General features: G+C 38.5%; 1 protein-coding gene across 4 annotated transcripts; it reads left to right on the top strand.

The window, feature by feature from the left end:
* The first annotated feature begins 7,050 nt into the window (after positions 1 to 7,050).
* LOC131074367 (uncharacterized) lies at positions 7,051 to 112,888 on the top strand. Of its 4 annotated transcripts, none has more exons than XM_059218208.1 (5): positions 7,257 to 7,393; positions 7,572 to 7,698; positions 49,571 to 49,725; positions 111,492 to 111,691; positions 111,837 to 112,888. In XM_059218208.1, the coding sequence occupies exons 3-5, from the start codon at positions 49,692 to 49,694 to the stop codon at positions 112,659 to 112,661; spliced, it is 1,059 nt and encodes a 352-aa protein (XP_059074191.1). In that variant the 5' UTR covers positions 7,257 to 7,393; positions 7,572 to 7,698; positions 49,571 to 49,691; the 3' UTR covers positions 112,662 to 112,888. The 4 variants fall into 4 exon arrangements, with proteins under 4 accessions (XP_057866945.1, XP_059074191.1, XP_057866948.1 ...); XM_058010965.2 differs by having other exon boundaries at positions 7,262 to 7,445; XM_059218209.1 differs by having other exon boundaries at positions 7,263 to 7,445; positions 111,476 to 111,691.
* The last annotated feature ends 31,291 nt before the right edge of the window (positions 112,889 to 144,179 follow it).

Consider the following 144,179-nt stretch of genomic DNA (forward strand, 5'->3'; position numbering starts at 1 on the left):
AGGTGATTTCGAGATGTTTTGACCCCCGAAATCAAGCCCCCAAGTTCAAAATAGGACCTAATTAGGGTTTTAGATTAAATGATGTATTGGAAGAATAAAATGAAAGGGGCACACTTTAATGAAAAGGGCCCAACTTTATGATATGGGAGATGATAAAATAGAACCTTAGACCTAATTAATTTAGTTAATTAAGTGCTAAAGGGGAAAGGCAATGCAAAATGCAAAATGACCAAGGTGGGTGCTAAACCAGGTGTGAAATTGTACCACCCTAGCAAGTGCGTACAATTTACGACGCTACAGTGGGAAAGTACCTAAAGGAGCTACAACTAGTATAGTACAAGGAGCTATGTCTAATTCCAAACATGTACCATTCCCTAAGGAAGGATCACTATGTGTGTCACTATTAGCAAGAGTAAATGATCTAGAAAATAATAAGGACAACTCAATGTCATTTTCTATAGTTTCAACCATGTTATCCTAATCTTAATCCAAATTTATTATCATATGTGGTGCAATACAATAAGAATTAGGATAATCCCTTGGGATCAATAATTTTAGCTTTTAGCTAGGTTGGACAAGGTAAGGATTATCTTTAGGAGTGGGTGAAGGTAAAGGAGGTTAAGGAGGTAGGGTGAAATCAACATCAAATTGCTTAGGGGAACAGTCATTCATACCAAGCTCACAAGCCATAACATGATGTCTTCTATGGTGTTCTCCTGCGATTTTGTTAGTTACAGTTAGAAGCTTCTGTAGAAGGAGTTTGGGTATCACTCAACATCAGTTCATGTTCTTCCTTTGCTCTAGAAACAAGAGGGATAGAAAGAACTTCTAATAGTTGAGAGACAAGAATAGGTCCAAATGGTATTGAGTGTTTGGTGGTCTATTACAACAATTCTGATTATCTGTCAATCATTTACAACAACTTAAGTGTTCACTTTCTTTATATCTTAGCCATAGTTTTGCATTATTTCAACATATCTCCATACTTCATTCATTTCCCATAACAACGAAGGAATCAAAACCCTATAAGTGTCACTTCACTCTCTTTTACAAGAGTTAGTCAAATACGATCACTCCTCTAGGTTATTTTGTATTTTAACGTTGGTATGAAAGTGGATCTTGGTTTTATTTCCTACTTGGTTCCATTTTCTTACTACATACTAGCATCAAATAACTAGAAAAGTATTTGTCTTTTGACATTTTCAAATTCTGAAATTTGCACTTAGAAGTTTTGCATCTGGATTTGCTTTACTTTATCATATCCTTTTAAAATATTGTTAAGCATTTCCCAAAGCTCCTTAGCACCACTGTAGTGCATCACCTTCACAAGTTTTGAATCTGCTAAACTAATCAAGATTGCATTTATTTATTTGCCATTATTTTTATACTACCTAATCTCTTCCAAATTTGTTGGAGGAGTAGCAAGAGCAATATAACCATCACTGACTGAGTTCCATACTCCAAATTGTAAAGAGGACAAATATGCTTCCATTCTTACTTTCTAGAAGGTGTAGTTTGTTCCATCAAAATTAGGTGCCATGCAAGATCCATCTTGTGCCATCCCACACCTTCCTCAAGTGGTTAAGATACTTTGGAGGAACTTGGCTTTGATACCAATAGTCGAACACACCCAGATACTAAGAGGGGGGGTGAATTAGTATCCTCAAAACTTAACCTTTTAGCACAATTCAAATTCAAGAACCTTAAACAAATTAGCAGTATTGAAAGATAAGGCAATAAATACCATTGCACATGAGAGTTCACCAAATTTACATAGAAAACCCTAACAAGGGAAAAACCACTGTGAGAAATCTCACAATATATATGAACAATATCTGAGGCTCATAGCCCAAGGAAGCACACTGCTCTTGAAATGGCTTGTTGCAAAGATTCACTATCTTGGAGAAAGATTTAAAGACCTACTAAAGATATTATCTATCTCAAAACATGGTTGATAATTTGAATTACAATGAATAAGCCTTTAGTGTAGAGCCTCCAATAATCTCCTTACAATGTAGCTACTCTTTACTCATTGTCTCAAGCAACCATTAAGTAATTCATCTCCACACTTCCACCACACACATTTACGACTTCAAATTTGCATCTTTTACATCAAAACACTTGCAATTAATTTATTCATCTATGCATATCCTCTGCAACCAAAGAAAACATCAAATTAGGTCGGCCTGAGCAAGAGTCAAGAAATGAACCCAATAAGTCTGCTTCAAAACCTAATTGCAATGAAAGTGGTCCAAACTATGAGATAGAGTGGACATAAAACAACTTAGAACATTGTTTCATGCATCCCCGAACATCAACCATGCTAGCGCACATCCTCTCAAGTCAGCAATAGAGTAACACATAGACAAAACATGTAGCTCTTTACCAGTCGGCCCAAAAACACGACTTTCAAATGAATTTACACAATGCGTCTCACATCAAGGTGTAGCAAATCTCAAAGACAACTCATCATGTCAACCTTTGATGTTTGCGTAAACCCCAAATGCATAGCACAAGCAAGATACTAGCCCTTGTTGGCCAGTCAACCACAAATTACTTAGAAAACCAACTCTAAACAAAATACGACACCAAAAAGATTAACCTCTATTATGCAGACCACATAGAGACATTCCTTGTACATTCAACAACATTCCCATAAAATTCTTTCACACTTTCATGTCAAAATAAGTTAGCGCAACCATATAGATATGTAATGCTTTATACCTTGGAAGGCCAAAAGACATAATCATGAGATAGAACATAGTCAAACATACTTGTGACACACTCCATCACTTGAAATATGAATTGAGACATTGCATAGACAATACAAGCATGTCCACTACACCATAACAGTAGAAACATTAATGCAGAGAAATGCGAAGCATTTTTTAGACTAGACCAAACAAGCAATCAAATTGTCAACATATCGTATTTACAAAAAAACATCTGATTCAAAACCAAAGACTTGAAAAGATAGGAGTGCAACATCCACAACACACACAAGCTAACTTCCAAACTACTATAGCATATCAGTAATCATGGAAGAATGTGAATTACTCTGCCACATAGTCCTCAAAACACTTTATTGCATTCTCACACATCACCAACATGCAAGGAATAAAACATCCTTGTAACATCATTTGCTCACTCAGAAGCAAAAATAGAGATAGAACAACACTTTGTAGCATGCACAAGACCATCAATTTCACATTCACTTCATCACCATGTTTCTAATCCTCTTCTTAATTTTTTTAATACTTATCTTAATGCTTCCAATCCTTATCTTAATATAATAACATCTTTTTGTGATGACAAACAAGGCATGATATCTAATCATGAACTTCAACACCATCACTGTTCTTCATCATAACACACCATCATTATGATAAGCATCATCATACAAGTGCAAGCATAAATGTCACTAAAACACATTGAGTATAGACATCAACACTGAGTTGAGGGTTGACATCCAACCGCAAACTCTATCATAGCCTTGGCAACATCTCAACTCACACAACTGCTCATGAGACATCAATGACAACACAATACGAAGGGTTGAGATCAATGACAACACCACATTTCTCTACCACATGAGACCTCAAATACAAAAGTCTTCAACAAACTCCAATATTTATCCCTCCATACTTGTGTATATTACATGAATTGATATCGCATTTAATAATTTATAATATATTGCATTAAATAATGCACAAGGGCTCGCTAACAATTGCCTTCTTCACAAAAATCATATTATTTTTTTACTAAAATATGTTCACTTAAGTGCTAATTGTTTCATGGCTTACTTATAAATGAGCTTGGATTATTTTTCACAAGTGATAGAAGTAACATGTGACAAATAGGATTTCAATGTAGATTGTTAGCTCTTGTACAAACCATTTTCTTGATGTTGACATAATAAAACTAATGAAGCATGCATTGAGAGAATGTTGAGGTAGATTTCGTGTTTGTGTCCATTTAGTCAAACATTTGGGTTAAAAGGGAAGGTAAGGTCCTTCTACCTCACTAAAGAAATGACCCACCTCATCTATTTTGTTGTAGTTTGATTTTTTTATGTGTTATACATTATTAATATGATTATTAATTCATATTAATATTTTTTTGTGATGGAGAAGGTTTGTTGCACCCAACAATGGTTAGCATTTTTAACAGTTTACTGTCAATTGTGTATAAATTCGTAACGAGTTATTGAAAGTTTCATTATTTTTGAATTGCGAACATTTGATTAATTTTGCATTATCTAGAAATCCATTGAAATGACTACTAAATTATTGAGGTAAATAGTTGTTCCATTATCCTTTAGCTATTTTTTTGTGATGGAGAAGGTTTGTTGCACCCAACAAGGGTTAGCATTTTAAACAATTTACTGTCAATTGTGTATAAATCCGTAACGAGTTATTGAAAGTTTCACTATTTTTGAATTGTGAATGTTTGATTAATTTTGCATTATCTAGAAATCCATTGAAATGACTACTAAATTATTGAGGTTAATAGTTGTTCCATTATCCTTTAGCTAAAAACATGACTAAATCTTAAGTTTGTAAAATTTTCTTTTCTAATTAGTATATTTCTGTTACAATTTATACAAGTACATGTCTCCAACAATATGAATATTGTGAAAGTTTATGTTCTATATTACTGAGTTTACGAACACATGTGTATACATGTTCTAGTTTATATTTTACAACACATTTATTATTTATGTAAATCTAAATCTTTTGTTTAACTATCACCATGACATATGCAACTTAAGTTTTGAATTGAAATATTGAGATTAATTAATTAGTAAATTATAGTGGCCCAATTTTTCCTAAAGAGTAATAAAAAATATTTGTAAATGATTATATTGAAATCATAATAATGGAGACTACATTATTAAGTTTAATGCTTCTTTCAACCTAAAATCTTGTTTCATTATACTCTAGCTGAAAACAACATTCTCGCTTTTGATTTCAGAATTGTATTCTATTTTTGTTTATATCTTATTATTTTTCCCATATATTATTTGGGAGAGGCATATGATGGGAGGGAAGTGATCTAGAGTGGCCACTAGAGCAATGATGAAGATAATGTGACATTCTCTCATAATGGTTTGTGTGACCTATGCTAGTGAGGGCAATTGTGAAGCCCAACTAAATATTCATTTAATTACACCCTTTTGATTCCATATAGGATTTTATTCCAAAATCCATTGACCTTCAAAATTTCTCCACCTCTATGAGAACTTTATTTCTTTTCATTTGCAATTGAAGCATTTGAAAAAAAGTTACTTTATGATATCAAGTTTCCACAATCTATAGTGAATTAATGTAGTCGTTTCTCAATTAGATTGTGAATTTTTTTTGCATCAACATTTTGGATCACACTTCGTGATCCATCATAGGATGATAAAAAGAGCTTAAGGAGATAAAGAGTTACTTTGTAATTGTGTCTAGAAATTATGTCTTGATTATTATTATTGAAAATAATCAAGATTGTTTTTTGAGTAGGTTAGACCAAAAGGATGTGGAATAGAGATAATCAACGAAAAATATGACGAGGTGATGTGACTCTTATTGAAGTTACCTTTTAAGTATAAGCTACATTTTCTCATTTCATATTTATTGAATTTTCAACATATGGGATTGCATCTTATGTTTTCATATTTATTTTTATAAGCATTGTTTGTTATAGGAATTGTTTCATATTTAATAGAAAATAAACAAATAACAAACAAATATTATAAGGGTAACCTATAACTTAAAACACATATAAAACCTAAAAATGCAAGTTCTATTGAAATCACAAACAAACAAGACAATAACTTCTATGTCATAAATCATGCACTCTATTATGTTCTAAGGTTTTATCAAGACATGTTAAGTATTGGTAAATATATAGTTTATAGCTGTCCACTATATAATAAACACTATCAACAAAATTATAATCCCCCCCCAAACATATTATCCTTACAAAAATAAGCATTTAAGTTTTAGTTTCCATCAAGCAAATATTAATTTTTTATATTTTATTTAATACATATAGCATTTACAAGCATTAATAAGTATGGAATTAAGGAAATATAAGCACATTGAGATGAATGTTAACTAGAGCATGAATTTAAGGTTGATAATGTTGCAATAGATGATAGATTGGAAAAATTATAATAGTTTGTAGAAAACATTTATATGGGATTGTAAAAAAAAGTTCGTAGAAAACGAGATGTATTTATATTCATGTCATCCATAGTCATGCCATTTGTGATCTATGCATTTTCACTTGATTTGATGATATTTAGTTATGTCACATCATTTCATTAGCCATCATCATCAAGTTAGGATTGGATATATTGACAAGTTTAGATGAATATATTTGTTGATGTTAGTTTTACTTTTAATTTTTTTTTTAAAGGTTTATTTAACGAGTCTTATAAATTTGCTATAATGGACACACTTTCATGGTGGAAATAACTACTTATTAAACAAATATTATGATGAAAAGACTACATATTTATTTTATAAATAAGAAATGCTAATATATTTGTGACAATTAATATACAACTATTATATGTATTTTATATTAACATATGTCATGCCATATTTTATAAAGAAATAAATTCTACAATTTATTAATCATTCTTTTAGAATTTAAGATTCATATTTTTATTAAAATATATGTAATCATTGTTTAATTTTAATTTTAATTCTAGATCCTTGTTATTATGCTGGGGTTGGGGTATGTCTCTTTCCAATTTATGTCTTTTTGTATAATGCTTATAATAAATAATAAATAATGATTACATCCATTTTAATAATAAAAATATAAACCTTAAACATTCTAAATATATATATATATTGAAAGGTAATGAGCTAAAGCCAATAAGATATACATATCCTACCCTTGTGAGATTTGAACTTGTGACCTTTCTTTTAAGAGCACAAATTCTCTACCACTAAACAAACTCACACTGTTCTAATTATTATATAATATTATGATAATGGGTATGGTCCAGTAATTAATGACTTTATCATTTTTCCTATTCCAACCATGGGACCCGCACCACTATTGGGCCAGCTCCCCTAGAACTCATAATTCACGAGTTCACAACGTACAGTGATCAATGCATTGCAATTTTATGGTTTTGAGAGTTGAATTTTGTTCGCAGCTAAATTCATCAACGAAATTAACATGAGTCCTTCAAAAGCGTTTTCAAAGGCAGTGCTAGTACTGAATTCTGGAAGTTCCTCTCTCAAGTAAAGGGAGAAAAACAAACCTTCGTTGCTCTGTTCTTATTTTCTTCAATTCTATATTTTTCAACTGTTTTCAGTCGTACAGAGAAAAAACACAAATACAGACCATATTGATCTTCTTGGGTTTCATAAGCTGCACCATCACAGTTGCATTACTATCCACCCAATTGGGTTTCTCTGTAATTTATTGTAGACTGAGTTATGAAAGTCTAAACTTAGATAAGTAGGTTATCTTAATAAGTTCTATGCTGTTTTTTATTTGTTTGTTATGCAATTAGATTTTTAGGTTATTTGAATATGGCTGATACTGATTTTTGGTTTTAGGTATGCCCTATTTAATATGGTAGATTCTGCAGTATGTATTGCCAAGGGTAATGTTGCAGCAATTGGCTCACCTAAGTGTTGTATCACCCACAAGAATTTGCAAGTTGCCCAGGATGTGAATTTGCAGGTACTTAGCGAGAAATTCTATATTCCTTTCATCATGTGATTCTTGTGCAAAATTTGAACTAATTTGGTGGGGAATTTGGTTAAAGGGGAAATCTAATGGACTGTGTCAGTTAGGAATTTTATTTTCTTGGTAAAATCTAGAGTAAGGTACTACATTAATATTTTGCTGGATAATTTTGGTTTACATTCTTAGTATTTCTAAACATGGGGCATTCTTGAGTATACTGTAGTACATAGCCGAGGCACTTGTCCTCAAGAGTTCTGGTTCAATGTATTGTGGTAGGGGGATTTGTTACTTCCCACATTACCCTTATACCACAGGTCCTTGAATGCCAAGTTGCTGTTTCTTAACAATGTTTTCCAATGGTAAATTTTCCAATAAGCAAAATTCTATAAGAATATGAGCGAAGATGTTCAATAAAAAGCATACGAATTCCGTTGGGGTTGTTCTCCAAGACACCTCAGGTTAAAATTTATGCTTGTTCATGCCCCATTAATACTTGGCTGGCTACTTGCTGGTGACAATGCTATTGTTGTCGATGCTGTGCTTCTGTGAGGAGTTAAATTGCCTTCCACATCAATTTTGTGGACTTTTTAATAGTCACCAAGTCCTAGGATACTTAGATTTGTGATTTTGGGTAAATTTGGGAAGTTGAAAGAGTTAACTATTTTATACTCTAAATTATCCATCCTTAAAAATTTTCGTGTTTGGGACCCTTACCTATTATTGACAATTAAACCCATCAATCTCTTTAGAAAACTCCCTTTGCCATCACAGTTGAAGGCTTACAGCGAAGGCATGTGAATCCTATCAAATAGTATAAATAAGTGTTTCAAAAAAAAAAGAATGATTTTCATTATCTTCAAGAGAGTATAAAAACCAGTATTGTGGAATATTTTTCCAATACACAACTATCTATCCATTTAATGCTAATAGTTGATCAAGAAAAACATGATTAGGATCCTTATTTTTAACCCCTAGGTACTTTTAATATGAAACTAGGCTATGACAAATGTCCTTCGTTTCCGCCTTTTCTTTTCAGTTGAAAACATGATTTTCAGATATACTGACAAACTAGAGGTGCCTTGTTGTTCACAAGGCTAGTATTAGGCACCACCTTGCGCAATATCAACCTTGATTTTCTTAGGAATAACAATTCATCCTTGCATTTATTTTATTGTTGGGTTTGCCTCAACTGGAAACAATAGTTGATCTTCAGATATGGTGACAACACATACGTGTTATGTTGTTCTTGAGGCTGGTATCATTCTTTTAAGCTTAGTTGTTTACAAGACTAGTATTAGGCACCACCTTGCGCAATATCAACCTTGATTTTCTTAGGAATAACAATTCATCCTTGCATTTATTTTATTGTTGGATTTGTCTCAACTGGAAACAATAGTTGATCTTCAGATATGGTGACAACATATACGTGTTATGTTGTTCTTGAGGTTGGTATCATTCTTTTAAGCTTAACCAAAGGAATTGTTCTTAAGTTGTTGTAATCTCAATCTTATGCATTAAATAAATAGTAAATGCGCAACAAGTTTAAGCTTATTTATTATGGTTGACAATAAAAAATATAGTGATAAAGGAAGTTCTCCAGGTTTACAAAGGGGAATAGAGGATCAATATGCCCATTAAAGACCATATCGACCACAAAATGCATCATAGTGGATTGTTACTTGCATCTTTGGAGAGTATGCGTAAACGGTAAATCAAATAGTAAATGAGCAACAGGTTTAAGCGAATTTATTATGGCTGAAAATGAAAAATTTAATGATAAATGTTTTCCAGGTTTATCAGGGAGAAAAGAAAATCAATATGCATAAATAAGACCATATTGACCATAGAATGCATCATAGTGGATAGGTACTTACATGTTTGGAAGTATGGATCAAGAACATTCCAATGATCATTACTATATCACACATATATATGGAGTCAAAATTGAATTATTGGTTTACATGAACAGATTTGTGTAGTCTATATATATAATAATATACGGTTACAAAGAAACCAAGCCACATTAAGAGTTGCTTAAAAGAATGGAATAAATCACCTTTGAAAAACATCTTCATCGAAAAAGAAAGGTTTGAAAATGAAATGATCTTAAATAAAAAAATAATGATCCAAGGTATGCATTAGGAAGATTTCACAAAAAAACAAAAAACAAAACTTCTAGCACAATATGAATAACTACTAATCATTGAAGAAATATATAGGAAAGCTAAGTCTAGGGAAAAATGTTTAGAAGTAGGAGATTTAAATACTAAATATTTTCACATTGCAGCAAAGGTGTGCAAAGCCTAAAACAATAATAGACTCCGCAAAAGTTTTAAAAACCCTAATTTTGCCCTGCATTATATTTAAGTTTTTTATGTGACAATAGACAAAGGTTGGAGTGTATGTAGACCAAATCCTTTGTTCTTTTTGCACCCAAATGATTGCGCTTGAATGAGTGGATGAAGGAGTCTATAGTTAAAAACTTAGAAGTTAAAACATAATTATATATTATAAAATAAAAATATTTTAATATGATAGCATCGAATGGAAAACGATAAAAATAAAAAATAAAAAATAAAAAGATACATACTTGGGAGAGAATTTTAATTGCAAGAGGCTGCTAGAAAATGGAGCCTTGACCATGTACATACCACCACCCATCATCATCCATCCCATATCTAGCATGAAGAGCTATAGTATCATGATATTTTGAAGATATGAATTGGCCAAACTCCCTCAAGACAATATTTCTAGTTTCATCATCTGAATATATCTTTTTAAATGCAGCCCTATAGCCACTATCAACCTCCGCATCTCTATATGGTGGCACCCTCCTTGGCAATGCAAGCATCTCCGCGCTATAAAACTTTGGCATCAAAGCAAATTTTAAGAGATGTAAGGGATTGGCCATCTTGTTCCAACGGTCAGCAACAATTTATTGCACAATTTTGAAAAATGTTTCCATTGGGTCATGTTCTTTGGCCTCTATTATCGCTCTTATTTTCTCCACCATGCAGTCCATGCCATCATAAGTTTCACCCAAACATGTGTGATTAGTATCAACATACCTAATCATGCTCATGATGGGCTCGGTGAAACTCAAACATATTCCACACAATCCCACCAATCATCATGAAGGATCAAAGTGTTTGATTGGTTCCATACACTCCACAAGGTGGTGATGACCATAGCACTCAAGGCCTCTTGCACCTTCACAAGTCGTCTTAAGACGAGTGTGTGAGATGCAAAGTGTTTTGGCAATTTAACATGGCATAAAAAATACACGTCATATATCAACTATAAAAAATAAAAACTAAAAAATAAAAATAAAAAAATTTAAATTATCTTCAACAACTCCAACTTGGAGGAGGTTCTGAATATGGCTCGTGACATGTGATGATTAGTCACAAACATTTGAATCTCCTCGCCCTCTGTGTAAATTTGTTTGATCCAATCAATTTGTGTGCCAATCTTTTGCACGATTAAATTGAGTGAGTGGACTACACATGGTGTCCAAAAAATGTGACTATATGTAGACTCCACTATAGACCTAGCTGCCCTACAATTTTTAGCATTGCCCGTTATGACCTGGACAACATTTTGAGGTCCCACCATGTCAATGCTTCCTATGAGGATATTTGCAATGAAACTTGCATCTTTCACTTGCTACTCACAATCTACTTCTTTCAAAAATGGCACCTCTTTAGGGGACAATGCTATATCATTGATCAATGGCTTATTTTTGCAATCTTTCCATCCATTAGAAATGATGGATGCATGTAATGTCCCCTTTTGCGGTTGCCCTAAATCTTGCCCAAGCACTTGTCATAGTCTACTGACTTTACCTTGATTAATTATGAAATCAGATATTCTGTTTGGATTGATTGACTTGCTTGTCTCTTTCGATGTGTGATCTAGAATAATTACCTGATCTGCTTCATATCTTATGACTGATTTGCTCTTTATGAGCACTGATGCTAACTGAACTGTTTCCTGTCTATGATTATCAGTCTGTTGATTACTGATTGCACATCTGTATGTCTGATCTGATCTCTTGCTTTTCATTCCATTGATCATTTCATATAGACATCTTCATTGATGATTTAATTGCTCTATGACTGAGAATTTAACCCCACTTGCTGGTTGATGATTCTGTTGATCTGCTTATTCTATAACTCAATATAATTTATTATAAATGATCCAATTCCCCATTGCTAATTGATGTCTGTAATTTAATGACAGTGCTGATATGGTCTGATCGTTGGTCATATCACTGGAGGCTTTTGATTCCTTTCCTTTATATCACTCAATGTGGGGGAGAGGTCACACCTCTTCATCATGTACACCCTTTGGCAAGAGACACACCCTTTCACCCTTACCACCCTTTGAAAGAGTGCGACTCTTTATTATTTCTGCCCTTTGAAAGGGACACAACCTTTCACAATCAGATCTGCACTTCTGATTTTCAATTTATACCCCTCAAATGACGTTCTCTTCTCCCTTTTATATCTCATGTTTGAGGGAGTCACAACTTTTCATTTCATGTCTTTTGACCATTCATTAACTTAATTAAAATTTAATTAGATTTAATTATACTTGTATATTTTAATTTTAAATTTTATTATTATTATTTACCATTAACTTGTATTTCAAAGTGGGGACATTACATTACACTTGTTTCCGGCCGTATATCTTTGATGACTCTCAATTGTGTCTCTACGGAAGCTTTCTCCTTCACCAATAAGGTGGTTTTCATCTTTTCATACTTGGGACAAACATAATCAGGAGGTGTATTGCAAAGGGTATGCACCATCTTTCGAAAATAAGGTGATCTAACAATGTTGAAAGGGAGCCCATTTCAGTAAATGCAATGAGCAACACTTTGATTTGCAACCTCTCTGCTTTCATTTTTGAAGGCCCTACCCAATGGGTCTCTTTTTTGTGTAACCACAACATCCTTAGGTATAGAAGATGGTGGTTGTTTACCCCGTGGGGTGTGTTATTAATATTGCATATCAACAGTCAGATGATAACCATAGGATAGAATAGTAACCAGAAACTCAGAGCAATGCTTTCATTAATGCCAAAATGTCTAGTACAATAATCATTCTCTGCATCAGTGTCCAACAACAAGTACAAGAGCATATATAAAGACATAGTCGAGGGTTGCGGTTACCAGCCGTGGGGAACCGTCGTGCAACGGACAACTACCCTCGACGACACTAACATACTTAACCAATGTAGCTTAACAAGTAGTACAAAGCCCATTTTACGACCAATATCATCCCTCCCCTAAGAAAAGTCATCTCCGGACGACAAGGACAAAAATCCGGGACTAACACAACAAAATGGGGATGAAGTACACTGTATACAATAAGAAAATCACTGAGAAGAAGGGGCTGAGGGGGCATCCTTGAAGGAGGTAGTTGCACCGCCGATGAAGAAGATGTAGGAACTACTGATGCCAGTCGAGCCCGGAACTCATACACCTGCTGCGTCCTCGCTTGAAAACCCTTTTCTGCTACCATCTGATGCTCAAGTGCGGATTTCACCATTATTGCTTCCGCAAGGAGTTCTTTTTTTCCTTGACATCACAGTCCTCCTGTGCCTAAACCAAACTTGTCTGCAAAACACGCTTTTCAATCTCAGCCTCCACCAACTTTTCAATCTCAGCCTCCACCAACTGCTACTCAAATGATACTGTCTCCCTAGCCAATTTGTCCTCGATAGCCACCTGCGCTGCCATCTCGGCATCCAACTCCTGGGTACGCTGAGCTAAGTCTCATGCTACTACTGCCTCCAACCTGGTGGTCAGCTCCTCCCGAGCCCTCTGTGCATCCACCGAGGCAACCGCACGTCCAGCCGAGACATACTCCGAGTTCCTCAAAGCGTACCATTCATGCCTGGAAGTGGCCACAACCCTCTGGCACAAAGGCTAGGAGACGCCTCAAATCCTCCATCACACTCCCCAAAGGCTGATAACTCAACTGAATAACTCCCTGGTGCCGTACGACTTCGCGTGCTTGCAATGCCTTCCCTCAAACTCTGTTTGTTCGCAACCTCTAAATCCGTCTCCCTCTACGGCTTATGGCTTCCCCGCCAACGCTTAGCTTCAGGCTTCTTTCTCACAGTACGGAACAACCCCAACACTTACCGTGACTTCTCTGATGCCCTTCGCCCAACTCAAAAATTGTAATGTAGCTCAAAAATAAACTGGGGGTTTGGGGGCAGTGCCCCCAGCGGGGTCGAGGGGCAGCGCCCCCGCCGCCAACACCAATTTACAACCTTTAGAACCACACGGAAGTCCACGGTGCACATCATTTTTGTGATATTTTAAGATGCCAAAAACCTTCTTCTCCACTCTAATTTTTTCAGCGTCCTGGCTCCAGACTCCATCGAATGATTTTTCAATCTGGTCGTCGTTTTTTCTAAATTAAATTCATGCTTGTTTGAATGTCGACGCATTTTTCATTTCTCGTGCCATCACCACTGTTTATCCCTGCCGTGCCGTGGTATTTTTCCTTTCACCCTTTTTTTTAAATTGTCACCGTCGTCGCCGTGCTCCTTCAGGCCTACGGTGGTATTCCACCGTCGGTGACCTTCGTCGACGGTGGTGTACTGTACAGTGTCCCTCAGCACGGGGTCCCACCGCACGGTGGTGCATCATACGTTGTCCACCCGTGGTGGTTCCACCGTACGGTGTCCCACCGCACGGTGGTCTCACCGTATGGTGGTCCCACCACCACTTTCAAAACAAATAAAAAATATATATATATATTTTTCAATTTAATTTCCTAATCTAATTGTCCAGAGAGTCTTCGGCTCAGGTCCCGTGCCTCTAGGATCGCCCTTCATCCTTCTCGGTTTGCCTCGCCCGAGAGTCTCCCACTTTGGTCCCGTGCCTCTCGAGTCGCCTGCTCGACCTCTCGAGTCCCCCTCTGGACTCTCGGGTGTCCTTCCGACCTCTCGGGTCCCTTGCGCGCTTCTCGTGGTAGGGTTTCAATTTGGACCCGTTGATGGTAAGTCTATTTTCAATGGCCATCCGAATACCTGGAACCATAAATTCTACAGGGACCACGGTCTCCTTCCCGTACATAAGAAGAAGAAGAAGAATAAAGATTTTGAAGGCTGTGGCCTTCCACAGAGGGTTCCAATCGTTGTTGACACAAATGATCTTGGGATTATCTACGTCACCGAGGTTTGTCTCCTTCAATTTTACCTCTTGATACTTGATGGGTTCTTCCTCAAGGAACTGGTGTGCGGTGGTGTTACTCACACGAGCGTCTCCCTTCCAATATTCTCTGTATTCCGACAGGTACACCTCCTCTGTTACTTGCTCTAGTTCCTCTACTTCGAGCCTATAGCTCTGGAACATTTCGTAATCCTCCATTTGCCAGTGGAAGAGCCCGTTCAATGACCCCATCTCATCCTCGAAGCACTCTCCTAGTTTGAGAATCCCTTCGTCGTTGGGCTCCATGCAGCCCCGTCCTTCGTCCCTTAGGTCGCCTTCTCCTTCACCCTCCGATTCTGAAGATGATGCCAGTTCCTCACTAACCAATTGCGTCCCAAGGTCTATGATAAACTTCCTTCCTCCATTCTCCATAGACAGAGTGTTCTTCTTCCAGTTGTGGGTGGCCTTGGCTGCCACCAACCACCCTCTCCCTAAGATCGCATCATACCCTTTTTTCTTTAGTGGGATTACCACGAAGTCCAGGATGAAGGGTTGCGCCTCGATGGTAACTTGCTGGCCCATCAGTGTCCCAATGGGTTTGATTCCATGCTGATCTGCTCCTAGCAGATTGAATGTAGATGGCCACAGTGTCGGCTTCCCCAGCTTCGGCCAGGTTTCTTCTGGAAGAACATTCACTCCCAATCCACCATCGACGATGGTATCGGTAGAATGGTGCCAAGGATACCCATCTCCACAATGGCCAGGTTCCTTCTAGTGTTAACTGCCAACAGCATGGGGTCTATTGCAGACCCCCCAGGAACATCTGTGCGGTGGTTGCTATTGGTGCGTGGTTGGGAGAGATTATTTAGCAACGCCGTTCGTAATTGAGGCATCGTTTGGAGGAGGTCGTGTACCTTCACAGGCACCTCCAGTTTTAAAATTTGATTTAGTATAGCCTCCTTCGCCTCCGGTCGGCTGGAAGTACCCGCTGTACCCTTCGCCTTCGCCCTCTCTCGTATCTCTTTCTCAATTTCTTCCCATGCTTCCCGTACCCTTCGCTTCTCCGTTTCCAGGTCTGGGCATGTTGCTTGTCTGGCTTGGGCACGGGTTATGGCCAACACTTCCTCTTCTTTGGTTTCCTCGATATTGAGCAAGTTGACGCCAGACTTTGGGCAGGTGGCGTCTTCATGGTCTCTCGGTCCGCACCATTTGCACAAATATTGTGTGGCCTCTCCCTTCGGGCAGTCTCGGGCAAAGTGCCCCCATTGGCTGCATGCTCTGCATTGTATCATCGGTTGGTCTTTGGAGTCGTATTGGATCCGGATCCTTGTATCGTTATTGTTGTTATTGTTGTTTTGTCCTCCCCACCGGTTATCTCGGTAGCCTCACGATGTTGCATTGTTGTTCGCCTGGGAGCTGTTGGTACCGCCCGATGTAGTTGGTTGTTCCTGTGTAAGCAATACTTGTTGGTTTCGTGTTTTCATGTTGTAGGGGCATTCCCTGGTGGGATGCCCCATCAACTGGCATATATCACAATAGGCCTTCTTTGGGCAGGAGCCTTTCGTGTGGCTGCCCGTCTTACATTCCGTGCACCAAAGCTCCCCTTTGTCGGTCTTGCTCGGACCTCCCTTCATAACCTTCAGCTCTTTCATCATCCTCAGCATGTCCTTCTGCAGGGCTTGCACCTTTTTGCCGGACTCGCCATCCCTGCTGCTTCCCTCGGAAGAGTCATCATCCTCAGACGAGCTATCCTTCTTCTTTTTCTTCTTGGATGCCTTGGTCTCGCTCTCCAAATCCATCGCTCTATTATATGCATCTTCATACGATGAAGGAGAGACTATCTTCATTTTCTTCTTCAAATTGGGTTTTAGGCCTTCTACGAACCATCTCTTCTTGAGTCCGTCGGCTAGCTGACTCTCCATTTTCCCAATTAGCTCCTTCAGGTGCCTTCCGTAGGCACAAACTGATTCCTTTTGTCCTTGTTTCGTACTGTATATCTCTGCCACTATTTCATTATCATCTTGGAGCAGGCGAAACTCCTTCTCGAAGGCTCTCCGTAGTGTGTCCCATGTGGCCATTGTAGTTTTATCAATATCCGAGTACCAGTCGATGGCAACTCTCTGTAATATTGCTAGAAATTGCGTCGTCCATTCGTCCTGGTTCGTGACACCATTGGCCGTCCATATGGTTTCACAGGTTCTGCAGTGCCTTACGGGATCCTCCTTCCCGTCGCCGGTGAACTTCGACAGCTTCTGCCTATTGGCCATTGATGGGGGTTGTGTCCCCAAAGGTGGCTGTTTCTGTCGTGCACCCGCGCCACTCCCCCATGCGCCGGTGGTGTTTCCTGTTTGAGCGAGTGGGGGTACGGTGCTTTGAACCCGCGTGCTTGGTGTGATGGGTCCCAAGAGGGGGTCTTGTCTATCATGTGCCTGTGCCTCCTCCGCACCTACGGTCGTACAGTAGCCCTCTCCTCTGTTCTCACCCTCGTCCTCTGTTTGCTTCCTTCGGTGGTCCTCCGTGTGCGGTGTAAGGGATAAATTCCTAAACTGATCCCGGGTCTCTTTGACCAGATTTCTTCGTAGCCTCGTTTCTTCCAAAAATTCTTCGTAGCTTCTCACCCTATGGTGTTCTGGCGACACGTAGAAATCTCCTTCAGCTTCTGCTCTTGCACTCTCCGTGACACCTCCTTGGTTCCCTTCGGGCAACCCTTCGGCAGGTCGTCCTTCGGCAAGTTGCCTCAGCCTCCATCTACGTTCTACTTGTTCCAGAATCAGGGCTCTCTGTGCGGCCTCCCACTCCTCACTTTGTGCCTTCTTATTTCTATCCTTATTTGATAAGTTGGGCATTAATTCCCGTACATAATGTAGGAGTGTTCTTTATTCTGCCCCTGAGGCTCAAGGTTCAAGTTTCCCGTTGTCGCTTGCCATTACGCTCCTCTTCCTAGCGACGGTTGTTTTCTTCATACTCCCGGAGGACCTATTGGTGTCGCTCCTCACGCTGGGTTTCCTCCCTTCGGTGCTGGTGGGCAAGGGTTGCTTTGGCTAGGAGATGCGGGAGTTGGTGCAACAACCTATTTGCCGCCGGATTGATGCTGAGAGTGTCCCAGACTACACCCTCGGGTACCTCTTCCTGTGTAGCCTCCCCTCGTATGAAAGTCTCTATAGCCGTCTGGAACCGGATCACGAAGTCGCCTGTCAATGTGTTCTCCCCTTCGTAAAGTTCTCTCAGTCGGCTATCATCCCCCTCCATGCTATTGCCAATGGGCTGGTCCATTATCCTCCGTAGGCCATTCACTCTCCGTGGCTACCAGATTCAGACGGCAACGGCGCCAGATGTTTACCCCGTGGGGTGTGTTATTAATATTGCATATCAACATTCAGATGATAACCATAGGATAGAATAGTAACCAGAAACTCAGAGCAATGCTTTTATTAATGCCAAAATGTCTAGTACAATAATCATTCTCTGCATCAGTGTCCAACAACAAGTACAAGAGCATATATAAAGACACAGTCGAGGGTTGCGGTTACCACCCGTGGGGAACCGTCGTGCAACAGACAACTACCCTCGACGACACTAACATACTTAACCAACGTAGCTTAACAAGTAGTACAAAGCCCATTTTACGACCAACAGTGGCATTGCCATGAAAGGATGCGAGCTAGCCGGCCTTGTGAAGCCTCTTTGAGGTTGCCTTGGCAAGAGGATGGTCAGTCTTTGGTTTGTTGCTTCTCCTATCGACTTCCTCTTGTTTTCTAATATATTCTAGGTTTAGAGCTTTTGGCAACCCTTTGTTATTTGGCCTCTTTCAAGCTTTTATTCCACGTCCAGGGATGGCACAAAAGTGAGCTTTCACTCAAAAGTATGAGCTGGTATACTTTGTGCCACAATGGTTACACGACCAAAGAAAACTCCCACCACCAGACATTTGCTTGATCATTGTTGTATAATGCCAAAGTGGCGAATCGTCATCAATTTTAAAAGGGTTCGCTTCAGTTTGAGCCCGATAATTGAACTAGATGCAAAGCTTCCACTTGCAGCCATTATGTATGAATAATGAACCTAAAATGGAAAACTGAAAATGTTATTGAAAAAATGGAAAAAGTTCAGCATTATAACCCCTTATTATGCATACAAAGTGTAAAAAAATATTCAAAACTTCTTAATTTTTTTATTTTAAAATTGATATTTATTTTTTAAAAAACTTGAAAAAATTCTTGAAAACTTAAAAAAAAAGAGGATACACTCACCTTTGATGGCTAAATCTGCCTTCTCCAACGATTCCTAAGCGTATGATGTGTGTCTCACACCTTTGTAGCCCTCACCTTCAAAGAAAAATGCAACCACCTTCAAAACAAGCTCGGAGAAAAAAAAATGTGAAAAATGCAAGTATAATGATCAAGAATGAGAGTAATGAGTAGGAGGCAACTATAGGGTGAAATTAGGGCTTTTTAGGTTTTAAAATGTTTAGAAAATTTGTTTTTAAAGTTGTGGGCCCCATTTTTGGGCACCCACATGTGTGGGTATGCCTGGTAACGACTCGAGTGCTCGGGACGCATCTGGGACAAGCCCAGGTGCAAACCCGGACTGCATCGAGACCCATGCCACACTTGGCTTCAATTTTCAGCATCAAGACAAGAATCCGGTAACTTAGGTAAGAATGGATCTTCAACTACATCTTTAATCCCAAATACTCTATCATTGTTAATGGTAGCTCAATTGACTTATTTGAATCTCTGAAGGGACATGATAGAGAGACCCTATCTCTCCTTCCTTTTTGTCCTCTTGGCTAAGATGTTGGGAAGATCAATTAAAGTGGTGACACTTTCTGATAGATGGTAGAGTATAATTGGCATAAGATTCTAATCCCCTAACACACCAAGAGTTTGTTGATGATACCATATTGTATGGAAATGATAGCTTTAAAAAACCAGATCAATGAAAGAAGCATTAGATAGCAGAGTTCTCAAACTCGTCGCGAGTCAGGCGAGTTATGGTAAAACTCGCCGAGTCCAAGCTCCAGGACTCGTACCGTGGCATGTCAAACATGGCAGATAGAGAGGCTGAGGCTGTGGCTATGGCAAATGAGGATAGAGCACGATCCGGCACAGGCACAACTGATGTTGATCATTGTGGCACCTCACAAGTGGAGACTATGGCTACTCAGTCATCCAAGACCTACCTTAGACGCCTTTGTAGGAGGCAGACAGACTACTTTGATTCTTAGGCTGAGGATGAGCTAGAGCTTCTATTTGATGATGTTATAGTGTCTTTAAGCTTTATTCAATAATGGGTGCATGAAACAAGTTTTAAATCGTTAAAAATCTCTAAATTTCAAGGTTTTATTTTATTTTGCTGAGTCATTGCCCAGTCGTTGCCGACTCCGAGTCTAGGAACTTTGTTAGATAGATATATAGTCGCATCTGGTTAGATCATAAACTATGAAAAGTCAAACTTTTTTGTTTTAACACTAAATCAGCGACTTCAAGGCAGATCTCTTTTCCGTTGGGGTTTAACATTGGAGAAATTTGCAAATATTTTGGAACGCTTTTATTTAAAAGAGGGGTAGAACAATTCACTTGGAAGATACAATTGAATCCTATAGGCTAAAAATAGAATCATGGAAAGTGAAATGATCCCACCTTTGCAGTAAGAATCATAATGATTGAGGTGGCTATTTTTTCCATTCTAATTTATATGGTGTTAAAGGCATACACCTTACAGGAAAAAGCAAAGGGATGGAAAGCATAATGAAAAAATCTTATGGCAAGGATTTAATAACATAAATAGAATACTGTTGATTGAATGAGAATTTACATGCAAAGCCAAATTCGCTAGGGAGTAGAGATTCACAGTATTAATAATCAAAACATGTCATTTGAGGCAAAATAAATATGGAATATAAAAATTTGTCTTCAAAATGAATCTAACGTTTATGGAACAAAAATATTTAGAAGACTCTTTACAGAGCTTTACAATAGTTCACTAGTGCAGATTGTTGATGATTGACTACCTCACTTGGGACATTGATAATTGTAGACAAACTCTTTTTGGGAGGACTTTTGGAATGGATATCCTCTATCAGTAGAAAAGCAAGAGCTTATAGGTAGTAGGGAAATTGTTACTAGGGTTTGGAATTATGTGATAACATGTAAAAATACATTACTTCCAAAGGAATGAGTTAAAATAGGAACTTAAGACAACAATTTTTTTTATCAATTAAAAGAGTCTTGAATCAAATGTGCTGGCACCTATGTTCCTCGGAGTTTCAGGAACGGGGACGGTAGGGGACGTTGGGATGTGTTCTGGTATGGGGTACTTTTGGGTCATTTTCAAGGGGATGGCAGGGGACGACTGTAAAAAAATAGGGGGATTTTTAAAAATATAGAGAAATTTCAAATAGCCATATCATAACAATGGTAAAGCATTCATCATAGACATTAATACTCTGCATTAGACTTGAATTGAGATTTCACAAGAGAATCCACTAACATTTTACCAAAATTCAAATGTTTTCATTCATCATTGTCAATAAACATATGTTATAAACATCCAATTCCATAATAGACATAAATGTTAAACATCCATGACTATGAAATGACATAAACTGTAAATAGAAAACATAAAAGTCCATAATAATGTCAAGATAAACTAAGAAAATATATGGCTGTCCATAATCAGCACGTGATAGGTCTAAGACAGAGTCTAAATCAAGATCAGAGCTTGAGTATTTGCCTGAGTCACTATCAATATGAGGGGCTGTCTCCTCAACCAATGGAAACCCAACCAATCTCGAGGGTGTCTCCTCCTCCTCAACTTGCATAGCATCTTCAGGATTGACATCCCAACCTAAGGCTGGAGTTTGACGATACTCAGGAGTTTGGTGATTTTGTAGCCGCAGTGCACTGTGAACAACCACTAACTTCTCTGATTGTCTAGAGGTAAGGTGGTTCCTCTTGACTGATTGGATGAAGCTATATGTGGACCGATTCCTCTCTACAACAGAGGAGCTGGCAACTTGTGAAAGAAGACGAATGACAAGTACTCTCAGGTCTGGTGCATCCCTACCATGCCATGTCCACCTGTTGTTCTTTGTTCCTTCTTGGGTTGTTGTCCTTGTTGACAAAAATGACATGCGGTTTCAGTTTTTGTTTGGACTCACATTCAGTGGTTATTGGTTACAGTTATTTTCAGTTGTTGTCTTGGATTCACAATGACTTGTGACATATACTTGATTGGCTCATACTTGCCAAACTCTGTTTTTGATATTGGCATACTTGATGGTTGTTCATGATATACCTAGTCATAGTTCATTTATGTTGACAAGGAATTGATGATTATCTTTGTTGCATATACCTTGTATACACATGAGAGTGATACACAGTGCTTAGTGTTTGACATTCACTATGATAAACAGGTTGATGATATTGCTCATTTGATATATTGGACATTGGTTATCTACAGGATACATGATCACAGTTGGTGATATTTGATACAGTATAACAGTGAACAGGTATACAGAATGGATGGTCCGATTTACATTACATATCCATTATATTTCATCTGTCATATTCTTGGTATCTTGTCATAAGGTTCATTAAATACTCTTGTTTCTCTTAAGGTATTGACATCTTATACATCTTGTGATTAATAAGAAATTGACATCTTATTGATAAGCTATCAAAGAATTATTCATACAAGATTGATAAGCTATCAATAATCTAAGTTACACAAGAATAGTTATTTAACCAATGACTTCTTGCAAAGGATATGGCAATTTGATCTTGACATAAAAGGTGAAGTTAGATTTGTATAAACTTGTAATCATGGTATTCACAAGACATTTCATGATATGGTAATAATAAAGTCTTTTTGACTCTGAGCAAAAATCACAACACTCATGATAAGTATCAAAAGATACTTTTTGCAATTGAAGGCATCTTTAGGACATCGAAGATGTTATTGTCGAAAGCTTTGGTTCGAAGGCATTATTTGTATCTTTACTCGAAGGCATTTCTTTGTTGATTGGCCACGGTTTTATTTCCCATCAAAAGCATTTTTGAAATTAGGGTTTGAAAGGCATTGGAGGGCTCTTGACTGTTTGTGAAACCCTAGGGCAAGGGAAGTTGCAGCTACTATGACTTGGAGTTGGTTGAGGTAACAGTAAAGAAGGCAGCAGTAAGGAAAAAAGCAGCACAGAGGTTATTCTAACTGCTCTTCATGAATCGGGTACTTTCGTTTCAGTTTGTTTATGGAATGGAAAGTCGTTTTAGCTCAGTTGATTTGTTAATACGGGAAAAGTGTTTACTTTTCTATGGCAGCTGTAAATGAAAGTGGTGATGTGTTGTTCTTTGGTCCATTTTTTTCATCATACATTCTTAGATGGGGTATATGGCAGTTTCTGGTTGTTTCTTTATTAGTTGATATTTCAGTTATGAAACAGTTTAGAAATTCGTCCTTTTGTATAATCATTATTATAAAAGGTTGCTAGTGGGTTCGGGTTTTACAGTGAAAAGAAATACATTTTTGAGAGGTCACTTTTCTCAGAAAAGGGTTTTTATTTTTAATGCTGGATATTTTGAACAAAGATGTTCTGCAGTTGTGCATTTTGCATTTGAAGACGGAAGTTGAATACATCTTGTTGGCAAATCCTGATACTGCTGTAAGCACTTGTAACTTTAGTTAAGAATTCTCTGTCAAAGAGATGTTTTTTTGTTCCACAGACAGTCGAAAAATTATTTTGATATGTACAAAACCCAGTGCACAACTAAACATTAATCTATTTCATATTTGGTAGGCTTCAGATAATAAAACCCGGACCCACTAAACATTAATCGATACCTGCACAACATTAGAGGTTCCAACCTCTTCTATGGCTTCTCTCAAAATCTCAAATTGGAAGGCTACATCCTTCCTTTTCCTTGAACAATCTATAGGTCTAGGAAAATAAGAGCTTGCAGTGCTAGTGACAATAAGATTGATGAGTGGCCGATGTTTGATATCAGTCCAGCCATCCATGATTACAGAGCATCCATCCATCATCCATGTTTGTCTCATATCCTCCATCAAAATAGTCATGTTGATGTGCGTTTTGTGACGGCATCAACACAGAACAAAGTTTTCCAACGGTCACTTTATCCTCTCTTGATCAAAATCAGATGTATGCTAAGATTGCAGGAAAATCATACATTGACTCCAAAGTTCCAACTGCATACTAGCGACTTTACTGTGGATATAGACTCGTTTGGCTTTGATGTCTGCTAATAATCCAAGGGGACTTACGTTTGGATCATTCTTTCACTTCTTTGCTGTGGCTGAAACTTCATCATCAGATATAGCAATTCTGTGATGCTTTTGCTTCGAATGGACTAAACTGTAATGAACTGAAATTAAAGAGGAAAGGGTTTAGGAAGACTAAGCTAAATCTAGGAACTCAATAGATAGCAATGTTTAGGATAGGGTCAACCATACTTCACTTTGCCACTAGGAGACAACTACGTGAAGTAGGTGCAATCTTCAAGGGTTGTGTTGAAGGATTTTAAATTATTAATGAATACCATCAGAGAACAAAATACTCATTCAATAATTCAGATTAAGCGCACGCATAAAATAGCTCAGTCCAACCTTGCATTGTTGGTAACAATCAGCTATCAACAAAAGGTATGAGCAAGTGATCTTCTCCTTAACACATTGCAATCAACCTCATTCATCTAAATACTTGAAATAAATCTAAACTAAGTGAGGAAGGTGAAACCATGCAAGCTACGAAAAAATAACTTAAGTGCACACCATCATAGAACAATGTATCACAGTTATTATCTCAATAACTCATCGCAACAATTTCATACAATCAACCTCCCTTTACAAATGAAGGGGTCACCCCCTTATATAGGCCTCCAGCTTTGATTACATGCAAACCCTAATAGGGTTTGACCCAAAAGATTCCACACACATGATTTAACAAGGTGGGAATAAACATTAATGACGCATTATGCCCATTATCAATTAATTTCCTGCCAAAAATGGTGTCTATTGTGCATTAAATGCACCACTTTTTTCAAATTTGCCCAATGTGATAAATGCTCCATCATGCATAAATCGCCCATTGTGTAATAAATGCACCATCACCTCCAAAATCGGTTACATGCAAAAGATGCTCCATTATCTCACCATGCATTGACCTAGTCGCCATTTGGTCAGATGCTCGCCAGTAATAAATGCGCCATCATGCCGCCATGCATTCAATAGATTCTCGACATGGAAGTGGGCCCCGTCGTCATGGGAGCTTCTATAATTTTCCGGGTTGTGCTTTAATAATATGGAACATTCTCTTTGCATGTCGCCAACTCATCCTTTACAAGAATCTTTTCACTCCGGGCTCACAAAAGACATTTTGGAAGATTTTCCTACCTTGGAAGAATTTTAACAATCTTTTCCACATCTAAAGGATTCCTGTACGTTCAAAATTCAAAGAGAGAGAAAATCTTTGTAGAAAGATTTTGTCCATAAGGAAAATTTTTGTGCACACTTCGTCCTGAAGGAAGATTTTCCTGACCACCGACCATTCTCCATGTTCAAGGAATTTTGTCAACTTGAGTCTTGGAGAGAGAAAGTCTTCTTACTTAGCCAATTTTCCTCGTGCCTCAAAATTCTGTCAATTTGGGCGCATTTCTTCCTCAAGGAAGAAATTTTTGGTTAGGGACGAAATATCTTCCTTGTCATGAAATCCACGCCCTATCCTAATCCTTGGGCATAATTTTGATGAAGTGAAGGAATTTTGAAAATTTGGAAAATTCCTTTGTGCATTGATTTTCACACCCTACTTTTGTCCTTGGATACTTTTCAACTGAAGAGGAATTTTGTCGAAGTTGAATTTTCCTTCCTGACCATGTTTTTGGAATTTAGGAGAGAGAAAATTCTCACTTAGTCACTTTTTCTCGTCTTGGAATTTCTTCATCTTGGGCAATAATTTTTTCCTGAGGAAGGAACTTTTTGAAATCTTGAATTTCTTGAATGATTTCCCCTTGCTTTGATTTCCATTTTCAATTTTATCCTTTGGAAGAAATTTTGTCTTGATGGAGGATTTTGAATTGTGCAAGAATTTGTCTTTGGGGGAGGGAAATCCCCCTCTTCCTCACTTTGGTGCTCCTTTCTTGGACTGGGCGCTAATTTCACCTCTTGAAGGAATTTCACACTTGGAAGGAAATTCCTTACCTCTATTTGGCTCTCTACCCTCAATTTGGGCGCTAAATCCACCTTGTGCAAGAATTTTGGTGTTGAGGAAAAATTCCTCTTGACACCCACTTTGGCGCTCATGCATTGACTTGGGCGGATTTTTCATGCTGTGCAAGAATCTTGCCTAGAGGATAGAATTCCTGCATGACCCTTATTTGGCGCTCTTGCTCAAGATTGGGTGGGATTTTGATGCTGAGGAGGAATATTGCCTTGGAGGAAAATTCCTCCATGACCTTGTTCTAGTGCTCCTACGCTAATCTTGAGCGCCAAAACCACCTTGAGGAGGATTTTAAATTTTGCATTGAAATCCTCCTACACCTAAGTTTGGTGCTCCCTTCCTTGACCTGGGCGCTAATCACATGCTGTGGAGGATTTTCCATTGTGAAGGAAAATTCCTCCTTCACCCTTATTTGGTGCCCTATCTCCAACTTGGGCGTGGATTTCATGCCTTGCAGGAATTTTGCTTCGGAGAAGAAATTCCTTACTTGCCTTCATTTGGTTCTCACATTCTTGACTTGGGTGCTAGAATCACTTGTTGCAGGAATTTGGGTTTGGGAGGAAAAGTACTCCACACCCCCAATTTGGCGCCCTCCTTTGGTTTAGAGCGCCATTTACACCTTGTGGAGGAATTTTGTGATTTCCAAGGAATTCCTCCTTGACCCTCATGTAGCACCCCTTTTAAATTTGGATGTGCATATTTGCCATAGCAAGGAATTCATTGCCTTTGGAAATTTTCATGCTATTATCTCCATTTTTGCTCATTTTCTAGATTTGGATGCCACTTCAAGATGAAGTGAATTTCTCTTGCCTTAGAAGATTTTCCGTGCTTTTCCTTTTTAGGAAAGGACTTTATACTTAGCCGTTTCTTTGATCAACTGCTTGCTTTTCCAACTTTCCGGATTTAGACTTGGATTTTCAGAAATGATCTGCCTTCAGTGTCCTGCCAACTGCCTGAGATGGACCTGCCAACTGCCGACTTACTAAAAATGGTAATTACTTCAAATAATCAAATTAGGGCAAACCGGGACAGGGTGACACTTGCTAAAAATAGAAACTTACTAAAAAAGAAATTGCTAAAAATAGTAAGTTTGATTTTTGGCCAAATAAAGACAATCTGGGACGCAGTGAAATTTACTAAAAATAGTAAGTGCTTAGAATTTGCCCAAATTTCACTGGTAGTTTCCTTGAAGGGTCTTGATTTCATTGCAACACTCAGTTTTTCCAAAACCTTAAGGAAAAGACATCGAATCTAAGTTTGAAGGGCAAAACCCTAAAATAAACCGAACGAGTTCCAGACTTAGCCAAATTTGCTCAAATGACTTGCAAACTTGATCAGTATTCATTAGAAACACTTGTAGACTGAGGAGACTAAAGGGATTGATGTGAAAAGACCCCAAAACCAAAACCAAAAGACCAAGAGGACCTAAAAAGTAGGGGGTCCCCATTTGCAATGGGGTGATGTGTGAAAGTGTCACAACAAGTAACCTTGGAGTACTCTTTATCAAGAAGGGTGGTGCATAGCTTAGTTTCTCCAAGTGGAACAAATGAGGGACCGACAACTATTGCATCTTTGAACATTTGTTTAAAATATGAAGAACATGAGACATGGAATGGTATAGCATGAGCATTAAGAAACTTAGCAATAGAGGCTTCAACCTTATCTCGTGCTTGTATTTCAAACAAATCAGCGACATTAGTTTCTCTCTTAGTCTTCTTTGTCTTTAATCTAGTAGAAGTGGCACCCTCTTCCCCCATGAGAAGCATCATCCATTGACATAGTAGGTTGCAAATTTTCTGTTGAAGTCCCTTTACTTAATGCTTCCTCCTCCATATGCAATCTAATTGCCTCAATTCTCTCAGCTTGAGTTATTTTTTTTGCAGCCTTTCACTCCATGACCACTTATGCCCAAAAGATGGCAATAGACTGTAGTATAGCTGCCATTAATATGTTTGTGGCACAAATGACACTCCCATTTTCTACTACCCCCTGAATTTTTTTCTTGTCTTTGTTAATTCTTGTAGCAAATTGTAGTAGAGGTTTTTTGGGGTCAAATGGACCTTTTGCATAGTGTTTGAGGATTTGGGAAGGACTTTCAAATGGGTTTGAGGAACTTGCTGCCCCTGCTACATTCACACTTCTTGAAGACCCCCCAATGGCTGCCCCACTTCTAGTTCTTGGTCTAGTCTGAGTTCTTTCTTCAGTTTCAACTTCATCACTCTCAGTATCACTACTCTCACTACTATTCTCATAGCTGCTCATGATTTTGTTTGTATAATAATGTCAAAGAAAGCTGCAAGTTGAAAAATAAACAAAATATATGCACAATGCCCTCCCTTTTTGTTCAAAAACTTGAAAAAAAATTGAACTAATCTAAAACAAATTGCTAAATCAAATGCAAAATGAAAAGCATACCTCTAGTGGAGTTGATTTTATGCCCTAACCTCCTCTTTCACCTGCTCCACTCCTTGACCAGCTGCTCCTTCTCCTCTTGCCTCTATTCTCCAACTTTGCAAATGCCAAATGAAATGTTTTTTTCCTTCTTTTTGCTTTTTTTATTGTTGCATTAGGGTTTTTTATTTATTTTTATTGTTGTTTTATGTTGTTGGTGGGGCCAGCTAGGTCAAAAACAAAATAAAAAAATTACCTTTTTTTTGGTTTTTTGCTTTGGCATACGGTTCATGGGACTCCTAGGACTCTCAGGGATACCTAGACATCCTCGATGGCCTAGAACCATTTAGACCGCCAACATGAAACATCTCCATTGTCAGACACACATAGGAAATGGGTTGGGTATTGTTGACATGTTTTTTATGACAGCGTTGAACACAGAATAAAGTTACCAACGGTCACCTTAGCCTCTCTTGATCAAAATTAGTCCATATGCTAAGATTGCACAAAAGTTCAAATGGCTAATTCCAAGGTTCCTCCAGTGCGTGGACGTGACTTAGTTGATTGATGGGTTTGCTGTTAACCCAAGGGGCCTTACGTATGTTCAATTGAAGAGGATAACAAACTCATGCAAGTTCAAGGATTTCTATATGAATGATTTGCAATGAAAGCCCTAATTTTGGATTTTTTGGATTTTCGAAATATGCTGAAAGTAAATGAGAGCAGGGTAGAGAGAACTATGCTAAAGCTAATCTAATACTAAGAACAAGAGACGAGATCACTTGTGCAAAATCAAACCACGCTTTGCTTTGCCAGCAGAGCACAACTACGCGAAGGCGGTGCAATCTTCAAAGGGTGTGTAGAGGTTTTTCAGATCATCAATGTGGACCATCTAATCGAACAATCTTCATTGATAATCGAAGTTAAGCGTACACACATAACAAAAGGCTCAGGATAACTTTGCACAGTATGCAACAATCAGCTGCACACCAAAAGTATGAGCTCGGACTCTGCAACAGGTAATCCTATCAAATCCAGTTCTCCTAACAACATGTAAGCAAATCTAATCTATGAAGAGAGCAAGACCATGCAAATTGCTAAAATAGAACGAGAATACACCATCAAAATCGAACAATGTATTAAGTTGACTACTTCAACAATCCTGATGCAACAATCTCATATAATAATCTCTCCTTACAAATGAGGGGGGTCACCCCTTTATATAGGCCTTAGGCCATGCAAACCCTAATTAGGGTTTCACCCTAGAAGATTCCCCACTCAAGATGCAACAAGGTGGGAATCAGCAATAAATACCCCATAAAGGCCACATACAATTATTCCATGAGCCCAAAATGGCACCCACTAGTGCATTAAATGTACCCCATTACATCGAACATGCCCAAAACACCCCCATGCAAGAAATAAATGCCCATCATTCTTCATGCGATGGCGACATGCACGAAGAATCTGTCATAGAATCATAAATAAGGCACCTGCATGCAAGAAGATTCTTCATTCATTCAACATGCATTGACCGGACCACCACTTAGTCAAAAAAATACCCCAGCAGTAAATACGCCACCACTATTCAACTAAAAGATTCTCGTCCAAGAATGCCAGCGAGATCTCTATCCATTCTTGCTCATAGTTGAACGGGTGCTAAACGAACTGGAGCCCAACCCGTAGGAGCCCAACGAAGATAGCCTCAAACTGTATTCTCATATTCTATGACTAGTTAGGACAGCCAAACAATAATAAAAGAAAATGGACGGTTCGGTAGCAGCTAAAAAACTATTGGATGGTCCCCAGCTACGACCATTATCCCGTTCATTTATGGCGTATGCAATGAATTTGTCGACGACTGCTTTTGAAGGTATTTTCACGCCCTTTTCAACATCCCCCATTTTTTAGGGATTCCTCCTAAAATTTAGGAGCCAGGTTCATTGGATAGAGAAATTCCTCACGATTCTGAATCTATAAAATTTTCCACATTTTGATAATTTTCAGTCTAAAAATAGAAAATTCAAAAATTTTACCGAGGGGATTTTTACTTTTCATTCCTCCTTGACCCCTAGACTTTCATGCCTTAGACAAATTTTCAATTTTCAGGCTTAAGCATGGAATTCACTATGTCTTGGAATTTGACCATTTTTCCATGTCTTAATCATCGAGGAGCACATCTCTGTGCATGGGCGTGGATTCCACTTGGGAAGGAAAATTCATGCTTTTTTTTTTCACATTTTCCATGACTACCTAGCCTGGTGCCTTCATCATGCCTTGGGCACAATTGTGACTTAGGCAGGAAATTCCACATTTTGGAGTTCTTCCTTGACTCCCTGAGTTTGGCGCCATGACCTCTTCTTGGGCGCTAATTCTTCATGAAGGAGGAATTCACACTTTTTTCCTTCCTTCCAAGCATTCTTCAATTTGGCGCCTTCCTTCACTTCCAGGCGGTATTTTGTCTTGGTCAAGGATTCACTAACTTCTCTACGCATTCCAAGAACTCTTCAATCTAGCGCCCTTCATAGTGTCCAAACGCCATATCACCTAGGAGGAGGAGTTCACAATTTCTTCTTCTTTCCATGACCATTCCATTCTGGCGCCCTTCCAACTCCTAGGGCAGAATTCTTGCTTGTGGAGGAATTTCATCATTTGTCTTGCTTTCCATGCCTTGTGTGTTTTAGCGCCCTCTTGAGGAGTAAAGCGGAATTTTGCATTGGAGAGGGAATTTCTTTGAATGTTGAATCCTCCATGACTTGCTAACTTTGGCACCCTCCTGAGTGTTGGGGTGGATTTCCACCATGGAGGAGGAATTCAACATTTTATCCTTCCTCCATGACACTTCCATTTTGGCACTCTCCTGAGTGTTTGGGCGGAATTTTGCCTTAGAGGAGGAATTTATGAGTTTTTGTGAATCCCAAGGCATATCAACTTTAGCGCCCAATTCCATTTCATGGCGCAATTTCACCCCGGGCATGGATTCTTGGAATTTTCAATCTCTCCTTGCATGCTTCATTTTGGCGCCTGTCCTTGGCTTGGGGCGGATTTTTACTGTGAAGGAGGAATCCAACATTTCATGCTTCTTCCGGACTTGGATGGATTTTGAGCCTCTTCCAGACCGGGCCACCAAATAAGAATTCAGGGTGATTTCCCAGACTTAGACAAAGTTCTCAAGCTTTCCACTTCAGGAATGGGCTTCCAGCACTTAACCATTTTCTGACTCTCCCTGTCTTTTTTCTGACTTTCTGGAATTAGAAGTAGTCGCAAATGCTTGATCTTTGTCACCTTGCCCGAATGGTCCTGTCAGAACAAACTTTCCAAAAATAGAAACCTTTAAAATGTCAGCGCTAGACAGGACACGGGAATGACTTACTATAAATAGAAACTTACTAAAAATAGAAATTACTGAAAATAGTAAGTTTGATTTTTGGCAAAATGACGACATTACGGGACTCAGTAAAATCCCTAAAAATAGGAACTTTCTAAAAATAGAAAGTTGCTCTGTTTTGGCTCAAATTTTACTAGGAGGTTCCTTTAAGGGTCCTGATTCCAGTTGTATGTTTAGTTTCTTCAAAACCCTAATAGAAACCCCTAAAATCTAGGACTAAAGGCAAAAACCCTAAAAAAGACAAAATAGGCCCTAGACTTCACCAAATTTGCTCAAACGAAAAGCAGACTTAATCAAAATGACCCCCAAACACTCGCAAAACCGAGAGACTAACGAGACCGCCACCAAAACCCTCAAAAAACCAAGACCAAACGACCAAAAGGGCCTAAAAGGTAGGGGGTCCCTATTTGGGATGGGGTGATGTGTGATTAGGTCACAACATATATGACAAAAAACTGTCTCGAGTCCCCGGTACGGGTACGGGTCCAAAATAGTAGGGGACGCGTCCTCGTGGGACTTAGGTTGGCACCAAATCAGGAAACTAATCAATATGACTTAGATATAGAATTCAAACTTAGATTGTTATAGATTTCTACTAGCTGGAAAACTTATGTTGGAGCAAATTCTATCTACTAAAAGTGGGAGTACTCACATGGACAACAATTGACAATAAGATTTTGAGAGAAGATATTCTAAAAGACATTGACACAACTGACTTCTCATGGTGTGTTTTATGTAACAAAGTAGAAGAAACAACAAATCATCTCTTACTAATTTGCCACTTTGCCAAGTAACGTTGAGGTTGGATTTGTGGATGATTAAATTTGTTTGGTGTCTTGTCAAATGACATAAGCAAAATATTCAAAAGTTGGCCAAGGATCAAGAATAATTGTGTTTCAAGAGAATATGGATAATCAATCATTCAATTGTGACTTGATTTGGAAGGAGAGGAATCGAAGAATCTTCGTAGAGCAAGTGCTCTCAATCAAAGAAGTCATAAAGAAGATTGAAGTTGCTATAGTGAAGTGATCCTGGTATGAATAGATGGCCAATCACATAATCCCATATCTCAATGAAATGCGATGGACAAATTGTGAGGAAATAGAAATTAATAATTTTCCCTCCCGATTAAGGGGTATGTATATAGTTTGAGCCACAAGGATAAGATTGATAGGATGAAAATCAAATGGCACCCTTTTCAAGTGGTAGACTGAAATAGAATTTTGATGGAGCTTCTCAAAGCAACCCAAGAGCCTCATGTTAAGATGCATTAGTTGAGACAACATGGTAACTTAATTGCTATAGTTTCCAAAAGCTACCACTTGGTTCCAACAACGAAACTGAAATGGCAACACTATTGCTAGGTGTAGCAGTTTGTGAAAGTAAAAACATAACTGACATTCCATTATCATTGTGAATGCAATACAAAAGCGAAAATTCCCAACTAGAAATGAAGGAATATTTTGTAATTGATATGGCCAAGTTTAGATAAGCTTGATATTCCATATGACATTGCTATGGGGAGGCTAATAGAATAGTTGACATGTTGGCCGGTTTGGGTGTCGACCATTGCAAAGAGATGATCATCATTGACAACAATAGCACATGGGAGGGGATTTGCATGCAAGAATAATTATAATTAATATTTTGAGTGCATAAAGTAACACATCACATGGATGATGTTTGAATATGATCCAGTAGTGCATTACAAGTATTGGCCCTTGGTTTTATGACAATGAATTTTTTCTCCATTTAGCATTTGGCAAGATCTATCCATGAATATTTTTTGCCAGTCAAAACGTGTATGCAATGGGATGTTTGATTTAGTTGAAGTAGGCCTGCTAGGCCCCAAAATTGCTGCTCAGACTCTTAGAGGAATTGATTTGCTTCATGGCTAGAGAAATCTTGTCTTAAAGGGGTTTTGATCAACTTATCAACAAAATATGAATGATTTAAGGCTAATTGCTAAAAGTGGCTGTTCTATACTTCATTTTGGGCTCAACGAAACTCAAGAGGATGTTCCTAAAGGTATTCTCAACAAGATCGATGACAACTGATGATAGAAAAACTAAAAGTGCTGTAGTAGTATCTATTGTACGCTTGGCTCCAAAGATTGTCACTAGACCAAAGACAAACCTATTGCCCATAAAACTCTATTAAGTTGATATGAACATCATTGCACAAGTACAAGATGAAGGTATGCAAAACATGATTCCTTAGGATGAGAATTGTTAAGGCTCACTATAGATGCTTCCTTGGTCGAATCATTGAATCATGAGATGCATACACACTACTAATCCTACTCCTAAACTACTTGCGAAAGATGTTTCTCGTTTTGAGTGTATGGTGGATCAAAAATTTCTAGGATCAGTGCCTTATTCATTGGGTTATAGAATCCCAATTAACCAAGAGAAACAACACTCTTAAATCACAATAAAATATTAGCTATGCACATACATACACTCGGAATATGATATCGGACAACTGAACATACACAGTCCCTCTCCAAACTCTAAAAATCCATATGCAATAAAGAACTGACTATTACAAATATAACAATTACTTAAAATGCTATCACAATAAATATTAGCTATGCATATACATACACTAGGAATATGATATTGGACAACTAAACATACATAGTCCCTCTCCAAACTCCAAAAATCCTTATGCAATAAAGAAACTGGAGATCACAAATTTGATGTGCAAGACTGGCCAAAATCCCACAAAATCCGCTAAATGGGTGGTCTAGAGTTGGCATGAAGATCATTGGCATGTGAACTCAACCATCACATTCATGGGGAAGTGGACTTCATTCTCTATTGTTGAAATTGCATATAGATATGTGCCTTGAACAAAGACTTTTAGGTGGGAAAATCCTCTTGGAGTAGTTGTAGGAATAAAATTATGTCACCAATAGCATCTTGGGAAGAATATAGCAAGTGATGAGAAATTTGGAGGAAATCTAGAAGTTTGATGGGGATGGGAATTTGGGATGGGATATGCAGGATTTCATTGTGGGGCTGGTGGTGAGAATTGGACACGTGGATGAAAGTTTAAAAGTCCATTGAAACTCCACAAAATAGATGAAATGAATGAGTTGAGGATGTACAAAAACATGTGGGGAAAGGATGTAGAAGGTAAGGACATTTTAAGCTCGAAAGGAACTTCCCAAATGGATAAAAGGAATGACAAAGCCATTAGGCAACTTCACGAGAAAAAGAGTTGGAATCAATAATTGGAAGTGGTGGCAAAATTGGATTAAGTCTGTATGTCAACTGAAGCTTGTTGGTAATTTTGAAACCTCATCTACAATTTGTTGTTCGTGAACCTAGAAAATCTTTGCTACTTCATTTGTTAGCATTTCAAGGAGTTTTAGAACTTTTGAAAATGTGCAAGAAGTGGAAAGAAAGAGAACTTGTTGGGGTTTCAGTGAAGTTAGCAAACCTTTGAAATCATCAACAGAGTATGGAAATCCATTGACATTGCTATTGGAATTGGTGCGGGAAAATATGTGGAATTGACAAAGGGAAATGGAAGAAGTATGGAAGTGCAATGGGATTCCACAAAAAGGGGAGTGGAAAAAATACGGGAAAAGATCGAGGAATTAGATGCTTGGATGAAGAAGTAGAGGGGAAACAAAAGAAGCCTATTAGAAATTTGCATGTTCACAAAATGCTTAAATGGAAAAGGAGTGGAAAACAATTAGAGGTCAGGAAGTTCGGAGGTGAAGATGGATGAAGGAAGAAGTCTGTTAGAACTCTACAAGTCCATAGAGTAGAGGGAATGGAAGATTGTGGGGATGTAGAGATGGATGTGGGGTCGGTAGGGAAAGGGAATATGTCCAGATGAGCTCCAAAACTTTGCAAAAGGAGAAAGAAAAAAAAGGTAAAGGAGTGATAGAAAAGGAGAAGGTAGGAATGTGGGAGAGGACGAGAGTTAGACATAAGTTCGGGTGTGTAAAAAACCGATAAATGGAGGAAAATGAAGGAAAGAGGAACCTGATAGACCTTGTGGAAATTCTACACAAGACTGGATCTGCGGGCAGGTTACTAAACGATTGGAAGAAGTTTGACAATCCATCCAACTCTAGAACTCCACAAAAATTGCAAAAAAATGACCAAAACATTCCCAAACTTAGAAATTTCTTGGATTTTTGCTACTTCCAATATTTAATGGGAACATGGGGGATGATGAGGAACAACATTTAAGCAACTTTGACTAGGGGAGATCCATTGGGAGTTTTTTTAGATCGCTTACATGTGATGTGTGAAATGAGGCCTAACACACAAAGGGGCTAGAACTCAAGCAATTTTTTGCATATCAGATTGAGTCTCCGCAAGGTCTTTTGCATTGTTTCCTTGTAGGTTGTCACCATTATTCGATCTTGGAGATTGAATTTTGGAAGAGTTAGAGAAGCATGTACATGAAAGTGAAGTGGATGCCGGTTTTTGTCCATTGTTTATGGATATCCTATGAGATAAAGGTCTTGCCAAATCCATAGTAGTTAATAATCTAAAACCAACAGAAAAACTAGGCAATTGAAGCAGTAAAGAAATACGATGGGTAGGTAAACAAAGAAGACTTGTATGTTGTGTTCACCACAAATTGCTAAATTTAAGGCAATGAGGAAAGCTGGAAAACTTGTGTAAAGGATTGATAAAAGGATCCGTGGACAAATTATGGAAATTCATGGCAGAGAACAAGACCTTTTTGATAAAGGAACAAGGAATGTGATTGGAGCATGTTTTCAAGGGGTTGTGCTACATCATGCACAATCACTCTTGTGGAGTACACAGTTCCACTAAAAGTAGCAAAGATCCTTGAGTTGTCTCCTCTCAAGACATTTTGATATTTAGATATTTGTGATGTTTTAAATGTGTTTAAACTTTAGACACTAATTGACATGCCAAAGAAAGCTAATAGGCTTGTTGATGGGCTTGTGGGCCTTGGAGACTCTGCATCTACTGCATTGCTAAGGGTGTGTTGCTGTAAATTTTCTAATATTTTACTTATATAAATGAGACGAGAGCATAGACATTGTCTTAAGAGGATGAATGCATGCTTCAAGGAGAGACAATGTGCAAGCAGCATAACGACTACACATGAGAGGCTCTACTCAGAGATAAATCATCATCCTCAGAATCATGCAAATCACAAATAAAAATGATTGCCATCCATCATTTCAAATGATGAGAGTATTTTGAAAACTTGAAACTATCGCTTTTTTCATCGTAATATACACCTATTTTTTTTGAAAATTACTTCAACTGAAAATGAGATACGATGCAATAACCTTTCCATTTTCTAGTTACCCAGATCCAAAAATGGGCAAGCTGAGAGCATACAGTGTTCATGATTTAACAATTAACTTGAATGATGTGTTAAGAAGAAATGCACTAGGCAGTAAGCTGTCCATTCTCACTTATTCAGCGGAGTGCTTATGCAATACTGAAAGAAAGCACACAACCACTTGTTCAATGGGGTGTGATTATAAACATCCACTTATTCAGTGGGAAAGCTTAATACAAATGTAACCACTTGTCCAGTGGTGTTAGCAACAACAAAACCATCCACTTATTCAGTGGGTAAATACAAAATAATCACTTATTTGGTGGGGTGAGTACATAAATTAAAGAGCTTATGCTAAACATGCTGACAATATTATCATCAAGTGTTTACAGTAAGATATCAAAGTTCAAAATGTAACTGCTGCAACACTTCATGAAACATGGACAATCAATGAAATCACCAACCCAACAAGAAGAATACCTTAGATAGGTGATAATATGGAAGATTGCAGGTCTGGTATCAATATATAACATGCTGCAACAAGTCTGGACAGCAAGATAAACACCTAGAAAACACCTCCACTTGTTCCCAACACACCACCAATTGATCATAAGCAGAAAAAACACCTCAAAGATTACTATTAGCAAGGAAATAGGGGGACACAGATCGAAGTTTTGAGCCCCAAATAATTTCTCTGGGTTGTATTTATATCCCAGACTCAGTAGTATGAGAGGGATAAGGAGTTAGTTTGGACAGTACATACACTAGTTAACAAAATGAAATAAACAAAAAACTAACTACCATAGATCATGACACATATCAGATATACATCCATATATATATTGATAGATAAGTGCTGCCATAGGGGGCAGCTCCATTCCATTAAACAGCAAAAAAGAGGTTACATAAGTTTAGTGGGGATAAAAACTAGGGATCTTGCCTTTGCATAATGTACATCATGCCATCTGCGAACTCATAGATCCTATCAATTTGTGGAGGACAGAACACTTCTCCTAACTGTCGAAGGTGCTCAAATACTTCCTTTCCAGGCCTTCTCTGTATAGGATCAAAGCTTGTTTAGTGATTCATTTTTTGTTAACTGCATTTGTATATAAAATACTAGCTATTGATCCAACCATCGGTCGCTTATTGATGGATGAGACAGCCGTCTTTACTGCCTCTGCATTGATATCTGCAACTAGGTTGTGTGCTAAGACAAAGCCCCACGTTTTTGTTCCCATGATTTGAACAACGTTGGTGTTGTGACGTTTTCACACATCGCCCCATTGCAAATGGGGACCCTTGCTTTTTTTGTTTTTTAGGGTTTGTTTTTTGGTCTTTTAGGGTTTTGTTAGTTAGCCTTTGCATTTTGAGTGCTGTCGGGAAGATCAATAGGATAGCAGGTCCTGTTGGAGTGAAGTCCTGATCCTGAAAATTTGGCTAAGTCTGAAAGTCCTAATCCTGAAATTTGGCTAAGTCTGGAATGTCCTGATCCTGAAATTTGACTAAGTCTGGAAACTGAAAAACCTCAAAAAACTAGATTTTGCAATATAACTCCTGGAGGTCTGAAACCACTCTCAAACATCCTGAAAGTATATATGGAATATAACTTAAAGTATAAGTGACATTTCCTAAATGTTATATTCCATTAAAATTGTCCTGATAGAGAGTTCGAAAAGTCAAATTTCGCTCCTGACCTTCGCTGAGGATCCAGAGCGAAAAGCGCTCATGTCCCTCACCAAGGGTCCAAGGCGATTCGCTCATGTCCCTCACCAAGGGTCCAGAGCGAAAAAGCTTAGTGGAGTCATTCCTGACCTTGTTTGGACAAATTGAGACATCAAAGGCATGATGGAGGACAAAATGAACGTGATAGAGCATCCAGACTTGATTAAGGACGATGAAATGATGGAGTATTTGTCTAGAAAGGTAAAATCGCTCCTGTCCCTCACTGAAGGACCGGAGCTTGAAATCCAAAAATGCCTTGTCCTTGAAAAATTTGAACGATTTCGCGATTTGAGATGAACGAGGGAGGTACATTTTACTCATTGAATATAATTTGGTTGCACCTCGAAGGAGAAAATTGGCCCTAGAAGCAAAATCGCTCCTGTCCCTCTGCCAGGGACCAGGGCGAATTTCAATGATAGCTCCCGTCCCTCTCTCAGGGACCAGAGCGATTTTCTTATAAGACAAGTTTTGGCGAAGTGAAATGAGTTTTTTAAGTTTGAGGCAAGTAAAAGGAGGCGTAACGAATCTATTGAATATAAATTTGAAGATTGTAAAACGCCAAGTGAAGCCCATATTGTCCTAGGCGCTCCTGTCCCTCTCCAAGGGACCAGAGCGATTTCTTCCTTAGACAAATTTCTTGCCAAGTTGAAACGAATTCCATGTCAAAGGTGAACGAAGGGGAGCATAGCGGATCCGTTGAAGATAGTTTTAAACGTTGGCAAAGCACGAATGAGCTTACAAGTGAAAGTTCGCTCCTGTCCTTCAGTCAAGGACCAGGGCGATATTCATAAAATCAATCATTTTCTTCCAAAGATCACATCAAAGCAAAGTTACACAAGGTTGAAAATGTCATTTGAAAGGTGATGAACAAGGAGTTAAGGTTAAAAGATGACAAATTTGAGCTAGAATGTCAAGTTCGCTCCTGTCCCTCACCAAGGGACCAGGGCGATATTCACTCAAATATCAAATTTGCTTTGTAAAGGACAAGTAAGTATGCGTGGAATGAAAGAATAAAGTTGTTACTTGCCTTGTGATATAAATTAGTGATTAAGGAGGCAAAGATCAAGGAGTAAATGCAAGATCGCTCCTGTCCCTCAGTTAGGGACCAGAGCGAAAATGGTCTAGGAGGCTTTCATTTCAAAACATTGAATCAATCAAGCTCAAGGTTCCTATTTAAAATGCCAGTTTCAACGTGGAGGAAGTGATTTTGAACGTAAAAGGCGAGAAATTCAAGAGCAAAGTGCTAGATCGCTCCTGTCCCTCTCCCAGGGACCAGAGCGATGTGGTTTGTACCCCTTACATCTCCCATGTTTTTGCGCTAACATCATTTTCAAATTATTTCAAATGCTAAATTTCGATAAAATGGGCATTTAATAAGTGCGCACAAGACATTTAATTAATTAATTTTGTCTTTTAAATCGAAACTATTAAATACAAAGGCATTAAATTAATTAATTATTATTTTAAATAAATGAATTGGGGCGCTTGGGTTTTATTTTCCATATTTTAAAAAGTCGGCCTTGATTTTTATTTAAAATTTGTTCTTATTTTTGAATTTCCAAAAGTCGGCCTAGAGGTAATTAAGGAGGTAAGCGCTTATATAAAGGGGGTGTGATATGGCATTTTAAAACATCATTCAATCATCCTTTGCATGCGATTTGGAGAAGACAATTACAAGGTGCGAATTTCATCAAGGAGAGGTGCGAAATTTCCATTCAAAGGGGAGTGCGAACTTGGTTTTTGTTCAAGTGGAGCGAATTTGCCATCAAGACGTTGAAGACCCCACAAGTTGGCGAAGTTAACAAGAAAGGCGCCTTTGCTAGAGGAGGATCACGTTGAATACTTCAATCTTCGTTTTTGCCTAGGCGAATTTCATAGTTTTAGCATCTTTTGTTAAGTTAGCTCTCAAGTGAGGTATGGCGAAGTCCTCTTTATTCTTATTTTTGAATTTCAAAAGTCGTCCTAGCCTTAATCTTGAATTTTGAATTTTGAAATTTTGAATTTCCAGTAGCTCAATCGTATTTAGGAAATGATAACTCGAAGACTTATCATGAAGTTTCCTAAATTCAATCTTTAATCTAATCTATGTTTATACATTGCAAAATCTATTACTTATTATGAAATGTTGTGTAGGTATCAAGATGGCGACTCCAAGCTCGAAAGATCTACAAGTCGGAAGACTCTCCTCAAGGAAAATCAAGCCAGATCAAGGACGATCAAGCAAGGACAAGGGCGACCTCCTCCAGCCTAGCATCGACAAGGACGACCTTCTTCGATCCAGCATCATCAGGATAAGGGCGACCTCTTCCAATCCAGTATTCCAAGGCGAGGTACATCAATCATCCTGCACATCAAGGACACAAGAAGTCAGAACAAGGGTTCGTTGAAGAAGCAAATAATTTCAGAAGAGTTAATTAAAGATAGCTTCTCAACAACATCAAGTTGAATATCTACCAAGTTACAAGTGTCAGATGAGGTGGCATCCTAGTCATCACTTCTCCAGTCAGTGTGGTCCACCTCAGCATGTCCAGATTCAATGTACCTAACTCATGGAAGGTGGCACAAACTCCGATGTACCTACCCCGGCTATTCATTGGTCGAATTTTCTAGAGAGGACATGTGTCCAAGCAATACAATTTTATCATTGGTCAAGCATTAAATGTTATGTAATGGTTGTAACAAACCCTAATTAGGGTTTTCATTGTAAAATCTTGGCCATTGATCTCGAATTGATCTAAGCCATCGAATTGTATTGAGGGCACTATATAAGCCCTGGCATTTCATTTTGTAAAACATTTTTTTTAGCAATTAGCAATTAGCAATAGTTAGAAAGAGTTAGAATAGTTAGTAAGTAGTTGGAAGTATTAGAATAGCAATTAGAGTAGAGTAGAGAGAGAAGGCAAAGATTGTTGCCAAGATGTTGTTGTAAAAGACTTGTAACTTCATTGAAGAAATGGTGAAATTTATGGGTCGATTCGACAATTTGCGTGGTCTTTATACTTCTCATATTTAATTTCATGTTATTAGATGAGTGGAAGAAATGTGCTTGATTGATGGTGGAATTCGTATATCCATACTACTAGCAGTTTGTTGATTGCAGACTTGCCTTGCGTAGTCAACTGGAATCGTTTAGCTTAAGCCTAACTTCAATTATCGCTTCTTCATTGATATGCATCAACGTGATGGTGTCTATGCCTGTAGTGATGATTTGAACATCATAAAACTTTCCTTCGAAGATCGCACTAGCCTTGTGGAGATGTTCCTGTGATGTCAAAACAAGACCTAGTTAGAATTTCATCAAAGATCAATCATTGCTCCTACATTCCTTAGTGTTAGGATTAGATCTTTTCCCGCCCTCATCTTTTTTCCTTTTTTCAAATCAAAGCTAGTGAAAATCATGTGTTCCAGCAATATTCAAAGCAAATCAGAAGTTCAGGCATCAAATGTAAGTCCCCTTGTGATTCCAGCAAATCACATCATACCACAGAGAGCTTATCCACACGTAGAGACCCTACATACAAGAACCTTGGAGTCATCCTGATTGATCCTTTTTCGCGATATCTTCAGCAATCAGAGGCTTTATTCAAGAGAGGATAAGGTACCCTTAGGTATTTTATTCTGTGTTTGATAGTGTACAAAATACACGTCAACAGTTGGTAAGGAGGATTTTATAAACTCGGCCATCATTGGCATGTCCATTTGATCACTTTGTCCCAACCAATTTGATTAGAGCAGCCCTGGTCTCATCCACCTCCTCCTTGAAGACACAACGAATTTGCTGCTCCTTTGTCTCATCTGCACAATCATGGTTGACACCAAAAACACAATGCCTTGCCATGTTGCATGGATCCAGCGCTTCATCATTATGTTTATAAATCAATCCTGGTAGTGGGAGGGGGTGCAAGGACAGGTTAGAAATACAGAGAACAAATCTTTGTCTGAAAATGCAGTTCTCGTAATTTCATTACACGACTATGGGCATAAGAGATGGGAGTGTTGTATCTTGTGAGAACCTTACACAAAATCCAATTGTGACCCATGAGAGTGTAGGTCCTAAGAGCTGCGGTAAACTAGAAGCCCATAAAAATCTTGAACAACATATCCACCTTGAGATTGATTGCAATCTGCAAATGTATTGTTCCAATTCATCCCGAACACTCCTTGATTGAACTATTCGGTCCTCTTGCCACACAAAATGATTTGACACAGCTAGAGCCAATACATGGAAGAAGACCAGATATTATCTGCTCATGAGACACCTTTATTAGTGAGAAAATCAGCTCGGTTGGATTCTTGGTAGACATGTGAAATTGTGAAGTCTTCTAGTTGTGCCAATTTGGACCAAACTAACATCTATCTGACCTGGTAAACTCCAACTCTTTATTTCCTTGCATTTGATTGCATTAATAAATATGAGCGAGTCTGTCGATATCTAAGGCCTTGATTCCTTTACCGATGTATAAATCAAGACTAGCCACTACATTAACCATTTCAACTTCATTTTTTGTCCCGTCCATTGACTTTTTGGATAGGGCCTAGACAATCTCCCCATATTAATCCCTGATTATGCATCCAACATCAAAAGGGCTGGGGTTCCCTTTGGAGGTGCTGTCAAAGTTCAATTTGAGCCTCCTATTAGGAGGAAGGGACTATTTGGTCAACTTTCTATTGGTTCGGGTGTCAATAGTACCAACAATTTAGCTATGTGGAATTTTAAGGCCTGACCAAAATTTCATAATCTGATTATCCTAGTTTGTGAAAACTTGACAATTTGTAAACAAAATTCTTGAGTTGAGTAGCTCGGTGATGTCGTTGTTGGTGGTACTTTGCCAACATAAGAATAATTCTTGTTATGTTTATTTTGTTGAGACATGGACCAGCTAGGACTCGAACCTAGGACCTTCCATACGCTGCTGGAGTGCTCTACCATTGAGCTATTGGCCCCTCTTGGACCAGTCCATCATCGGTCCGGGTGTGGCTTGTTTCCAACACCAACACCCCCCCTCAAGCCACACCTCTCGTGTGCTTGGGGCTCCTAGCCTGGACCTGGCTCTGATACCATGTTGAGACATGGACCAGCTAGGACTCGAACCTAGGACCTTCCATACGTTGCTGGAGTGCTCTACCACTGAGCTATTGGCCCCTCTTGGACCAGTCCATTGTCGGTCCGGGTGTGGCTTATTTCCAACACCAACATATTTAATAATTGGTCATGTAATGCTCCCGTAGGGATTAGTTGGTAGTCGACGACGGTTGGTATCTCCGCCAACCGCCGGGTAGTATATATGCTATGTTGTAAAGGGAACGGGAACATTATTATTGTTGTATCTAGTTTACATGATGAAATAAAGCTATATATTTCTGCCATAAATGTCTGTGGATTATTTTGTGAATGAATATCTATTGTTAGTGTTCATGTATTTGCTACATTCTGTTTACTTCTGTAATCTTAAATTGACACTGTAGGGAGTAAACATTTTGGCGCCATTGCCGATACGAATACAAAGATCAATATGGTGGTAGGCGGTAAGGACATATAATGGGCCAACCATTTGACCAACAATTGATAGTAATTGAAAGTGATACATAAGAGGTAGTGACATAGGCGGAAGTACGGGTGGATCAACTGATGGTAGACTTGGTGGACTTGTGGGAGGTTTCGGTCACCCAGTACATGTAGAGGAAAGCTCGGGAGAGAGCTGTCCCTGAGGGCATTGTGCGTGGCGAACTCACGGTCAACACTATTGTCTTCGATATTTTCGGAAGTCTTCTGAGGCTTTTAGCACGGGATCTCATTGAACTGCAAGATTGAAAGGAGGAAAGCAACCGTGAACATCGTTGGCAGCATATATTTCAATGGTACAAAGAACAAAATCGTAGGGAAGAGGAGGAGAGGGATACGAGTAGATGCTGTACCCCTAGCAATTAATGCCCCAATGACATGAACAAGGATCGATGACGTACTAGAACCACTCAAGAGGTAGGGGAGGGATCACTATGGAGATCTCCCTGTGTAAGAGAACAGGCTGATTGGAGATGGCGGTTACGGGAACTTGCTAAAGGCTCGAAGAGTCCGAAGGGAAGAAGTAAGAGTCAGAGTCAAGTGTGAGTCAAAGTCGTTGGGAGAGGCAGAAACCGTGTACGTGGAACCAGTTGGTAGAGGTTGCTAGAAACCTACCACTTCCAGACGTAGCGGAGGAATATCTTGTTGACTAGGCCACACACTCAACGTTGAGTGAAGAGTCCGGAACTGAGTCTAAGAATAGCTCGTCCGAACACTCCGAACGTGATGAAGAGGAAGTATGGAACCTTGAAGCCGAGGTTGTCGATATTAACCTGTAGCGAATTGGAAATCCTGTCCCTAGTAGAGGAATCAAGAATAGGAGGGCCTAGGCCGAAGACTCCGGGAAGGAAAGACTATGGAATCAAAGGGGACCAACGTGCGGAAGACGCAAAAAGTGGACACGAAGAGAGCTTGCGTGTGGCCGAGAGGCACTAAAACGTGGAGAGCAGGACGGTTCGATCTAGTCGAATGCACACGATACCTTCCAGACGACACATAGTACCTTCCAGTTGACACACAACACCTTCCAAGCAAGGATAATGTTGCAGAATCAGAAAAACCCAGAGAGGCAAAAACTTCAAGGTTCACAGGTGATGAATCGGAGGACCCTATAAGGCATTGTAAAACATGTATAACGATATGGGAGGCGAATGGCCAAGATGACCGGGACTACTGGCTGAAGGCGTTTCCTGCCACCCGTCGCGGGATTGTCATTGATTGGCACATAGACCTTGACGCCTAGCACAAAGCGTGATGGACTAATCTAAAGAAGGTGTTTGAGGAGGAACTCAAACTCTTGAGGGATGACAATGAGATCGTGGCCGAAATCTACAATACCAAGCAAGGAAAGAGTGAAAGTGTTAGGGCTTACAATTGTAGGTTGAAGAATTGTTGAACAAAATGGAATACCAGTCGATTGATGGCTTGGAGAAAAGGTGGTTCGTGTCCTGTCCCTTAGAAGGAAAATGAAAGTGGTTCCTCCGCCATCATACGATGAAGCCTATAATCAAGCAGTTGACATTGAGAGCGAGAGCAAAACATCCAAAGGGACGAAAAGGGCAAGTGATGATGACAGTACAGATGGAAGTAGCAACAGAGAGTCAAAGACCATACAAGCCCTATGGAGGGATATGTTGCAGATGATGAAGGCGATGGCAGGAGAGTGAACCAACCATAGAGGAGGAGGATAGTTTGGAGGAGGCAAAAGAGGAAGAAGACACAAAGGAGGTAGAAAGCGGAAGTGGCAACGATTGTTTCAGATTGGTACCCCATGGCACCGACTCAGGAGAGGAGGTAGAAGAAGTGGAGGGGCCACACTTGTAAGGAGGGGAAGAGGAGCAGTTGACAACGCTTGAGGAGGAAGTACTGACACCATCGGGGGGAAAAACATTTGCCCCTATGAAAAAGAGGGTTATTGTGAGGGTTAAGTTTGCAGAAGCAAAGTTACCTTCTACAACACACTTGGTACCACCTGAGTCACTTAGGATAGCCACACCCCTCAGAGAGGCCACTCCCGTAGGTGTTTTGTTCTAGCAGAGGATACCTGAAGTACAAGCACAACACCATCTTGTGCCTTTTCAGCATAAAGTCACACTTGCAGTATAGGGAGTGGTACAGGAAGATACCCCTAAGATACGGGAGGATACCCCTACGGTTGAGAAAGTGGTTCGAGAGGATACCCCTACGATTGAGGGAATGGTACAAGCTACCCTTGGGTTCGAGGGAGTGGTACAATAGGTTACCCCTACGATCGAGGGAGTGGTTCGGGAGAATACCCTGATGGCTATGGAGGAGAGTGCAGTGGTAAAGGGAGCAGTACTAGCAAAGAATGTGGATGCCTCTTTGGAAAGTTGTCTGGGTAGATTTGTTGTGACAACAAACACACCCCCACCCCCTTCACCATGTACAATAGTGGGTGGCTAGATTGGGGGAGAGATAACTGCGGGAGTAGAGCAACATGGCAACAAGGAGGAAAGCTAGAGGGATAACACGATCATAGACATTGAAGATGAAAGCATCGAACTAGGAGAAAAGGGGATGGTTGGTGCTGAGTCAGGGAGACAAAAGGAAGACCATAGAGATAACAACATTAGGATGTCCAGACCTGACCCACACGATGCACTGGGATTCGTTCATAGATTTTTGACCGAGTTGGATGGATTGTTGGATGTCACTTGGGGGATCGCCGACTTGGCCAAGCAGGTGGATGTGGGCTTTGTACCTGAGGTTGAGAAAATCTTCACATTCATGAAGGACAGATGCCAGGAGGAGTTTGCATGGCATTTTACATAGAACGGCTGGCCAGCTGCAAAGATTGAGGAGATGGTGACGAGTTGGCAGCAGATGCAATACCATGGAGGGACAGGGAAGACTTGGGGCCATGTTGCAGGGCGTGGAGAGCTCTTTCAGAGATATTTTTTTCAGATGCGTAGGGCTCAGGCAGAGCGAGAGGCTACCATGGAGGAAGCTGCCTACAACCAGAAGGTGTTGGACCGTCAAACTAAACTCATAGCGATCGAGATGAAATTGTGAGTTGCTCTAGAGGAGGAGGTGCAGCACCAGAAGACACTTGTAGTTGAGCAGAGTGCTACGGTGGAGGAGTTGGAGGATTGTCTTGTCGTACTCATGAGACAACTGGAGCAGAAGGACAAAGATATAATGGAGGCAGTCTACATGGTGAAGACAACCAGGGAGCGCGAGTTTGTTTCCGAGCGCGACCTACAGCTCCGCACGAAGCAACTTTAGCATCTTCGACAATAGTTTCCAGCGTCCTTCACTACTCCCGAGATGTCTTCTCTCCCTCCCCGTTCTTAGTAGTGTGTATTCTTCTTTGGGGGGGTTGATGTTGGCGATACTTTTCCGACATAAGAATAATACTTGTTATGTTTAGTTAATAATTGGCCATGTAATGTTCCTGTAGGGATTAGTTGGTAGTTGACGATGGTTGGTATCTCCGCCAATCGCCGAGTGGTATATATGCTATGTTGTAACGGGAACATGAACATTATTATTGTTGTATCTAGTTTACATGATGAAATAAAGCTATATCTTTCTGCCATAAATGTTTTGTGGATTATTTTGTGAATGATATCTATTATTCTTGTTCATGTACTTGCTACATTCTGTTTGCTTCTATAATCTAAAATTGACACCGTAGGGAGTAAACAATGGGTTTTTACTAAATTGGCAATTTGATCAAAGCTCTCCTAATTGTAAAAGATTTGTCAATTTCGTTTTTTCTTGATCTACCATATAAGAAGGGAGGTGCTTGAGGTCCAGATGTCTCCCCATAAGGCATTGGTATGTAACTTTAGCCAACTTTTAAACCAATTGAGATATCATTTTGTCTTGTCCCAGACCAATTCAACTTCTTACTGAGACAATCCCTAACATGTTTTTGGCAAAATCGCAGTTTAGTAACAAATGGTCCGCATTTTATTCACTGTTCTTGCACATTATGCATCTTTGTGGACTAGCGAAACCCAAAAATTGCAATCTATCTCCTATTAGTATCCGTTTATGCAACCCACTTTCATAAGAATCGCCTTATTCTAGCATAGTTTTGCAGGCCAAAGCCTAGTGTTCTGATTTGCCTTTTGGATAGGTAACCCAATTTGACCGAATATATACTTGACTTTGCCTCGCACCAAATATTTAACTCCCTTTGAAGGCTCACCTTTGATTGTTCACTTATTTGCTTGTCCTCGAATAATTGCCAGTTCCATGTCGGTGGTCCGAAAATGTCTTTATCTCTAATGTAGTCGTCCACTATCATCTCCCTCCATTCCTTCATGTAAAGTGAGTACTCATTGAGGGATTCAATCTCGATCAGTGGCTTGTGGCCGTTCCAAAAGTTTCTCCAAAGCTTTGCAGTCCTTCCATCATTTATGTGGTAAGTTAAATGGTCTGTGATCACTGAACAAAACTCACATAAAAACTTCCATATGTGGGAGCTAGAGGGTGGATTCACCACCATCAAAATTTTGTTTGGCTCATGATTGTCTAGATATTTGCCTATAAGTGCTTTTAACCGTAGTGAGTCCGGAAGCATATACATTTTCCAAGCAAGCTTTGCACCAAGGGCTTTGTTCTGCACATCCAAATCTTTTATGGTAGTTTCATCCCAATCCTTCATTTCTCTTATAGTGTCTCAATTGAGGAGGGGAATTCTCTTCTCTTCATTAGAGCCTTCCCATAATAATTTTTCTATTATACCGTCTACACTCTTCTTTGCTTTTTTGGTCAACAATAGGCAAGATATCATGTGTTTCAGGATAGAGGCCAAAATGACCTTGATCATTGTGATCCACCCCGGTAGGGTAAGCCACCTCCCCTTCTAGCTTTGAGCTTTGTTTTAATAGGTCTTGATCGTGTTCCTCAGAGCTCCATTCGAATTGCCCCTTTGAATAGTGGAATTCCTAAATACTTGCTTGGGATTGGCCGAATCTTGTAACCAAAGAGTTGTTCTATTCTTTTTTGAATTTGTCTATTTGTATTAAAAAAGACTTAGAATTTTTGGTGGGTCAAGCGATCCATATTTCTAGCAATCTGAATATTGTGCCAAAGACCAACTTATTGCTTGCATCTTATCATTTTGCTCAGTGCCTCCACCATTATGTCAAAGAGAAAGGGAGACAACGGGTCTTTCTGCTGCAATCCATAAGAGCTTGCAAAGAACCTGCATGGAGTTTTGCTGATTAGAATTGAAAACCTTGCCGTGGATATGCATTCGATGATCCAATTCAACCAACCGTCAGGTGATATTTATCTATATATTGTATCGAGGGAAGGAAGGATGTACTGTTGTTATTACATGTTGGAAATAAAAGCTGATCTTTTTGCCATATGTTTTCTGTGTTTTACATGCTATGTAGTTTCTGTTCCTGTTATGTGTTATACTTCATTCTGTTTATTCCTAGTCACTAAAGACACACCCAATCGGGAGTAAACATGATCCTTGAAACCAAAGGCAACAAGAATCTTCATTAGAAATCAGTAGTTAACCCAGTCATAAGCTTTGCTAATGTCTAGTTTGAGTAGCATGGACCTTGGTCGCTGTGTCTCGATAGTGTGTGTTGCTTCGTTTGCAATAACTATTTCTTCCATTATGTCTCTTCTCAGAGTAAAGCTGGTTTGGGAAGAGCCAGCTTGAGTATGTGAGTATGTTAGCCATCACTGTAAGAGCTCTTCTAATATTTCTTCAAAATTATGCGCTTTTCTTCATACACATTTTGTCAATCAGTTTGCATGCTTTGTAAGTTTACTTGGTGTATGTGTTTCAGAATTTAATTGAACTTTGCACATAAAATAGACATTAAAAATTCTTCTAAAACAGATAACTAATGATGCCAAATCTGAAAAACATATATTCAGAAAGAGCAGATTGCAAAGTGTATTTGAAAAATAATGATGTCATTTTATTACAATCAAAGACACCTAGAAATAAACACAATTATCTGACTTTGATTGATGATTGGAGAGAAGGATTAATGGCAACTTAACCCGCCTAGATTTGTCCTCTGTTAACAGCAGAATTAGGTCATAAGTTTCCGATTTCTAAATATGTTGCAGACTTTAGCAGACCTGAATATCATTCGTATAACAGATTTTATTCTGAGATAAATTTGTACAGTGCAGACCTAAACCATGCCTCATTCATATAATTTTGACACCCTCCTGGAAATGATATTGGTGACCAAAAATAGCAGATCTGCAGCCTTCAAAGGTGCAGCAGTACTGGGATATTAATGGCAGATCTGCAATCTTTAAAGTTGCAGCAGTATTTGGGTATTAATGGCACCTATCTAAGAGCATTAAACCTTTAACCGCTGAGCTTGTCATTGCCCAGAAATCTACAATATGCTCCTATTGAAGTTTGTCTAGGTTCACCAATTGCTCGTCCACCTAATAAGTATGCCCTCATGCTTGTTTATAGCGCTTCATTCAACATTGTACTCAGAGAACAACCCACGATCTGTCATTTTTTTAAGTACTACACCCTACAACAAACTCCACGCTTAGGGTCTTGAAATGCTCAACAATAAATATATACGCTAGTCGCCTAAAAATAACAGAATTTTTTCACAGTGACCATCAATAAAAATTGCTTAGATATATCAACCATTTGTTCAACTGCGTAAACCATAATTTTCAGAAATTTGTTTTCAACGAAGACATCACAAATTTCTCCAAACAGCCAACCTGCAAAAATAATTTCTTGAAGCACCAAACTCACAATATGATCAAATAAATCCTGTCTAATGCTTTTAGCTCTTATAGATTGAAGTCACCGAATAATATTTCATTAACCTTATAATATTTAATTGCCCAACTTTGATAAATCAAATCTTTTAAGGAAGATGTTTCAATAATACTATTATTTGAAAATACAAAGTTATTTCTCAAGCACTTAAATAACTTTATTCTTCAGCAATGATTTATTCTTTCAGCTATAACCACTATAATAACTTTATTTTGAAAATTAAAGAATTACCTTTTGAATTTGTCTTCATAGAAGACTTCACAATTTTCCCACACAATGACGCCCCATGTGAATCATGAAGTAAATCCACCAAAGATGGAATTAGGTTTTCGTCCAATCCACCAAGTAACCCCAGGGTTTCCGTCTTAGGGCACATTGAACTTGCAAACAAAAGCTCTCCAAGAAACTCTAAAAACATAACAAGTCAAGATATGATGATGCAAATGATTTGACAACAACTTCTTAAAAATGCCCAATTGAGACTTCTAGGAGAATCCAAATTGATCTCAAATTTTCTAGGAAAGTGACTTTATAATATTTAATTATTTTTTAAGTCACTTTAATTAAATTAATTAAATAAAGATGATTTAATTTATTGGGACGATTTTATAATAATTAATTTGATTAATTTATTCCCTTATAATTACCCACCTTAGCTTATGAACATAAATATAGGCTAGGAAACTTTGCTGAATGATCACATGCAAAACGGGGACATTACAATCCTTCCTTCCCAGAGCTTGCTTGCCCTCAAGCCATTTGAATCTGTATACCTACGTCAAATACTAAGATCTCATATCAATCTTATGAATACCCCTCCAAGAGTTTGCTGCTCCACTTTCATACAATTGAAATTGGTAACACCATCCATCTGCATTACATTGTGAAGTAATCCATCAATCATGCAAATCCTTGGATCCCAAGCTTGAAAATCATCATTAGCATTTATCGTTAAGGAAAAAGAATAAGCATCACTCATCAAAACACCAACAATAATCACACATACTTTCTGAAAGTTGCTGGTATGAAAGATGATAACACTACTAAATTTGAAACTTAGATTTGTGATCCTCATGGGGTAATTATAAATCTGATTTGCAAAGTTGATACTGCTGCCATCTTTTGTACCAACAACTCTGAGGATGTTTGTGTGATTATTGGTAGTGACATGATGAGACATCCTTTCACCTTGAGGATATATGACGATGCTAAGGCTTGGGATCTAGGGATTGTTAGAATATTTCACAGGGTAATGCAACAAGGTAGAATTGCCAATTTCAGTACTATCAGAGTGGCCTAGTAGAAATTTGGTATGCTGGAGCATAGTATTTCAAATAGAAGATTATACAAACCTCCTAAATTGATAATGGATGTGGTAATTGGCTTTGGCATACAGATATAGATTGCTTGGGGGCAAGAAATCTCCGAGAAGGGAGGATTGTAATGTCCCCTTTTTCTGAGTGAACATCTAGTGGAGATTTCTAGCCTACTTTATTCTCATAGGCTAGGATGGGCGATTGTAAGGGAATAAATTAATTAAGTTAATTATTTTAATTTGTCCCAATAAAATTAAATCCTAATGATAACTTTATTTTAATTAATTTAATTAATGCGACTTGAATGAAAAATAAATTAAATATTATAAAGTCACTTTATTAAATATTTTTAAAGTGACTTAAGTGAAAAAATAAATCAATATTGTAAAGCTACTTTATTAAATAATTTTAAATGATTCTTCTACAAGCTTCAAAGAAGGTTAAATCATATCCTTCTAGAAGATTTAGTTGGGCCTTTAAAAAGAGGTGAAGGCAAGTCATTTGGCATCCATTATTGAATTGTTATGTTTGAGCTATTTTGGAAGAGCTTGTGTTCATAGGTCCAACGTGCCCAAGGATGAAAACCCTTGGGTGTTTCGGTTGTTTGGACAAAAACCCATATAGCCTATTGGGTGGTTTCATTTTCAAAATTTACAATGGATTTATTTGATCATTTTTGTGAGTTTGGAGCTTCAAGAAATTATTTCTGCAAATTGGCTATTTGGAGAAATTGATGATGTCTTCGTCGAAGACAAGGTTTTGAAAATTATGGTTTGAGAAGATTTATGTTATTTTTAGGTGACTAAGGTTTATCTTTATTGCTGGGCATTTCAAAACTCTAGGCGTGGAGTTTGTGGTAGGGTTTAATGCTTAAAAGAAATGATAGATTGTGGGTTGTTTTTTGAACACAATATTGAATGAAGTGTTGTAAAAAGATGTGAAGGCATACTTCTTAGTTGGGTGAATGGTCGGTGAATCTAGATGAATTTGAATTGGAGAATATTGCAGATTTTTATTCAATGACAAGCTCGGCGGTTAAGGGTTTAATACCCTTAGCTAGGTGCCATTAATACCCCAGTTTTGTTGCCACTTTGAAGATTGCATATTAATCCTCCATGGCAGTTGTCTGTAACCAGCATCTTGTGTGTATGGGGGTCGTTCTACAAGTCCTTTCACATAAGCCATGTTCTTGTCCACATCTCTGTCATACCCTTGGTTTTAGCAAACATCTAGGGTCTAGATGATCTTCTGCATTTCTTAAGTGGAATTCTTTTGATGGGTAGTTATCTGTCTCATGGTCATCCTATTCTCTACATATTCCACTAAGCACTAATTGGATCTTTTGCAGTGTTTGAAGCTCTACTTTGATTGTTCTTGCCCGTTTTTCTCCATGTGTTTTTGGACAATCATTTCTAAAATGGCTTTCTCTTGAGCAGGAGTGCCATATATTCTATCTTGTCACAAGTTGAGTTATTTAACTGCCAACTGTAACTTCTCTATTTTTTCAATTTCTTTTTCTTTATGTGCTTTCCTCCAAGGCTACGCCTCAATGCAATTGGCCAAACTTACCACATCAGAATATATATCAAATATTCTTCCACCCATGGCCTCTCTAATGTCTTTTTGTAGTCTGGATATGAATCATTCTACCTTCTACTTTTCTGTGAATGGTTCCTCTAGTTTGCAGAATACCTTCTTAAACCTCTTATCATAGTCTTTTCCTGATTCTTGTTTTCTTTGTAACACTTCCCTCATTTTTCTTACACACTCGAATGGTACCTTTAGAGTGTCAACATTCGCTAAAAAGTCTTTCTTCACTTCTTCCCAGTCCTCCTTGTGTTTTGGGTAGGTCTTATTGTACCAATCTAGTGTATCCTTCCTCAAAGATGTCACAAGTTTAATAGTTTGATTTTGTCTTCCTCAATATACTTAGTTTGTCATAGACTCAGTGATTCTAGAGGGAATATATGCTCCACGACTTCTGTGGTGTCTTTTCCAAATATTGGAAGCTTGATTGATGGCTCCATTTTAGGCTTGTCTTTCTCTTGTTTAGGTTTGCAGAGAGACTGAGGTTCTTTCTTCTCCTTTACACTCTATTTTTGTAGGTCTGGTTTCTTTGTTCTTATCTCGTGCTAACTTGGTTTCAAAATATTCTTTCCTCAAAACTTTTTCCCAATCTACCATATCTTTCTCTTGCAAGCTCTTTTCTTCTTTCTACGATATTTCTTCCATTGATATCCTTCTTGTTTTATAGGGCATAGGAGATGGGTCTTGGTTTCATGGTTGTGACTCTTCATAACACCATTTCATCTTTGTTGATGTTTTCTTATTTGTCAGTGACATTTCATTACTTAATGTTGACAATTATTTCTTTAAATTAAACATGATATTGTTATCTTTTTCTATGTCTTCCCTCCTTAAATTACACTTATATTAACTAATTCTTCCAAATATTCTTCATTAGTTGATAGAATACTTGGAGTTTTTAGGAATTCAAGAAATCTATCATCCAACTTGATTGTGATGTTTGATAGATCCAGCCTGATTGTTAGACTTTTGGAGAGATGTTGTAGGGTTGGAGCCTCAACCTCTACCATTGACTTTTCAGACTTCCCATATTCTTCTATGCTCTTCTCCAAATTTGTCAAAATTTGTTTGTTTTTTCCCAATGCGAATTCAATTGTTCTGGAGCTTTCCATCCTTCCTCTTCAATTTATTTCCATTTTCTTCTTTCGGGAGTACCCACATTGGTGTGCTTAACAGCACCCTCGTTGAAATGCTGAATCCTTTTCTTCTCCGCATTTTCCAATCTCCTGTAGTGTCTTTCTTGTCTCTCAATTTTCTAGCTTTGTCTTCTTTCTTCACCATTTGTGCTTGCCCTCTTTGACAACTTGATTTCCTTCTTAATCTCTCTTTATTTCTTCTTGTCTCTTTTTTCCATGAGTTTTTTTGGTTTGGTGTTATATTACTGATTAATCTTATTCCATGGTAGTTATCTTGTAACTTATTTTTCTAGGTCACTTCCTTTCAGGGCTTCGTCACATCTTTTCAGGGCTTCCTTTTGGAGACCAGCCCCCCTCACCCCTCACCCCTTTCCATTCTACATTGGTGCCTAGCCCCCTCTCACAAGGTTGACAACAAGGAGTTAGTGCTGCAGTTTATGAGAAAAATTCCATCTCTTCCTATAGTTCTCTTGTGTGGATTGAAATTAAATTTCTTCTTACTTTCCTTTATACAACCTAACTAAGGTCCCAACAACATAAACAATGTTAGCATGAAAATTGGGGAACATAGACTAAAGTTCTAAGCCTCAAGTAGTTTTGCTAACCTATGAACTTGATTGATAGTTGTACTTCACAATGTTCCCTTGTCCTTTTTAGGTACATTGTGGGGAGCAAGACTTTGGATGTTGAGAAGAGGACATCGTTGAGTGGATGATATCATCGTCCAAGGAAGAGATTGCAATGATAAAACAAAGAATGCATGTGCAAAGGAATGGAATAATGGATATTTGGCTAAGTGTTAGGATAACCTTGAGAATTGATATAAAGAAATGAAAGAGAAATAGCCAAATTTTGACCAAGTCTGGAAGCATGCATTGTCTATTTTAGGATTTTTATCCTTCAAACTTAGAAATGAGGTTAGTAGCCTAGGGCATCGTGAAATTTGAGCGAATTCTAAGGACTTACTATTTTTAGTAAGTTTCATGGAGCCCTAGATTGGCCTAATTTTGTGTTCAAACAAACTATTTTTAGTAAGCGTCGTCATGTCTCGATTTGCCCTAATTTGGTGTTTGGAAGAACTTAATATTTTTAGTAAGTCTATTTTTGGAAAGTCTATCTTTGGCAACTGGCAAAGCATTGATGGTAGAATGTTCCTGAATATCTAGTTCTAAATCCGAAAAAGTTGAAGAGCAGGCAGGTGATCAAATTGTGGCTAAGTTTGGAAATCCTCCTTGAAAAGGACAAGGCATGGAAAATCTATCTTGGAAGAGGAAGAATCTTCCAAAGTTTTGAAATCCTTCACCTTGCTCGAAATACACAAGATCTAGAGGAGTGGGTGCAATCCTCATGGAGTGGAGGAATTTTCCAAAACTTGAAAATTCCCCCATGACCCCTAAAATGCATCCATCCTCTCTCCTTGGGCGCAAATCCCAAGGCAGGGAGGATTTTCCTTGTAGGAGGAAACTCCTCCTTGACCTCCAAAATGCGCCTAGGCAGGCTCCTAGAGCGCAAATCACTAGCAGTGGAAGAATTTTCCAAAACTTAAAGATCCCTCCTTGACCCCTAGAATGCGCCTAGGCAGGCTCTTGGGGTGTAAAATCCAAGAGGAGGATTTTTTCCTCATGACCAAAATTCCTTTCTTTAGGATAGAATTCTTGGAGATTGTGTAAAATTGGCTGTGTTGGAAATTTCTCCCTCCAGACTCCCAAGCAGGGCATAATTCTTGGGAAGTGAAAAAAATGGTTAAGTATAGGAGAATTCCTCGTTCAAGTCCAGAATGCGCCCAAGCATTCCTTAGGTCATGGAAATTTGAAATTTTTACTAAGGTATGGAAAATCCTTTAGGTCCTCCCAAATGCGCCCAACTTCATGATGGCAAGGAAGGATGAAATTTCACCAAGGAAAATTTCTTCCCCAAGCTCCAAATGGACCTATCCCTAGGAAGGGAAGAAATGATAAATTTTGCTAAGTGTTGAAAAATCCTTCTCCAGGATTGATATGTGCTCAAGGATTCCTCAGAAATGGATACTCAAAAATTTGACTAAGTATGGATAAATTCCTTCTCCAAGCTCCAAATGCGCCCATCTCCAAAATGTTAGAAAATGATCAAACATCAAAGATTCATCTCTCCAATTCAAGGGCATCATTACAAGGAAGTTCGAAAAACATAAAGGAATTCCAGTTCCAGAGAATTCCAGTTCAAAGACCTCAAGATTTGAGCAAGTACAAATGAGAAGAATTTACAACTATTGTGAATTTCCTCTGGAAATCTAGGATCCTAGTTAGGAAAGAACAAGGAGAAAGAATTCCAGTTCCAGACGTTCAAGGAAGACATCCAAAGTTCTTGAGATCTAGTTCAAGTATGAAAGACTTCAAGAATGACAGGATTGTCGACAAGGGAGTCCAATTCATTTCAAGAAGGTGAATTCCCAAGTAAGTATGTGGAAAGAAGAAAATGATCAAGGAAGGATAATTTCAGAAGATTTGATAAAAGTTAGAACCTTGGTCTAGATGATGCAATTTGGGAATATACTCCATCGCAATCAATCAAAATGGAATATTCTTCGTGATGAGTTACCGGGTCCACATGGTGTCCAATGTGTTGAGGTGGCACCCCGTCACCTTCTCCAGCCAATCATGTGTTTCCAAACTGCCATGACTAGATTCATTGCATTTGCTGCGAAGGAGAGGGATAGTGGGCGTGCTTTTCTAAGTGATGGGTTGTTAAATGCTTAGTTGGCGTGCTATTCTAAGTGATGGGCTATTAAATGTTTAAGTGGGCATGATGCCTCATTAATTGCTAGGCCCACTACTTTGTGCCTCAAGGGGCTATTTTTGGTCAAACCCTAATTAGGGTTTGCATGGTGTAATCTTGGCCCTTGATTTCAAGTCAATCTTGGCTGTTCATTTGTGGGAGGATCTCTATAAAAGGCCCTACCTTTTGATTTGCAATTCATTAGATAGTTAGCTCATTAGAAGCAAAGAGCTCTTGCTCCTTAGAGTAGAAGTAAAGTAGGAGAAGGAGAAGACATTGTTGTAAGACTTGGAGAAATAAAATTTGATTTCATTGAAGATATATTGGATTCATGTTTATTTCAACTTGTTGCATGGTGTTCCTTCGATCTCTCAAATTGTTAGAAGTGCATTGATGTTAATGGAGAATGTGACAATGTTTGATGAATTTCAATGGTTCATACTTCTTGCACTTAGATGATTTCTATTTGCCGTGTAAAGCTAGCTTGAGCCTTTTTTATATGGATGCTTAACTTCGATCATTGAATGTACATTGTTCGTTATGATATGAAAATTCTTTGCAGAACCCTTGGAAGATTGCACCGGTCCTGTGGAGTTGTTGTTGAGCTTGGTGAAGCAGTACTTGGTTAATGTGGAATTCGTCCATTGGAGCCTTATCCATTGGTATCATTGTCCTTAGGAGTAGAATAGATTCTCCAACCCTTTCCCCTTTAATTTTAGTTCATTTTAGTTGTATCCTTTTGAAGAAGAAGGATCACAAGATTGCAATATCCGATGAAGAAGTTCTAGCCAGCATTGCAGAAGAAGTGAAAGAATGATCCAAATGTAAGTCCCTTTGTCTTACCAGCATATTACATCAAGCCAAACGAGCCCATATCCAACATAAAGTCGCAAGTTCGTAGTAGGAACCTTGGAGTCGCCTCTGTGATCTTCGCAATCTTAGCATACGAGGGCTTTTTGCTCAAGAGAGGATAGAGTGTCCTTTGGCACTTTAATCTTGTGTTGGTTTGGTCATAAAACACCCCTCAACAAAATTGGCACTAGAAGGAGGGCATGATCATCATGAATGCCTGAATAGCTGAACTCTAGATTTTATCAATTCATATTTGTGGAAAGCCTTTTATTACCCTTCTCCGTGCTCAACAGAATTGGCGCTAGGAGGGCATGAACATCAATTCGTATGAGCCGGAATAGCCGGAACTAGTATGAGCTTTCAAGTGTCGAATCAGAGATATGTTAGATCTCTCATTTATCAAAAAATCCAAAAAAAGTGAAAAAGTCCAAAATCAAAAAAAAAAATCAGAAAATAGAAAATCAAAAAGAAGATTTCTCAATGGATGGGCGATCATTTCATATTTCTTGTTGTTAGGACAGTCTCCTTGTGGACATGTTGATGTGTTTTTTATGCACATAACAATACAGAATAAATTACCAAAGTAATTTACCCTCTCTTGAACAAAATCACCTTAGATGCTAAGGATGAGATCAACTAATGTGATTCCAAGGTTTCTACATGTCAGGTCTTGATGAGTGGGTAAGTTCAGTGGTTGATGTGAATTGCTGCGTTTCACTTTGGGGACTTACGCAAATGTTTGGATTATCATGAATGATGCGGAATAGGTGTGCTGACAACTTAAGATTTATCAATAAGGCTCTGGATTTACTTCTTACTAAAAAAGGGGGAAAAAGAATAGGGTTCAGGAAATCTATTCTAATCCTAGGAATGTAGGAAATGGTGAATGGATTTAGTGGAATCAAACCAGGCAAGGTCTCACAATCAGGTATTGACACAAACTTAGTGCAATCATCGAAGGTATACTTAATGATTTTCAGACTATTACCATCAAACGAAGACACCATCCAAGTTGATGCTTGCCAACGGACGCATAATAGTTGAAGTTATGCTTACTCAAACTCCAGTTGACCACACAAGGCGCACTTACCAGCGGAAAGAGGCTAGTGGTATGGATTAAGGATTCCACACAAATATACTCAACAAATCTTCCATTCAATCTAACATACATGAAAATAAATTCTAATCTAAATTCTAATCTAACTTGGAGGAATTGAGAACCATGAATGCAAATACAACACTTGAAGAGCAAAATCACCAACAATTGAACAATGATTAGGATTCAAATAGTTGTAGCATATACCAACAATTCTACAAAAACTCTCCCTTACAAATGAGAGACAAAGGGGCATATATAGAGTCTCTTACAAAATGGATGGCCCAGATTGATCTAAGATCAACGACCGAGATCATGCCAACAAAACCCTAGAATTGCCCTAATTAGGGTTACATCAAAAATGGTGCCACCAACATATGGCCCAATAGAAAGATACCTAGTCATCATATAGAGAATCTTCTAGAAGATTCCTCCTTGCATCTCTCTCTCTCTCCTAGCATACTCCAAGAATCTAGCCAAAACTGAATCTAACTCCTCCATGGAAACGCTAGGCAAGGTATCCTGCTGTAAATCAATCACATCCAATGAATCCGAGCAAGCATTCAAAGTGTTCTCCCATTCAGGTATGAGCTTCTGCGAATTATGAACATGAATCAACAAAGAGACCAAGTCATCTATCTGACTCTTCTGCAAAGGGTCCAACTGGCAAAAATACATAAATTTTATCTTGTCTCTTAATTCGGCTAAGTGTAAACCACTAGCATCACTAACATCAACACCCAATAATTCCTCAATCGAGGCAAGGATTTTCATTTGAATGTCCTGAATTAATCCTTCCATCTCCATACAACTCGATTGGGCGTTCTCATAAGCTGATTTCTTCAAAGCTAGTGCACAATACCAGCCATGGAAATTATATATGTCTCCACTGTGCACAATGTTCTCGCTGACCAAAATGGAATTAGGAACCTTCTTCAATGCCAGGAGGCATGGAATAGTCTTCTCTTGGATAGGCCGGAATTCTTCCCAAACTCCCTCCAAACACTGGATTCTGAATACAAGCGTTGTTGTCTTATCATATGCTTGGACAAACTGAGTAAGGAAATCATCTGCCTGCCTTCTTGTGCTTTCAATCCACTTTTCCACCTCTGAGTGTGTACCTCTCGCTACCTCGCAGTGTGAATGTATTCCATGGTCAATTGCAATAGGGGAAATAAGGGTGGGATCCCCACGCCTTGTCCCTGCAATATACTCTCTGAGTCTAATATTTTCTTCTTTGTACCTTTCATTCTTTGCAATCGCTGTGTCTAACTTGGCATTGATTGCTTGGAGGTTGTCACCAATCTCCTGAAATTCCTGCCCTGCGGATGGACGACCAAGGGCAACTGAAGTGATCTGGAAATCCATGGGAGTAGCAGTGTCCACTGTCACGCCTGCTCTAGGAACAACAATCTGTGCAATCCGCATTCCTGTCTCATCTCTAGCTATGTGCGACAAAATCTCCGCTCTCTTGGGCTCTTTCTTCTTAGCACTCCTAGCTAGGTAGTCATCAATATCCTCTATAGGCTGTACTTCTATCATTTGTTTACTTTTTTCCATACTCTTCCTCAACCATTCAGGAATAGCGGTCATCTCCATACCATCATCAAGACATATTTCTTGATCAAGGTCCTTCAGTGCCGAGATAACTTCATCATTATCGTCAGGATTATTCCTGGTCCAATCATATACATCATTTCCCAAACTAACTTCCAAAAGGACAGTAGGGGATCCCGGCTGGTCATCATTCTCATTAGGAGGTGCAGATGTTGCTGTGGCATGAAATTCTTGAGTATTCTCTGGTAGTATCACTGTGTTGGAACACTGCTGAGTCTCCTTATTCTGTTTTGTTACTTCAATCACTTCGATTGATGAGACACTGGGAGGGGGTGAAGGAATGATAGTCTTCTGTTTCTTCTTCACATCCTCAATCTTCTTCTCTCTAGCCTTGATTTCTCCATGCATGTTCTTCCTTCTTTTGGGAGCTTGACTCTCTTCGTCTGCATGAATCCTGACATCACTGACAGTCCTCCGATCATCCTCGGAAGTAGACTCTTCCGTCTTCATCCTCTCATAAGTGAAGGGAACACCCATGTCAACTAATCTGTTCATCTGCATATCTACCCATGTGCGGGAGAAATTCAAGACTTCTCTCATCAATATATTCAGATCAGTCTCCTCTGACTCTGACCAATTTGGCAATAGGATTGCCTTCTTCATTTCATTCTCATAATGTGGGTGTGCATGATCTCTATCATCTAATACCTGATCAGGGATGAGGAAAAGTCCACACTTCCTCATGAAATCCATTGACATTCTGGACCACATTCTTCTCTTTACTGCTTGTTCATCCATTAAGTTAGCCCAATAATCCTCTATGTCAACCTTGTGAGTGAACTTCTCTCCTCTGATCCTTCCGACCTTCTTGTCTGGATCAAATCTTTCTCTTTTCTTGTAGGTAGCAAATCTGTAGAATGCAATCTCCTCACCTGTAGTGCTGGCAGCTATGGCGGATTGGCAGACCTCTGACGTCTTCCCAACTGAAATAGGGAATGTCATTCCTGTCCTGTGCTTCTCTCTCTGGATAATATCGAACTCTAGAAGCTGTCTTACCACTTCCAACAATATCATTCTGTCAGTAGGATACCTAGGAAGCCTGTAGGGTTCAGATTGAAACCCATGAATCCTGAGGTATGTGAAAGTGGGAAACCGTATATACCACGATCCATATTTCTCTATTAACTCTGTTGCCTCCATGGACAATCTTCTGTGGATTCCGCCCTGCAGCATCCGTGTGATGTACATAGTGAATGCATCATTCACTCTTTTATAGTCTTCAATTCTGTGCATACTCAACTGGGGGTAGCATTCATAACTCTTAAATTGTCCTTGCCCATTCCCGACTTCACCTTTGCATATTAATCCTCTGTATGAAACAAACCGTGCAAGCAGGTACACCAGGTAAGAAGTCATGGCGAATGACTTGGACCTCTCTACATTCCTCAACTGAAAATCCAGATTGTCGCTTATGATCTTAGACCAATTCACTAGTGTCCCTTTAAGACAATCCTGGATGAAGTAGAACATCCATCCATGAAATATTGCTCCCTGCGGCATTCCCATCACTCTGTTGAGTAGGAATATCAAATCACTATATTCCTCCTTAAAATCTACGCACATAAGTGTCTTGGGAGCCTTGGAATGTTGATTGCTAGGTTCAATCATCCATTCGTTATTAATTAAACTCTTGCATACACCCATCTTCTTCGTGTATCTGTCTGCATAATCTTCCTTGGTCACATCCTTCATGTCTGTACTGTGTGGAATTCCGAATACCTCAGCAATGGCATCCTCAGCAAGGTAGGCGATGACAACACCCTTCGGAGGCGATGACAACACCCTTCGGACTCTTGATCATTCTTGTGAGCGGATCGTAACATCGTGCACACTCTAGGATCAACTCACTGCACTATATGGATTGTGGAAACCCAGCGGCATGGAAATTGCCACTCTTCATATTATTCGCATATGCTGGAGAAGGAACCCGATCTCTGGATCCGAACATCCGACGCTGCATCTGGTCGAAGTCCAGGAAATGCATGTTGGTATCAGTGATCTCCTTCCATCTGGATGAAATCTTGAACTCTGGATAAAATCCAATCTCCAATGTCTTCAGCAGCTCTTTCCTTTCCTTGTATCCTGACTTCGACATCGCACCTGTACGAAACTGGGAGTTAGTCCTAGGATAAAAATAAATACTTGAAATAAAATTCCTGACTTTCTAGAGATTTAGCTAGTTTAGAGCATGAAGTCAGGAAAATAATCCATACACTTGGTAAATTTTAGCAATTACGTTCAATGTGTGACAACACTAAGGCATGGAAGCCTTCCATAAAAATTCATTTATACCTCCTTACGCTTAGAAAATATGCAAGCAAAGAATGCAAAGGAGTATGTCGAATTGATGATGACTTAGGAAAGGTGTGAAAGGTTGTGTTTTCACACAATGAATGTCTGAAGACACCTTCCGCAGTCAACAATGGAGGTCAAAATTCTGAAGACAACCTGAAAATTCAGACTTTTAAAATATGTTGTAATCTTCAAAATGTGCATAAAATCAATAGAAATCAGTTTTATTGATGAAAACAATCATTTTCTGGAATGTAAGTATGGCTGGTAAAAATTAGTTTTCTGAGGACAAGTCTGAAAATCGAACACTTCAGACTTACCAGCACCTTGCGAAGTGGTTTAAATCCCTGAAAATGATGAAAAATGGCTTAGGAAACAGCCCCAAGCAAATTCGCCAAAATTGGTTAGGTGGCTGGAAATGAAATTTCTGAGGACAACCTCCTAACAATGGAGTTTCAGACCTGCAACAGCGATAAAATGGTCTAAAAAGTGCACAGAAAACTCCACAAAATGTCTCCAAATGCTAAATATTTAAGTTAGAATTGGCTGGACAATAAAAGCTTAAGTCTGAAAATTAATGGCAGCCATTAATGGAGGTCAAAATCTGAAGCAAACCTCAGATCTGAAGCGAATCAGCAGGCTGGAAATGATGACAGCCAACAAACATGCATGAAAAATCCACCAAAATGTGGCCTCCAAGCAAAATCGAAATTTTCCCAAGTCTAGCGCTAAAATGGAAATCTGAAAATTGATGCCAATGGTAGCTCGGATCTGCAATAATGGAGGATGGCAATAATCTGGAAAAATCGCCCAAGTTGGGATTGAAAACCCCAAACACAAAAATTTGCCTCAGCAAAAAATCGAAATTTTCAAAATTCTGAAAATTGTTGTTAATGGCAGCAATCTGTAGAAATGAAGGTCTGAACAGCAAGTAACAATGGTGGAGGAAAAATCGCCCAAGGTGTCCAAACACAAATTCGCCAATTTTCACCAAAAAATGCTAAATTTGGAAAAAATCGCCAAACTTAGCAAAATTGAAAATCTGAAACTGGTCTTTAATGGCAGCCAAGAGGAATAAATCAGCAAGCTGGAAAAAATGGAGGAAAATAAATCCTCAATCCCACACTTCACAAAAATGCCTTGCTAAAAAAATTCGCCCAACTTGAAAAAAAAATCGCTCTCATGGAGACACCTAGCAGAAATAATAATAAAATAATGTTGAAGTTCCTCTCATATACTTGCTTTCAGCTCCAACTTTCACCACACAAGCAATGTGGGATTAAAAAACACTTGTATAAATACTTGCTTGGTGAAACCCTAACTTGCTTCTAGAAGATTCAAACATTTAATAATTATTGCAAGTTATTAAATTTGCTTTTAAATTTTAAATAATCATTTAATAATTATTTAAAAGCAATCAAAATGGGGCTTTTATTTAAAATATTGCAATTTAAATCCAAAATAAAGCCTCCAGGGGAAAATCGCTATAGGTTGGGATTAAAAAATCCCTTCAAAAAACGCTTAAGTGTCAAAATTTGCCCCATAGGGGAAATTCGACCTATGCTTGGATAAAAATCCATGCTCAAAATCATCAAAATGCACATAAATCACCCTCCAGGGGAAAATCGATAGGAGTTTGGACAAAAATCCAGACAAAATTGCACTCAATTTGCAAAAATCACCCCCCAGGGGAAATTCGATGGGTGTCTGGACAAAAATCCACACTCAAAAATCACTTAACGTGAAAAAATATCTCCCTGGTGGAAATTCGACCTCAGTCTGGACAAAAATCCGGACTCAAAACTCTTAATAATGTTCCCAGTGGAAAATCGATCCCTGTCTGGACAAAAATCCGGACAAAAATCCTTACAAAAATGCTCAGGGGAAAATCGATCCCTGTCTGGATAAAAATTCAGACAAAAATCCTAACTTAGTTGTCACAAAAATCCTGGTGGAAAAACGACCCAGGCATGGAATTATCCTTGCACTCCAATCCGCACTCCCAGGGGAAATTCGATGGGTGTCTGGATAAATCCTGACACTTAGCCAAATTTTAGCATTCCCAGGGGAAAATCGCTCCAGGTGTGGATAAACAGTGGGGGAAATTAGTGGCCAGTATGGATTCCAGGGGAAACCCATGTGTAGTATGGATTTTGAGTGGGGGAATGGGTTGGGTAGTTTGGAATGTGAGGGGAAAATCACCTCTAGCATGGATTTTGACCCTTTAACCCTTGGAATATGGATTTCCCTTAGGATTTTAACATTTTAACCACTCAAAATTACTCAGCGACTTCAAATTTAACTGGACTTAGACTAATTTTCCAAAAATATGAGCGAAACGCCAGGAAAATGTTGGAATAAAGTGCGAAACCAACTTAAATATTACCTTAGGAGCGAGAAAACAACTCCAAAAGGTTTGTGAATATCTTAGCACTTTAAAATTATTGATGCGCGTGTTTAAAAACACGTTAACGTTTAAATGCTCAAACATTTAGCAAAACTTAGGATCATTAAAAAATATCATCTTTTGCAACTTGATCCTAACACTTCAAAAACCCTAGACGACACTAGGCATGATCAAAACTCCGAGACTCGGGCACGGAAAACGCAAAATTGCCCACTAAGCAGCCAAAACCCTAACCTAACGACGCAGGAAGCTAGCAAAGAGGGGGTCTCCGTTAGCAATGGGGCGATGTGTGAAAAGGTCACAACAGGACATCGCTCAATTTTAGGAAGATTTGAATGCACAACTGCACCCATGGAGTTTGTCTCAATTTGCCTTTTACCAGGGAGGTGCCGGATTCATGAAACCATCAAGCATGATGAAATGAATTGCTTGACATTCTTGTCAAGGATATAATTGGTTCTACAAGGAAAAATCTTCTTTTGGGATGTTCCCAAGCCAAAGTTGTGCATAAGGCCCAACGATGATGTCAATGGAAGTGATCCTTTCCCAAGATTCAAGTAGAGAATTCAAAGTCAGATAGAATTGGGCAATGAATGACTTGAGAGCGTGTTGCTTCCTCGTTGGTGTCGAATTCACAATGCACCGCATTTAGAATTCACTTGTCCTATATGTGAAGAGGCTATCAACCAAGCTAGATGTCAGTTTGGGTTACTTGAACTGCCAAGGGAATGCATTTGGTACAAGTACCCTTAACACACGAGTCCACCATTGGAAGAACAAGGCATTGCAACATCACTAGGCAAGGAAGAGCAAGGATTGGAAGAAGATAGAATAGGTAGATTAGGCATTCAAGTGGAAGATGATTGTTCGTATATAACACCAGAAGAAGAAGTCGTTGGTGTGAAGATTAAGGAAGCAATAAAAGATATCTAGGCAAGAAGGATAGCCCCAAATGATAGTCAACATATGAAGTCATCTAAGCATGAAGAATTGCAAGTTGCTGGAAATCATCAAGAATCCAAAGTGGAAACTTAGCTCATGAAGGAAGTGGTTGCAAGGATTGCTAAGATCTATCAATCAAGGAAGAAAAAAATGATTCATCAACCAAAAAGGAAGAAAATGACTTCAACACTTTGCAAGAAGGAATAGTCCTTGATAAAGAAGTTTGTGCATGTATGGCTAAGATGGAGGAAATGATAAGCAATTTGAGGCAAAAAGGAATATTTGACAGTCTATGGGCCACCCAGACGGAAATTGAGTATGAAAGGCAATTCGAATCGACGCTTGGACCACTACTAAAAATTGGAAGAAATTGAAATGTATGAAGTGCTGGCTAATGAGCAAATTGCCATGACAAAAGAAGAGAAACTCAGGTTGGCGCTAACGCCATTGATGATGATTCAAAAGAAGCCTATGGTTGAAATAAATCATGTTTCCAAATTTCTGTTTGAATCCAATTCTTACAATGTGTCCACTAAGGATTGGAATTTTGAGTTGCATGTTGCGGATGCGAGTGGGATGATACATCACCAACTTCGACTCCCTGATGAAGCAGTAGACGATATGCAAGAATTTCTGCCCGAGAGCAAAGACCACTAGGTTGCCTCTTTCCTTGCTCTAGAGTTTGAAAGCTATGAATTTGATTACGAAAATTTTGGAAGAACAACTTATTTATGGATTAATCATGGTCCAGATGAGTTACCCTACTTGCTGATCTTTCCTGAAATTTTACTTGAGTTTGAGATTTGTATTATGAAAGATTACTTTTCCGAATTTAAAGATGAATTTGCAAGGCTTCAAACCATGACTAATGCCATGTTGCTCCTGCACATCCTAAGAAATCATGTTAGGAGATATATATATTTAGGTCTTGTGAGTTTTGTTCTTTCAAAATTTTTGTTCCTGTTTAGAGTAGGTTTCCAATCGTTGTTGTCTTTTAGTTTAGGTTTACTTTGGGGGATTCCGTTTGGGAGAAAGGCGTTATCTTAAGCCCACTCAAGTGTCTTTACTTAGTCATGTTCAGTCCATTTCTTGGATACCTATTTATGAAGTGCTTTGGAATAAGAGGTTGTTTTTTTCCAGTTTTATCATTTGGTTAAGACTTGTACTTGACTTGGAAGGTAATCACTTATTGTGTCTTGACACCGATATCTTGTGATTACTTTTTTTAACATGCTTAATCAATTGCTCTAAGTCATTGAGGTTTTCATAGGAGAAGTCGTGGCTAGTGAAAAAATCCTAAATCTTGCTTCAACGCCTCTATAATTCTCAAACCCATTGTGAGATTCATTGCTTACGAGCCAATTACGGAATAGACAGAAAAGGAGAAGTAATATCAAAAGAAAAAAAAAAGAGAAAAGAGAAATGAAAGGAAATATCAAAGTCATAGGCTTTGGGAATTTGCGAATATCTCCATCAGGGCTATGGATGCCCAACTGCCAGTGGAACAATGTTTGTGGAAATTACAACGATAACCTTGTCGGGGCTATGGACCCCTGACTGACAGTGAGGCAATGTCTTGGATGCTTTTGGAGTTGAGATAATCATGTAGCTCGCCACGGTGGATTCTAGGAACATCAATGGTCTTATGAGTCAGAATGAATTCAATTGCACACAATTGCCTCATAATGTGCATTGAGAGGATGACACTTGAGGTCTAGGTGAAAGACCTCATTGTTCAAGAATCACACATGTATAGGACTAGTAGGGGTAAACTCTATTCTTTGGCACTAGCTGTTTGAGCAAGCACTACTTAGTCACAAGGTAATGAAATTGGAGTCTTTACGTCACATGCATCTTACAAGTCACAAATTTCAAATTTATTACTATTGATAAAATATGTTTTGCTTACCGACTTTTGAATATCTGATTTTATAGGTTCTTGGTGGGTAGGTTGGGTTGCAAATACCCTAAATCTTAAAAAATTAGCCCGCCAGATTTTTTTGTCAACCTTGTAGTGCATCTTGCTATGAGCACAATTGGAGTGTGTTTGAGACATTGATTCTTATAGTAATTGGACAAGGTGAGATGATGAGGCCCTACTGTTTACTACAGATGAGATTCTTGATTTTGAGAGGTTGGCAATGGAGGTTGTGGCTATAGCAGAAGGAGCTATTGAATTGTCAATGGATGACTTTGGCAGAGGATTTACTGCCATCTACTAGCAAGATGGAGGTTGAACTCTAGCTACAAGCACAACCTTATATGCTGAGATAGGAACCACAATAGAGCGCAACGATTAGAACCTCTCCCCAAGTTTTCACTAGATATGTAAAATGTTGTAATATGCAATTATGAATTATATGATGATGAAAGGCAATCATTGTAAACTCATAATTGTTGTTAGCTAACTTACTGGTATTTCACATGATAATGTGATTTTGTATTCAAATTAATCATATTAATAAAATTTAATGGAAAACATTTTTGTACTCATTTATGGACTCATGGATACATTTTGTCATTGAATTTTGCAGAAAATGTGTTTTTAAAGAAATTTAAGCAATTTTTTAAGTTGGCAAGTTTTTGCCAAGTCACAAATTTTGGGTCTAGTAAGTTTTTGCCGAGTTAGAGTTTGCTGACTATGGACAGGATTTCCCCTAGGTTTTCAAATTTTGTAATTTGAAATTCGAAAAAGAGAACAAGATATGTATTGGTAAACTTAAAGCTCCTTCCAAACCCTTCTCTTAGGGTGTTTTGACACCTCGATGCTTAACACGTCTTTTGCTGGGTGAAATAAGAGCATAAATGTCAAAAATGAACCACAAAAATTACAATGTGGGGATTATCTTTATTTTTCTACCAATTGAGTTTGTGCTAGAAAATTGCGAGCTTTTCTCAAAACTTAGTCATGTTTTCATCCGAGACTTGTGAGTCCTTGACAAGTACTTAACTAGTATTGGTGTGCGAGTTGTGCTAGCTTGGCTCACTCTGTAGAGAGACTTGGAAGTCGAGCCAAGTTTATCAAGTTTCAAACTATGGTTTGATTAAGATTAATTTGTTGGTTTGATTTTAGATCGAGGAAAAATAAATTAATCTAATATAACTAAGTTGTATACACTTCCATGGTCCTTAGTAAATTGGATTTTTCTTTGATTTTAATTTGAAATACGAATTTATTTTTGTATTGCACTAGTATCTCAATGTGGTATCTTGGCAAATGCTTGTTTGGTTTCATTTCACCCAATGAGTTGGTGTTTGTAACAAAGGTTCTTCAAATTTTTTCGAGAACAAGTTTCTTTCTCCCTAAAATTCTCATCCTGTGATATTTTTTGGAAATTGTTAGGCTATTAGGACTACTAGAAAATAAAATATTTTCAATTTCATTTTAATACTTTTTCTTTTCATTTGAGTGAATAATTTGAAAACTAAAATATGGTATTTAAGATGATTTAACTTATGTTTCGAAAGTAGCCCCCTTGTAATGGAAACAAATTCACAATCGCCAAGCTAATGCAATGGCCGCTTATCAATTGTAACTGATTCTTGGAGGGGCTTTTGATCCCTTTTCAACATAAAACAAACTGTTCCATAGGCTGGTATGCCTTTGCACATGTAATAACCACCCTTGGTTACAACTATTTTTTTTTCTTCATACAGATTATAGTTTTATTATTATTTGTAACACATCACCTATTTTGGTAAATTTTCTACTTCATAGAACATGAATAAAATGACCAAAACTTGACATATCTCTTACTTGTCCTAATGATACTTGTAGACATTAAATTTAGGGATCAATTATTTCTATAATAATTTATTCCAATTTAGAATTGCTAGCTTTGTAAACTTGGTGATGGTAGCAATTCAATGCCACAACTTGCATTCTTGCGCTAAAATAGGAGAAGCTTTCTATATCATTACATATTCCTAGACCTGTTCCTATTCCTCAAGAAACCATGCCTCTAGTCCTGTCTAATGTCTATATATCCTGTTAAGGGAATTAGAGGCTTTGTAATTCACAAAGAAATAAGAGTTTGTCCTCACAAATTGGGATGAGACTCCCATCCCCTCTATTGGAGCATAACTACAGTATTAAAATATGAATACAAAACCACATAGTGACTAGTTCATACATATATCACATGTATATATAGAAATAAGCTCATATAGTGACTAGTTCATACATATATCACATGTACATTTAGAACTAAGCTCATACATACATCACATATATACACAACAATCAACTCATACAAACATCATATTTACACTTTGTAGCCAATTGGCAAAAGGAGTCGATGTGACCCTATTGTATGCATTTCCCATTCTTTGTGACCCTATTGTATGCATTTCCCATTCGATGTGATTCTATTGCATGCTTCTACCATTACTTGGTTCACTAATATCAACTCCCTCTTGGGTTTAAAAGGGGGGACTGCGTGTGGGGTGTGGATCCTTCCCCCAAGGGATTAGTCTTGCCTCAGCTTGCCTTGGTCGCTAGGTTGGGTCGTGGGGATACCCTCGGTATCTAAAAAAAACATGTAAGCCCTTGTAATAAGGTGACAATAGGGAAAAAGAAATCGAGTGCATCTCATCCTACATTGTGGGTCCATCCTTACCTTGTTTTATGACTAGCTATGATGATGAGAGAAATATCCCATACTACTTGCTGTCACTAGTAGAGAAATAAGAGTTAACAACACAATATGGGGCTATTAATAAGGTTTTAATAGCTTGTTGAACACTTGAGTTGATGGATCTTGACATCTATTACTTGCCTGCTACTAGCAAAAGCTAGTATGGAGTAGCTGTAATGTCCCTTTTTAGGATTACCTTGTAATTTGCCCTAATTTAAAAATCCAAAAGAAACAAGGAACATAATATAGTTAGAGACATAATCGTTGCTCATGAATAAGATGAGAAAGTCTGCCTTGGAAACCTGCAATCGAGTTAGATAATGATGTAGATATAATTCATAGTATACAACCATTTCTAGGGCTAAGGAATATACATACTTATAACACGACAAGTCTAAATGATTACGTGGGGGTTCAACCATAACAAGGGTAGAGATGGGAGACATGATAAGGTGCCCCAAATATGCCCTAACCTAGGCCCAAAAGTGGAAACTTTGTTCCCCTTGGCCTCATGTTGTCCTTAACCATGCTCATGAGGTGGTGTACATAGTGGAGCTTATACATCGTTCCCCTGTATCATACCATCCTTATCTCCTCTTATGATTGAGGATCCCTTCTAGTTCACCTCAACAATTGACCAATATAGGGTTTGTAGGGGAGACTGCAATAAGGTGCCCTTAACTTGACCCTAGGCCCAAGAGTGGAATCTCTGTCCCCCTTGGCCTCATGTGGTCCTTAACCATTCTCATGAGCTAGTGTATGTTGATTTTAAGACTAGACAGATAACAGTAAGCATAAAATAACAAAGAAAACACACATAACACTGCAGTACCCTGGGAAAACCTCCCTCTTGGAGGTGAAAAACCCAGCAACAAGTCTCAGATGTTTATTAGGCAATAATCGGAAGTGATTTTATAGTATGCTTCAGTACTTGAAGCTGTCAGCACATAATGGACAATAATAGCTTCAATCTAGGGAGTGAACTTATCTGCAATTCGGATGTTGCTGTCCCAAAGATGAAGTTCGCTGCCCTTTAAATGGAATTCGCTGACCTCCCAAGGTGATAGCAGTGCTTCAGATAAGGTTCGCTGAGCTTCCAATAATATTCGTTGTCTTCTAATAGTGTTCGCTGTCCTCTGATTGTGTTCGCTGTGCACTTAATGACGATCGCTGCCTTTAGATGATGTTTGCTGATCTCTGATCATAATATGCTGATCGCTGAAGTAATTCGCTTATGACAGATAGGAATGTATTTTCCAAAATGTATATCTGACGTTTGTAAATGACTTTGTATATATATGCGACCAACTAACCTAGAAGCCTTAGGTCGGCCTTGCTAAATGATTTCATAATAATCTAAGGTTGGCTCCCAATATAGGGTCAGACCAATAATCATTTACAAGTTACATTTATATAGGTCTTGTCCTATCCACAAGTTACATTATACACAGGTCTTGTCCTATCCACAAGTTACATTATACATAGGTCTTGTCCTATCCATAGCAAGATATAATTACAAGTTACATGCATTTGATCCAGCCCTAAGTTACATCATTTGCCTTCACGTTACATGTGTTTGGGCCCTGCCCTAAGTGGTTCGGATTGCATGAGAGATAATACATAGGAATTTTAATTGTCATTGACAACATTAAAATTCAATAGTTAGGTATTCGAGCTAGCTACAATTTTCAACAATCCCTCTTAGCTAGGGAGGATAGCTGCCACTTGTCATGATCCATTCATGACCTTCATCTTGCATTGCCCGTAAGGATGAATGTATAAGCTTAGTATACCTGCAATAAAACACATAAATATCATGAACTCATTTCATGATGTTCATCTTGCATTGCCCGCAGAGGATGGATCCACCTTGCATTACCTGCAGAGGGTGGAAGAGGTCTTACACCTCAGCCTTCTCCCAGAGAAGGATACAATGTCACCTTGCATTGCCCGCAGAGGGTGACTCCACTTTGCATTGCCCGTAGAGGGTGGAAGATGCAAACTAAATTGCATCACTAAGATTGAGACTCCCTCTCAATCAATGCTGTGTTCTCCACAATTCCAAGCTTCTCTCTGAAATACTCAAACTTTACTTGAGCTAGAGGCTTGGTGAGAACATTTGAAACCTGTTCATTAGTGCAGATATATTTCAGCTGGATGACACCTCTTTGTGCCATATCACAAACATAGTGATAATGAGTTTCCACGTGTTTTGACTTGTCATGAAACACAAAATTATTAGACATTTTAATACAACTCTGATTATCACAATAAATAACAGTGGATGCCCAAGGTTGTCCAAACAACCTAGCAAGAAGTTTGCGAAGCCAAACTGCTTCTCTCGTTGCCACACTTGAAGCAATGTATTCAGCTTTTGCAGTACTCAATGCAACTGAGGATTGTTTCCTACTGGCCCAAGAGATCATAGCAGAACCCAAGCTGAAACAAATTCCTGAAGTGCTTTTCTTGTCAATAACACTTCCTGCCCAATCAGAATCAGAGTAGCCTTCCAAATTGATCACTGTGTTGATTGGATACTTCAACCCATAGCCAACTGTTCCACACAAGTATCTCAGGATGTGCTTGGCTGCCACCAAGTGAACATGCTTTGGCTGGTTCATGAATTGGCTAAGTGCACTCACTGCATAGCAAATATCTGGTCTAGTGTTAACTAGATACATCAAGGATCCAATCAACTGCCTGTACTCTGAATGATCTGCAAAATCAGAATTAGCTGTAGAAATACTCAACTTCTTTAAGTTAGTTTCCATAGGAGTAGACATAGATTTACAATCCATCATATCAATGGCATATTTTCTTGACTAAGGATAAGATCTTTGCCATACTTGTAGTCCTAGACGGTAATCCATTAGGCCTAGATCCTTCATTCCAAATTCAGTGGCTAATTCTTTTTTACATCTAGTGATGAGACTATCTCCAATAGTTAGAAATAAATCATTCACATATATATAAGAAACAGAATTAGCAGTTCACTATTGAATACTTTTAAAATGAAGATTAGAATCAACATCATTCTTGCAAGATCCTAAACTAATCAAATACTTGTCAATCTTCTCATACCAAGCTCAAGAAGTTTGCTTGAGGCCGTAAAGAGCTTTTCTTTAATCTGCACACATGAGATTCTCTATCTTGAATCTCATAACCTTCTAGTTATTCAATACAAACAACATTAAGAAAACAGTCTTTATATCTAACTTCCAGCCTGCAGCATTAGCTATAATGGTTCTAATATTAGTATATCTAGCAGCAAGAGCAAATGTTTCCTTCTAACTATGAGCTACACATCTAGCTTCATATTTCAAAAACTTCCATATGGAACTGTAATGTTCCCTTGCCAATGTACGGCAATATGGAGAGCGTGTGGGTGTGATCGTACGGTGAAGGTGAGGGCGTACGGTGGAGGAATGACGTACAATGGGAGGTAAGGCGTATGGTGGGCATACGGTGGGAGGTAAGGCGTACGGTGGAGGAATGGCGTACGGTGGGAGGTAAGGATACCACTGTAATGTTCCCTTGCCAATGTACGACAATATGGAGAGCGTGTGGGTGTGACCGTACGGTGAAGGTGAGGGCGTACGGTGGAGGAATGACGTACGATGGGAGGTAAGGCGTACGATGGGCGTATGGTGGGAGGTAAGGCGTACGGTGGAGGAATGGCGTACGGTGGGAGGTAAGGCGTACAGTGGAGGTATGGCGTACAATGGGAGGTAAGGCGTACGATGGGCGTACGGTGGGAGGTAAGGCGTACGGTGGAGGAATGGCGTACGGTGGGAGGTAAGGCGTACAGTGGAGGTATGGCGTACAATGGGAGGTAAGGCGTACGATGGGCGTACGGTGGGAGGTAAGGCGTACGGTGGAGGAATGGCGTACGGTGGGAGGTAAGGCGTACGATGGGCGTACGGTGGAGGAATGGCGTACGGTGAACGTATGGTAGGCGTATGGTGGGCGTACGGTAGGCGTACAGTGGGCATACGATGGAGGAATGGCGTACGATGGGAGGTAAGCTCCAGTGAATGTGCGGTGAAGGGTTGATCTTCCGTAAGCAATAAATTCTGAATGTATCGGATTAACAAATATGCAATTGGAGTGATAAACAAGGATGAGATTCAAGATTTGCCAAATTTGGAACGAGTACAAATAAACAGAATAGGGTGAGGGTGAATCTCACCGAAACTGCAAATACCAAATAGGGAGGGTCTTTCACCTCCGAAATGGCAGATACCAGAACTCCAACAGGAATTCGCACAGGAGAGAACAAAATATCAAAATTCGCATACCTACAACAATGACTAACATGGCCATATATATGGGCTCCGGGAAACTTCCTGAAGGGTTACAAACGGGCCGACACGACCAACCAAGACTTGCCTAAACTAATTACATAAAAGGGCTCGAAAGATTTGTTTATTAAATTTGGGGCCTTACAATAAAGTAATTAGATTTATTATTTAATTATATCGGGGACATCACAGTCGTCCCGGGCCAAAAATTGCTTGCCCTCAAGCAATTGCAGACTTGGATGCCCCAGAATTTGCTCGCTTTCCCAGGTGGCATCCTCAATGGGTAGATTCTTCTAGCGTACAAGGAACTCCTTGACTGTGCATGTTCTCAACCTCTTTTCTCTGACATCGATGATCTCCGCCGGCTCTAGAATTAGTTTCCCTTCTTCGTTGATGGGTGGCAGATCCTTGGACACTGTGACGCGCTACCCGATGGCCTTGTTCAGACAGGATACATGGAAAACATTGTGAATCCGACTCCCCTCAGGAAGCTCCAACTTGTAGGCCACTTCACCTACTCTCCGAACCACCCTGTAGGGTCCATAGAAACGCGGCGTCAACTTCTCCTTACCACTTGTCTTCAAGGAGGATTGTCTGTGCGGTTGAAGTCGGAGGTAAACCAAATCACCAACCTCAAAATTCTGCTCAATCCGGTGTCGGTCGGCATACATCTTTTGTTGGTTCTAAGCCCTCTGCAAGTTGTCTTTGAGAGATGTCAGGATGTCTAAACTCTCCTGAAGCCAATCTTTGGCCATCGGTGCACGACTGTCTCCCAATGCCAGGTCAACAAATGAAGAAGGTTCATAACTGTACAGTGCTTTGAAAGGTGGCATGCCTATTGACATGTGAAAAGTGGTGTTGTGACAGTGTTCACCCAAATGTAACCAGCGAACCCAAGCCTTCTGTTGAGCTGAGACGTAGTTCCTGAGATAACCCTCCAGCCATTTGTTCACAATCTCAGTCTGTCCGTCTGTCTGCGGATGGTAGCTCGTGCTGGGCGACAACTTGGTTCCTGCCAACCGAAATAACTCCATCCAAAAGGTACTCAGAAAACGGCTATCCCTGTCACTGACTATGTTTCGCGGTAAACCATGTAGGCGAAACACCTCACGGAAGAACAAATCGGCTACTTGAACTGCTTGATATCCTGTGGGGATGGCAAAAAAAAGTGTATATTTGGTCAATCGGTCAACTATGACAAAAATGCAATCCTTTCCTTGCACTCTAGGGAGTTCAGTAATGAAATCCATTGAGATGCTATCCCATTTCTGGTCGGGAATTGGCAGAGGTTGCAGCAATCCAGCCGGTAGGTTATGCTCAGATTTGTTTTGCTGACAGCTGGAGCATTCCCGCACATACTGGAGGACGTTGTTCTTAAGCCCCTTCCAGGAAAACCTTTCATGGATCTGTAGGTTTTCAAGTATCCCGGGTGTCCAGCCAAGGGAGAATCGTGCAATTCCTTCAGAATCTTTTCCTTCATCTTGGATTTGGGTACCAGATAAATTCTGTCCTTGTAATAAATGATGTCGTCAACCACCTTGTAACGGTCATCTTGCACTTGACCATCCATCAGTTCGCAAGCAAAAGTGTTCTTGGAGTATTCAACCAATAGGTATTCCTTCCAGTCCACCGAAATCTGAGATTAAGAACATATGGAAGGCCTTCTTGACAGGGCATCAGCGACCACGTTATTCTTCCCCTTCACATATTCAATGTCGAAATCAAACGCCTGGACTTTGCTCACCCATTTTTGTTGTCGTTCATTCAAATCCCTCTGCTCCAAGAAGTATCGCAAGCTGTTGTGGTCTATCCGCACAACAAACTTTGCCCCGACAAGGTACTGCCGAAACTTCGTCAGTGCGTGTAGGATGGCGAGCATCTCCTTTTCATAGATGGAATACAACTGCTCAACTCTCGAGAGCTTCTGACTCTCGAACGCAATGGGGTGATGGCCTTGCATCAATACCGCTCCAATGCCTTCCCCCGAGGCATCACACTCCAAGATGAAAGGGCGAGTGAAGTCTGGTAGTGCCAGAACCAGACACGTACTCATAACTTCTTTTAATTTGTCGAAGGTCTATTGCGCTTGCGCATTCCAACGGAAGGATCCTTTCTTTGTCAGATCTGTCAGTGGTGCCCCTAGCTGTGAGAATCCTTTTACAAACCTTCTATAATAACTGCACAAACCAAAAAATCTACGCAACTCTGAGAGAGTCTTGGGTGGAGGCCAATCCAAAATGGCCTGAATCTTCTCTTGGTGAACTTGTACCCCCTGGGTGCTGATGACGTGACCCAAGTACAGGACCTCGATCATTCCAAATTCACATATGGATCTTTTGGCGTACAGTGATTGTGATTCCATAACCCCCAATACTTCATCCAAATGCCCCACGTGTTCCTCCCAGGTCTTGCTGTAGATGAGTATGTCATCGAAGAATACCAGTAGGAACTTACGCAGTTGCTTGTTGAAGATGTGGTTCATGCAGGACTGACAAGTGGCCGGAGCATTGGTTAATCCAAACGACATGACCAAGAATTCATAGTGTCTGTAATGGCAGTGAAAGGCTGTCTTTTCCACATCTTGCTCCCTCATATGGATCTGATGGTAGCCGGAGCGGAGATCACTTTTGGAGAAATAGATTGCGCCATGTAGCTCGTCCAGTTGCTCATTGATCTTGGGAATGGGGTACCTATTCTTGATAGTCTTCTTGTTTAGTGCACGATAGTCAACACACATTCTGAGAGTTTCGTCCTTCACCAATACCACCGAGGATGCAAAGGGGCTAGAACTGGGCCGGATCCATCCTTTATCAAGGAGTTCCTGGATTGTTTTCTCTATCTCATCTTTGAACTTCTTCGGGTGGCGATAGGGTGTGGTGATAATGGGTTTTGCTCCTTCCTCCAACTCGATGGTGTGCTCAAACCCTTGGTGTGGGGGTATACCAGGTGGAATATCAACGAAGACCAAACTATGCTCCTCCAGAACCGACTGAATTCCCTCATCCTGGTAGTAAGTCAGTTGCTCTTTCATAGGTTTTGTTGAGATCAAGCAATGTGCTGCCCAGACTACTTCATCATGTGTGAAGATGGCTTCCATCCTTTTGGCGGAAATCTCCCTCGGGCCGCCATTCGACATTCCCCTGAGAACCACTTTCTTACCATCCACCTCGAATGAGAACTACGTCCTTTTGAAGCTCTGCGTGTACTGGTCGAGGGTTTCCATCCATTGAATTCCCAATATGACATCCGTGTCATCCAGATCTACAACAAAGAAATCGTCGGTCACCGTATAATTTCCCATGGTGATGCTCAGTTGCGGAACCAAGTGAGTGCATGATAGGAGATTGCCTCCTGCCACCTTAACATCGAAGCCTTCATGCTCCTTTGTACACAAACCCCTTCGGGTGACGAGTGATGAGTTCATGAAGTTGAGCGAGGCCCCACTGTCGAGCATAACAAGAACTCGTTGCCCTTGGAGTGCACCACGTACTCTAAATACACTGCACCTTGGGGTACCTGCCAGTGTGGCAATGATGCCACCCCTCTGTACCAATGTGGAGATTCTCTCCGCTAGACTGTTTCTTCGGCAGATTCTTCCCTTGGGGTTTCGCTTTCCTCATGCTCCTCTTCTCCATCGGACATCACTTCAATATGGTGAATCTTTCCTTTGCCCAAACATCGGTGTCCTGGTTCCCATGGTTCCCTGCAGGTGAAACAAAGTTTCTTCCTTCTGAGTTCCTGTCTTGTGGCTTCATCGAGCGATGACCCCTTCGGAAAGGGTTTATTATCCTTCTCCCTCGGAACGAAAGGTGGTTTGGTATGTGCAAAATTTCTGGAAGAGGAGGATGTTGCCATGTTATGAGCCTTTTTTATTGCCTTCGTGAGAGTGCTGGGGTTGAACCCTTTTATCCAACCTTTTAGTGGTTCCATCAATCCGTCCATGAACAAGACCACCAATCTCCGCTCTGAGATGTCAGTTACCAACACGGATAGTCTTTGGAATTCTGTGATGTAACTGTCCACAAATCTCGATTGCTTTAGTTGCGCCAACTCCTTGAAATTGAGTTCTGGATCCTTCCCGTCAAATCGATCTATGAGCTTCTCTGTGAATTCGGCATAGGAGATTATCTGGTCATGGCCAAGAGTGACCATTCCATGATGCCACCATTCATGCGCGACCCCTTCCAAGTGGAGTGCTGCAAACTTGATAGCTTCATCTTCAGGCATCGAGTTGAGTTGGAAGTAAGTATCTGCTTTTTGAACCCAGGCTCGTGCCGAGGTCGCTCCGGCCCCATCAAAGGATGACAGGTTGATCTTGCCAACCTTCCACTTGATGTCATGGTTATAGTGTCCATAATGGCCCCGACTTCTGCCGCTTGAGTATTTCATCTGGAGATCCACATAATCCTTGAAGGATATGTCCCCGTCGAGATTTGCATCCCTCCAATCTTGGTTCAATTGTGCTTGCATCTCCTGAAAGGTGGGCTCTTGTTCCTCGCGTGGCACTTTTGATTTCTGAGGAAAAGTCGGCATCAATGGCTGTGAATGTGAGCGTTGGACGTTTGACCTTCCCGTGACCGAATCATCGCCCTGTCCATTCTATTCTCCATTCATTTTTTCCAAGGCCAATTGTCGTAAGGTTTCCTCCATGATTTGTTGTCGTTGTTCTCCTCTGGTTAGGGTGTCGTTGAGCTGAGCTTGGCTTTTGGTGAGCTCCCTTAATAGTGCCATGACTTCTCTTGTAAGATCCTGTGGTTCCCACATTTGATCGGCCGAACGGTACCTCCTTCGGGTGTACACTTGCATCCACTATACGACAGGGTGGCAAGATCACAAGCTCTGATACCACTGTAATGTTCCCTTGCCAATGTACAGCAATATGGAGAGTGTGTGGGTGTGACCGTACGGTGAAGGTGAGGGCGTACGGTGGAGGAATGACGTACAGTGGGAGGTAAGGCGTACGGTGGGAGGTAAGGATACCACTGTAATGTTCCCTTGCCAATGTACGACAATATGGAGAGCGTGTGGGTGTGACCGTACGGTGAAGGTGAGGGCGTACGGTGGGCGTACAGTGGGAGGTAAGGCGTACGGTGGGAGGTAAGGTGTACGGTGGAGGTATGGCACACGGTGGAGGAATGGCGTACGGTGGGAGGTAAGGCATACGGTAGGCATACAGTGGGCGTACGATGGAGGAATGGCATACGGTGGGCGTACGGTGGAGGAATGGCGTACGATGGGAGGTAAGCTCCAGTGAATGTGCGGTGAAGGGTTGATCTTCCATAAGCAATAAATTCTGAATATATCAGATTAACAAATATGCAACTAGAGTGATAAACAAGGATGAGATTCAAGATTTGCCAAATCCGGAACGAGTACAAATAAACATAATAGGGTGAGGGGTGAATCTCACCGAAACTGCAAATACCAAATAGGGAGGGTCTTTCACCTCCGAAATGGCGGATACCAGAACTCCAACAAGAATTCGCACAGGAGAGAACAAAATATCAAAATTCGCATACCTACAACAATGACTAACATGGCCATATATATGGGCTCCGGGAAACTTCCCGAAGGGTTACAAACGGGCCGACACGACCAACCAAGACTTGCCTAAACTAATTACATAAAAGGGCCCGAAAGATTTGTTTATTAAATATGGGGCCTTACAATAAAGTAATTAGATTTATTATTTAATTATATCGGGGACATCACAGGAACTCCCTCTTGATTCTTTAATATAAAATTGTGGTAATCAAGTCTTATGAAGATTGCATAATATAAGAATCAATCAAGGAAGGCAGCCATAAATCAAAGATGAGAAATGCCAATCTTTTCCTTACTTCACTTTTACGAAATGGACCCATAGCACAATCATTATGATCAAGGCATACCTTCAAGTGAAGAAACCAAGCTCCCTCTTAAGCTTGAAGGCATGGTAATTCAAGAATCTCTTGAAGAGAAGCATCAACATGATTAAATATCCCAATATAATGAATTAACATGTAAAGTAACTTATCTCTTTATTGACTAGACTTCCACCATTGACAACATATGCCAAGATTGCTCAAAAGGATATTGCCAGTCTATGATCAACTTCAACCATAGCGTAAAGCTACACAACATTCTAAAATTATTTTCCATAGTTGAATAACAGAAAGTTAGCTATATCAGAAAACTAAGGCAAGTGTATGACTTCGGAAAACATTTTACAAAATCCATAAGCAAGGTATATAAGCCAAATTGTCTTTCCAGCCAATGCATAAAATCAGATATGAGTATCAACCACTCAAAAGGATACACATTGTAGTTGAGCACAAGCGTATGATAAAAAAGCCAACTTCAATAAGTTAGATACCTTATTCATCTTCGGTTTCATCATCAAGAAAATACTTACTTCAAAGAATGTAATAGGCAGTATGCTCAAATTGAAGAGATAATATCACAATGAATATTATGTGAGGATGGAGAAAGCCATGACAAAAAATGCATTAGAGCTAAAGGCAATCCTCTACACAAGAGGAGCAGAGCAAGGTTATAATAGAAGTATAACAAGGATCACGAGAGCTTTACGAAGAGCTGAAGAGAACCAAGAGTTGCACAGTCACAACCCTACATGACAACCTTATCCAAACATAAAACACTCATAGAATAGAAGATATAGCCCATAAAAGATTTGATGCAAATCAAGAGACACACCATAAGAGTATATAATTCCAGAGCAACAAGACAATTGAGCATTTCAAGACTTAGATAGAATATGGTGCATCAAAACTATGCAACAAGTATCATAAAGGATCAGATCATAATATGAAGATAGTAAGGTCATCATTGGGCATAGATACTAAATAGGATGACTAAGACATCTTACCTTTACATGCCTACCATACCAATGACTAAGGTTCCATGTTTCTGAATCTCCTATAAATTTATTCATCTTCCTATTTGTGCTTGGAGTTATATCCATCATAATACTCCTAGATTTATATCTGAATACACATGCTGAAGTCTTAAGTGCCAAGGATGTATTTAGATCAAAGCATCAATTACAAACCATCTCAAATAGGTTGAGAGATAAACATACTCAAAATAGAGAGTAGGGCATAACTAACTTCAATAATTCAAACTGGATTAGAACAAATTCTTAACACAAGAACAAAGCTCGAACTAGGGTGATTGTTACAAACCCTAGGAAGATAGTTATGCAACCTTTAAAGGAATACTAAGATCTGAAAACAAGTGCACAAACTGACATATGAAAGCACCCTCAGATGAAGTAGTTAACAAGCAAGAGAACTTTGTGCACTAGATAAGACACCAATAACAATAAAGCAATCAGATGCAAATCTCCAAACCAAGTGGACCCTACAATTGAGAATAGAGGAATGAGAACACCTGAAATTTTATTCTTGCTATCATCCCATCGATGCCCTCAATTTGCTAGCAGGTATGTTGTCCAGATTTGTTGCTGATTCATGCTACCCCTAGTCCTGCAAAAGAAGTAATACAAGATCTACCTTAAAGCTGTTAGGCTTTATAGAAGGAACCTGCTCTGATACCATGTTGATTTTAAGACCAGACAGATAACAGTAAGCAAAAACTAACAAAGAAAACACACATAACACAGCAGTACCCTGAGAAAACCTCCCTCTTGGAGGTGAAAAACCCAGCAACAAGTCTCAGATGTTTATTAGGCAATAATCAGAAGTGATTTTACAGTATGCTTCGGTACTTGAAGCTGTCAGCACATAATGGACAATAATAGCTTCAACCTAGGGAGTGAACTTATTTGCAATTCGGATGTTGCTGTCCCAAAGATGAAGTTCGCTGCCCTTTAAATGGAATTCGCTGACCTCCCAAGGTGATAGCAGTGCTTCAGATAAGGTTCGTTGAGCTTCCAATAATATTCGCTGTCTTCTAATAGTGTTCGCTGTCCTCTAATAGTGTTCGCTGTGCACTCAATGATGATCGCTGCCTTTAGATGATGTTTGCTGATCTCTGATCATAATATGCTGATCGCTGAAGTAATTCGCTATGACAGATAGGAATGTATTTTCCAAAATGTATATCTGATGTTTGTAAATCACTGTATATATATGTGACCAACTAACCTATAAGCCTTAGGTCGGCCTTGCTAAATGATTTCATAATAATCTAAGGTTGGCGCTCAATATAGGGTCAGACCAATAATCATTTACAAGTTACATTTATATAGGTCTTGTCCTATCCACAAGTTACATTATACATAGGTCTTGTCCTATTCACAAGTTACATTATACATAGGTCTTGTCCTATCCATAGCAAGATATAATTACAAGTTACATGTATTTGATCCAGCCCCAAGTTACATCATTTATCTTCACATTACATGTGTTTGGGCCCAGCCCTAAGTGGTTCGGATTGCATGAGAGATAATACATAGGAATTTTAATTGTCATTTACAACATTAAAATTCAATAGTCAGGTATCCGAGCTAGCTACAATTTTCAACAGTGTACCTAGTGAGGCTTGTACTTTGTTCTCCCTCCTTGCACTCTCTTTTCTACCCTAGCATGACTAATTGTTGCAAAATTGGAAATCATATTTTTACTATTGTTCAATATTCATGGTGCTAAATACATAGATGTGGGTATTGTATTTGTGCATAGAGTTTCATGTAGCAAATTGGAGTTAGCGATATCTTTTACCAATTGTGGAACAAGATAAATCCTGCATATTTTGATTTGCTCTCTTGTTCTTCCCTATGCTCTAAGTTGAATGATCTTTCCTTTATACTTAATTGGTGAAAGAGCCACTACCTTTTCTAGGGATTGAGGCACCACCTTTCATAAGAATTGAGTCACCACTTTCATTGCTGCCTTTGAGAATAATATATTATTCTCCAAACTGATCTCCCTTGGGTCCCTTACTCAAATGAACCTTCTTCCCTTTATATCTCCCAATGTGAGGGAGAGGTCACACCTCTTCATCATGTATGCCTTTTGGCAAGAGACGCAACCTTTTACAATTAGCACCCTTGTGAAAGAGTGCAGCCACTTCCTTATCTACTTCCCATTCCTTTTCTTCTTCCATTAATCTTTCCTTGATTTAAATGCTCCCATCCTTCTTCCTTTCTCTCTCCCCCCACTCTAAAATTAGGTTGTCCTCACCCTTTTATATCTCATGTTTGAGGGAGTCGTAACTTTTCATTTCATGTCTTTTGACCATTCATTAACTTAATTAATTTTTAATTTTATTGTTTAATATTTTAATTTTAAGTTTATTTTTATTCTTTTGTATTTTAATTTTATTATTATTATTTATTATTAAATTATATTTCAAAGTAGGGACATTATAGTAGCTTTTGGCATTTGTCACTTGCTTGCTACTAGTGAAAGCTAGCAAGCCATATCATATTGTGGGTAGCTCTTAACATCCATCACTTGTGTGCTACTTGTGAAAGTCGGGTAAATTATAGGAAATGATGGCTAGCTCGCAACATCCATCATTTGCATGCTATTTGTGACAACTAGCAAGATCACTCATGCGTCATACTTGGTTCCAACATGTGGATTCATCTTATAGCCAAGTAAACATAATTGGGATGTCGTAAGGGTTTCAACACCTCAGATTGGTTATCTTGTTATAATATCACAGAGTGATCCATTAACCGATGCACATGATCTTATAGGTTTTAGGGGGCCAAATTACCAACACACGATTAACACATTAAACTCATATGAGTTGGCTCCCAACAAATCACATATACATAAACAAATACTCTTACATAATAAATAATCTCAAAGGCCATTCACCTTATTCATTGGCTCTCAATTCCACAAGATAAGTAATATTATATATCATTGCATGTATCATAAGGATTGTGCATAAACATAACCTCTCAAGTTAAAATTCATAGTCACATTCATTTTTATTCTCCTTGGAGAAGACCAAAATTCCCAATCTAACAATATCAAATGAGAGAGCTAATTGTACCCCTTCCATTCTTTTCAGACTAATAGGACCATAGAAATTCACATGTGCAAAATGCAATATTTGTACTTAATCATTCATAAACCAATAAGAACTCTTTGGAAACCCTACATTATAACATACAGGTTATTAATACAAACAAATGCTACAAATACTAGCTTCACTTTACACAGTTGCAATTCATAGTCATAAAATGAGACCAATGAAATAGGTACAACACAATGTGAAGCCTAGGGACAATTAGATATCCTAGATCTATTCCCTAAACACCTCCTTTGTAGACTTGAGTCACAGGGGGATCCTTTTCCCAAGGATTGCCTATATACTGACTTTCAAGTGGGCTTAAATCTTGGCGTGGTTGCTGTAATTGCACAATAACATTTACAATTTGATCATAGGACAAGAGAAGATCATTGAACTCTCATGGTTTCAAAGCCCATCACAGATCAAGGGTAAGAGCAGAATATTCTCAAATTTAAGTAGTTGGTAGCTCTCATTGCTTCCACAACCTAAACAACTGAATTTTCCTTTTCAATCAATATCAAAATTATTTACAATCCATAGTACTCTCAAGCTTCATAGTAAAGTTGAATTTTCTATATTCTACAACTATTTACAACATAACATTAATCAAAACCTAGGAATGGTTCATGCTTAAACAAATGGAGAAATAAAAGACCTCTTCTCAATCATAATCTTTGAATTCATATCATAGTACAATAAAGATCATACAATGAAATAATATATCATTGCCAATAAAAGAAGCTGATACAATGGTTCTACCCAAATTCAGTAATACCAGTTATAACAGAACAGATGCCAAGTACATCCCAGTCCATGAATTAACCCTTGAATAGAGGGAAAATAGAATGCAAGTCATAAGATAACTTTCTCAAGTCAAATTTTTTTGCTTTAAAGGTTGCAACTTTCTACTAGCAAGGTTAACATGGTATACCCTAGTACCAGCCATGTACAAATAAGAAAACTTGGACAATCATCTAGATCAAAACAATAGCCCTTTTTCCTGATAAGGTTGAATAGTACTTCTACCCTCAAATATTGAGACCTTTTACAATTTGGCTTCTACTGTCCCTTCAGCACATTAATACCTGTATCAAATAACCAGATCTGTTAAGGCTTTTACGACTCAACAGTGCTATCAAAATTCAGTTACGAATCAGGATGTTCAACAAAGGAACTTTTCCTCCAAATATTTAATCAACTCAATAATTTTAGTTGAAGGTAATGATTTAATGGTTTGCTCAACTAAATCTACAAACTGTAGATTAAACTGTAATGCCTCTTTTTGGCTTAAGATATAATTAAATAATTAAAAGCATGTTTAATTATTTAATAAGCCATTAATGTAATTATTTAATATTATTCCTGTAAAAAAGTACATCATAAGGGTAATATTTTATGATTACGTAAGTGATTAAATAAAGTGGGAAATTAAAAAAAGTCACCTTTAATTCAAAAGTGAAATAAAAGAAAAGAAAATGAAAAGTCAAGAGGAAATGGAAGGCCAACGGACATTCAGAAAGCTATAAAAGAGGATTGAGAGGATTGATTGAGTATGTTGGGTTTATTCATTTCTTGGTTGTAACCCTATGAGGTTATGGAGATTTGGACTCGGTCCATATCAGCCTTCTTGAGGACGAAATCCCTCTTGAAGAAGACTAGCTACGGTGGTGGAAGATCTACTCTGGCTGGTGTTTGCTGAAAATATCAGACTACTGTTGGTATGTGGATTTCCAATCCTTCTATACATCCTGTAATTATGATTGGGAGGTTTCCTGTGCATCCAATCGTTCTGTGGCTATGATTGGGAAGATAATTCTGTTGTTATTCTGCTGAAGGTTGTAATGATTTATCTATTTTGATGATAATATTCATATTTAATTTCAGATCTCTATTTCAGTCTGATATTATATGATTTTTAATATAATCTGTTGAATGAATAGAAATCAGTTTTCGTGCAAACTGTTTATTTAAATTACTTGGAACGTTTGGTAAAATCTGGAGCAAATATCAACAGGGGATATTTCATAAACTATCAACCCATCCCCTTCAGATATCATATTATGATATTTGACAACATCATACAATTTGATTTCAGTCAGCTACAATTTAATTTAGCTCAATAATTGATAGTCTTGGGGACAATGTTCTACCAGTTTTACTGCTAACCATAGTTTTAATGGTAATGACAACTATAATGACAAAATCCAATGGCAATCTATAAATTTAAAAAGCCCCTATACCCCACTTGGCTATAAGAAGAAAGCCACCTAATTGAGCACAATGCTCCAAAACTTTTGACTTAAATCATCAGTAATTACGTTACGATACTTTAAAGTATATTGACTTTCTTTTAAGATAATATCCCAGCCAATATTCCAGAACTAAGGGAAGCTATAGTGCACATATAATTCTACGAGAGAGTTATGAGTTCATACCTTTGCCCTAATGAGGATATACAATATAGTGGCCATACAAATTTTCGTGGCAGAAGTATAAATATATACTTATTTCAAATAAAGTATACAGTATTATTGTGAGCTTGTCACAAATCAACAAAATAACCTCACACCTATACTACCACATGTTGGTGACTACTTAGTAATAATGCGATAAATATCAAGTTAGTAATAGAGTATAGAGACCTTACCCTCATATAACTCAGACCAAGTAGAACATAAATTACACAATCATTGTACCATCACCATAGAGATTCTAAGAATCAAATGCCATTACAACCAAATTCCACAAATAACATCTTGCACCAAAGTGAGAGTTTTATGAACAAGGTATTGACAACTATTAGCACAACTGAAGTTATACTTCAATCGAGATGTTGGTGACAACTTAGTAACAATGTGATAAATATCTATTACGAGTGAACATAAATTACCTAACTTGCCAATCTTGGTACAGAGATGGGTACAAGTATGACATTACAACAAATTTTTCCCTTGGGTACGGGTTTGCCTATATATATAATATATTAAATAATTATAAAATATAAAAACATTGATGCTCATAATTGCCAGTAAATACAATATTTAAATACATCACAATTTGCAAAAATGAAAATAATCATAAATTCATAATTCAGTGATTTGTCAAATGCCAATACACAATGAAAATTACAATCAATATTTAATGATCTTCATATCGCTCTTCATTGAGAGCATTAAGGTAAACATTTGGTTCAATCTCATTTGAACTACAATCAACTACAATGCCACCATGTCATGCGTAGAAGCTGCTTTATTTATAGAGACTTTTGTTAAGTTATACAACTATAGCATCTATGTTGGCACTCTTAGGAGTTAGTTCCCAATTCTTCGTCATTCCCTCATCATAAAAAAGGTCTTGTATGTAATGAATGCACAAAGACCAAATCCTCAACTTTTTTGCACCCAATCGGTTACACTTAATTGAGTGGATTAGTGTGTACTCCAATTCCACTTAGGTGAGGAAGAACTTGCAACTTGTTGAATTTGCATACAAAATTTATAATTACAAAACATAAATTATAACTTATAAATTTATTATATATAGTAGTAAATGAAAAATGAAAAAGTTTAAAAATAAAAAGATGCATACTTTAAAGAGATCTTTAATTGCAAGAGGGTGCATGTAAATAGAGCCTTGTCCATGTATTTACCGCCATTCATGATCATCTTTTTTGTACTCATCTTGAAGAGTGCAAACATTATGATTCTTTGAAGATAAAAGTGGCCAAATTCACCCAAGACAACCCTTTGTATATCTACATCTGGGAATATTCTTTTGAATGTAGTCAATAGCAATCTTTTGATCCCTGTAAGGTGCCACCCTCCTTGGCAAGGAACGTATCTTTTTGCTATAATCCTTTGGGGACAAAGCAAATGCTAGGAGATGCAAGGGTATGGTCATCTTGTTTCAATTGTCAACAATGATCCTTTGCACTCTTTTGAAAATGCTTCTGTTGGGTCATGCTCTTTGGCTTTTATTATGATCCTTATTTTTTCAACCATGTAGTCGATGACATCATAAATTTCACGTAAACGTTGGTGATTTGTATTAGCATGCCTAATCATATGTTGATGATGGGCTTAGTGAAACTCAAAACATATTTTACATGAGCTCACCACTCATCTAAGATCAATGCTTCGATTTTTTTGGCTCTCTATATTTGATTGCCTCAATACACTCAAAAGAATGTTGATTACTAGAGAGCTCAATGCATTTCGTACCTTCACAAGTTATCTCAAGACAATTGTGTGCAATGCAAATCAAGTTTCGACAACTTTACATGTTTAAAAAACAAATTAAAATATTTGAAAGTAGATGACATGTCACATATTGACAATTAAAAATTCAAAAAATATAATAAAAAATAAAATTTAATTTACCTAGAACTCCAAGTTGGAGGTCTTGAAGATGCCTTCTGGCATATTATGATTAATCATAAACTTTTGAATCTCCTTAGCCTTTGTTAGATATTTTTGACCCACTTGATCTTTGTGCTGTTGTTTGCAATATCAAGTTGAGTGGACAACACACAATGTCCAAAAAATATGCCCATATGTACTTTCCACTATAGAATCAATTGCCATACAATTTTCAGTGTTGTTGCTTATGACTTGGACAAAATTTTCAGGGCCCACTAATTCAATGTATTGTATGAGGATATTAGTAATGAAAGTTGCATCCTTCGCTTGCTCCTCACAATTGATTGCCTTCAAAAACATTGCCCCTTTAGGGGATACTCCAATGACTTTGATCAGTGATCTATGTTTGCAATATTTTCATTCATTAGAAATGGACACATCTATTTCGGGCCATGTATCTCTAATCGAACATTGATGCCTCTACTAAGAGCTTTCTCTTTGGCCAATAAGGTGGGGTGCACCTTTCCATACTAGGACCAATGTAACTGGTAGGTGCATTGGCAATGGATGTCACCATAACCTGCCATTATGGTGATCTAACAAGGTTGAAAGGAAGCGCATTGCCATAAATGCAACAAGCAATACTCTCATCGACAACTTCTCTCACTTCATTCTTTAAGGCTTTTCCCAATGGGCCTTCTACACAAAAGAAAGGGTGGCATTCTCTTCTCGAGAAGATGGTGGCAATGACGTGAAAGGATGTAGTCTAACCAGCTGTAATAGGCAACTAGGAGGTTTTTGCAATCTTTTCTTGGCTAGAGGATGTCCTCTTTCCTTTGATCTATTACTTACCATGTCAACATCTTCTTGTTCTTTAATATACTTCATTATTTGTTGTTTTGGCAACCCTTTTCCATTTAACTCTTGACAAATTGTTATTCCCATGATAAATTCTTAGTCTCAAGGCGGAAATAGTGTGCATGTGAGCTTTTACACTCAACTGTACAAGCTCTTATGTTCATTTCCAGATTGGCTATAACAACAATGATAACCCTACCACCACTAAGTTGTTCAATCATTTCTATATGCTACCATTTCTATATGTTACCAGAGAGATGGTGTTAAATCAAATTCAAGTGAACTCTTTGCATTGGAGGAAACTTGACTAGAACTACTAGCTATTCTATATGAACATAACAAAAGATTTTTCTTTTACAAATTTACAACTTCACAACTTAATTAAATCAACATTCTAACCCCTCATTATGCATAAAAAGGTTTTTAAAAAAATTCAAAACTTCAAAACAATTAAAAAAAAAAAAACTTTAAAAATTTGAAAAATCTTCAATTTTTTTCTCAAAACTTGAAAAACCTTACAAAATTCACTCACCTTTGATGGATAAATCTTCCCTGAGCAGCTCTTTCTGCCCTCTTGGTGTAAGTTTTCTCTTTTGTAGCCCTCACCTTCGAAGAAAAATGCAGCAACCTTAAAAAATCAACATGTAATGTCCCTGAAATTTGAAATAATTAACCAACACCCCTTAGCCAGCACCTCTCATAAATCTCCCACAGAATCTTAAAGGAAGCAAAAAAGATTAAATGTTTTTGCCAAATAAGACAAACCACGTCGGCCACACTAGGAGACAAAAGACACTAGAAGACAAAATATGTTAGAAGATAAAGGAATAAGAAGGGATACGCATTAAGAAAGTGCCATGCCCCCAACTGTAAGTAACGGTTATCAAAAGACAACAGATGTAGTAAAAAGACATCTGTTGAATGGGTGCATCCCTTCAGAAATAAAAAGGCACGACCTTTCCACGAGGAAGCAGCAAAATGTAGATGGGATGGAAGGAGGAAGGGAAATTTAGAATGATAAATCTGAAACATCAAATGAATAAGAAATCCAGAAAGGGAAAATAGAATAATAAAGGAATATAGAATATAACTCAAATCTGCATATGTGGGATTAAGAAGCAGAATTAAAAGAAAAAGATGTGTTAAATACATATCAAATTTCAAAAAGAAGATAGATGTGTAAAGTAAGGAAGGAAAGAAACACAGCAAAATAAATTTAATAAGTGAATTTAGATATATACACCAATGCTCAGAAAATTGTCTTATTCATAAGACTTGAATTTTTTTCTCTACTATTGGAATCCGATATGCTACAGTGATCAGATATTAATAATGCTCTCTCCTTGATCAGTGATCTATTAATCTTTAACAAGTTCTTCTACTACAATGATTAGATGAAAGGTCAGCAGTCACCATTGAAGGGGTGTCCGGTTCAAGTGAAGAGCAGTGATTGACCACGAAGAGACATAGTTTCTAAGGGATGGGACTCTTAGTAAAGAAGGTGACTCTCCGTCCTCTCTTGAAGATATATAATGCAGACCTTTAATTGAAGAAAGGCATCAAAGGTGATCAGATTTAAATATAAGCAATCTGCATTCAGAATACAACAGTCTTTGATCAAGTGTATTGTGGTATGCGCTGTGATGATATTGTTTAACATATAATCTCTTATGTATTGTTGATAAAATTAATGATGAGAATTGTTAAATTTGAACCAGAATATATAAAAGAAATCACAAAATTAAGAATAACAAGGACACAAAAGACTTAATTAAGAAAGCCCTCCACCTGAGGGTGAAAAACCCAGCCCACACAAATATGATCTTTATTTCTATCTCAGAAGTAATTACAAGTATTGATAATTCTCAGATTATCATCAATAAGTCCTGAAACACATATGATTCCCATTCAATAGAAAACATACACAACTTCAAGGGAATCGAACAATACACTTCAGAATCTCAGATAATGAGAAGTCTGAAATATACAACTCAGTACATGATCAATCTCAATGATCTACGCTCATGTATAATAGCAATTAACTTGCTCAAACAGAATGATAACCCTGCATACAGAAAACAAGCTGCTGGAAAAGAAGAAGCTGCACGAACATAGAAATACGATATATATAATATATCGAATAGCAAAGGGAAAGACTTCACGCTAGCAGAGGAAAGGTCACCGACAACCATATAGCAACACACGAACAGCCAAGAGCATTCATATAAACGATAGAAGCATCTCGAATATGAAACGGAAGCCAATGAAGCAAAGAAGATGAAATAGGAGTAACGGAAGCCTTCAAAATCAACGCGATACATGAAGAGTAAGAGATATTGGCAGATAATAAGAAAACGCCAGATCATTTAGGCTTAGACGTCGCACCATAAAAGTATGAAAGGATATGCCAGCACGAACACACATATTCTGAGCACACGAACAGGAAGAAGATCTCTTTCGACGCTACATACTTCAACAAGAATTGCTAATCTTTCTAGATTCTTTAATTTATTCTCCTACAAACAATCATGTAGAGGTTAGCAAGGAAACACGATTGGGAGGGCAGAGATGGGTTCCCCATCTAAGTAGTTCACCCCATGTTGGATGGACAAGAGTTCTTGCCACTTGTGGGCCAAGGGGTGTTATATTACGCCCTTGGGCTTAGTTGCAGCAAATGTTCCGGGCACCCTATTGTGCTTTCCTCTCCAATCCCTATGATGGTTTGGTGAGAATTAGTGTTCACATAGGTGGTAATATTGCATCATAGGATGCATAAATAATTAAGCATAAAATATTTAGGGGGGTGTTGATTAATGTGTGATAAATAAGTGTGATATTAATATTAAGTTGTTGCGAAACAACTTAATATTATTATTAGTCACATAGTTTGTTTAATAGGTTATTAGAATTGTGGTTGTATGTGAGTTGTTAAAACAACTCAGTCTATTTATGTAAAGTGTTTGAATGAAAACTCAGTGAAATGAAGCACGTATTGTTTTATTTTTTAATTATTGCAGCTTTTGTATTCCTCTACCCAAATTTTTAATAGGTTGGTTGTTGGAAGTGAATCTAAAGAATAGAAGCAATCATGTATTGGTTAGCAAGGAGACACGATTGGGAGGGCAGAGATGGGTTCCCCATCTAAGTTGGCCACCCCATGTTGGATGGACAAGAGTTCCTGCTGCTTGTGGGCCAAGGGGTGTTATATCACGCCCTGGGCTTAATTGCAGCGAATGTTCCAGGCACCCTATCGTGCTCTCCTCTCCAACCCCTACTATGGTTGATTAGTGGAAATGAAGCTATAGATTAGATCCAAGTATGTGATGCTATTTAACTCATTGCTTATTTACTTTAAAAGTTCAATAGCTACTATATGTTTTAATTATAGAGTACTATTTGTAAACAAATTATGTTGTGGAATTGTTACTTTGGGTAAAAATCAGGTAACACAACAATGGCAGCTTAGAGGCAATACACTTTGTTTTGATCTTTTGTGTTTGTGAAATGAAATAATACAAGTCATATGCCCTCACTTTAAGTTGAAATCGGGACTTTTAGCAAATTTTCAGTTTAAGAAAATAGAAAAAAAAAAATTGATTATTTTTTTTGGGCCCTTGAGCTGCGAGTCCCCCCTGGGCATCTAAGTTCTGCTGTGGGTCCTTGGCAAACCTGTGGTGGACATTGAGCAAATCTAGAGCCATCATGACACCAGACCAGACTCATATGGGTACTGAGGAGGGGGTGTTTTGGGAGAACTCTGTAACCTAGTAATTTACAGTCATAGTACTGCCCCTGCGGGATTCTAAAAATTTAATGCCATTATAACCAAATGCCATAATTTACTTCCCACACCAAAATGAGATCAGCACAACTGAAGTTATAGTCAAGTATCTTACTAGACAACAATTTTATCCTACACTCACATAATCTAACACAAGATTTCCCTGAATCTCCAAATGGGTATGAGGTATTAAAATATGTAACTACAGGTTTTATCGTTGACCTATTTCAACTTGGATCTCATCTAGAAAGGAATTAAAATCACCTAATTAAAATATATTTTTTTTTCCGCTTCTGTACAAAGGCTATTCGGAGTACACTTGATTTCTAGTTCCATGTTGCAGTTGATGAATATACCTCAAATAAGGAGCCTGTGGGATGATTTTGGCATTGATCTGTATTGATACTTTTATTTGGTTTCATTGGAATCTTTCTTCTTTTTGATCTCATCTAGAAAGGAATTCGAATTACCTAATCAAAATATGTTTTTGTTTCCAGCTTCCTTACAAAGGCTATTCAGAGTGCTTGATTGCCAGTCCCATAAGGCAGTTGATGAATATGCCTCGAATAAGGAAGCCATCGGATGATCTTGGCATTGATGTATATTGATACTTTTATTTGGTTTATCTTTGCTGCTGTTTGGTTTCATGTTTAAGGAGCCACTTATGGCTTCACATATGTTACATCTACTCAAGAACCAAAAAAACCTTTTTCACTAATAGATAGTTTGACTTTGTATATAAATATAAAATTGAAAGTCCCTACGTCATGTCAAAATGTTTATTCTTTATCAAGAAAGTGTTGACTGGTATTATCAGAGCCAACATCCGGCACTCAAAGAGTAAGTACACAACTAACATGAACATTTTTATTCACCTTAACAAATAAAATTGATTATAAAGTCAATTTTTTTGAAGTAATTACATATGGCAGAGGAAAGAAAACCTTTTTGTAAGCTTCTGCCACTAGTTGATATTTGCTGTACATTGCTCTTATAAACATCTATCATTTTGTTCCCAAAGATACTCTAAGGTTCATCACATGGGCAGAAATAAGAGTGACAAGGTTTACATGCCTAAAAATGCTGCTTTGAAAATCCTCTTATTCATTGTAGATGTCTTCCCTTCAACTATGTTAGTGGCCTATGTCGGTCAGGACTCTAACCATAAATATATCGGGCTCACTGATGAAGAATTAAGTACAAGGTATTGCAGTCATGAAGCATACATCACAGGATATAAGCCAATGCACGCATTACAGAATATAAGCACTCATAGAATAGATGCATTTTATTCATTCCAAAAACCCACACCTTCAAAGGTGCTACAAGGCTGCATATAAAGAGTCTGCGGTTGGTTGAGCCATCAACCGCCAACAACTACCAACTACCCACCCATATAACAACTTAATTATTACTATTACATTAATATAACTAGTTTTACGGCTTACATCATCCCCCCCTCAAAACTTGTCGTCTCCCAGACGACAACCAAAACAAAATTAAAGAACTATCTACTGAGAGGGACAAGAGGGCGTCCCTGTTCCTACTGTGGTCCGCTCCCTAAGAGCTCGTAGGTCTCTCTCAGCAGCCAGTTGCTTTCCCCTAGTGGCCTTCAGTAGTCGAAGAGCATCCATCCGATCTTTCTCCGAAACTGCCAGTTCCTGTTCCTTAGCCACCCGTGTAGTTTTTTCTTGTGCCACTTCGAGTTTGAGAGCTTTAATTCTTTCTTGCATCTCACCTTCTTGTTGCAGGGATAAGGCATGTTCCCTTTCTAGCCTAATTGCCTTCCCTGTCACTTCTTGGAGGTGCAAAAAGGTAGTGCGGAAGGTCTGTTCCATGGCAGTGAGAGCCCTCATCACTCCTAGATCTGCTACATATCCTCTTAGGGTTTGTGGCACCACCCAGTTTCCTGTCATTTTTGGAGTTGCCCTATCCGGCCATCCCAGGTCTCTCATATGCTCGGAGAACTCCTTCTCGCAGCCCTCCATCATAAAAGCCAACAATGCCTCGGTTGCCACTATAGTACTCATATTAGATCCTCGAGAGTGGTTAATCATCCTCAGGGTGGCTGCTCTCATGGCCTCCAATTCTGAGACAAATTGCTGCGCAACAGCCTCGAACCCTCTGGTGCCTTCCTCTGGTGTACTAGTGCTTAGCACGATGCTAGGGTTACTGCTCGGTATGCCCTGCGTAGGTTTCCCTGTGTGCAACCTGCTGGTGTGCTTCCTACAGCTGCTGTTGTGCGTACGCGTATGCCTAGCGATTGTGCGTACGCTCCTGGGCTGGAGGGCCTATGCCACTCGTGCCGTGTGTGACGCATATGCTGGCTGAGTGTGGGACGCGTACGCTGGCTGTGCCTATGCCTCCCGCACGCACCTCCTCCACCCTCTGTTTCGTGCACCTTGTTGGCCGTCGGTGTATGTGCCACCCGGCGTAAGCTAGACCCCGTTTGTGCCGCCCCGCGTACGCCACCCTCCACCTGTTGTGTCGCCTGTGGTGCCGCCCTGCGTACGCCCCACCCGACCTGTTGTGTTGCTCGTCGTCGTGCGCCACACCTTGTCCACCGTGCTGCCTCGCGTACGCCACCCCCGACCTGTGGTGCCGCCTTGCATACGCCACACCCTACGCATTGTGCTGCCTGTGGTGCCGCCCTGCGTACGCCCCACCCGACCTGTTGTGTCACCCATCGTCGTGCGCCACACCTCGTCCACCGTGCCGCCTCGCGTACGCCACCCCCGACCTGTGGTGCCGCCTTGCGTATGCCACACCCTACGCGTTGTGCCGCCTGGTGTATGCTTTGCCTTGCCCCGCCGTATGTGCCGTGTCTCCCTTCGCCTTGTGCCGCCCTGTGTGCACTCGGCCCTCCCTTGCCTTCGCCTTGTGCCGCCCTGTGTGCACTCGACCCTCCCTTGCCTTCGCTTTGTGCCGCCCTGTGTGCACTCGGCCCTCCCTTGCCTTAGCTTTGTGCCGTCCTGCGCACTCACCTTCGTCGTCCGCTTCTTGTCGCTCTTCACCTTTTGATTTTTAGCGTACAATGATAGTACACACTTTGCCATGTTATTATATCTTGCTTTAATTTTTAATGTCTTGACTTTTCTTTTTGATATTTCGCCTTGGCCTTTTATTTTTAAATATTTTTTCCTTGTATTTTTTCTTCTTCTTTTTCTCTCTCCATCCTCTTCTCTCTTCATTTTTTTTTTCCACTTTAATCTACCTTCCCATATTTTTGTTTGGGTTTTGTGGAAATCTGATACGTTAATTTTTTCCATCACCTTGTCCTTGTGACCACCTGTGGGTTCCACCATTTTAATGGCCACCATATTAATGGCTATCGACTCCCTTTCCTTTCTAGTCTCCTCCACTTGGTTTATAGCAATCCGCAGTTGTGGTAGTGTCTGCAACAGATCCACTATGCGGACCGGCACGGTGGTTTGTAGCAGCTGTTTCATTATGGTTGCTTCGGAGTCGGTTCGTATGGTGTTGGTGGTTTTGTGGGATATTGGCTTTCTCTGTTCCTCACTCATTTCCCTTTCTACTTCCTTTTGTGCCTCCTTTAGTCTTTTCTTTTCTGTACTTGGGTCAGGGTATATTAGTTTCCTTGTATGGGATCGGGTAATGGCCAGTACTTCTGGTTCTGGCTGTACTACCTCCAGCATGTTCATGCCTTTCTGCTTTGGACATTCCGCATCTTTGTGATTGCCCGGCCCACACCATTTGTAGAGTAGTCCTCCTCCTTGTCCGACACCACTCTAGTAGTCGCGTGCAAAATGGCCCCATTCGTTACATCGTCAACATTGTATCATTGGTTTGCCTTTTGCATCGTATTGGATGCGACCCCGTGGGGTATTATTATTACTGTTGTTGTTACTCCCCCTCCGGCTGCTCCTATAGCCACCTGGTGATGCGTCTGAATTTGTGTTCTTGGAGGGTGTAGTGGGTGGTGTTGCCTGTTCTTGAGTATATAGTACCTGGGCACTCCTTGCCTTCAAGTTGTAGGGGCATTCCTTAATAGCATGCCCCAACACTTGGCAGATGTCACAGAAAGCTTTCTTTGGACAATTGGTTTTTGTGTGTCCCTCCAGTTTGCACTCTGTGCACCAGAGGTCCCTGCCCTCCCTACTTTCTTCCTTTCGTGTCCGCATTTCCCGCATCATCCATCTCATATCCTTCCAGAGGGCTTGTATCGTTCGTGACTCCTCCTCGCTTTCCTGATCACTACTATCTTCATCACTTGTGCACTTCTTGCCCTTCGATGTCTTGTTCTCGCTTTCAATATCCATGGCTCTATTGTATGCCTCCATGAAAGTAGATGGAGGTACTACCTTCATCTTTTTTTGTAGGGATGGTTGCAGACCCTCGATGAACCATCGCATCTTTAACCCGTCGGCTGGCGTATTGTCCATTTTGCCAATTAATTCTTTTAGTCTACGGTAGTAGGACCGTACTGTCTCACTCTTGCCCTGTTTGGTGTTGTATATTTCTGCGACGATCTTGTCATCGTCCTGCAGTAGCCGAAACTCCTCCTCAAATGCCTTAGCAAGTTTTTTCCAGGTATCCTTCGAAGTGGTGGGTAGGTCCGTGTACCAGTCAATGGCAATTCCACGGAGAGGCTGGGAATGCTTTTAGCCAGTTATCCTCATCATCCTCGCCATTGTCTTGCCATATGGTGACACAAGTTTTACAGTGGCGAGCGGGGTCCTTCGATCCTAGTCCATTGAATCTGGGAAGTTTCTGTTTTTTAGGGTTACGTGCCATCTTTCTCGTACTCCCCGAGTTACTCTGGGAATTGTTGAATGACTCGGTTGGCGCGGTTGTTTGTTCCCAATTATCACTACTTCCTATTGCCTCTGGGTTGTTGTGACTTCTGTCCCACTCTTGTGTATGTTGTCGAGAACCTTCCGCCAGGCTCCCTCTTTCTTCAACTATCCGGTAGAGTTTCAGGCGCCTCTCCAGTTGCTCCTGGATGCGCAGGGATCTTCTCACTATGTCTTCTTGGTTCCCTTCTTGTTCCTTCAAGGCTTGTCGGCTTCGATCTTTGTTGAGTGTATTTGGCATTAATTATTGGAACTGCGGTGGTTTCGTCGTTGTGTGGAGTCCCTCTGCTCTTCTTCCCTTTGATTCCTTTCTTTGTACTGTTGGAGCACTTGCTGCCTACGTTGCTCCCTTTGTGTGTTCTCTCGTTCCTCTTCACGTTCCACGAGTACACGTGCCAACAACCGTGGAAGGCTACCCAGGAGATCATGTACCACCTGGTTCACGTTGAGTTCCGCCCGTACCGTATCAGCCGAGACAGTGCTCAGTTCCGCTTCTCGCTGTACGGACCGGTCCACGGAAACGTCCCACGCGTGAATCAAGTCCTGTGTCAACTGATCCTCCCTAGTTACTTCGGTGTTATCTTCCACGTCACTGTCTGTCACCAGGATGCTTTGGTCGAATGGACGACCCATTATACTTCCATCCCGCCAGCTTTCCCTCCTGAGACCTTCAGATTCGACTTAGGCAATGGCGCCAAAATGTTAGTGGCCTATGTCGGTCAGGACTCTAACCATAAATATATCGGGCTCACTGATGAAGAATTAAGTACAAGGTATTGCAGTCGTGAAGCATACATCACAGGATATAAGCCAACACACGCATTACAGAATATGAGCACTCATAGGATAGATGCATTTAGAGATGTATTTTATTCATTCCGAAAACCCACACCTTCAAAGGTGCTACAAGGCTGCATATAAAGAGTCTGCGGTTGGTTGAGCCATCAACCGCCAACAACTACCAACTACCCACCCATATAACAACTTAATTATTACTATTACATTAATATAACTAGTTTTACGGCTTACAAACTACATCCTTACATGCTTCTCAAATTGCCCTTAAAGACAGTCATAAATTTTTGAGTGTATCTCTCTTATCCTTGTGCCCTCCTTTCTGCCTTGCGTGCCTCCTTTCTTTGCCCTACATGCCTTGTCAGACCTCTAACACATTCAAAGAAATCATGAAATTCCTACTACTTCTCCGTGTGCCCTACTAATCTCCTTTCTCTGCCCTGTGTCTAGTCAAAGCCTGTCCTTTCTGGATTACTGGCAGCAGATGGATGCCCTTGTTCTTTCAATGGAGTTTGCCTATGTTGTAAGCAAAAACAATGCAAATTTGGCATTATCACTAAACGTTTATTTTTCTCTATTGACTCCTCCTGGGCTCTTAAACATTAAACATTTACTTCCTTATGACTTTAACGTTAAGGATTCAACTACTTAATGACTTTATCAGTAGCTCATCCTTAAAATATTTAGTATAATTTAAATACGATCAACAGTTAAAGATGAGTGTGAGACTTAGACTTGTGTTTTGGCCTTAATTCGTAATATGTGGATAACTAAGACTTAATCATAAGCCCCTAATATGTTTGACCTTGGGGTGTACAAGGCGATAGGGCTTAAGCCCTATCAACAGTACATGGACATTGCTAACAAACATTAGTATGTAGGGGGTAAATATAATTCAGTTCGACCTAAAACCTAAACATGACATTAATTTAAAACAGCACAGGCTTGATTTGGCATTAGGACACTTGTTAGATGTGCATCAACATAACAAATTCACAAGGCAAAATATAACAAGGTTAACAAATTTACAATTCCCTCATGTTTACTTTGGAACTGTCTACAACTATTTAAAATTGGGTGCCTTTGGTGGTTGTGACGACACAAAACACACATTAACATTTCTCTCTTTGTTCCTACTTTGACTGTGTACATCTTCTTGAATGACAACTTTTTGCTGACTAACATTTACATGATTGTTGTTGTATATTGTGTTGCACTGAGACTAATCTTGCATGCTGTTGAGTATTCTAGCTATTGATGTAGTCATCATGTTTTTGCTGTTGTTTATGCTGCTTGGAAGCTTGATTGAAGGAGGTCTTCTGATGCCCAAGTTGTTTTCTTTCAAATGGAAAATAGCTCATTGTTGAATTCCTTGATGCTATGCATTTTTAGTAGCAAATTCTGTCGAAGAGGTACACATAGTGGTGCTCTCATCGCTCAGGCGACTTTAACTCAATTTTATCTATCATGTAGGGCAATGTCTTTCTGAATATTTGGTGCTTTCTGGGCCATAGCTCTGCTTGATTGAAAAATTATAGCTTTCCTCTTGCATGCCACAGTTTTCTTTGTTCTCTGTTTTCTTTTTTAAGGAGCAACTAGGGATCCTTTCTTCTATCTTTTATTCCTTGTATTGTATATAAATATTTACTATATGTTTAAATTGAGGATCATTGATCTTTGTTCTTAGTTACTGCTAACAATTGGAATCTTGCTTCCTGTCAAACAAACTACTTTTTCTGCTTCAGCTATCTAAATCTGTCCTTGATGTCTTTGTGCTGGTAGGCTTTAGCAGCATTGAAAATACTTGCAAATTGCAATTCATCCTCATCAAAACAAACAGGAGAAGCCACACGAAATTCTGCAATAGATCCACTTTCGTGTGTTTTATTAAGAAATATGATATTTCTTAATCTCCTCAACCACAAATTGACACATTCTTGCATTCGGTCAATTATCTCTTTTGTCATTCATTTAGGTGGGCAAGAAGGTTATTTTTGTGAATTATGAGACATTGAAGCCCTTTTAGACTGTTCAACATGATCATTTTTAAGGTATGAGTCCTTTATCTTAGTTAATGTCATTAACTCTGTCTGCTGATTCTATTTCCATCTGTTTTGGACTTTAGTCATTTGTTTTCTTCCGGCATCCCTGGTTCCCAATTCCATAAAGATTATGAAACTTGCAGAGACGCAACTCATCTATATTGGTTGATATTTGAGTTTCATGTTGTGCTTTTATTGCATTAATAGATTTCTTTTTTTTCTCTTTTTACTAGCCTGATTTCTACTACTCATTTTGAAGTTAGTCTTGGTTAAACCAAGGACAACTTTAGTCTTTTAAAAATTCTTCAATTACCTTAGACCTCACTGCATTCCTGACTGAATGTGCAGTCCGCAGTCTTCAGACCCCCCCATACTGTTCCATCTTCAGGCAACCCAAAGAAGATAACTAGTTACAACCATACAAGCTAAATGCTGTAAATATTTTATATTTATGTTACCCCAAAGTATCCAGGACGGGGGGACGGGGAAATGGGTTTATGTTACCCCAAAGTATCCAGGACGGGGGGACGGGGAAATGGGTTTCTGGGACATTTTTTTTGCCGTAGTAGGGGACAGCTATTTATATATATATAGGGAAATCTGAAATTTTAAATATACTCATGAATTATATATTTATATATAACATTGTAACACGATAAACATTCATCATAGCGACATAATAACATTTATAAATCAGAATCTAGATTCTAAATCTAAAATCATTGAATCATCATAGAACTAAGAACATAGCATCAAACGAATCAAATTGAATCATCATAGAATAAGAACATAGGATAGCATCATGATCAAATGAATCAAATGAGAGTTCAAATTTCAATTTCATACATTTACAGATATAATTCATTGAAACAATGAAAAGCATCACTATCAAGTATCATATCATATATCAAGATATTTAAATAAGCAAAGGCTGCAAGTTTCAACAAAATGAAAAGTTTAAGACTTAAAGTATCATATCATATATCAAGATTCAATTATCATTGTATCATTGTATCATATAATGTCAGAAGACTCAAAGTCTCAAACTTCAAAGTCAAAATGAAAACAAAAATAGAATAATAATATCGCTTCCATTGATTAAAATAAAAAATTTAATAATAAATATCGATATTAAAATTTAATTTAATAATTAAGTTATTAATTCCATTGATTATTGTTGCAATAAAAAATAGATTTTATTAAAAAAATTGTTTTTTTAATGCCTCTTGCCACTGGAAATGGTCGCCCATCCCTGAGATGGCTGGGAGACGGCTTGGCTGTCCCCAGTTGTCTAGGGGACGGTCAATAGTCTTAGACCAAATCGTTGACCGTTTCCAAGTTTCCGGGATGGTTTCCAAAAAAATTGCTTGGTCGGGGACGGCTTGGAAACGTTTTCGGCCGTCCCCCCGTCCCTGAAATCGTTTTTGTTTCCGAAACATGTGCCTTTAGGGTGGAAACGTGTTTCCGGGTAACACTATTTTATGTGTGACCATTCACAATGTTCTGATGTAAAAATTAAAAGATGAATTTCACTTTGTGTTATCATTTTAAATCGAAGTACACTCCAAAAAACATTTACTTTAAAGCACACTTTGAAACCTAGTAACATAGTTCACAAGTTGACCAATAATGCAAAGAGATTGTGTTTCTGACTGGTCTAGAGTTCTGATGATTTTTGAACATTTTTGTAGTGTCCAACTAGGACCAGAATCATCTCTTGGGCCAATTAAATTTATCCACAAGAGGCAGGAGTGTCCAACCAGGACTATAACTATCTCTTGGGCCAATTCACTTTATCCACAAGAGGCAGGAATGTCCAACCAAGGCCAGATTCATCTCTTGGGCCAATTCACTTTATCCACAAGAGGTAGGAGCGTCCAACCAAGACCAGAACCATCTCTTGGGCCAATTTTCTCTTTATCCACAAAAGGAAGGAGCATCCAACCAGGACCAGAACCATCTCTTGGGCCAATTCACTTTATCCACAAGATAATTAATCAATCTCTTTATACAAATTTGCATAAGATAACTCTTTATAATTCTCTCTTTACTTGGTGGTGTTTTGTGTTGATTTTATAGTAGTGCTCGTTGACCACAAGCAAACATCAGATCTATTGCCTTCCCAACCATAGACGATAAGCTCTTATCATCACCCCCGAGCACACTACATGTCCTTCATGTTATTGAATTCATGTCTATTGATGCAATCATGACCTTGTATGTATATGAATTGATACCTCCTAATAGACTTCAAGTCGACCATATACTTTTGGTGCCAAGGATAGGGTCAGACCTATATATTACAAGTTACATATGAGTCTCCCTTAGTTGCAAGTTACATTTAACTTGTTGATTTTCGTGATCAGATTAACAATAATGAGCAGGAAATAATAATGCAGTCACAAGAATCAAAGCACACAAATAGAAAGGGCACACAACACAAGTTTACAGTGGGAAAACCTCCCTCTTGGAGGTGAAAAACCCAGCAAGAAGATCCAAGTTTATATTAGACAATATCAGCATACAACTTTGCTTACTGCACTTGAAGCAACATATAAATAGGAACATCAGATTGAAGATTCCAAACTAGGGCACAAGGAATAGCTTGATAGACTTATCTGCACTATCGAGATTTGCTGTTTGCTGTCATGCAGATCATTCACAGAGCATAGGAGTGAATTTGCCGACTGTGGATATGATTCGCTGCCACTGAGACAATTCGTTGTTCCTAGGAATGAATTGCGGACACAGGAAGATAGTTCACTGTTCCTAGGACTGAATCGCTGACACAAGAGGATAGTTCGCTGCCTTTTTTTAAGGCTGATTCACAATAGGCTAGCAATGAATAATATATATGTCTATTGTGTAGAATGAATCTTGTTTATATACAAGATTCATGTTTAAGTCTTCTAAGTCGGCCTTAACCAATTCTCTTTATTTTACATATTCTACTTTGCACTTTGGCGCCCAATTTGGGGCCTACATAACTTGCAATATGTGCCACGTTACCTTTTGGACCCAGCCCTATTGCTTGTCCACACGTTACATTTGGGCCCAGCCTTGTAGGCATCAATTGCTTAATCTACACGTTACATGGGAATAGGACCCAACCCTATAGACATCAATTGCCTAATCTACACGTTACATGGGAATAGGACCCAACTGAGTCTCCACGTTACATCTAGAAGAAGGGCCCAGCTGAGTCTCCATGTTACATTAAGAAGAAGGGCCCAACCCTATAAGGATTCGAATCCTTATTTATTTTCCTCACTAAGTTACAATAAATTAACATAACTTAATCACAAGTTACACACAAGTGGTTCGCCCAAATAGGGCTTGCCTCAAATTAGACTTATCAACTAAGATATCCAAATGCCAAGGCCGACAGGCCACTTGGCATTTTTTGCACTAGGTCGGCCCTAGAAGGGATCCGACCTAGCTACACAACAACAATCCCTCTTAGCTAGGGAGGATTCCTTCTGAATAACCAAGTCACATAGTGACTACCACCATGGCTACTCCCATGAATAATACATTCACCATAGCTACTCCCAGAGGGTGAACAAGCACAACATGGAATTTCTTCCATGATACCCACCATACCTACTTGCAGAGGGTGGGCTCACCATGCCTACTCGCAGAGGGTGGAAGAGGGCTTTGACCTCAACCTTCTCCCAGAGAAGGGTGCATTACCACCATGCCTACTCGCAGAGGGTGGCTCCACCATGCCTACTCGCAGAGGGTGGAACGAGGGCTCTAACCTCAGACTTCTCCCAGAGAAGAATGCATCTCCACCATGCCTACTCGCAGAGGGTGGATCCACCATACCTACTCGCAGAGGGTGGAACGAGGGCTTTCACCTCAAACTTCTCCCAGAGAAGAATGCATTAACAAGGGATTGCACCTCAAACTTCTCCCTCACAGAGAAGAAGTCATTAACAAGGGATAGCACCTCGAACTTCTCCCTCACAGAGAATAACTCATTAACAAGGGATTGCACCTCCAACTTCTCCCTCACAGAGAAGAACTCATTAACAAGGGCTCTCACCTCAAATTTCTCCATCACCGAGAAAAACGCATTAACCAAATCTTCAAGACGATGTAGCTCCCTATGAAGCTGAAAAATCAGGCTCCCTCTGAAGTTGAAATGTCAAGCTCCCTCTCTACCTTCTGACCTCTTTGTCCAAGGTTACTTCTGACAATATGTCAGACTCCCTCTGAATGCTGATTCTTCCTATGCGAAGAAATGCATGCAACCTTCCTTCCTTGAATTCAATCTCTGATTTGTCTTATTTTTTATAATTTTGCTCAGCAATGGAATTTTCATTCACTTGGATTGACCACATCGAAGCACCTAGTGATTATTTGACGGCTGCGTGGCCTTTGGCCCTCGCCATCACTCATCATCTGTTCACAATATCTGCTCCGTGCATAGCTTAAGCATCATCTAAAGAGATGCCTTTAATACCATCCACAACAAAGTGATGGACCAACCACCTAAATGCGACAAAAATCCACCTGTAGCAGAGTGTGTTAGAATGCTAAGCTTAATCTATAGCCTTACACCCATCTTAGCTTGGGTTGGGGGGATCTTTTGTTCGAGGGGGAATCATAATGGATCATGGACAAATATAGTTCTCCATCTCGCCTATCCGAGTTTCCTTTCTCTCCAAATAAAGTTTCTCTGAGAAGTAAAAGCCAAATATCTCTGTATTTCTGCAATACTTATGTTGTGGAAATACTGAAGATCATTATATCTCTGTAAAACTGAATATTACCAAGAAAACCGGGCAGGAACATGAGGAACCCAATAGTCAAAAGTCCAAACGCCTGAGATTTTCCACCACCCATATGACCAATGAAGATGAGATGAGATACAATTAAGAGAGAAGACCCACGAGTGTCGTGAAGCGAGTGATCTCCGTAGGGTGTATGCTATATCATCTCTCGAATTTGCACCCAAAAGGTGCCACCTCCATCTATTTGATTATGCCTCCTAACTATGCAAGAAGATTGGAAATTACAAATGCTTCACAAGGTTGCCATCCTGAATTGGACCTTTTGCACTCCTCACCGCTTGCTCTAAAGCTATCAGCTCTGGTTGCTTGATATTATAATGAAGATCATGCTCAATGTCCAATGATAAAGCAGTCTCCAAACATGCAAGATGGTGTGATGGAAAGCTCCGTTTCATAAACTCCTCCAGCTTGCAAGCATCCAAAGAGTACCTCAGGTTGGAGATATCTTGGAAGGCACTGTGATGCCACTGCGGGTGCCCTGGATCGCGTCTGAATGCCTCCTTCACCATGCATTCAACTACTACTCTTTTCTCAAAGTTTGATTCGGTGAAGGCAGGGGCAACAAAGGACACAGATCGTAATAAGGATTATTATTCCCTTTACAATAGCCATTAACGTGACTTGACGGAGAATTACACGTTGTCGATTCAGTTGAAGACTGCGGCAGAGGGAGCCGCAGTGCAACAAATTGATCCACAGACCTCTTGGGCGCTTGAGCTGAAGGCGATAGAGACGCCGAATCCCCAAACCCGAATTCAGCACTTAGTCGCGCTAAATTGTCGTTTGAATTTTGCCTCAACTTGGTCAGCGACGGAGACGGAGATCCTAAGCCGCCCTTGCTCCGAAAAAGATCCGACAGACTATTTCGTCCCTTGTTCTTTGAAGATTTGTTCCACCAAGGCATTCTTCTTGATCATTCCACTTCCAATCTGGATCCCTTGATATTGCACAGAGGTTAGACGTGGGATACCGAGGACAATATGATGCGTCTTGTACATCATCAACAAACTTGTAGATAGAGTCAAGCGTTCTATTAATCTGCTGCTGTAGATTAGGATTGGGAGCAATACTGGACTTCCTGAGCCAATAGTGCCTGACCATGTGGCCCTCGTCCGGATTGGCAATCGAACCAGCCTCAAGCTCTTCCAAGGCCTTAAAAGCGCTTTGAAACTTGGGTTCCATCGCCTCCACGAATTCATTGGTAAACCTGATTCGATTGACATTGATATACAATCCGAGCTCCTTGTGCTGATAAAGCCAATCCAAGTACCGATACCACAGGGCTGCGGGCTCCATCTCTAGCCCTTTTTCTTCAAAGAATTTATATCGAGCACAAAAACCTCTCCAGCCATAGCAGCCCGAGTTCGAGTCATAAGCCAACATCTTTCAACGCTGACAATGCCGAGCTTTAAATCTGGGCAAAATCCTGTGACTGGGCAGCAGACAATTTTTTGCACAGGTTGCTGTCTGCGTTCCCCCATGGAACTTCAGACATAGGATTTTGGGCCATCATACTTGTTCTCGAGGCCTGGGGAGACTCGATCCCCTGATTGCCACCTGATTTGTTTAGACGCTTGACCGATGCCACTGTGAAGGGAGGAGGTCAGCGAATGTAATCGCTGCATTATCCTCTGTAGTCGCCTTTCGATCTGGAAGAGATCTTAAATTTGCAAATGTTTCTGATTGAATTTCCCTCAAAAGCACAGAATCTACCTTCAAGCGGTTAGGCTCTATAGAAGGAACATGGCTCTGATACCATGTTGATTTTATGGTAGTGCTTGTTAACCACAGGCAAACATCAGATCTGTTGCCTTCCCAACCATAGACGATAAGCTCTTTTCGTCATCCCCGAGCACACAACATGTCCTTCATGTTATTGAATTCATGTCTATTGATGCAATCATGACCTTGTATATATATGAATCTATACCTCCTAATAGACTTCAAGTCGGCCATATACTTTTGGCGCCAAGGATAGGGTCAGACCTATATATTACAAGTTACATATGAGTCTCCCTTAGTTGCAAGTTACATTTAACTTAATCACAAGTTACACACAAGTGGTTCGCCCAAATAGGGCCTGCCTCAAATTAGACTCATCAACTGAGATATACAAATGCCAAGGCCAACAGGTCACTTGGCATTTTGTGCACTAGGTCGGTCCTAGAAGGGATCCGACCTAGCTACACAACAACATTTTGATATATTGTTTTATTCTTCACACCCTTTCCTCCACCACAATTCACAATCCTTTTTATAGACTCATCAAAAGAGGCAACTTGATGAAGAGACAACCTTTCAAAGGTTGTCTTTTAAGATAATCATAATTTTCTTTATTAAGATCAGAACATGCCATTTACTAATTGCTACTCTCATCATCTTAATAAACCTGACATCTTCATTCAATTTGATTTTCTCTTGTGTAATCGCTGCTAGCTGCTACCTTTCTATTTTTTATAAAAAAACTCGCCATCTTTTAAAAGGTAAGGTCACTGTTTTATTGCTTATCGCTAACAAATGTGTTGTCTTCTAATAAATCCCAATCGATGCTTTATGCTGATTGCCTTAAAGGTCTTTAATAAAATTGCTGCCTTTGTTATTATTTATCTTCTCATAAACTGATCACTGCCTGTTCTTTTCTTTGTGCTTGATAATTGTTGTGTATATACTGAGAAAGACAACCAGACTTATGAAGTAATCATTGCTTATCTTCGTCGCTGTAAAGAATCAAGCAAATCTGTTCTCTGTTCCCTCAGGCTGGCATGAACATGCTTTGATACCACTTGTAATGTCCCCTTTTGCGATTGCCCTAAATCTTGCCCAAGCACCTGTCCAAGTCTATTGACTTTACCTTGATTAAATATGAAATCGGATATTCTGTTTGGATTGATTGACTTTTGTCTCTTTTGATGCTTGATCTAGAATGATCAGCTGATCTGCTTTATATCTTATGACTGATCTGCTCTTTATGAGCAGTGATGCTAATTAAATTGTTTCCCTTCTATGATTATCAGTCTGCTGATTACTGATTGGAGATCTTTATGTCTGATTTGATCTCTTACTTTTCATTCCATTGATCATTCAATACAGACATCTTCATTGATGATTCAATTTGCTCAATGGCTGAGAATTTAACCCCACTTGCTGGTTGATGATTCTGTTGATCTGCTTATTCTATAACCCAATATAATTTATTATAAATGATCCAATTCCCCATGGCTAATTGATGCCTGTAACTTAATAACAGTACTGATATGATTTGATCGTTGGTCATATCACTGGAGGCTTTTGATTCCTTTCCTTTATATCACTCAATGTGGGGGAGAGGTCACACCTCTTCATGATGTATGCCCTTTGGCAAGAGACGCACCCTTTCACCCTTAGCACCCTTTGAAAGAGTGCAACTCTTTATTATTTCTGCCCTTTGTAAGGGACACAACCTTTCACAATCAGTTCTGCACTCATTTAAATCAGGTCTGCACTTCTCATTCCCCAAATTATCCCCCTCAAATGAGGTTCTTTTCTCCCTTTTATATTTCATGTTTGAGGGAGTTACGACTTTTCATTTCATGCCTTTGACCATTCATTAACTTAATTAAAATTTAATTATATTCTTTTATATTTTAATTTTAATTTTATTATTATCATTTATCATTAAATAGTATTTCAAAGTGGGAACATTACAGTTTTGTAGTTTCTATTTTGTAAAATTAGTGCAGACAAGCAATGGGTAATGTGCATGTTAGTTGTCATTTGCTTGTCTCCTAGTAACTTGGCTATGGAGATTTACATTCTACTTTTTATGCAAATAAATATTGAAACGCAAAGAAAAAAACAATGTTATCACAGGGCTGATTATAGATTGCAGGGAACTAATGTTACAGACCATAAGTCAGCTCTGGAAAAAGTTATGGGGCTGCTTCAGATGCAGAAAGAACAAGCAGGCAGACTTTATGGTGTGGGACATAGGGTTGTCCATGGAGGAGAGTACCTAACTCATCCGATGCTTGTTACTGAAGAAGTTAAGAAGACTATTGAGAAAGCATCCCCTTTGGCTCCCCTACACACTCCTCCAAATCTTGAGGTGTGCATTTTGGTTTTAGTCCTCAGTTTATCAAATGGTGTGCTGCACCATTAGCCCGCCTGGACTTGTGGGACACATGCTTTTGTGGATTGTTAAATATTGCAATTTTACAGGCTATGCAACTGAATTTAGGATGTCTATGCAGGGCATCCGAGTAGCAGAAGAGTTGTTCCAGTGTCCTCAAGTTGCTGTGTTTGATACTGGCTTCCATTCAACGATCCCTCCTTATGCATACATCTATGCTATTCCTTATACTTTCTATGAAAAGCTTGGCTTAAGACGTTATGGATTTCATGGAACAAGCTACCAGTTCCTCCTAGATCGAGCAGCAACATATCTGGGGCAGGAAAAAGAAAATGTTAATGCAATTGCATTTCATCTCGGTGCTGGAGCTAGCATAGCAGCAATCAAGAATGGGAAGTGCATAGATACAACCATGGGTGTAACCCCATTAGAAGGGCTTGTTATGGCAACACGATGTGGTGACATTGATCCTGCTATTTGTCAGATATTGGCTTCTCAAAAAAATTTGAATGCCAATCAAATTGATTATGTATTAAATAATGAAAGTGGATTGCATGGCATTTGTGGTGACAAGGACATGAGGAATGTCTTGGAAGCATCTGATGCAGGTAGTCAGAGGCATAAACTTGCAGTTGAAATTTATATTCACAGAATTCGGAAGTATCTAGGAGCTTATTTTTTTCATCTTGAAGGAAATGTCAATGCTTTGATATTTAGTGGAGGAGTTGGTGAAGGTTCTGCCAAAATTCGAGAAATGATTTGTGCTCATCTCACTGCATTTGGTATTGAGATAGATGATACTAAGAACTATGAAAATAAAACTCACACAAGGGAAATCCAGAAGGTTGGATCAAAGGTCAAAGTATTAGTAATCCCTACCGATGAAGAACTTTGCATTGCAGAGCAAACAAAATGTGTGTTAGAGGAGCAAAAAATTCTAGAATGAGTCAATTTTTCAATAAAACAGTTGGTGTTGATTTAAAAAACCTTATCCAAAAATACTCAAATATACATATATTATTTGCATAAGATTGGCAAGTTGATTTTACTTGGAAAAACATGTAAAATATATATTTCAGTCCTATTTACTTCTTTGCACGAAATTTCTTCACTCGAAATGACATGTTTTGAATTTCAGATAATTGCCTTTTCAGGCACGAGGGTGCTTTTTGAGTGCTGCTTTCTTTTACATGGATAATTTACAACTTTTTGTAGTGAACTAAATATAAATTGAGGACTCCTTTCACCCTTTTAGCCATTTTGATGTAAAGAATCAAATAACATAAGAGTTATATCCAAAATTCCTCTTCGACAAGACAAGGGCATTAGAAGATATTTGATCTTAAAACTTTTATTTTTTATTTTGTTGTGATGGTCAGATGGATTTGATTTTAATTAGAATGGATATAATTCTAAGAGAAATATGTTACTTCTGAACAATATTGCACCACACGTTATACAAAATATAAGAGTATTTTGAAGGGCTTTAAAGGTATATTAGTGGAAATTTCAACAAAACGGATAATTTACTGCAGATTTCACTTGTTGACTTGTATAAGTCTTATTAGAAAATGTGTGCATTTAGCTGGAATGATGTTTTAAATAGGAATACCGTTTGACAATTTATATTTATGATGATGGACGTTGCATTGAACCACATTGGTCCATCAATGCTACGATCTTGGAATACCTATGATTCTTCCATCTTCCTGTTAATATTCTACCTATCATATATATAGCGTTTATCTACTATTGTGTTCGATGCTAAGAATTTGGATGAACTTGTAGGAGAGATGAACTTCTAGATGAAAATGAGGTTGTATTGAGACCAAAACATTGGAAGTTTAGAAGAAAGAATCAACAAGAGATTTAATTATCCATACGTCGAAAAATAAATGATGTTAGGGATAGTATCCATGCAAAGAAAGGGCAACTCTAAATGATATAAAGAGAGTGTGATCATGCAAATAAAGGATATGTGAATATGTTAACTTTGCATGATTTGAAGATGGAATGTCATGCAAATAAAGGATAAGTGAATATGTGATTTGTTCTAGCTTTAGTTGGTTGTATTGTTGAGAGATAGGTTTAGCATATTTTAGAAATCATATATTCGTCCATGAATGATGAACAATATATCAATGGGCTCAATAGTACATCAATTTACAATAGAAAGTTGTTGGAAGAAAAACTTATGTGGGCCCCTTAAAGGGGAAGAACACAAACAAAAAAATAGTAAACAATAGAGGATCACCAACACAAATGGTTGAGAAACTGGTTCAAATAGCTAAGAGGGGGACAAGCCACAAAAGAATGAACATTGAGGGAATTTGGAGGTCATCGAGTATCACTCTTTGGGCTAGAAATGGTGGTCATTGATACCATCATTGATCAATATGAAGAGAAATTGCTACACGATTTGATAATGCTCATCAAAAGAGTGTTTAAGGTTGGCAAGGTTCAGCAAGGTACTCCCTCTAGAATCACATCTAACATCCAATGTTGAGGAATCCCTGTTATTAGTGAAAAATATCATAATTTGCATCCACCCTTATGGCCAGGGGGTGGTTGGAGTGGAGTAGATCTGTGTTGATAAAGAGTGTCATTGAGAAGAAGGTAAGACCACAATGTTGAGGGGAAACGTGTCGAGGCAAAAAGTGTGGAAACAATTTCACAATTCTATCTGCCTCTATAGAGTAGTGGTATTCAAAGGCTATGTATGGCTACCAATCTCTTGGAAGAGGAAGTGATCAACTTGGAGGCTCTAGAACCCCTAGAGATCCCTTGTAAAGATTTGTGTTGAAGAGTGATGGCCTCTTGAAGTTAAAGGACCGAGCATTTTTGGTTTGGATATCTAAATAAAGTAGGTAGATTGTTGCTTGAGTCATTGTAGAGGCAGAAACATACTCTTTATATCTCATAGTAAATGGGGCATTTTAGGATGAAATGCTCTTTATTCTTGACTTATTCGAGGGAGCAAATACAACAATCTTGTTAGGGTGAGATGCATGATCGTTTGTTTCAACTTGTAGTTCATGGGAACACACCCTTAGTTGGCCAAGGGGAAATGTCAAGCCACGTGGCTAATGATGGAGGGAGGGTGTCATAATATACCATCTTCTATTTGGAAGAAATGCTTAGTGTAAAAATGGAGCTTCAAGTTGAGTGGGACAAGAGAGGAGGTCTAGGTGATTTGGATGTACAACTTGTAGATGTCCCTTGTAATAGTGAAGGCGATGATCTCTTTCAAAAGAGCATCAATTAAGGAATACATGAAAGGAGGTAGTTTATCAATAGAAATGGCAATAGAAAGGAGCAAGCTAGTCTTAGAGTACCAATAATAATGGCACAAAATTGGGCCCAATGAAGTAGTCCTCTCACAAGAATGAACACTTACATATGGATATTTGTTATGACTAGAAGCAAATCCCCCATGGATTTAAGTTTGTGTATAGAGATAGGAAGTCAAAAGACAATCTCAAGGTGCAATCACTGAGTAGAAAACTTAGCTTGGATAATGCTTTAGGCAACAATTTTCTCAAACTTATAATGCACTTGAAAATGAGAGTTTGGACCCTCTTAATACATGCTCAATCAATAGATCCCAAGATAGGCTCCCAAAATTTACCATACAAAAGTATAGGCTTGAAGATAGTATACAAAAATTGTACCTTTGAAAGGATATCTTGGGAGTGGATTTGGAAACATTAATGACAGAGAAATACCCCTTGCAAAGATGCGAATGTGATGTAGGTTTCATGTTGGAGGGACTAGAGAATTGGACCACCAATTATGTGTAAGTTGATGCAATCTCCAAGGATGCCTCTTGCAAAAAGCAATTTAGAAAGAAGACATTTGGAGCTATTGAAAATTACAAACTTAGTTCTACGAAGGTTGACCACAAGCTAGCGAAGTTCACAAAAGCAAGCAAGGACATCAAGTTGCCATTGTAACACTTAGGTATAACGAGAGAAAACATCATCAACAAAAAGTAGAATGATAATGGCCACTTCATGTAAAGTGCAATCATCATCCATAAGAGTATGTTGCTAAAGAAACTTCTCCAACTCAACAATGTAAATACTAAAGAGGGTTGGAGAGAGAGGACACCTTTGTTTGACCCAAATGATACTCCTCACAAAGTCAAAGAAGGCATGAGAGGTACAAATTTGCCTAACAAATGTCTAACAAAGCCTCCAAGTAGAACTAATGAGATAATAAGGAATGCTAACATCATGCATATTTTGAAAAAGCATTTCTTATGATTGAGTCAAAAGCCTTCTTGAAGTCTTTGAAACAACAAAAGACAATGGAAGAGTGGTTGCGGGCATCCTTAATATTAGTTTGAAATGTAAAGATATGGTCAATGATTTGATAATCTCCCTTGAAGTTAGCCTACCCATGAGCTTGAAGATTACCTCTCTAGGTAATCAAAACTACATATCTACTATTGTGGCTTAAGGTTTGACAAATGTATGCCCAACTGTGATAGTCATGTAGTTGCCAAGATTGGAGAGATACCTAGATTTATGAATATAATGAATTATATGTTGAGACAAAGATTGGAGCAAACTTGAACAAACACCTTCGTTGAAAATATTTTCCAAAGGAAAGGCTAGGGAATCCATATAATATTTGATAAGTTTAGCTTGGAGGCCTTCACAATCTACTAATTTGTTGGTATATAATTTTATAATAGCCCTCTTGATATGACTTCTAGAGAAAACAATAGAAGCTGGTTGTAAAGTGGGGATTGTGACAATAGGTTGGTCAAACACATCATAAAGAGAGCTAGCATATGAAATCCATGCATTGGGGTAATGTTAGAGGCTATATTTATTAGAGGCTATATTAGCATATATCCTTTGGAAAGTACACTAAATGTGTTTGGGCTAATGGTGAAGATCAATAGGGAGGTGAAGTCACCAAAAAGCAATATAACTTGTTTTTTGTGATGAAGTCAACGATGTTCCCTATGGATGGAGGGCATGCAAGGAGGGTTATGTACATAGGGAAAACTAGACTTTGATGAACAAACTTCCATTCATCATTAACTCATTGGTTCATTGGGTAGGATCCATGGTAATGAGAATATTGAGGATAATGTAAAGTGCAAGGACATGATCTAGGGGCAACATCACAATTAATATTTGGAATAAACTCCTATGAATTTATTGTAGTAGAAGATTGGTGGTCTTTGCATGTGGGAGTGGCTCATCTTGAATAAAAAATAATAATAAGAAATTTATAGAGACAATGATTGATACAATCCAAAATAGATATGACACATTATGTGAAAGGAAGGTGATTGATGATATTAATATATTCCCTTTGGAGTGTAGTGAAGGTCACATGTGAAAGAAAGGGAGGATACAATGATAGAGCAACAATTCATGTCGGTGCCTTTGGTTCGACGGTGGTTTATGCTTCTATGGTGTTATCTGCTGCGAATGTTTGTGGTGTTCCCTCGTCCTCCGACTCCCCCCCCCCTTCTTCCTCACGGGGGGGCTTCTGATCTCGTGATCCACAATATGTTTGATGCCGCTGCTGTTGTTTGGTTTGATGCTCCTTGTGTGGTTGTTACTGCGGCTCCCCATGTTCCCCATGGGGATTTGCCCGATGCAACACCCACACCTGGTTCTCTGGTTGAGGGTCCTGTTGCTATCGACTCTCTGGCTTCTGGTGATGCTTCTCAGTCGACTACTGCCGATGTTGTTGGTTCTATGCCCAAACTTGCTGGCAAGCGTAGCTTTGCTCGTCTAGCCAAATCTTCCGCCCAACCCTCGAAGGGGGTTCGTCCTCTTCCCTGTGCCAAATCCTCCCCTGTGGTGGTTTGTGGATAGGATGTTGTGGACAAATTGGGTTCTACCAATGCTATTCTCTTGTGTGCAGATTCTTTGGGCTCTGGCCTTCTCTACTGGACCTTCATTGCTGGGTAAGTGACTCTTGGCGGCCTTTGGTGGCTCACAATGTTGAGCTTTTTCCTTGTACTAAAGGCTTTTTTGTCGTTTCCTTTACTTCTTCCGCTGATCGGGATTTGGTTTTGGGCATGCTGTGGGCTTGGGGAGTGCACTCCCTCTTTGTTAAGCCTTGGACAACTTCTTCTAACCCTCTTACTGAAACACTTAATGTGCGTCCAGTTTGGGTCTGCCTCATGAATCTCCCTCTTCATTTTTTGGAGCACTCTTGTTATGAGGCCATCGATAACTCTATTGGCCGTTTCTTGAAGGTCGATGAAGCTACGTCCTCAATGGACCACACTACCTTTTCCCTCATTCTTGTGGACATTGACATCTCCTCTCCTCTCCCAGGGATGTGGTTCTTATGGTGGGGGATAGACCTTGGTCACAACTGTTGGATTTTGAAGGCCTCCCCTTTCGCTGCAGGAGATGCTTCTCTATGGGTCATCTTGCTTCAGACTACTCTATTTCATGCCACAAAGGTGTCTCTACCTGGTGGAAGAATGCTACTACTGATCACTTAACAATCAATGCTCTTGACTCTGCATCTGTTGGCTCCTCTCATGATGATGATGTCAATGTTGTGCCCCTCATGGCTACTGATGCTCCTTTTGCTCCTTTTGTGGCCTCATTTCATGAGGTCCCCACTCCTGCTTCTCTTGTCTACAATCACTCTCTTCTGTTGCTGGATCTGCTTTTGCTGCTATTTCGTCACAGCCTGTTGCTGCTCTACAACAACCTCCTGCTATTCTATTGCAACACTTCGTTGACACCACTGATTTTAACCCTATGGGCCCCCGTCCGATTGATCTCTCTTTTGATGGACCTAGTGACAGCATCGCCTAGACTGTGGTTGCTCACAAGTGGAAGGGGAAGTCTTCTCCCTGCCCCAGATCCCCCCTCGTTGGGGTTTGGGTGTCTCTCCCTCCCCTTGACTGGGGTCTTCTTTGTTCCCCGGTTGGATAGGATTCCTTACCTGTCTGACTATGTTTGTTTCTATATGCCTTTGGGTTGTTGTTCTTGTTGCCAACATCATTTCTCTTGATGTCGCTTGTTTTCTATTGATAGTTTTTGACTATGTTAAGGGTCAACGCCCTAGTTAACGCTGCTTTACTAATAAAAAACAATTCATGAGGGTGCAATTGGAGAAGGAAACACAGAGGGCCTAGGGCATGCAAAATGTAATATAGAAGGTGACGACAACAATGACAATAAGCAAAAGACATGTAAGGAAGCATTATTAACAACACAAAGAGAATGATTACAAGGCATAGGAGCACATATGGAGCAAGGAGAGTGGGATATAATATATAGGGGCAATAATGGATGAATTGTAAGCACATGGATGAAGTAGATATGGGACAAGGAGAGAGGTGATCAAGACCATATGATATTCACTCAATAAACCTTTATCATAGCACGTTCATTTGCAAGACACTAAAGAATACCTTTAATTTAATTTTCACCTCTTGAGTTTCTAGTTAAATATCTCCTCCCTATGTACTTTTCTAATAAACATGCCCTTATTGGAAAGGGAAATGGCTGTCCTCTGCAGGCAGGGCAACCATGGTCAAATCAGTTCTGGCAGCAATGCCCATTTACCAACTATCTTGTCACAATTTATCGGTTAAAAAACGGAATGAGCTAAATAAACACCTTAGAACTTTCTTTTGGCAAGGTGCCAATGATGATAAGAAAATATCACTCCTATCTTGGGATAAGATTTGTAGACCAAAAGGAGGAGGAGCTGGCATTAAAAATATCAGTGACCAAAGCAGGGCCCTAGGGGCAAAATTAGTATGGAGAATGTTCAGACATCCCCATTTAAAATGGGCGAGAATCTTGTACCATAAATACCTTAAAGAAGACAACCCTATCCAAATATTTAGAGAAAACAATCCACCCAGAGGCTCTCTCATATGGAACTTTATGCTGGAATGTAGAAATATTATCACAGATAAACTCACATGGAACCTAGGGTCAGGGGAAGATGCCTTGTTTTGGTCAGACTCTTGGGGAGGGTATAAGGCGACCGAGAAAATCCATGATTTTGGGCCTACAAGAACACTCCTAGAATCAAACAGAGGGAAATTGATTAGGAACTACATTTCTCCCTCAGAGGATGGAGCGGGGTGTAAATGGATTGTCAGAGAAAATGAGGACATCCCTGTAAGGGATAAAGATAAACTCATGGCAATCTTAAAAGATAGAAACATTTCCTTTAGTCTAGGCAAGGATAGGCTTGTGTGGGATGGCTCCAATAATGGAGAATACAACTCTAAGGATGGGTATAATCACATCACTAAAGCTCAACTTAGACCCAAGACGAAGCTGCCTCTGAAACTCTGCTGGGACAGATACTGCCTACCCAAGGCTGGAGTCTTCACATGGCTTGCTCTCCAGAATAAGCTCTTGACTGCTGAAAAATTTAGAAGGATGGGGTATGAGGGACCCAGTAGATGCCCTCTATGTGAAAAGGATGAAGAGGATACAAATTACCTCCTCCTTAATTGCAACTATGCAAACAAATGCTGGGTGTGGTTTACCCAGAAACTAGGCTGGTCCTCTACCTTTCCTCAAACTATTTTAGGAATGCTCAAAGCTTGGCCCATCCTAAGAAGAGGTTGTCTATTTGAAGGCTTATGGATATCTCTTCCATCTACCATAATTTGGGAATTGTGGAAGGAAAGGAATGGACGCCTTTTCAAAGATGAAAAATTAGAAGTGAAACGGGTAATCAATAAAATTGAGGCTGCTATGATTGAAAAAATCAACAATATGATCAACTTCGGTTTGAAGAAGAATGCCACAGTAACTTATTGGGATGAGAAGATGAAGGGGAAATGGAAAGGACTATCTATCCCACCCTATATTGGGGATGGTCCTGAAGCAAATCTAAGGAAAAGAGCTGAATGTAAGTGGCAACCTCCAGGTGAGGGATGGCTCAAGCTAAACTTTGATGGGGCCTCCAGAGGCAACCCAGGGGTGGCAGGGATAGGATACTCTATCCATAACTGGGAAGAGAAGGAAATTGCCCTCTGGGCTTACCCAATAGGTAATAAGACTAATAATTGGGCTGAATTGGTTGCCCTGTTGGAAGGCCTTAATATTTGCAGAAAGATGGGAGTGAAGAAATTGGAAATTGAAGGGGACTCAACAATTATTATCAACGCTCTAAGAAAAGGTAGTATGCCCAATTGGAGACTCAACTCACTATTGACATGGGCCATTGATTTATGCAAAGGTTTCGAAAGATTTACAATCAACCACATCTATAGGGAAGGCAACACAAGGGCTGATGAGTTAGCTAACTTGGGAGCTGATGGCATTCATCTTCCCAGAAGCTCTATCTTAGGCCATCATCCAATGTTTTATATAAAATGCCATATTATGGTTTTATAGCTTCTTCTCATTAAAAGTTAGATATCATAACATCGACATCAGAATCCTAAAAATTATCGCTCAAACCAAGGCCATCGAATATACATACTAACCCATCACCGAAACACCTAGTCTGGCTGAAATGACTCTATCGAAGAAGCTTACCATTATCCTATCGATAAAGTGATTTATCGAACAAATCTTGGACACGATGAACTTCCAAAAGGATTCACCGAAAACATTAGTTCCATCGACATAAAATACATCGAGGAAATTAGGAGTGGTCCCACCGATGAAATAAAGAGTTTCGATGAAACCACAGTATCGATGAGACATGTGAAGAGCTCGCCGAGGGAAGGAGTCTGGTCGAAAGAGTGATATTGAAGGAACCAATGGATATTTTATCGACGAAGCTATTTCGAGGAAGAGAGCGTATCGAAGAGGCACAAAAGATGTTGACCAAAGATAGCTTTCTCATCGATAAGACTTTTCGAGAAAAGGAAGGTGTCGTAGAGGTGCAAAAGTTATTGGCTGACAAGCACAGTTCCATTGATAATCGAAAAGTCGAAGGAGGATATTTTTCTTTCGTCGACATAATTTTTTTTTTTTTTGACCTGACCGATAAAACGGTTGCAAAACATGACAATGAAAGGATTCTTGCCGAAAATTGGGTTTCGATAAGCCGATGGAGGATTACATCGACATAATCATGTGAGGTAGAGCCTTTCGATGAAAGTGTAGAGATCGATGAAGCCTCAAAGCTCCTTAACGATGACGGTAGTTTCATCGAAACTAAGGAGACATCGATGAAACATGACATTTCGAGGGAAGATAAAGTTAAGCCACTGACGGTCATGATTCCATCGAAAAAGGGTGCGGTCATAAATTTGATGAGTGTCGATGGACGATATGTAGTGCTGCTAGACGAATGATTACTTTCTGCTGCGAGGATCAATACAAATCTTCTGTGACCAAATGAAACTTGGATCAATAGCCTATGTTTCTGTTTATAATGCCAAAATAATTACAGAGTGGTCCCACCGATGAAATAAAGAGTTTTGATGAAACCACAATATCGATGAGACATGTGAACAACTCGCTGAGGGAAGGAGTCTGGCCGAAAGAGTGATATCGAAGGAACCAATGGACATTTTATCGACGAAGCTATTTCGAGGAAGAGAGCGTATCGAAGAGGCACAAAAGATGTTGACCAAAGATAGCTTTCTCATCGATAAGACTTTTCGAGAAAAGGAAGGTGTCGTAGAGGTGCAAAAGTTATTGGCCGATGAGCACAGTTCCATCGAAAATCGAAAAGTCGAAGGAGGATATTTTTCTTTTGTCGACATAAAATTTTTTCATCAATGATCCGACCGATAAAACGGTTGCAAAACACGACGATGAAAGGATTCCAGCCGAAAATTGGGTTTCAATGAGCCGATGGAGGATTACATCGACATAAACACGTGGGGTAGAGCCTTTCGTTGAAAGTGTAGAGATTGATAAAGCCTCAAAGCTCCTTAACGATGACGGTAGTTTCATCGAAAATAAGGAGACATTGATGAAACATGACATTTCGAGGGAAGATAAAGTTAAGCCACCAAAGTTCATGATTCCATCGAAAAAGGTTGTGGCCATAAAATTGATGAGCATCGATGGACGATATGTAGTGCCGCTAGACGAATGATTACTTTCTAATGCGAGGATCAATACAAATCTTTCTATGACCGAATGAAACTTGGTCTATGAATCATAGCTAAAATTATATGATTCTCCTAGTCCTGGGATAAATCTTTGGAATTATGGGACATGACTGGAGCATTTTCTGATTATCATCATGACATCTGCTATAATATGGTGGTCCATTTCAATGTGTTGCTTGATTTCATACTAACATATGCTGACATGGTAATTCAAGATGTTTGCAGACTTTGGGTTGGCTGGTCTGTTTTGCAGGGCAAGGATACCAGGAGGGAATGATAGTATCTTTCAAGCCTCAACCCAAGATCTATATCTGAGAGAAAATATAAAGCTTCCAAAACTTTCATAAAATCCACAACATTTGTATAATTTTCACGTTTATATTTCAATGGCAATATGGCCAAGCAATGTAAGGTAGAAATACCATCATAAGATTTTGTACTTTTTCTAGGAAGTTAATCTTCCTTGGGCTAGACTGGAGGTTTCTTGCCTTGGTTCTTTCCTACCAGTGCCCACACTGAACTGAGATGTAAAATACTTTAAATTAATAAAATTTTCCTGCCCTTGGCCTATTACCTATAAAAAAAATAAAATAAACATGCCCTTATTTTAATAAAATGCTATTATTTTAAATAAATATCCAAACTATCATTTTTTAAATAGTATTTATATGTTTTTTAAAATTTTACTTGTAAGTTGGTTAGTACATGTTATTTTACCATTACTCTCATGCATTCAATTATTAAAATATAGTTATAAAGTAAACTATTAACTTGACACAATTTTTTTTAATCGATGAATTGAGGATTTTTAGCTTGGCTCAAATATATTGAGGCAAGAAACGAGGGACCTCATTTTGAACATGAACATGCAACATTAACACGAGTCTTCCATACATGTGAGCACACTAACCCAACGAGGGTATGGAGCATAAAGTCACAAGCATGAATGACAACAATAACAACACTTGACATGAACACCAATAACATCAATCCTAAGGTTCAAACTCGCGAGCACATTGGATTAGTGAGGGCACAAAGCCCACAATCACAATAGCCCAAAAGAGGTTTCAACCTTGGTGGCAACAACAATAATGCGACAACTTATCCATCACACTATGGGATGAACCCCCTAACTTGACACAATTTCAATATTGAAGAATACAATTATGTTATAATATAATTTCAAATATTAATTTGACACAATTTTTATTTAAAAAATCATGTACGATCTATATAACGTCAAATATACTTATTATCAAGGCATGCATATAAAGTAGTCCCAACAATATGAAATACAAATAATTTTAAAAGAGAAAAAATATATTTAATTTTATTAATTGATTTTAAATATCACTTTCATTCTTAAATTCTAAATATATTGTAAATATATATATATTTAATTTTATTAATTGATTTTAAATATCACTTTCATTCTTAAATTCTAAATATATTGTAAAAATATATATTTAATTTTATTAATTGATTTTAAATATCACTTTCATTCTTAAATTCTAAATATATATTAGTGTTGAACTTTTCATACCCATATCAATTTTTATTTAGTTTTGTAATTATTTTGAGAATGTAATTACATATCAACGAGTGGTGTGGTTTTCTATGATGTTAGGTTCATTCTCCAGTCCTTCATTTCTATTTATTTATGTATTTGATTGTACCTTATCTACTCTCACACATTTTTCCATGTACTCAACATGTATTATGCCTAGTATATCCACACATTCATTCCTCACTCATTCATTACTATTTTCTTATCGTGAGTTAATAATGTAGGTGCAAGAGTGATCCTATGCTTGTAGATCTGACACCTAAAATTCAAAAATTCAAATTTAAATTTGGGCCACATGCCACCTATTCATATGAGTTGAATTGGTACTTTTTGAATGATTATTTCTCTGTATTGGCATTTGAAGAAATTTAATTAGACATTAATTGACATCTTGGCATTATCTTTGGACATTTGCATTTCCTAGAGCATACCAGGAACGTTTATTACGTGAACACTTCAATTGGTGCACTAAAATAGACATGTACTTCAATATCATCATCTATGACACTTGCATTCTTGCTTCTTGTGTGCTAATCCTTAGCATGGATATAAAGTTGGTCTTTTTTGGTGGTTGATCTTGGAGAATTTGTCCCTAACGATTTGACAACCTCCTAAAAGTATTCTTAAATATTGCTAGTTCTTACAATAGAAAAAACAACAACAAATTCAGTGATATTTGCTATATCAAGGTTGTATCATAGGAAAAGTGTGTTGGAAAAGTGATTTAAATGTGTGGATTTGACTTGAAAAAGGTTTATAATTTCTATGTAGAATTTGAGGTGAAATGTAGATAGAGAGGGTTCATTTCCAATATCAAGATAGATTCTACAACTACATCATAATTATTTACCTTTGTCAATTTTAGAGCTAAGTGCCCTAATTCACGTTGCATTTAATTTCATAAAATAATGTTAACTATTCAATTATGATTGCAAATGTTGTCATTAATTGATTTGGGCCAATTTTTGTTGAGTTACATGTAATTCATTTGATAGGGCCTAGATTAAGCTTATGAAATGTTTACTTTGTTATATTTTTTTTACGAACTTATCTACTTTTACAAGACTTGGTTTCTCATAAATATTAGGGTTTTCGAATGTGTAACTTTATGATTTTTACATCTTATTTCCAAACACAACACCCTTTTATTTTCTTAAGATTTATTAATACAATCTTACTTTAGGGTTTGGTGTGCTTATATACCTATAATATCTTTCATGCACCCTATTCATCCTTGCATTGGCTTTAGTTTTTATATTTTACACTTACTTCAAATTTATAGGTTTTCTAAAATTTTCAATCTAAGATTGATTATCCTTCTTCCACATTACGTTGTTTATGCCATAAGCTATTAGAATTAGCAGGGATCCTTGGGACCCCCAGGACCTTCCATAGAGCTTATGTAAAAAAACTTGTATTAAAAAGCAAGGAGAAACCCATAATAGGAATAAAAACCAAAGAACCAAAGCAATGGCCAACCCACTTGCTAGAAGAAGAAAGAACACTACCAAAAAAGGAAGAAAACACCCAAAAACAACAAATGAAATAGACAAAATAACGCCCTTAATCACACAAAACCACCACCATTGACATGCAAGAACATGTTGAAGCATGTAGAGGCCTGGCATGACCTTGACATATCGCCAAGAACCCATGACCTCACAACGCAAGTAGCCCCATCCTCTCTCACTTATTTAAATTTCAAGCATAATAACTTTTAAAAACCTTTTACAATACATATTTTCCCAAATCCAAATTTCACAATCAAGGAGAGAAATAAATGCATGATGTATTGCAAATATATATACTTGACAAAAAAAATATAGATATATACAAGGTGTTAACAATTAGAATATTAAACAAGGTTAGGGAAATGGGTCCTAGCCATACATGACCAAAGAATATTTGGTCTTAGTTGATCACACATAGTAAATATCTTGTTTCTCCAATGGGCTAGATAGTGAATTCATTCTTGAGAATCCTCCTTCCCATTATTTAATTATGTAAGCTTACATTTTGAATTTACCTATTAAATGTATCCATGGCTATATAAGTTAAATCAATATTGTAAGCAAACATAAATCATTCACCCATACACTTAAACCCATCTCGACTAACATTATACCTCAATAATATTGCATTCATAGGAATTCCTTATTGACAAAACCAATATAATATTTATGTACAATTGAGTTCATAATTCATATGAAGTTAACCACATCTCAATGGATAGTAAAATAAAAAACTTAAAAAATATTTAAATTTAGCATCATATTTAATAGAAAACCTAATAGTTAAATTGAACATCTCAATAATTCTTAATTAAATCTCATTATCAATTTCTAAAGAAATATTCTATTTAAAATCTAATTAAATATATAAATTATTTTAAAATAAACATGTCATCAATATGTCATGACGTGTGCTACAATTCAATTTATCTTGTTGTTGTGCAACTACTTCTTTTGATGTATCCTCGTTCTTTTTGTGCAACTCTTATTGTTTTATTTGTATTTGAGCTCTTTTAAATTCAATAAAAAAATAATTAAATCAATTATCTAGTATAAATCTCAAATTATAATATAACATCTATAAATATATCATATAAAAAGCCAGTAAAACAACTAGCACAATCTAAGGGAAAGAATCTTAAAATCACACAGGTGTTGAAAACTGAATCACAAGGTACAATTAATGGCATGAAAGCCATAAAATAACGAATCACAAGGCAAAATTGGTGCCATGGATCTTATATTAGTAGAATGATATATTTCATATTGATAGCAACCAATTAACAACTAGTTTGACTTATTTTTGAGACAATAATAGAACCTAAAATCCATAAGTTATGTTGAAAACATTTTATCAAATATATAATTATTTTAAATTAAAAACATTTATCAATGTATAATTAATTAAAACAAAAACAAAAATTTAACTAGAAAATTAAAAGGGTTTTAAAAAATACATGTAGTCAAAATTACAAATAGGGGGTCAACCGAAAGATTGTGACCCTCCTCTGCCATCATCTGCGATTGCTTTGACCGCTTAAGCAATTGATTTTCTATGCTTTGTTGTTATTTGTATATCTGGTTACTAGATTATGCCTATAGACTTATGATTTAGCTTTCTGGACATTACCCGTTAGGACTTTGAGGGGTGACTTTGTGTCCCTCTACCCTTTTTTTTGGATGTATGTACTATAATTTTTAATCACTATATTTAGACACATATATTGATCAAAACAAAAATTACAAATATTTTAGATGACAAGTTAACAACCAAAAAAAAAGATGACAAATTCAAATATCTTTTTATCATAACTTGGACGAGTTATTTTCTATCATGATTTCAATTGACTTTTTAAAATATTCAGAAATAGTTAATACTTGTTCTTTTAATTGCCATCGTTTTCATTATAAAATACTTACCAATACATGTGCTTTCTGTAATACCCTAAAAATGGTCATCTAAACCATGAGCCCCTAATCTCAACTACATCACCAAGGTCCTAACCAAAGGCAATTAAATCAATCTTGAGCACTTAATTAATTAATTCCTGAATCGTCAATGGTACATGGCAAATTAATCACTTCAATTAAATATATCATCAAAATCTCTTTAATCAATTATCTTATTTATTTAATTAAATATCCTAGCATATTTAATTAATAAATTAATTTTCCATTAAATCGTCAAAAAGAAATTAATCATCAAAAAATGAATTAATTCTAAAAGAAGGAATTATTTTGAAAAAATAAATCAATTTGAGATAATTTTAAAAAAGGAGCAAAATTGAATGAAAGAAAATAAATCAAAGAAAGCTTTCTTTAAGAAAGGAAAATAGAATAAATCAGTTTTTCTGATTTTATCTTAATTTTAGCTCAACCTTATTTCCTTCAACCTGAAGAAAGCAACCAATCACATCAAATCACTTGGATTTTGCTTCCTCTTGGATAATCGTGACTGCTCATCGACAATCAATCTCGAGCGTTGTTTTCTATATGGATTTTCTATAAATTCAGGCTCTCATCTCTCAATCAAAGAACCCTGGAGATTTATTATTATTATGCTATTTTTGCTCTAGAGTCATTGAGAATATTGTGCATTGAGATTATTGCATCTTAGATTTTTCCATATTAGTTTAATCATGTTAGCTTTATTAAAATCATATAGCTTGATAATCATTGCTTGCATCCATCTAGCTTAATTTGCTTAATCTTGCATCCATTTAGCTTAATTTTGCATTCATATAGATTAAATCCTTCGTCTTGGTGTAGTCTAGTCATTGGTATTGCTTAGATAAATCTGAGAGCAAGTCTATACTCGCATCTTTTAGGAGGCAATAGGTCAATTTGTTATGGTTTTTACATTCATTGATTATATCTGTCTAACCATGCATACAATGACTTATTGAAGTGTTTGTGTCTTATAGCTTACAAGATTACCACTTTTCAAACACACATTTTTGGTGCCCACCGTGGGGCTTGAGGATTATTATTTTCGGCCTTGCAGATCAATTCTTTTTATTTTTCAAATTCCATCTATGCAATTTCTGCAAAAACTCGTACGAGTTTTTGTGACATATCATATGGTCCGCTGATAATTATCGTATTGCAACGTAAGGTTACTTGTACGATTTTATGTTTTCTCGTATTAAAAACATAGTGATTTTTAGGGTTTTTTTTGATTGGATTTTGCTGATACTAATGCTAACCCTGATCTCTTTTCTGTCTATTTGAGATATTTTCACAACCTAACATGTTTTTTTGTAGAATGCTTGTCAAAGAATCTATCAATCAAACTTAAGCTTGTCAAAGAATCTACTGCTCAAAAACAATATGACTACTGATTTGTTGTTTTTGTAGGTTGCCTAAGGATATTCAAGCAAACTTTGTGTGTTCCTAATTGTTTTCTAGGCACCTAAATTGCGATGTGGTAAATGAACAAATCTATTTTTCATGTTTGAGAAAAGTCTAAAAGGTAGGAGAGTATGCTCTTGTCTGCATAGACATTAAAAAATCCAGACCCTTTAAGCTTTCTAGTTTGAGATTTGTGTTCCTTTTAGTGGGCCTGTCACAGTGGGAAAAAGTAATCACCCTGTGAGAATGACCCAAGTGAGTACAACTAGACCTAAGCATTCCGACTCACTATAATAAATAGGCCTCTTTGAGAATAAAGTCTCAGAGGACGAAGTTATTTGAGTTTTCTCTTTGAGATCTCTCATATCGGGCATTTTGTAGGGCCTCGCGGTCTCAATCATGCTTGCGTGACTACATCTTGTTTCGGTACCTTGCTGGGCTATAGGCCTCAATCGTTCTTGTGCGACTTCAAGGGGTACTTTCGAACATAAACCCTTACTAAGAACTCTAGGATATAAGCTACCCAGTTCACCTCCGAAAGGGGGATAATCTTTGTGCAAGAGAGATAGTAACTCTCCCAAGATACTTGCCATATTGTGCCCCCATTAGAATTTGGAGTCGACTAATATGGCATTGAGAATCCATTGCGTGAGAGTCAACGACCATATTCTGATTAGCTATTGGATGTGTACCTAAGTTTGCAAGCAAAGGTTTTCTCTCTCAGCCAACTTCCTTAGGATTAGTGTGCTGTGCTTGAATTCACTTTACATCTTGCGTGTCTTTATCATTGAACTATCTTAAATTGAAACTGAAACCTTGGACAATCAACTAAAACTAGAAAAATAGACAAAACATTAAAACTCAGTGGTCAAAACCCTATTCTTGATAGAAACCCGTCCTCTGTCCAGTCCCGGTCTTACGAATCATAATCCTAGGGTCCTTTTTGCTAGTTTGTCGTGCTATCTTGTGAGAATTATCATCTAGTAACACCCAAATTATCATACGCGTCTATGCATTTACTACAACTTTTGACAACTTAAAGCAGCATCTCGTACGAGTATTCCAGTTTGTCATCTGGTAACTATTTCATTTTCGTCTGGTTCTTGATCTTTTGTCGCACGAGCATCTATTTTCATCAGTCCAGAAACCTGTGTTTTTGCGTGCCTTTTTAGATCTCTGTCATACTTTCCTAGTCAGTCTCGATGCATCATAGTGAGCGTATACCTGTTCTTTTTTTATCCTAAGCATAGTAATCTTGATGCTGCACCCCTACCGTTGTGTTACATGATTTTGTTGATTATATCCTAGCTAGTTCAATCAATCATTCATCAATCTGATCAATCTGATCCTCTTAGATAACGTCTTATACAAGATAGATCATTCCTAAAACTAGAATTGGTCTCAATCTCTTCATCCAATCATCGCCTTAAACAAACATCTAGTTTTGATTTGATCTTGACATCTGTATCACTTCTAGCTCTCGATCACATTAATTGTAAATGCCTGTTCGAACTAGGAGCTCTTCTAAGAATTTTGATGAAAGTAAGAGGCAGTCCTACTCATTGCAAACTAATCCATTCTTTCAAGAACAACCAATCTTTGACAAACCTTCGTCATCAAGTCAACCAATTTTTTGATCAACCGTTATCTTCCAATATGTTTGGGGAAAAACAAGAAAAAAATGCTTCTAAATGCAGTGCTCGAAATAACATTAGCACTCAAGCTACTGATAGTGATTCCTCATCTAGTGACTTTGAACCTTTTGAACTTGAAGAAGATACTATAGTTAAATGTCAAAAGGACAAGCATTTCAGAAGAATGATGAAAATTATCATGGCTAGGGAAAAAGAATAATATTTTCTAGAATTGGCTAAACAAGGAGCCAAACTTACCGCTGACTACAACATTGAAAGCCTTATCACTAAGGAAGAAGATACTCCATTAACGTTGGTAACCAAACAATTGCAAGCACTACAAATTAAGATCAAATAAATGAAAGACAAGGATAAATCTTCTGTGCAGTATTTCTTGGACACAATCTGCCCATTTCCATTCAACAAGAATCTTCACATGCCTCCATTTTCTTCAAGAACGAAAATTCCTAAATTTGACAAATATGATGGCAACTCGGATCCTCAAGACCATGTACGTGAATTCTGTGCTCTATGTATGGAATTAATGCATGAACAAACATATCTTATGCATCTCTTCCCAATAAGTCTAGGGGGACAAGCTATGGAATGGTTTTCAAAACTGCCTACAGGAATTAAATCTTTCGAGGAGCTGGTTGAACTATTTCTCCAACAATACTCATACAACATCCGTCATCCAGTCACCATGATTGATCTCTGTAATATAAAACAGAAAACATGAGAACCTTTCCTCACTTTTCTTCAATGTTGGAGAAAGATGTTCTCTAGATATTCACGACCCATTCCTGATTCTGAAAAGATGGACATCTTTGTCAACAATCTGATTCCTGAGTTAAAATATAATGTTCAAATGCAAGTACATCCTTCATTTAATAAGATGGTGGACAATGCTCTCAAAATAGAAGATGTGCTTGTGAAGAAAGGAGAAATCTCACTTTATAAGGAAACACAACATGGCTCTAGTTCTAAAGAGAAAAAAAAATACTGGAAATATGGCAAAGACAATAATAGAAATGTTGTGAATGATGGAGTAGTTGATACTGTTAAACTAAAACCAACACCAACAATATTTAATCTAACTAGTGGTACACAAGCACTCAAAGCTGCTCAAATTGCTGTGGAAAACCCTCCTAAGAAATCAAAAGAGTGGTTTAAAGATAATCCTTGGGTTTTAAAGCCTAAACGTGATTTTACTCCTCTCGGAGAATCCTATGAGTCATCTCTTAAGACTTTGTTGGCAAACGAATTGATCACATTGCCTGACAACTCCAAACCATATGATCTTGAAGTCAAACACAAATGGTGGAGGGAAAATGATTACTATGAATATCACCAAAACAAGGGTCACACAACTAATAACCGCATGAAACTTAAACATGAGATTCAAGACCTTATCGATAGTGGCAAAATTGTTGTTGAGAATCATGTGACAAACTCTGATCACAAAGCTTTCAAATATCCCTTGCATACTTATGAGCAAGGAGGTTCCTCTAAATCCAAGGGAGGTGCCAAGGTAAATTATACCTACACAAATGACAATAACATCATCAACATGCTTGAACCTTCTCAATCAGAGCATTGTAATATAATCATAGTTAAAGAAGAGCAAAACAAACTGAGAAAGTAAATGTTGTGACTCGTGCTCAAGGAAAAGTTACTCTCAAAGGAGTTGGTTCCTCATCTTTTGATCAGACATCATCATCAAATCCATCCACATCATCAAAATTGCCATCTTCAAACAAACAACCAACTACAAACACTGCTAAGCCTTCTCCATCTAAACAACTGGTTTCATCATCTTCTTTTGGTTACAACATTGTTGAACAAGTAAAACGAACTACTGCTCAAATCTCTATTCTTGAACTGCTTAAAATCTCTCTTGCTCATAGAGAAATATTGGACAAAGCTTTGCTTTCTACCAACGTCCCTAAAGACTTAGATCTGGATCGATTTCAATCTATGGTGGGTCATCTAACCTCACCTCACTACCTGTCCTTCTCTGAAGAAAACGATAATTCCTTGAACCATTCACATACTCAGCCATTACACATTGAAGTTATGATTCATAAACACCGAGTCAAATATGTTTTGATAGATGGGGGCACTGGACTGAACATTTGTACTTACAATCTACTCATACAATTGAGATTTTTTGATAATGATATAGATCTAAGAAAGAAGATAACAATAAAAGCTTATGATGAAGAAGAGAGAACCTCTAAAGGTTTGGTGCTATTACCAATCAGGGTAGGACCCGTAGAAAGAGATGTCATCTGTCAGGTGCTTGACCTTCCTCTCTCTTACAACATTTTGCTGGGAAGACCATGGATTCATGATATGCAAGTAGTGCCATCTACATACCATCAATGTTTGAAGTTTCCTTATAATGGAGTTGAGGTCAGTGTTCTTGCTGATACCAACTACGCTTGCAACACATTAAAGGAATTTTCTGATACTCTTGTCCCTCACAATAGAGCAACCTCTATATTAAAGAATTCAGAAGCTATGATGAAGGACTTAGAAAATAAACTAAAAATTATAGATGTCGGCATGAGTAGACACTGATAAACTTATAAGGCATTGAGAGGGAGGGGGGTGAATTCATGCAAGGAAAAACAACAACATAAATTTGATCACCACTTTTATCAATTTGAAACTTAACAAGCATGCAAGGAAAATAACCACATAAGCTAAAGCAAAAACAACAACACAAATCTGATCACCACTTTTATCAATTTGAAACTTAACAAGCATGCAAAGAAAATAACCACATAAGCTAACACCCAACAAAACATGTAACTCACAACACAATGTTTTTCACGTGGTAACCCAAATGGGAAAAACCACGGTGGGAATTAGTACCCACAAGATCAACTATCTGCATAATAGGGATCTGACTGGTTAAGGTCTTACAACTGCTTTGCTAGGAGCACACCCGGTTAAGAGTGTCTTAGCCCAGTTAAGAGCTATTAAAATAAGGCCTGTGAGGACCAGCCTTGTTAGGAGCTATCCAACAATGTGATTTAAACAACACAAGTTAATGTGTGAACCTGTTAAGGGATTTAACCTTTGGACTTGTGAGGATCCTACCACACCTTGTTAGGAGTGACCTTGTTAGAGGATTTTATCTTGTTGCAACTATTAGGGAACAACAAGTGAGTGATATGCATATAGCACCTCATTTCCTGATTAGACCCACTTCAGATCTGCTTCTAACAACGACTAAACATCAATACAAAGCTTCACCTTTCACCACACAATCAAATTCACACTACAGATCTCATGTCTAATTCATCATCACACAATATACTCATTTTTATAAACAATTAAGATAAGTCGGCTAAGAACCCTTGGAACAATTTCCTAGGTTCAATGTATCTAGTCAATCTTGCACATTACGCTTTATTCATGTCGGCCACAAACAACTTAACTCAAAAATAAAACATTAAGTCTACCGGTTTACCGATCTAGGTAACTCTTGCTCTACTAGTTAAATGTTCTTCATGACTAATTGCTCAGAACATATTATCTCACTCATTCCATTGAATCTACCGATACGGTTCCGATCATAGACTCCTACCAATGTCATGAACATGTGTTTCAAACCGCAACACTTAACTCTTCACCAATCTTCCATACCGATCGCTTGAACATAGTTCTATCACTATTTACCGGTTCACTGTTTAACTGCTTCCTTTACCGGTTGGACTAAAAAACTTAGATGACTAAAAAAACATGGTTGCCATCAATGACAACACAATACAAGTCATTAATCAACCTCTTACAAAAAAATAATCATCATCAAGCCAACAATCTCCCCCTTTGGCATTGATGGCAACACTTAGGAAAAAAATTGTTAACTAAGTGTCACATTACAAAAATTATGACTCATGACTTAAATACATACAAAACTCCCCCTTAGAAATTGCAAAATTTTAACTAACCAATACTACTCCCCCTTTGACAGCAATGACACAGGTAAGCAAAAACATGTGAAACAAAATGAATACAATAGACCAAAATTTGTATTACCGGTGCAAAGTGTATAAGAGTCAATAGGTTACATATTACATTTTTGAAAAAATGTCATCAAAATTAATCTTCAAAGCCTGCAAGTCATTATCGCATGTTTCCAAAAGAGTGGATGTGATCTCAATGTGTGTCCGGATCTGGTATGCAAGTTCCTCCATGGTATCTAGAGCGCTCATCTCCAGTATCAGCAATATTGCCTCTGTTTCCTTGTAGCCGCTCTGCAAAATTTGTAACTTGGGAACAATATGTGTCTATAACTCATGTAGAGTAGTAGTCCTCTTAACCTTTTTTGCCTCATATGACTTCAACTTATGCTGTACACTTATAATAGATCAACCAAAAATTGTAGCTATATCATTTAGAGGATCAAATGGTTCACTCATAACCTTTATTGCTTGCTGTCTGCCTTGATCTTCTTCTCTATATCATCAAGAAATAATGAAAAATTATAAATTTTAGATATTATTTTACCCTCAGTCTTGAGTGCATCTTTTATCTGTTCCATATTATCATTAAGACCTGCCCTGTCTCTGTCAATTTCCTTGATCAAAATTGCAATCCTTCTCTTCTCATATTCCTTCTCAGCATTCTTGATTGCAACTTCTTCCAGGCTCTTCATCTGCTCACCTGGTGATGTAACCAAATGTTCCAGTTTGTCAATAGGTGTAGGAAGACTGCCAATATCAGTCTCCAGTAGTATACTAGAAAGTATATCTATTGGACTTTGAATAGTTTGTGATTCTTTTCTCTGAGCCTTCATAATCTTCTTTTGTGCCTTAGATTGCATGGCAGATGCAATCTCCATCAACTCAGTAGGACTGAACATGTCCATATTGATTGGTCCTTGAATAATCATAGTGTCATCTTCCCCATCTTCATCAATTATCTTCTTTGATGTAAGTGATCGGGAGGTGACTTTTTGTTCTTGCTCTTCCTTCTGTTTTTCTTCCTCCTTCTGTTTCTTTGCATCCTTCTCATGCTCCTCTGCTTTCTCTTCAATTTTATCCCTTCCTTCTCCTTGTCCTTCACTGGTGGTGCAGTGGTTTGCACATCTTCTGTTTGTGTAACTACCAGTGGCTCTTGTGCTTCTGTTTTGTTCGGTTGCTCAGTGGGTTGCACATTTTCTGGTTGCTCATTCACTGGTTGCTCTATCATTTCTTCATCTGTCTTTTCTGCTTCCATTCTCTCTTCACCTATACTGGTTGAAGTAGCTCCGGGTAATACATTATCGTCATCAGGAATAATGATTGTTTCTTTCTCAGTGTGTGTATCAACTGTTGTGTCAGCAAAACAATCTCATCTGGTATGATTTCATCAATATTCACATTGTCGGGGAGATCTTCTCCATTTAATCTTTCTGTTTCCTCTTCTTCAGGAATAAGTCCTAAGAACTTCTTCAAAATCTCCCCAGTCTCATCTTGTGCTGATTAGGATTCTCCAACAAGTAATCTTGTAAGCCTTTTCTTTGATCTAAAGAATGGTTTTGAATTCAAAAAGATATTTTGTAATTCCTCCTTTGAGGCTTCCGGTTGTAAACTTACAAGAACAAATTCAATAATTTCCCTGTCTTGTTTTATTGTGGCTTGCCATCTTGCATCTAATTTACTATACAAAGAATTTGGGTGAACTCACAATAATGTTCCCACTTTTTTGCCACTTTTGACACTGAGATGTACATTTTAAAAATAATCTTCAACTTCCGAGAACTATAACTTTTAAACTATTAAAAATTTGAAGATGATGTAAATTAGTGATTTCTAGCATTTTGTTTGTAGATTCTATATACATTTTTTTCAAATTTTTTTGATGGATTTTTAAATTTTTTTTCCATCTCCCTCAAAAAGTAGTTTTTTACAACAAACTACATTTTTTAAGAGTGAGGTGCCTCCAGAAACGTATAACTCTTTTTCTATAAATGATAAAAACTCAATTCTTTCGAATTTTGGTTTGTAACATCAATATCCAGGGCTTGCATTTGGTTTTATAGTGATATGTTCAATATTTTTCATTTTATAAAGTTTTGAAGTCCGACTAGTCATAATTTAGACATAGGTTTACGTTTGAACACATAACTTGTTCTATATAAATCGAAATTCAATTTTTTTTTTGTTAGAAAGAAGACATCAATACCAGGGGCATAGATATTTTTCAGAATTTTTTTGAATTAGTTTCTTATTTTTCCCAATGCGTTGAACAGAGAAGTTCATGTTCGATGAAAAACCAATTTTGCATAAAATTAAAAAAACAAGAACATAATAAATTCAAAATATAACAAAATTATACTCGTTGGAAAGCTTGCTCCGAGTACTACAATCTAATATTTTTGGGTTATCAAGATTATTTCATTCGTGCTTTGAACCAGAGCTCCGAAGTCATTAATTCTTCAGAATTCTGAAAATTTTTGGGAGAAACCTCAAATTAGAGGGTTCGAATGAACAGTACTTCGAGCGAATGGGGTTCGCTCGAATCCATTATGGTTCGAGCGAACCCCCATTCGCTCGAACCAATAGGCTTGATTTTGGCCCGTACAAAGTCACCCATGGTTCGAGCGAACCCAGGTCAGCAACGTGGTTCGCTCGAACTCCCAGGGGTAGTTCGAGCGAATACCACTATTTCGCTCGAACACCTAGAAAATCGAAGTTCCCACTTTCGCCAAATTCCTTTGTTGGCAAAAGTGGGAACCAACTTTGTGAATTCACCCATTTGGTATTTACCCTTGTAATTCAATCAGAGCTTTACTGAACTTATTCATTAACAAAACTATTGCATCTTCAATTTGTCTTTTCTCTTCTTCACTAAATTTGTCATAAAATTTATTCAAACAAGCTAATATACCATACTCCTTAATGTGTAACAATAATTTTTCAAAGGGAGTAAGTTTAGTTACCGGTTTCTTAACTGATTGTACAGTAGATGCTCTGACAACCTTTGATTTCTTACCACTGGCTCTCATCTCTTTCTTCTCTCCTTCAGACTCTGTTTGTTCTTCATTTGCAACTCTCTTTGCCTGCTCCTTCTTCCTCTTATTGGTGACTACTAGTGCTTTAGGTGCAGGGGGATTGACTTCTTTCCCCTTTCTCTTGAATTATATTTTAGAAGGTTTCTCCATAGCAATTGTGCTTCTTGTTTGTCTACAGGTACTGGTACCGGTTGGGGCACTAGAGGATTCAACAACCTTCTTTGCTTCAAATTTTGCTCTAGCCTCAACAATTGCCTCCTTTGTAAATCCACGTGAAACAACAAATTCTTCCGCCTCTTTTATGACTTTCTTTGCAATGATCAGTCTGGCAAGGTCAGAATGCACCTCAATAGATTTCTCCTTATATGTTCCAAACCTTGTTGCATTTGGATCTACCACTGTAGATAGAAGATGATCAACATAAGAAATCAAAAGATCAACTTCTACCTCATAACCCATCGACATCACCCATGATGTCCTAGGGTCTGTTGCCTCCATCTGACAAGTGTTAGTATCGACCATGAAACATATAGAATCTTCATACCTTTTAACAACCTGTTGCGGTATCCTTTCTCTTTCATGCATCCTCTTCTGAAAATCTTTAAAATATCGCCAAATTACCTTTGTAAACTCATTACCGATCATCCTGATGTTGTTCTTAATCTGTAACATTGCCGGTGTACCTTTTGACCATTGTATATCACCGATACCGAGAAAGGAGTTTTGAAAGTAGAAGAACAAACCTATGATCAACTGTCCAAACTTAAATTTCTGCCTTTTATCCTTCTTGATAGATTCTAGATTCAATATCAATTGGGTTCTCAGGGCTTTAGCAAGATCATAGTCTGCATTTTTTTTAATCATCTGGTAGCTAGTATGAATCGCAACTTTTGGAATACTGTTTGTTCTACTTGAATGATAAACCCTATATCCGATGACCATAGATGCAAATTTCACCTTAGAGTCTTCAATCTCATTTATTTTCATTGCTCGACCATCCCATTTAGACTTTGTTAATCGGGCGACTTCATCCTCCGGGATTGATCTCAACACATGAACTTCAACGGTTTCCACAATTCGGTGACGACATGAATAGTTTCCTTTGTAATCTTATGCGGTTGATCAAGCCACATAAACTGATTATGTATTCTTCTCAAGACATATTTGATATGGTCTTCTTCGAATTCATCAAGAAAGTTTAGCGCATGGTGAAAACCTTTACCAACAACCCTTATGAATTGATCTTTTATGACTCCTTTCTTATCACACAAAGTCTGATATTGACTAAAGATAGAAAGGGCTCCCAAATCTTCTAGTTTTCAATGAATTTAGGATCAGACATCTTCCATATGTAATACACCATAGGGTACGTTGGATAGCGCTCCAGCTGGATTAGTTTCCATCGACTTATGTTGATGCCTCTTGAATTCTGGTCGAGGCCTTTCAGTAACATCTACAAAGTGTGGTGTATCCATTGCAAAATATCAAACACAGACTTAAAATCTTAGATAAATACCTTTTCAACTTCTTCGTTGCGAGGGTTTCTGCACTTTCCGGTCTGAATACACTTCACCGTTTCTCTTCTCCACTAATCTCTTCAATCCGCAATCAACCTTGTCAATGCAGTAATCAAAAGCTCTTCTCTTCTTTAGTCGCTCTCCAAATGCTCTCGAGAATGCAAAGGTAAAACATCCTTTTATTTACCTTTTACATACTGCATTAAATGCTATACCCGATTGAATAAACCCTAAACACCGTTCAACCCTAAAACATGCTACCGGTTCATATAACATATCCAACTTACCGGTTTCAACTCAAAATCATTACTCATCATCAAATTACATCTGAATAAGTAGATTTAACTTACCGCACAGTCCTTCAGGCAGTCCGAAAACGGAATTGACAATAAGCTCCCCCTAAGCTTTATAACTAGCTTAGTTTACCAGTGAGGGGTTATATATCCACACTAGGTGAAGAATTAGAATCTTCCGATGGTTTCTCCTCACTTTTCTTTCTCCATAACTTGTTCATCTCTTCTCTGGTTTTGATACAGAAGCATCCCCGATCGATGAGCAATCTTGCATCATCCAAAAATATCTTCTTTTCAATTTTGTTCTTGTTTGGTTCTTTGTGCAGTTTTCTATGTTCTTACCGGTTGGTACCGGTAGTTGCTTTCATTTCGTGGAAGATCTTGTTTTTAGTTTCCAGGCTGATTCATGTGCTTAATTCCATATTTTTTCAGTTCTTTTGGGTTCTTTTCCGGTCAATTATCGCTTCTGGTTGACTGGTTATGGGTTCTCAAACAGTTCTTGTGCTTACCGATTGGTTTTCCTTCATTACCGACACGATTATTGGCATGTGGATCTATCTTGGGTCTTGTCCGATGTTCTTTGCCGTGTGACTGACCTTCTTGCTAAACCACATCGCTTGGTTGTTATTTTACGGAAAGATTTATTTAATTTTTAGGGCCGACCTAATTGCACGGTTCATTTCCTGCATTGGTAAATGTAATCTTATGAGGCCAACCCAAATATGTTCCGGTGGGTATAAATATGTTATTATGTAATCATTTGTAGGTGCAAAGGAAGTAGAATTGAGAATAAGGATTGAGACTCGCATTTTGTGATCTAGTTGATTCTTAGAGTTCCGAATTGGATTGTATCTGGCTGATAGCCTGTATGTAACAAATTAATTACCAGATGTTCTTTGATGATTATATGATGATTTAATGATGCCGGAAGTCCAAAGGCATTAATATGATCTATTTATGTGATCTTATTATGTTTTCTTATTTCTTTTGTTGTGTTTCTCTTGCTGCATAAGCCGATTGATTCTCTTTCAGGGTTTTACCGGTTATGGCTGCATCAAGTGGTATCAGAGCTGGTTATGGACTGGCTGGTGGAAGAATCATTTGCGAACATTGAGGCATTCCTTTGGGTGGACAGATGGCTAATTGGAGGCAAGCTGCACATGTGTTAAATAGATCACCGAGGGGAGGCAATTGGAATCGACAGTCAGATCGCCGAGTTGAGGCAGTTCGCCGGAGTGGAAGAAGAGATGCCGCTGAGAAGGAAAAACCCCTGTAGGGTAGAGCAGATGATGGAAGACTTCAAGAATTAAGTGAGGAATAAAATCCGAAATGCTTTGACTGGTTTGTGGAGAAACCCTAATTTTGAGGATGAATATGAGGAAGCCGGTGAAGAGCTTGAGGAAGCTGAAGGATCGAAAGATGAAAGAGAGGAAAGATTCCTAAGAGCAGTGGCACAAGAGAGTAAAGTTCATAAAGTTGAGGTTTCCAACTTTTTCAGAAAGCTAAACTAGGAGGATCTAATCGATTGGATCAGAGAGTTGGAGGATTACTTCGAGTTTGAGAATGTCAAGGACTCGCAGAGAGTTCAGTTGGCACAAACTAAGTTGAAAGGGCATGCTGCCTTGTGGTGGAAATAATTGCAGAAAGACAGAGTGGAGAATGGTGAATTGAAGATCACTCGATAGAGACAAATGGTTGCAAGATTGAAGGCCAAGTTCATACCAAGAGACTATGAATTGGAGTTGTTCAAAAAGTTGCAGAGCATGAAACAAAGAAACATGACTATGAAGGAATATACTGAGGAATTCTACAAGGTGGTGATTAGATCTAGACAGAGAGATGGATAGAGAAAAGGTGGCAAGGTACATCAATGGACTTTCTTTTAACATTCAAGATTAGATGAGTATGTTGGAGGTTTCCACAGTTGAAGAAGCTTACTAGTATGCTTTGAAGGCTGAGAAGAAGATGATGAGAAGATAATCGAATAGGGGGAAGGAGAAATTCAAGATGAGTGACAATATGAAGAAATCGGTTGAGGAAGATGAGTCAAAACCTAAGTGGAGTAAAGAACCAGAGCAGAAGACACCGAGGAAAGGTAGCAATAGTACCAGTAGAGATTTTCTTGGCAAATTTTTCAACTATGGAGAAAGAAGACATAGATTCTATGAATGTAAGAAGGAAATGGCAAGACGTTGTGTGGCAAATGAGGAACCTGAAGGTGATGGTACTGGATCTGACTATGCACTGGAGAAAGGAGAATCCTTTATGTTCAGAAGAAAGGATATCAAATCTACTTAGAGAAAGAGTCTTTTCAGAACTGTGTGTAAATAAGGTGGTAAGTGTTGCAAGGTTATTGTAGATAGTGGAAGTACTAACAATTTGGTATCTGAGGAGATGGTTATGAAGCTTGGATTGAAGAGGCTTAAGCATCCTTGTCCTTATGAGGTGAGTTGGCTGCAAGATGATCGGAAGATAGAGATAACAAAGCAGTGTTTGGTGAATTTCAATATTGGGCCTTTCAGAGATGAGGTTTTGTGTTGTATCTATGAGTGCTTGTCATGACTTGTTGGGAAAACCTTGGCAGTATGATAGAGGAGCTATTTATGACTATACAAGAGACCTAGTAAGTATTGAGAAGGATGGGCAGAAGTTCACATTGATTTCTTTGAAGGAGAATGAGAAGGAGGTGAAGAGTCTGATTCCTGAGAAAAGTTGCAGTCCCGACAAACTGGTGGCAGAAGTTATACCAGAAATTTTGAAGAGAGATTTGATTGCAGAGGTTAAACCGAAGGGTGACATGAGTTTACAGAAGGATCTGACAGTTGAGCCTAGTGGATAGATGGAACCGGATGACAGAGAGATTAGGGTGACAAACCAAATGAAGTCTTGTGGTAGAACCAAGTTAGAATTGCAGAAGAAAGAGAACAGTAAACAGAGACAATGTGCAGATTTGAAGCAAAGGAAGAGAACTAAAGAGAGCCAAATGTTATAGAAACTGGTTGAGGCACCAGAGGAGCTAAAAGAAAGGTTGGTAGATAAAGAGGATGCTTGGCTCATAAATGAGCATGGGGTCTTTATTCTGAATCCTTTTAGATGTTCACGAGCTACCTCTCATGGAACATCATTTTCTACCTGGGTTATCTGCTGCAGGAGCATCCCCTGTCTATGAGCAATCTTTCATCATCCAAAAATATTTCCTTTTAGTTTTGTTCTTGTTTGGTTCTTTGTGCAGTTTTCTGTGTTCTTACTAGTTGGTACCAGTAGTTGCTTTCCTTTCGTGGCAGATCTTATTTTCGGTTTCCAGGCTGATTTGTGTGCTTAATTCCAGATTTTTAGTTCTTTTGGGTTCTTTTCCGGTCAGTTATCACTTTCGGTTGACTGGTTCTGGGTTCCCGGATAATTCTTGTGCTTACCGGTTGGTTTTCCTTCATTATCGACATGAATCTTAGGTGTGTGGATCTATCTTGGGTCTTGTCCAATGTTATTTGGCGTGTGGTCGACCTTCCTGTTGAACCACATCGCTTGGTTGTTATTTTTTGGAAATATTTATTTAATTCTTAGGGCCGACCTAATTGCACATTTCATTTCTTGCATTGGTAAATGTAATCTTATGAGGCCGACCCAGATATGTTCTGGTGGGTATAAATATGTTATTATGTAATAATTTGTAGGCACAGAGGAAGTAGAATTGAGAATAAGGATTGAGATTCGCATTTTGTGATCTGGTTGATTCTTAGAGTCCTAGATTGGATTGTATCTGGCTGATAGCCTGTATGTAACCAGTTCATTGCTGGATGTTCTTTGATGATTATATGATGATTGCCAGAAGTCCTAAGGCATTAATATGATCTATTTATGTGATCTTGTTATGTTTTCTTACTGCTTTCGTTGTGTTTCTCTTGCTGCATAAGCTGGTTGATTCTCTTTGATGGTTTTACTAGTTATGGTTGCATCAGGTTTCCTGCATATCAAGCTTCTTCTTACCTTTCTGGTTAGCAGACTGATTAACCGATTGGTTCGTTCTTACTTTGCAAAACTTTGCAAGGTGTCCCAGTTTGTGACAATGAAAATAAGCCATTCCAGATGCTCTCTAGAGTCCAACATTGCCTCTACCAGTTCTTCTTCGACAGTTCATAGAAATGTCCAAAGTTGTGACAAATTGAACAAGTCACATTTTGTCTATACTCTATTTCATAAGGACTAGACCGGTTTACATAAGGTCTCTACCAAGTAGGGTTTCTCCGATCAATAAAAGATCTCTGCCAATCACCACCAGACCTCTGATTCATGTAAGGTCTCTGCATGTTTTCTCCATACCTACAGTCAAGAATTCTATACCCACACTTGTTGGAGGTGTAACGATAGCCATCAAAATTTATAGGCTTATATCCTTCATAAGTATTAGACCTATAACCATCAAAAGAACTAGATCTGCTTCTAGAAACATTAGCAATATGACCTAGCTTATGACAATTAAAAAATACTGGTTTGTAGGGTTTCTTACTGGTGTTCTTCTTTGTCTTAGGTGCAGATTTGCCTTC

Source organism: Cryptomeria japonica, chromosome 3 (assembly GCF_030272615.1).
Source record: "Cryptomeria japonica chromosome 3, Sugi_1.0, whole genome shotgun sequence".
In the NCBI taxonomy this organism is placed as follows: Eukaryota; Viridiplantae; Streptophyta; class Pinopsida; order Cupressales; family Cupressaceae; genus Cryptomeria; species Cryptomeria japonica.

Coding starts and splice junctions, on each gene's coding strand:
- LOC131074367 (XM_058010962.2), top strand. CDS start 7,186: ATGAGTCCTTCAAAAGCGTTTTCAAAGGCAGTGCTAGTACTGAATTCT. Junction 7,699..111,475: donor CCCAGGATGTGAATTTGCAG/GTACTTAGCGAG, acceptor TATAGATTGCAG/GGAACTAATGTTACAGACCA. Junction 111,692..111,836: donor ACACTCCTCCAAATCTTGAG/GTGTGCATTTTG, acceptor ATGTCTATGCAG/GGCATCCGAGTAGCAGAAGA.